Source organism: Polypterus senegalus, chromosome 3 (genome assembly GCF_016835505.1).
Source record: "Polypterus senegalus isolate Bchr_013 chromosome 3, ASM1683550v1, whole genome shotgun sequence".
Taxonomy (NCBI): domain Eukaryota; kingdom Metazoa; phylum Chordata; class Cladistia; order Polypteriformes; family Polypteridae; genus Polypterus; species Polypterus senegalus.
The window spans coordinates 135237624-135381802 of NC_053156.1; the positions used below are offsets into that span (position 1 = coordinate 135237624).

Sequence of the window (144179 nt, forward strand, 5' to 3'; positions counted from 1 at the left end):
AACAACAGGCACATTGTATGAGGGGAAAACATCAAATAAGATGTTATCCAAAAGACTACCATCTATCTTATGTTGGCTTGGAGATTTAATGCTGTCAATATACAGTGGGATGCAAAAGTTTGGGCAACCTTGTTAATAGTCATTATTTTCCTGTATAAATCGTTGGTTGTTACGATAAAAAATGTCAGTTAAATATATCATATAGGAGACACACACAGTGATATTTGAGAAGTGAAATGAAGTTTATTGGATTTACAGAAAGTGTTCAATAATTGTTCAAACAAAATCAGGCAGGTGCATAAATTTGGGCACCACAAAAAAGAAATGAAATCAATATTTAGTAGATCCGCCTTTTGCAGAAATTACAGCCTCTAAACGCTTCCTGTAGGTTCCAATGAGAGTCTGGATTGTAGTTAAAGGTATTTTTGACCATTCCTCTTTACAAAACATCTCTAGTTCATTCAGGTTTGATGGCTTCCGAGTATGGACAGCTCTCTTTAACTCACACCACAGATTTTCAATTACATTCAGGTCTGGGGACTGAGATGGCCATTCCATAACGTTGTCTTGTTGAAAGATCCAGCCCCGGCGCAGCTTCAGCTTTGTCACCGATTCCTGGACATTGGTCTCCAGAATCTGCTGATACTAAGTGGAATCCATGTGTCCCTCAACTTTGACAAGATTCGCAGTCCCTGCACTGGCCACACAGCCCCACAGCATGATGGAACCACCACCATATTTTACTGTAGGTAGCAGGTGTTTTTCTTGGAATGCTGTGTTCTTTTTCCTCCATGCATAACGCCCCTTGTTATGCCCAAATAACTCAATTTTAGTTTTATCAGTCCACAGCACCTTATTCCAAAATGAAGCTGGCTTGTCCAAATGTGCTTGAGCATATTTCAAGCGGCTCGGTTTGTGCTGTGGGCAGAGAAAAGGCTTCCTCTGCATCACTCTCGCATACAGCATCTCCTTGTGAAAAGTGTGCCGAATGGTTGAACGATGCACAGTGACTCCATCTGCTGCAAGATGATGTTGTAGGTCTTTGGTGCTGGTCTGTGGGTTGTCTCTGCCTGTTCTCACCATTATTAAGCTTCTGTCTATCCAAAATCTTTCTTGGTCTGCCACTTCAAGCCTTAACTTGAACGGAGCCTGTGGTCTTCCATTTCCTCAATATGTTCCTAACTGTGGAAACAGACAGCTTAAATCTCTGGGACAGCTTTCTGATATATTTAACATATGATATATTTAACTGACATTTTTTATCGTAACAACCAACGATTTATACAGGAAAATAATGACTATTAACAAGGTTGCCCAAACTTTTGCATCCCACTGTAAATATCCTCCCAAAGCTCCCATGTCTCTTTCAAAACAACCCTGTATAAAGTACATCAATATACTTTAAGAAATTACATTCAATTTTAACATAATATATATGGAACTCAAAACAGAAATGAATAAAATGGCAGCTCTATAGAGATCTAAAGCTGATGGCAGCATGTTATTACCTAACTTTGAATTTTATTCCAGAGCTGTAAATATTTACCCAAAAAAATACAAAAATATAAGCTACCCTGATACATAATGGAAACCAAATCAATTCTTCTTTGCATGCTCTTCTCCATATTGCAGTGAACATTTGATTATTTACAGCAACCCAGTGGTTCACAATTTACTTAACATCTGGAAACAATGAAGGACACATTTTAAGACAGAATATGTCTTGTCTATTGCCCTAATGCATAAGTCACCCTTTTCAAGTTTCTCTAACTTATGCACTATTCAACCTATGGAAATGCTTGTCATTGCGACACTTGCCAATTTCTATATTGATAACATATTTGCCTATTTTGACCAATAGCACTTCACATTTAATCTTCCACCAACACACTTTTTTCTTATTATAATTTTGTTAAAAGCAATCACCCATATCTATCCCTGAAGCAATACAGGCAACTTTGGGTGAAGATTCAGATAGCATCTCTAGACTATATGAAACATTTTAGGAACTTACTCTGTAATGATCCTAGGGAATGAATGGAACGACATCGATCAATTAAAATTTCTGAAAAGTAGTGGACCTCGGCCATTCATGGAGTACATTCTAGTTCAATATGCACCTCATTGTGTAAAATTTACCCAGGACAACATTTAACTTGTGAGCACAGTCATCAAGTGTATGCATTGCAAGGCCAGATGTTTTGTAAATGTCCAACACTTTAATTAGTTTTGCAAACATTTTTTGTAAGAGAATGCCTTGGATATAAAAATCAGTCCTAACTCATTAGTGAAAGTATTTGGAGGACTCATAGACGGGATTAAAGTACAATATAAGAAATTGGTGGGAATATACCATACCACACTTCTAGCATATAGACTTGCTTTGCTCTACTGGAAGAATTCTACTCCAATATCTAGAACTCAGAGGGAAAGTGGTGTGCTGTATTACCTCAAATTGGACAGAAGTTTTTTTTTTTAAGAGAACTATATTTGCTAAAAATTTTTTTCAAAATGTGAAATTATAATCCTAAAAAACCATGGATAAGCAACATGGACATGAATTAGAAGGAGGCACTGATGCTCATGATGGTTTTTAATGGGTCAGTGTTTTAACTTTTTATTTCAACCGATTTTTGGATTTATGTATTTATTTATTTATGGAATTTTAACCTGCACCACTGACATTGTTTTTATTAAAAATTATGGACTACATCACCTTTTTGTTTTGTACACTGGGCTTTGTGAAAATAAAGCTCTGCACACTTTTGCAGCATCTCTTGCTTCCTCGGTTTCATGACGATCGATGTCCAGGTTCAATGGAGGTGATGCCAGCTGTGGGCAACACGGGCATCCCATTTCTAAATCTGGTTTGCTGTACAAAGCATTTAATTCTGTGTGTTGTCAGGTTATATTTTTGTGCTGTTCTTTGGTTAACTCTAGGTTGGCTTTCCAGATGTATTCTGTTGATGTTAGTTTGCCTGCTCGAACGAAGGATGTTTGCTTATAGTTGCATTGACATGACATCCTGTTATGAACTCTCTTTTGTGCACAACTTTGCTGTACAGACAGGAATGTCCATGACACACAGTAATCTCTCAAATGTCAGCTAATTCAAGAAGTTTGAAAGAGGAAATGAAGCTTGGCTTAGAACAAACTTTAAAAAGATAAGAATAAACAACACTGATGCTGGAAATTTTAAAGACCACACTCAACCCTAATATTATGAAAATTTAATTTGTTATTTACAGAATGTTAAGATGTTAAAAGAAACAAAACTGAATATCTTCTAGTATGAATCAGCACATTGCAAAATAATTCAATATTTTCCAGTGATTAAATATTGCTATAGCTTAACAACACAATAACAAATATGAATAAATATCCTTGGGGAAAAAATTTAATTCAAGATTATTTTCTTGAGCAGACCACTGATGTGGGTGTTTTAAGAAATTTAGTGTTATTTAATAGCAAAATTCTTAATTTATTTTAAAGAAAACAATAAACTTAGGTCTTTCCTAGTGATGAGCAATCACCAAGGATTGCCACGAGTATGGTGAAATTCAACGACATGCACTGTAGTCAATGGGGAAAGGAGGAACCGAGATAGTTTTGGATTACAATGATGCAGTGGTGTTTTCAGTATCCCTGAGGGCTACAGATGCACCTGCCAACAATGCTGGACAGATTGTGGCCAAAAATGAGACCTATGAAGTGAGGCAGCAGTGTTAACCATTGAGCCACGCTGCCTCAAGCAACAAAAAACACAGCCAGAATGATAATCACAAACACAATACAACAAATGGCCAAAAACTAACAATAAGTAAAAAAAATCTTCATGGCATTTTAAGACAGTGCTCTAGCCTGCTGGCAATGTTTGCAAGTCAAAATGAACATTAAACCCTGTAAAATAATAACAAAAGATTTATTACCTTTTAGAAGTACAGTTCTACCTTTTTGATAAAAGAAAAAAAGTGTGACGAATTGGCACTGATAGATTAGAAGCAATAAAGTGCCAGCTGTGTCCAATCTATCTTGGAAGATGCATCACACCATTTTCTTCTGTGGAAAACATAAAATTTCCTTGTAAATAGTAATAAATCTTTCATTATTACTATTATTTCACAGGACCTGACATGTTTTCTGGTTCTGGGCTCCTTTAAGGTTTGTTTTGACAAGGTGCCACACAACGTGGCTAATTGTGCATGCATTCAGGTTGTACTCTCTTACCCTTATGTGGGCCTGGCGGGCTGCTGGGACTCAAAAATTGGTTTGTGCTACTCCATACGAACACTTTCCTGTTTGAGCTTCAGAGTACCAGAGCACAGGGATCAGCATTATACAGTATACTCCAGGGGGACTACCTGATCACTACCATATCTGTGCTACACTGCACAGCATAACATGCCTAATCAAGTAGTGATGATACAATGTACATATGTGTGATGTCACACTGGCCTAACAAAGCATTACGAGGTGCTGGGCTGACAAAAATGTTTCTCTAACCCAGCTGTATGGCTAATTTTTAGGAAAACATTCAGCAAACAAGGTCCCCAGCAAACACTGCATATTCACTGTGAAAAATGCTGTGGCAAATTTTGCCAACCAACACTAGTCTTCCATGAGCAATTCACAAAGTAACACTTAATACACCTAAACAAAGAAAACTTGTTATTTGTTAAATGCAATATAGATTAGTGCTTATTCTATTCTGAAAAGATGCATATACAGATTAATGAAAGCAGATTTTCTCCTGCATGGCCAAAGTTAGCAAAATGTCTGCATAATTTAATTAAATTAAAAGGACACATAAGGCAGCTGGCAAGGAAACTAGTGAAACCTGTGGCAATACCACTTAAGAAGGCACTGATTAAAAGAGTTCATGCTGAATGAAGCATTTATTAAAACAATGAAAAAATTTCATTCTTCAGTTAAAGACGTTTTCCCTGTTTTTAAGACAAGGTCTTTGATTACTGGGGTTAAAGACATGAGTTCTTTGCGAATTTCTTCAGCCATATTTTCCTCAGCTTGATTCTGTGTAGTGTCATCTTCTGTCTGTCCCGACTTGCGATTTTGATCAATCAGTTGCTTCACTACCAGACTCTGATATTTAGACAGAAGTTTATGTTGATCCTGTGGAATGGAAAAAAATAATATTTTTAAAATAAACATTCTTTGCATTATATGCAGTAACCATACATAAGGACACTCCCAAATATGTATCTCCAAAGAATGCAACAAAACACATTAATAAGAATTACAGTAGTAAATACGGCTTTAGCTCACAGTTATAGACTATGAGCTGCATCAAAAATCATCTGTAAATCAGCTGGATAGTATCCTGCAACAGTACTCACTGCAGTTTTTATAAGACCACACCAGTCACCTACATATAGTTAGAATGAAAGAAACGTCAAAGCAGCATTCAACAGCAATGTACAAACACACACAAAGATTTAATGTAATCAAATTAGAAATCTTTGTGACAATGCAAATCGATATGGGCTTTGGTAAATATGAGCCAAGCTACTGCAACCTGAAGCAGTGATGTTTAGTGCAGCTGGATATATCAATGATTCTATCCAATTCAGTAGGGCAAGTGCCAAAAAAGAGATGCATACAGGGTTCTCCTATTTTAAGAAGAAACTAATCTGTTCCTTAAACTCCCCACATAAAGTAATATTTCTTAACATGAACACCGAATTACAATTAATTTAAATGGTTAACAATTTTGAGGCTTCCGCAGCCCAACAAATGATCCAGTTATTGTTCAAATAACACCACATTAAATGAACATTGGTTGAATTAGTTTATCAATACCATTAATCACCAAAACAAACCACAATAAGGCACTGCTTTTCTTTAAATAATTTCTATTTAAGAACTTTACCTAGACTTTATCACTTATAGTTTCACATTCAAAGGCTGACCTTTAATTTTTCCTTGGGATTTTCCAACTAGTTCATGATGTGTTTTGGAGCTGTGATGCCAAGGATAACGTGGGAAAGCAGGAGGAACACATATGACAAGGTGAGTGAACCACAGCACAAGAGTGCACAACTACTCCTTACAATAACCAGTGGACCCGAGACAGATTACTCATCACCAACATTTATCCCCAACCCATTCCAAGGTTGCCTGATCGACAATGTTTAAACACAGAATAATCAGGTATAAGAATAACCAAGACTAGGATTATACATCACCAAACTTTAGTCTCATACAAAAGTAGTTCATTCTGCTGCAATATATTCTTGAACTGTGGCAAGCTGTACTTGAAATAACTGCACAGAGGTACATATTTAAAATGGACTCTGATTCTTTGCATATGCAAATATTCATAAAATGGTTGTTCCTGAAGTTAAACATTATGTGAATTTGTGTGGCACATTTTTTTTTGTTTAATATTCCAGTAAAAAAATGTCTAGCAAAATACAGTAAACCCTTCATATTTCCGAAGATTTGGGGCAAAAAGCCTCTGCCAATATGAAAACTTGTAAATAATACTTGGGAACCCCCCGTAATACAGTGACAAACAAACCTTACTATTAAGTATACCTGTTTTGAACAGGTCGAGCTATAACATCATTTCAATTTATTTTACTGTAACATTGACAACTTTTACTATTATAACAGCATGGACAGACTACATCAGCCAGTAATAAGTTACCCATTGTAAGAGCTGGCATTCCTTCACCAGTGGTAGATGCACCTATAAAAACAACAAACCTGCAACAGTGAGGACCGTGAGCCAACTAAAAGAGCCAGAGATTAGATAAGGACTACAAATGCCATAAAGACCTAAAATGGACTTTCTAAGCTCTTTAGAAGAGTTGCTGGAAAGTGCCAAGGCTGAGATCCAGGATACGGAGTGTGTTTGCATCATCAGCACAGAGAGGAGGATAGCTGATAGACTCATGTTTCCACTTACACATCTGCTAAGTTACACTGGCCTGGGAGCACTGATGCCAGTGAAGCTTCAGGCTCATGAAGCTAGGAAAAAATGTGGCAAAATGAGTTGCTACAAAGCCCATGTGAGCTGAGTGAACTAGGGCTGGTGGTAAAACTCTGCAGGCAAAGGGCAAGGCAGATTGAAGGGTTGATAAGGGGCAGCAAAAGAGGGAGAGGCTCAAAGCGGAGAACTGGACCTGGAATGCGCTTTGCAGCATTAGTTCAATGAATGAAGACTGCCATGAAACTGGTACATATGAAGCTCCACATGTGGAATTTCAACAGCACAGTTAAGACACTTCACCTCTCTCCAGTCACCATGCAATTTTAACACCTCTGTTACACTGCATTGCAGCTCTCTTCTTTACCAACAAAATATATTATCAAAAATATAATATGCACTTACAAATATTAGGTAACAATAATATTAATATGTGATATAAATCATTTTCAGTACTGTTTATATATATATTTTGGGCTTATACTTTATCTAGGAGTTTATGCAATCCTTCCACAATCTCCAAAATTATTCACATATTTGTGGCCTCATTATTTATTTATATTTATATATATATATATATATATATATATATATATATATATATATATATATATATATATATATATATATTTATATTATATATATATATATATATATTATATATTATATATATATATATATATATATATATATATATATATATATATATATATATATATATATATATATATATATATATATATATATTAAATGAGGCCACATGCTTACAAGCTAAATGTTTGGCTCACATTAAAGATTAAGTCAATTTTTAACATCTATACAGTCACAAGTATGTCAGAGAAAAGACCATATTGCTCCAGCAGTATTCTGAAATAGTCATTAGATGTTAACTCATTGAACATGTTCAGAGGTATTAATTTTCATATTAAATGTCAAAACCAAGTTAAAGTGTTTTCAGTCTTTATCATAACCATAGCCTTTGAAATAATATATCTGAAGTCCATGGCTGCACAACTGCTATGGCTACTGCAGTGATATTTGAGAAACAATGAAACAAATTTCTCCTATTTATAGTATATAGCCATCTTCCTGATATAGGTTAAGCTGCTAAAAAAATAAATGTGCGTTAATGGAAGAAATATTCATAAGGTTCAACATTATATTTTCAAGAAATTCTACACAGTATAAATTGGTCTTACTCAGTGTCCTCCAAAATACCAGTCTTACTTTAAAATATTTTAAATATAGAAAACACCTATTAAAAAAATATACACAACTATATTTATCATGAACTCCCAAAGATTACATCACAAGCTGTTCTTTTAACCTGGAAAGTTTCCCTTAAAGAATCTTAACAACTTACTTGGACATTGGCATACATTTTGATTGCGATTTCTATTAATGTGTTTTTAGTAAGGGCACCTTGTTTTACCAAAGCTAAAAACAGTGCACAGATAAGGAAATACCATAATTCACATTGGCTTCTGCAACAATTAAAAATACGTCCTAATTCAAGGAGACATAATGATTCTTCATAAATGTAATTAATGTGTTCATTTTCAACAAAAAACAAGTACAAGGGTACGAGCAAATTAAGTATAAAGAAAAATCTTGGTTGAATATTTAAATGTCTTTGAATTTTTATTTTAAAATTGTAGATCCAAGCATAAAATGTCTACAAGCCCAAATGACCAACTCCAAGCTAATGGAATAATGCACATGGGAACAAAACATTAGGTATTTATTTGCACTGTACTAGTTCCAATCTGGGCGGCACGATGGCACAGTGGTAGCGCTGCTGTCTCACAGTTAGGAGACCTGGGTTCTCCCTGTGTCTGCATGGGTTTCCTCCAGGTACTCCGGTTTCCTCCCACAGTCCAAAGACATGCCGGTTATGTGCACTGGAGATTCTAAATTGTGTGTTTGGTGTGTGTGTGTGTGCCCTGCCTGGGGTTTGTTTCCTGCCTTGCGCCCTTCTGTTGGCTGGGATTGGCTCCAGTAGACCCCCTCCGTGACACTGTTGTTAGGATATGGTGGGTTAGATGATGGATGGATGGATGGATAGTTCCAATCTGCTACATGTTTGCATTCTGGTTCTTGAATGGACTAGCTTCAAGATGCAACATGCAATTATTAGCATACTTTACATCTAGGTTAACTAGTAACTCAAAACTGGCCCTGTGACAGTACTGTTGTACGTAAATAGTGATAGACAGGCACCATTGCTGTTTTGAGACTCTTAGTCGGTTAACAATATAAATATGAATTTACTGCATCAGCTAAACCAAATAAAATTGATGAGACATGCTTCTTGGTAAAAATTCTTACTCACACACTGATACAATGAAAAAAGGCCCCAAGCACATACCTCTGGAATCATACCACTAAGAGTTGAAATAATTTGTGGCACACAACGTCCTGGTGCATGAAGCATGCAGTTTGTATAAAACTGAAACATCAGAACACTTGTCAGATGAAGTACAAAAGCAGGGTCTTCAGTCACTTTTAGCTGCTCCATTAGAGCTTGACGATGTTGAAATAGAGCTTGTCTGAAATCATAATCAAAGCAAATTATTGGAAAGAACTTAAGAGGTCTTATAAGTAAATATTAGTTAGTGTTACTTCACAGAAACACTACGGCATGGGAACTGGAAGCTACAAATTACAGTTTTTCGCTCGGATCTGAGGAACATACTATAAATTAGTTAACATCAACATTAAACTAGACAGTTTCTGTGGAAATGGCAATTAAAAGTTAAACACAAAGATGCAAGCCTTTCAAAGATGTGCAGAAAAACAAGACTTAAATCAATTGAGCCCTTTTAATTTCCTTTAATGATTACATGCACCGTACATCCACTGGTGGAAACTAATGAATTACATTTGTGACTGTACTTGAGTAGATTACAAATGGAACTGTAATTTTTAAATGCAAATAGTTTTACTCTTTAAAAAGTATACTTATTTAGTAACAATTTAACTTTATTACATTTTAAAGTGGGTCGTTATTAAGTACTAATCTATCTACTATTGATTGCTTAAGTTTAAAACTCAAACTTGACAATGAATTAAAATATAACTAAGCACATATTTTTGGGGATGTAGGTCATCATGATATTGGACTTCAACATGTTTTAATAAATGATTAAAAATGACTGCAATAGTTCTCTCCAGTTGTGTCAGCGAGTGGGTGCATCTCAGTATATCTTAGTGTAATGACCCAATGAATTGGCCAGGAAATGTTAAAAGACCCTGCTTTAAATCTCATGTGCTGTGACTTTGATGTCTGCATGTGGAGATTACCTGTGTGGTAGACGATGTGATGGAAAGGCCAAGTTACAGTGTCTGCACACTTTATAACGTAGAGACCAAAAATTCCTGCCCAAGCTTAATCCAGTCTCTAAGACATAAAACAAAGCAGGCTTATTATGCAATGTAAACTCTTTTTCCTGAAGAACTGTGGACATATATGTATGCAACTTATGAAAACACATGGAAATAAATTGATCTTTTAAACTAGTAGTGTTTAAAATAATACAGTAGTATAAAGCATATTTGAAAGATACTACTGTAAAATTCTGACAGAGGAGCATCTCTAGACACAGAAACAAAAGCTGCATCTGTTAGTTTTAGTAGTGATGGAAAAAGATGACAGCCTATTTGCTATTATTAAAAATAAGGTCAATCAGTGAACTTACAGTTAAAAAAAAAAAAAAAAGGAGTCAAAACTTCTTATGTTCTTCTATAATTCACCAATATTTATGAAGTTCAGCGATTCTAGCGATTTGACTGCTTTGCACTTCAAAATGTAATATTTGACAAAGTAATTGACAGTTTAAATATATGGAGTTTGTATGATAGGGCTCAAGATTGGTAAGAAACATGCACTACATATTGATTGCTTTAATTCATTTTTATAACTACATCTTAAGCATTAGGAATTAACCAGTTAGTACATTGTACATTCTAAAATTTATTGAATACTTTAGCAATGAAAACGAATTAAGAGCAAAAATTTTTTTAAAAGATTTTTTTTACAAGTAAAGCAGTGTTTTAGCTGCCAATATCAATTATTTGTTTCTAAGTGCAAAAACATTTTATAGATAAGTTTGTATTTACTTTATATACTTAGTGACACCACAACATTGAATATTTTAAAAGTATTTTATATAATATGGTATACAGTCATGCCCATTTTTTTTCTAAAAATTCTGATTTATTTTTTTATTTTTGATTTGATTTACTTTGTTAATCCCAAAGTCTTTTCTGCCTCATTTGTTTTCTTCATATTATACTAAAAAAATACAAAATTCTACCATTAAATATTTCTATATTCTAATGAATGAGTCTAGAAATAAAAGAAAAATGTTATAAAATGTTTATTGGTGTTTATATTTAATTATATATAATATATACTAAGTAAAATATAATGAACTCTAATTGAAATAGTTTAATTTAGGGAACGGTGATAGAATTTTATTTGTTTACAGCATTAATTTTACTGATCTAAAATGTATAAAGATTGATGATTTAGACCAGTAATGTGAACTGTACATTTTATTAGGTTACAGTGTCCTTATCAAGTCCTTTAAAATCAGTTTTAATATACTTATAAAAGAAAATGGCTTGAAGCAGTGACCAGTTGTCTGAAAGGATAAGCTTCTATAACAGGAAGCACCATTCAAAAGAAGATGCTTTTATTTAAGTGTGTAATGCATAAGTGGGGTGCACTTAGCACATACAACAGCTGTATTCCCTTGCTAACAAGTTTGTTTTGATGCCGCGCATAACTGGCAGTTAACTCAGTTTTGTATTTGTCTACGCACATATTTTAAGTATCAACTGACAAAATATACATTTTTTTTCTCCAAATACCTAAATACCTTTTTCTTATTCATTAATTTAATGATTTGAGAAATGCAGCACAACCAAATGAATCTGAGACTTTGCTCCTTTACGATAGTGCCTAATATCAACAAGATTAAGAAGACTTTTGCTATTTTGATGTAAATACCGGTTTAATTTCTGGTATCTCCTACTGCAAAACTGCAAGATTTTCTCTTCATTTTTCAGAAGCCTTTGCTGTCTCAAACAAAGTTTATAATTGATAATTACAGACTAAAATGTTAACTGGTTTATATAGGCGATATTTATTAATTGCTTACCAACTATATACAGATTACAGTTTTAAACTGAATTGCCGTAGGCAGTTCACAATTTGTGTATGTGTCTATATGTCATTATTAATAAATATCATCTATTGTATTACTACAGTATGTGTATGTATATGCTGCTTACACTTTCCAAAGAACAGCATACAGTGGTGTGAAAAACTATTTGCCCCCTTCCTGATTTCTTATTCTTTTGCATGTTTGTCACACAAAATGTTTCTGATCATCAAACATATTTAACCATTAGTCAAATATAACACAAGTAAACACAAAACGCAGTTTTTAAATGATGGTTTTTATTATTTAGGGAGAAAAAAAAATCCAAACCTACATGGCCCTGTGTGAAAAAGTAATTGCCCCCTTGTTTAAAAACTGCATTTTGTGTTTACTTGTGTTATATTTGACTAATGGTTAAATGTGTTTGATGATCAGAAACATTTTGTGTGACAAACATGCAAAAGAATAAGAAATCAGGAAGGGGGCAAATAGTTTCTCACACCACTGTATACATTTCAGGCTATTTACTTATTTAGGTTTTTTCCCCCAAAAGAAACTAAATAAGTAATTTTTCGAAGTGTACATTTTTACTTTTACTTTACATGTCAGATACTTTACCTTTTACTGAAGTAAATATTTGTCTAAATACCGATATTTTTACTTGAAGTTTTAGTCCGCTTTCCACCATTGTTTATACCTAAAACTTTAAGAGATGTTTTATCTATACTAATAAAAGGCAAAGCCCTCACTGACTGACTCATCACTAATTCTCCAACTTCCCGTATAGGTAGAAGGCTGAAATTTGGCAGGCTCATTCCTTACAGCTTCCTTACAAAAGTGGGGCAGGTTTCATTTCGAAATTCTACGCGTAATGGTCATAACTGGAAGCTATTTTTCTGCATATACTGTAATGGAGTTGAGCTCAAAAGCCGTGGGGGGGATGGGGGGGCGGAGTTTCGTGTGATATCATCATACCTCCCACGTAATCACGCAGTACGTAGAAAACCAGGAAGAGCTCCAAGAAAACATACATTATATAATTAAGAAGGAAGCGAAACAATTAGAAGCAAGCGAGTGATATATAAAACCATATTCAGCGGCTCACGTGAACTGACGCAGTGCGCAGACAAAAAGCAACAGTTCCAAAGAGTGCTGAACAAAAACCGAATTACACTGCTATGCTCAAATAGACAAACCACACGCCGTGGCGCAATAGTAGAGGCTTCGCCTCTAGCGTCGGTGTCCGAGGTTCAATTCCCAAGAGGGGATGCACTGAGTATGCTACGCAGCGCTTCACGATTCATTTTAGCCTCGCATCCCCTTGGATTGAAACGTATGAAAAATATGCGGTTAACGCAGAAAGACAGATCACCAATTGAAGCTTTATGAATAATGGATACTTTATCCGCGATCAATGATTGTTTTGGTAAAGCCTTTCAGTGTATTCATTAGATGAACAGTAAAAAAGTAAGAGCGAGGGAGGTAACTTATTGAGGCACGCAGGCAAAACCACAATAGCACGCGGGCTTGATGTACTGTAGTGTGCGTCAACTCGATCTGAATTACGCGATCACATTTGAAAAAATATATCTTTTCAAGTTCTATTTAGTCCATACTAGCAAAATACCCGCGCTTCGCAGCAGAGAAATAGTGTGTTAAAGAAGCAATGAAAAAGAAAAGGAAATATTTTGAAAATAACGTAACATGATTGTCAATGTAATTGTTTTGTCACTGTTGTGAGTGATGACACACACACACACATATATATATACACATATATATATATATATATATATATATATATATATATATATATACACATATATATATATATACACATATATATATATATATATATATATATATATATACACATATATATATATATATATATATATATATATATATATATATATATATATATATATATATATATATATATATATATATATATATATATATATATATATATATATATATATATATATATATATATATATATATACATACATATATATATATATATATATATATATATATATATATATATATATATATATATATACATATATATATATATATATATATATATATATATATACACACACACATATATATATATATATATATATATATATATATATATATATATATATATATATACATATACATACATACATATCTACATATATACACACACAGCTATTTCAGATCAGTGCAATACGCTGCTTGTTAAAACGGATAACTCCCGCTTCTTACGTTGCAAGTCTGCGTGGATATTATGAACTATCGATTTGTTCAAGTTGTATTTAAATTTTAAACAGAAGGAATTTTTATTTAGTCGACAGAAATCTCTTTGGTAGGAATGGTAAAACAGACAGGAATACTATTCGTGAATAAATCAACTCAAACCTTAAACAACTTATAATATTTTGCTCTCCATAAAAATATATCCTGTCAAAATTATACAAATTCAAATATGAACATGCTGCATAACAAAACCTGGAAATATCAATAAAATGTGTTCCTTTCCAAATAACAAATCAAATCATTCAGTTGTCTTTGCTCTTATGTCATTTTAGAGCTGGACGCCTGGCATCTTTTGGCAACAAGTTTGTTTATGTTTGGTGTGAGGTTCTGTGTTGTGGAGATTCTCAGGATGGATTGCAGGTGCTCATCAGTGAGGCGACTCCTGTGTGCTGTTTTGTTAGTCTTTATCACTGAGAAGAGCTTCTCACATAGATATGTGCTACCAAACATGCACAAGGTTCGAGCCGTAGGTAGACGGACTTTTTTTGTTCTTCAAAGTCACCAAAGCGCCGTGCAAACTCAGTGTGCTCAGTTTATCAGCAAAGTGCGTATTTGGGAACACCGTAGTGACGACTTGGTTTAACATTACTTGGCAACAGGGAAAGTGGGGCAAGTTGCACTGGTGCATTTGTGTCTCTCATAAAAGCAGCTTCACTTGAAATCACTTTGTGATTGTGCACGGTAAAACGTCCACTGAAGTGTCAGATTCTTATTTAATTCTTCTGCTTTCTGTATCTTCTACATTGCATTCAGGTTACCCTGATGTTTTGTCTCATAGTGCCGTCTTAGATTAAATTCTGTAATTACAGCCACATTAGCTCCACAAATGAGACACACGGGTTCAGTAAACATATACTCAGCCTCCCATCGGTTTTAAAGGCTCTATTTTCAGAATCAACTTTTCTCTTCAGCATCGTTGAGCTAGCCGCAATAACTTGCAGCATCATAAGGTAGACTTGATTAACGCGGTAAGTGTTCGGCAAGGCAGCTGAAGCGCTGCATTATGGGATCTGTAGTTTATTGTGTTACCAGCGCTTCATATACCCGGCCATTAATAACAATAATACAGTATATAAAATAATTTCGGGCCGGATATAATTACACGCCGTGCGGATGTGGCCCAGCCCCTTGAGTTTGACACATATGGACTAAATAGAACTTGAAAAGATATATTTTTCAAATGTGATCGCGCAATTCAGATAGCGCTGACGCCAGCACTACAGCCTGCATGCCTCAATAAGTCATCCTCCCTCGCCTTACTTTTTACCGCTCATCTAATGAATACACTGAGTATGGCTTTACCAAAACAATCATTGATTGCGAAAAAAGTATCCATTATTCGAGTATGTAGATCGGGATATATATCTATACTAATAAAAGGCAAAGCCCTCACTCACTCACTCACTCATCACTAATTCTCCAACTTCCCGTGTGGGTGGAAGGCTGAAATTTGGCAGGTTCATTCCTTACAGCTTCCTTACAAAAGTTGGGCAGGTTTTATATCGAAATTCTACGCCAGTAATGGTCATAACTGGAAGCAGTTTTTCTCCATTTACTGTAATGGAGATGAGCTTCAACGCCGTGGGGAGTTTCGTGTGACATCATCACGCCTCCCACGTAATCACGCAGTACATAGAAAACCAGGAAGACCTCAAAAAGCGCTGAAGAAATCATGCATTATATAATTGAGAAGGCAGCGAAACAATAAGAAGCGAGCGAGTGACATATACAACTATATTCATGAGTTCTGCTACTTCGGAAACAAAGCACGATGTAAACCTACACTTTAAATTAAGTTCATAGACAGGCTGCGCTGGTGTTTGTAATTTAGTGCCTGCCCATATAAGGCCGTCCGTCAGCAGCAATCCAATAGCAAACTGACACGGGTAAATATTCACGGGTGAAGGAGTGTGCTTATGGAGAGGAAGATGAGATGGTCAGGGTGGTGTTTGACACAAACTCAGCTTAAACTGCGAGAAAGTTTTAAGTGCCAGGACTAAGGTAACATTAAATACAGCCATGGACATAGCAGGAGATGGCACCAGCACAGCTGGGAACCTTCGATGCATGTACACCGAGTGGCTCACGTGAACTGACACAGTGCACAGATAAAAGGCAACAGTTCCAAAGAGCGCTGAACAAAAACCGAATTACACAATTGAAAAGGCAGCAAAAAATATGAAGCGTCTCATACATACAAGCATATTCATAAATCCAACTACTGCGGAAACAAAGCACACGTTGGAAAAGTCAATGTCCCGCTAAAGGAAGACAGTGTAAAAAAACCCGTGCATGCAGTGTGTCAGGTCTCAGATAAAGAAGAAGACGAGCTGTTTATTGATGCAGTAAGAAACGAATCGATGAATGAAACCTGTCATCTTTACAACGATTGACAAACACGGAATGTAACTTGAACACAAAACATCCTACAAATACGAACCTGATTGAAAGAAATAATGATAATCAAATCCTTGATGACAGCAACACTCAGTAACACTCACAAAACAAATACTGTACCATTTGTGGAGCTAATGTGGCTGTAATTACAGAATTTAATCTAAGACGGCACTATAAAACAAAACATCAGGGTAACTTGAAAGACCTGAATGCAATGCAGAAGATACAGAAAGCAGAAGAATTAAATAAGAATCTGACACTTCAGCGGACGTTTTTACCCGTGCACAATCACAAAGTGATTTCAATTGAGGCTGCTTTTATGGGAGACACAACCACTTGCCCCACTTTCCCTGTTACCAAGTAATGCTAAACTAAGTCGTCACTACGGTGTTCCCAAATCGCACTTTGCTGATAAACTGAGCGCACTGAGTTTGCACGCGCTTTGGTGACTTTGAAGAACAAAAAAAGTCCGTCTACATGCGGCTCGAACCTTGTGCATGTTTGGTAGCACATATTTGTGTGAGAAGCTCTTCTCAGTGATAAAGACTAACAAAACAGCACACAGGAGTCGCCTCACTGATGAGCACCTGCAATCCATCCTGAGAATCTCCACAACACAGAACCTCACACCAAACAGAAACGAACCTGTTGCCAAAAAAAGATGCCAGGCGTCCAGCTCTAAAATGACATATGAGCAAAGACAACTGAATGATTTGATTTGTTATTGCTGAAAGGAACACATTTTATTTATATTTCCAGGTTTTGTTATGCAGCATGTTCATATTTGAATTTGTATAATTTTGACAGGATATATTTTTATGGAGAGCAAAATCTTTTGGGATATTTAAAATTTAGGTTTATTTTTTTATATAAAATTACATAAGAGTAAAGAAATTTGAATGTTTGTTCTTTTAATGTTTACTTTATTTCTAACTTGTATAATTTAGACAGGATATATTTTATGGAGGGCAAAATATTATAAGTTATTTAAGGTTTGAGTTGATTTATTCCGGAATAATATTCTGTCGACTAAATAAAAATTCCTTCTATTTAAAATGTAAATAGAACTTGAACAGATACGATTGTTCATAATATCCAGGCAGACTTGCATGTAAGAGCGGGAGTCATCCATTTTAACAAACCGCGTATTGCACTGATACGAAATAGCCTGCCCATTTAATTATTTAGGAATGGATAAATAAATTAAGATTTTGTACAAATAAATGTTTTTCATTTTTCTTCCTTCATGGATTCTGGCACCCCCAGCAACATTTGCTCGCACCCCAAAGACTATATATAAGTGTGGATATATGTGTGTGTATGTATGTATATGTAGAGAGAGAGAGAGAGAGAGAGAGAGAGAGAGAGAGATAGATATACTCTCACCTAAAGGATTATTAGGAACACCATACTAATACGGTGTTTAGCCCCCCTTTCGCATTCAGAACTGCCTTAATTCTATGTGGCACTGATTCAACAAGGTGCTGAAAGCATTCTTTAGAAATGTTGGCCCATATTGATAGGATAGCATCTTGCAGTTGATGGAGATTTGTGGGATGCACATCCAGGGCACGAAGCTCCCTTTCCACCACATCCCAAAGATGCTCTATTGGGTTGAGATCTGGTGACTGTGGGGGCCATTTTAGTACAGTGAACTCATTGTCATGTTCAAGAAACCAATTTGAAATGATTCGAGCTTTGTGACATGGTGCATTATCCTGCTGGAAGTAGCCATCAGAGGATGGCTACATGGTGGTCATGAAGGGATGGACATGGTCAGAAACAATGCTCAGGTAGCCCGTGGCATTTAAACGATGCCCAATTGGCACTAAGGGGCCTAAAGTGTGCCAAGAAAACATCCCCCACACCATTACACCACGAGCCTACACAGTGGTAACAAGGCATGATGGATCCATGTTCTCATTCTGTTTACGCCAAATTCTGACTCTACCATTTGAATGTCTCAACAGAAATCGAGACTCATCAGACCAGGCAACATTTTTCCAGTCTTCAACTGTCCAATTTTGGTGAGCTCGTGCAAATTGTAGCCTCTTTTTCCTATTTGTAGTGGAGATGAGTGCTACCCGGTGGGATCTTCTGCTGTTGTAGCCCATCCGCCTCAAGGTTGTGCGTTTTGTGGCTTCACAAATACTTTGCTGCATACCTCGGTTGTAACGAGTGGTTATTTCAGTCAAAGTTGCTCTTCTATCAGCTTGAATCAGTCGGCCCATTCTCCTCTGACCTCTAGCATCAACAAGGCATTTTCGCCCACAGGACTGCCGCATACTGGATGTTTTTCCCTTTTCACACCATTCTTTGTAAACCCTAGAAATGGATGTGCGTGAAAATCTCAGTAACTGAGCAGATTTTGAAATACTCAGACAGGCACGTCTGGCACCAACAACCATGCCACGCTCAAAATTTCTTAAATCACCTTTCTTTCCCATTCTGACATTCAGTTTGGAGTTCAGGAGATTGTCTTGACCAGGACCACACCCCTAAATGCATTGAAACAACTGCCATGTGATTGGTTGATTAGATAATTGCATTAATGAGAAATTGTAATTGAAAACAATTACATTGACAATCATGTTACGTTATTTTGAAAATGTTTCCTTTTCTTTTTCATTGCTTCTTTAATACACTACTTCTCCACTGCGAAGCGTGGGTATTTTGCTAGTTATGTTAATAAAAGAGCACTGAAATGCACATTTATGTTTGAAAAAAATTTAACTTCAATAAAAGTTTACCAGTAACAGAAAAATAGGAAAACAAAATATAAACAGTTCACCTTTCCTTCTTTTTGTCTCCCTTTTTCAACATTATTCCACAAATTTCAGTCACTAATTCCAGATTGAGAAGAAATTCTTCAAAACACTAAAGCAAAAACAAATTATAAAATATAACAAAGATAAATTCTGTACATGGGGTAACAAATAAATAAATGCAAATATTTGATAAGTCAAAAGGGTAAACTGAAATATGATTAGATACACTATTAAAAGTATCAACATTTGTACAAGGATTAACAAAATACCTAAATATAATAATAAAAGATCCTGGATGTTTCAGCATTAAAATAAAAAAGGAACAAAAAAAAGTTTTAATGTAAAATATATATTTTCACTTAAAATTATCAAGCACTTTATTATTTTTAACATTACTGAGGTAGGTCACTGGTTTAAGAATCACCAGAGTTTTTCACATCTAAATCTTAACAGCTTTACTTTGCATATGGAATAGTCTTGACCTAAAGTCTGCCTAGTAGCAATCAATTCATTGTTCAATGGTTACTGAACTCCAAGATTATCGATGTGTGCCACACTGAGACAGTTAATAGAAAAACACTCTAGAGTAATTTACTGATTTATTATTTTGGAAAGATGCCAATGATAAAATAATTCCAAAAATGGCACCTCATAAAACAAATCTAACAACATTCTATGTACTGTATTGCATTTCTCCTATTAAAACAATATTTAGGATTTAATCAGTTTATACAGTTATAATCAGAAATAATCACACACCAAAGATTGTAAGGATTCACCAATTATTTTTGTTGAAAGCGCTAGATTTTACCATGCTTCTTTAAGAGTTGAACCCTTCTGCTAGTTTTTACGGCATAAAGAAGTGTTAAAACATAATTATGCCTTTTTGATGTCTATAATGATTCTTAAATAAATCAAACCAATGAATGTGTTCAAGGTGAGTTCCAGTAATAATTAAATGAGAGAAGAAATTATTCCAGAATATGCCAGGATGAATTTGGATAGGTCTGCTGAAGTTAGGGAGACAGTTCTATTGACTACTGAAACTAATCTGAAACTGTATGGACACATGAACCAGTTGTATGTCTGGAGTGAGAAAGGCCAATACGAATACCATCCCTCTGGTCATACACCGAGGTGGGTCATTGATGATGTGGGGTTGTTTTTCTGTTCCAGGAATTTGCAATCTTTACAGGGTAACTGTCATCATGGATTCCCAGAAATACCTGGCCATTTTAAACAGAAACATAATGCCCTCTGTTGGGAAGTTTCACCCTTGGTGATCACTGAACTCTCCAACAAGAAAATGATACCAAGCACACCTTGAAGTCAATAAAAGCTTGGTTGAGAAATACAAATGTCAATGAGCTGGAAGCTTTTGCACATGAAGAATAGGCAAGGATTTCCACAGTGATGTAAGCGTGCTGTCACTTACTGAAAATGCTTATCAGAAATTATAGAGGCTAAAGGACTGTCAAATTAAGTTGTGGGCAGAATAATCAACACATGCTAATTTCTGAAAAGAATTAAAATTTTCATTTGAAGTCAAAGTTGATTTATGTTCTCAAAATTAACTAAAATATGAATCAATATTTTTTTTTGTTTTTTAAGGAGGCTTTCTGTTGTACTGTTTACTTAACCTTGATTTACATAACTGTAATGTTTTTTGAGGTGAGGGGGTAGAATATTTCCAACTGAAACTATACACAATCAGATTATACTAAACAGTGAGTAACATGAACAAGTGCTTAAATTCTGTATTTTATGCTATTATCAAAATACATGCATATCACATTCTAAAAGCAAAAATTTATACGCTGTTATGTTAAAACTCTGTTCAAGTTCTCACTTTTTACCAACTTTCAAAGAAAAAAAAGACAACAGAAAAATTAATACAAAGTTGCTAACTGAACAAAGTAAAGATTTGTAATTTTTGATATACAGGCTGAATAACACAAGAACTAAATTATTCTGTATGGATCTTTGTAAATTACATTTTGTCCCATATGTTGAGGATATTAATAACACACTTGCCTTGAAACTTTGATTTGAAAACAAAGCAGTACTATAAATATTCCTAACGTATTAACTAAAATAGCAATAATAAAGGAACTGTTATTATATAATACCGGTAAAATCTTCCTATAGGGTTTCTAATTCTCATTAAATATTTTTTTTTTTTTATAAAACGACCAGTAAATTAAAACTTACCTTTCCATTTAGAGAATTGTTAAGTTTTGTCATGGATTGCTTAGTTTCTTCTGGCAATTTTCCTAATATTTTTAATCGCATCTATGGAGATATAATATGCCATTTAATGTACTGGGGGAGCAGGGAATCACAGTTAATGAACATACAAATTCTAGTACAAACATTATATAGGTTTCCGGTGGAATAATTCAGGTCACTTTTAATTAGATCATAATTGAAAGGTTTGGTCAAAGCAAGAGGTCCACACATGGCCAGTTTTCCATGCATCCCATAATTCCTTGAATGCCACCAGAAGCAAGGGGTTGTACCTCTGGCATGCTGAAGGCAAGCATGTCATGTTCCACCATTACTAGGTAATATGGATTAAGCAGCCTCCCTGCACCCTCACTGCAGACAAGGTTTCAGAAGATTGGCAGAACAGACTACAATCTGAGATCTGGTTGACATTGAGTGATCACATCAAAACAAGGCCGATACGTCATATTAATCTATTGTTTTAGTTCTGCTACCAAAACTTCTGCTGAAATTACCAGTAGATGAAAATGTCTGCATCACTGAAAGGATAGTGAGGGACAGTCTCCATGTGTGAAACACAAAAACAGAAATGTATGTTGATGCTAGTGTTTAGAAAACTGCCACCTGGGATGGGAACCAGTATAGTGGTGTGGGATAATCACCATATAGGTAGTAAGGGCACGTTGAATGGGGTGCATCACAGAGATGAAATTGTGCGTCATTCTGTATGTGCGGTAATATAACCTAACCGTAGAGCAGGCATGTCAAGCTCAATTTAATTGAGGGTCAAATATGCCACTTTACATATATGATTCAGGCCAGAATATATCCAAATACCAGCACTATATTTTCTTCACAAGCAAGACAAACAGGTACTTCTCTGCACATTATGACTATTTAGTCTACCAAGGAATGAGGCAATCACCTCAGATAGTACTTAGTTAAGATTGGTACTTTCATGCAAGATTATTATTTTAGCCCTATTAAATAACAATAAGAAAATAACAGTTAATTTTGAACCATAAAAATTACATAAATCTCTGGGTTCTTATTTATATAATACATTCAAAAAGTGTGAGAAATATTTTCATTTTAAAGTTTCAAATTTCACATTACCAAAGTTGCTACACCTTAAACTTCAAGCAAAACAACACATGCACATTTCAAAGGAACATGTCAGTGCACGATATTGGGGTTCATTTTCCCTATTTTAATATTGTGTATATATTAAAACTGACATATACAATCCTTGCTCATGTAAAATTTAGACATTTTTGTAAGGTTATAAATTTGTCAGTCACATGCACAATGCCTGTTAAATGCCTTTTAAGTTTTTAACTGACATGTTTAACTAAAATGGCAGGTGGCTTTTAACTTCAACAAAGTTTGAAAGTGCAAAAGGTATTTAGAGAAATGTACAGAATGCATGATATAGCTGGATTTCGTAATCACAAAACTGAATAAATATATTTTTGGCACATGACCAAGTAAAAGACCATATTCCGAGTCAAAAATTTTCTATCCACATACAACATTGAAGAATCTTGAAGGGTGATGGCAGCAGTCAGGTAAGCCATGAAAAAGTGTCCAGCCCCGACACCTGTGCAGAATTAAAATGCGAGTTGACAGGCAGTAGCAGAATGTGTGAAGCTGCATTACCATCTCCTTCATTAGATTGTCACATCTTTGGCATCATGCTAAAGCATAAGATTTTTAGGACAATGCAGTAACTTTCTTTTCGCTTTTTCTTGTTGGGCCTGTTTCTATTCTAACAACGGGTTAGTAGTCGACGTAAGTCATGCTGCACAGATAAACTGCAAGGGTACACTGCAGAGATATTTTAACACCAGGTTAAATGTAATTTGAAAACAGATACAACCCATATATTAAATTTACTTAAACCTAAACTTTACAGACGTTTGTGTGGCCCAATGTTCAAAGCACTTGACTATAAACCACTGGTCTGCTAATGTAAATCACCGGAATATGAACTCTTCCTGATTCGAAGTAAGCTCTGTAGCCTATTTGTGTTCCAGTGTTGAGATGCAGCTTGATAAAACTGCTATGTGATTTCAGTATTAGGTGGCACTTGCATACTACTTTATAAAAACACATTTCATTTTTTTTTTTTAAATAAAGGGAATTTTAAAATTGAAGGAATCTATTCATTCAGCCTGTGTCACTTACCTCAGGAGTTAGACAACTAGCACTTTCAACAGCCATCATCAGATCTGTTGCCAGGACATTAAAGAGAAGATTGGCAGCATCTGTGCAAACTGTCTTCAGGACATATTTCGCAATACTGATCTGAGAGTCCTCTAAAAAAGTGCACATTAAAACACAATGAGTGACAAAATCTTTAGATACCATTTTCAAATTTCATAAAGCAGGTCTAATTCAGCTTGAAAAAATGCCAGAGCTTGCCACAGTAAATAAGAAAACAAGTTTTAATAAAACAAAAAAAAAAATGTAGTATAATTTTATTATTATTTAATCCCTATGTCAAAAAACAGGTGAAAACTCAGATACATCCATCAGCATTAAAACCTATTAATTTTCTCCATGAAAGATATCAATGCAGGCTGCTGTTAAAAGACACACAGTAATGAAAGATATGTTTAGCAAAACTAAAATTAAATAATTAGCTTAAACCACTCAGTCAACCAGGCTAATTTAGCTGGATAATAGCTGAATTATCCCAGACTCTCATCCAGCTGGTTTTGTTCAAGGACATCACTTTTCAATTCTGCAGGGTATTTAAACATTATATCCCTAAGACATTTCTTCTTTATTTTATCCTCATTTTCATGCTTCATTATTCAAAATAAATAAATGTAAAAAATTCGCTTTGTCAACAGATTTTGAAAAAATGGATTGGGGGACCATACCATATTCCCCCTGAAGAAAGTATTCTTATTTTTAAGCACCATTTACAGAAAACAGACACAAAAACTTCTACATCAATGTTTTTATTTTGGTACTTTATGTTGTTAAACAAAATCTCAGAAACTATTTTAAAATAGATGAACTTGCATCAAAAAATATACACTTAAAAAAAAACATTAGTTTAATACTAACCTGGAAACAGCTTTTTTCCCCTTTCAAACAGCCTGATGTTATTGTACAGAATATTAATTTCCTCCTGAAGATCCTTAACTGTTTGTTTCCTACTTGATCCAGAGGAAGAACTGGCTGAAGATGCAAATACAGACTGTAGGACTTCCTGATACTTTCTGTTTAAGGGTCTGAAACATAGAAATTACTTTTGAAACACTAAATTATACAGAAGGTTCAACATGTTTTACATATTAACTCATTATAAAACTTACCAGTGCCCCTGTAGATGCCATAAGTATTTTTGTATCTTTCGTTTTGGTTTTTCAAAAATATTTACGTTTTCTCTACAATATTAATTTTGGCCTTAAATGAACTACCAGCCCTTTCAGTATGGCATCCTTTCAACTGTGTATTTAGTCTTGATATCATATTTCTAATGTTTGAAGTGTTAAGTGTTTTAAGAAAGTAAAAGTTCAGCTTATGTCCAAAAGTACTAAATCTTCATTATTTGCCCTTTTTCATAAACAATGGACATATCAGCATCTTACACTATCATCGCTTGAAGATAATACATTCACAAAGGAAGCTGAACATTGTTATATGGTTACTTCCAATATTTCAAATGGGGAATGACCACAGTTTTTGGAGGACCATGCCAATGCTCAATATAAAAAAACACTAAAGCTACAAAAAGAAGCAAGATTGGCATGTAAAATGAGTTTTGATTGGAAATGAATTTCTGTGAATGGGGGGTTGGGTTTTTCTAAAAACAGTTTAGGATATCAACAAAGGCCTTGTAAATTACTATAATAAGCACACGTCTCCCCCAAAAAAAAAAAAAACCCCTTCCCTTTAATGTAAGCACATTTGTACTTATTAACATTTTCAAGACATTTTCCATGATGTACTCCAAACAAACATTTACCGTTTAAACCTAAGGCTGACTCTCAATTCCAGTTGTACTAAAGGGGGGATTAAATGTTAATTATTTTATCTTTTCCAAATAAGAACAGACAGGTGAAGTGACTTGCTCATGGCCACATACTGTCAAAAGAAGGATTTGAACACACCCCCTCAGGGATAACCCTTAACTACTATGCCACAATGGCTGTCGCAAAGAAAATATTTAGTACTTAAAGTATACCTTATCAGCTCTTCTGCAAGATCTGAGATTATTTCTTCTGGACAGTCCTGAAATTCCTTCTGTAAGACATCTTCAATTTCTTCTTGAGACATGAAGTGTGTTTCTTGCTGTTTACTGTGACCTTTTTAAAGTAAACATTTTGTAGCATTAACAAAAAGCTAAAAGTACAGAATGCATTAAAAAACAGTTAAATACTATATACTATAATAAACAGAATAGATAAAACCAAACTAAAGAAGAAATTTGGAAGCAAGCATAAATGGTGATTGCGTAGTCTTAACATTAATAATTCATATTAATGTATAATAATAAAATGCATGAAAACAAAATATTTTAATTTTATTTACACACACACATCATACAGGAATGATCAAAATGTTTTCATTCTTAACCATTAAGAAACAGATTTTTCAATGTAACTCTTGTGAGCAATAATAAACAAAGCTGTCCTATGCCACTCAAAATGTTTTGGTTTTGCTTGTGCAACTCTTCTATAGCAGACATCATCATTGGTATAGTGCATCCCACAAAGGTAGAATGGGGAAAAAGCTGGTAGTCACACAGGGCCACGTCTGGTAAATCATATTCCTTTCCCATCTCTTCAAATCAATAGTTTTATAAAGGAGTCCTTGCAAGACATAAAGTCAGAGAAGATGTACTGTCATGAAGCAGAAGATGGGTGGCCAATAACGGTACCCATTGTTTTTCCCCTGACACACTGATAAAATGCCAAAGTAAATGCTGATAAGTCACATGTGCCTTTCAGGGCATGTAATGACATAGACTATGCCCTCAACATCATAAAAAACACTTTTGCACATTATATTGCCAACACAATCTTGGATCCCTGAATTTCTGGTGTTGGGGGGTCAATCACCATGCTTCCATTTCTCTGATTGTTGTTTGGATTCTGGTTTGTAGAAGTAAGATCTTCAAGTATGCCTGCCAGTAATAAAATGCTTCTTAAATTTATTCAGGTCTGAATTTATTAGCTTGGGATTATTCCTGGGACACTGGATACAATGATGCTTTAGTTGAGGAATCAATATTCTAAAAAACTGCACATGTTTAATTGTTCATTAAGAATGAATTTGACTGATCCAGATTTAATCCCTGTACTGTCTGCTATTTTACTCAGTATCACTCTTTGATTATCTATGATTGCTCCACAGTGGGAACATTTTCATCTACGGTTGTTTTTAAGGCCTGACTAGACTTTAGGTCATCTTCAAGAAACCCATTATGTAATTATGGAGCCCATCTCGACTATACTGTAAGAAATTCAGTGATTGTGACGTACTTGATTTTGTGATTTTCAACATCCATGCTGACTGTGCTGTTCAACAAGGATGATATTCTGTTATACACAAATGTCAGAAACCTGCAATTCACATACTTAAAGTAAACAGGTGAATTTTTGGTCACTTACAGAATCAGCACCACAAAATATCCCTTTCAGATTTAGACTCAAAACCACCTGATCACCCATTGCATATACAAAAATAAAATACCTTTAAGAAAACTGAATTTGTGGAAACACTTCATATAAACTATTTTCATAATAATAAACAACATTTATAAATAAACAACTGGTTTTAAAAAAGAGAAACAATTTACTAAGCACAAATATTTAACAATAATGCATCAGTAAATTACAGAATACTGACTTGATTTGTATTTTATCCAATAATAATGCAATATAAATAAATTATGTTATAAATAAAAATTATAAAACAGATTTCAGCAGCAAATAAGTAAATTAACCCAGAAATCACCTTTATCTGTATCACTTTATAGGCACAATCAACTGAAACATTGTTAAATGACATTTCAAAAATACTTTCTCACAAAATTGTATTTTAATTTGTTTACTGTTAAAGTAAAACCAGTGGCAACCAATTTTAAAGATGAATTATACGAATTTAAAAAGTATTTTTTTTATATATATATACTACAAAACTCAAACATTTCTGTTTGCAGTAGTTATTGTTTTACTTTTACTCTTTGAATCTTTTCTTTCACAAACAAGGCTGTTTGGTGTGCGTTTCTGCCTAAGAGATGTGCCTAGTCCAATTATATTTTCATTACAACGGTTGCTGGCACTCATTCGTACTGTGTACCCTACGAGCTGTTACCTGGCTTTGTCCAGGAAATTTCCAAAGACAACAGGCCTCAGTTATAGTGCTGTTTTTCATATATTTTTGAGCTTCCTAGTGAATGGTCTCGGATTTTGTTAATGGTCACTGCAAAACACACTTTTAGAGGAAACTGTATTGAAATGGATAAACAGAATAATGCAAATTGAGAGTTTTTATAATTTATTATTACTACTTTCATTATTATGTTTATGTTGTTCACTCAAATGTCACTTTACGTGTTTTTGTCAGTTAGTTCAAGTTTCTATTTTTTATTTTTTTTTGGCTTTTTTTTTTAGCCAGACAAAGTTGAAAAACTGAATCATGTTGAACTTAAATGTATTGTAGTGGCATCTATGTTGGTAGAGAAAGAAAGACACAAGACTGTGAAATGTAAACAATGCAGGGAAGAACTTTTTATGAAGGAGTGATGTTCAAAAAGTAGTAAGGATTGTACAGAAGAGAACACATAAAAAAGCAAATCTTGTGATTTGTCGTCTACCTCTCTCCCTTTTGGTCATGTAGGATGCACTGCGCGGTGCAGTAATTAAACTGGCACAGTCCCTATGTAAAAGAGTCCGTAATGCCTTACGTGAGATACAAGGAAACCACTTCTGCATTTCTCCCTCCCTCCCTGACCACCTGACTTGAGCTTTATTACTAAACACATCTTACTTGATCTTTACCGAACTTTCCTCCTTCCACTTTACAGCCTTCTCCAAATATTCTGTCTAGTGGTTGAACTGAAACCACACAGAAGGTACTCTGTTGTTAACATCAGAGTTATAAATTTTACAATACATTTAAATCTAACATTCTTCCTTGGAGATAACAGCATGTTTATTTTAGCATATGAACTCAGAGTGGGGGCCGGAAACTGAAGAGTGTTAGCATTAATATATGAAATTGAAGAACCCTTTAAGCACTGATTCTCTCTCTTTATCCTGTGCAGAACACTTTGCCTTCTTCACTCCTTCCACCCTATTGCTAGTGCTGCTGTTCTGAGATTAAGATGTTTTAAATGTACCTATTTGTGTACATAACACACAAAAACAGTACAACAACTGACTGCGAGTTAAACCTGTATTTATTGAACTGCAATGCAAAATCTTGGCTAAAATGCTATTAAGCTGTGAATGATACATCTAGCTCTCATATCGCTCTCTAAAATGAATGAGGAGTAAATACAAAAATAAAAGAAACTTTCAAGTGTCCTCATTAAAGCAGATTTTGATAAATAATGTTACTTTGAGGGTCCTGGGGTTAAATCTCCACTTGGGCAGTGTTGAACCTTTCAGGAAAAATACTGCTTAAAATAAATACAAAAATTAAACATTTAAAAAGTATATCTGTACAGCAGAATTTGTGAATTCCAAAATAATTCACAATATTTTTTGTAAGAACATGTTTTTATAATCTGTTTTTTCAGAGAATCCCTCTGTTATGCTCCTAACACTTGCTACTGTAAAATAAACATTTGCATAATTAGCTGGTATAAAAAAAAAAAAAAATAAAAAAAAATACTACAAAGTAATATTTAACGGATGATTGAAATTTCAAATGTCACAAATTCCTCCTGCCTTATCGGTGCCTTTTGTACGTTGGGCCCAATTTTCAGGAACTCTTGTAAAATAGTCTTTGTTGTGGGGTTTTCAAAGCATCTCATACAAGTAATCAGACTCTGTTATTGCTTAGCCTGTTTAAAAATCCAGAATTAGCATATTTACTGGACTGGCGTTATTTGGATTTAAATTAATTGTAACAGAAACACTGCATAACTTTTGACGAAGTGTCTTTCAAATATATAATACTAGCAAAATACCCGCGCTTCGCAGCAGAGAAGTAGTGTGTTAAAGAAGTAATGAAAAAGAAAACATTTTAAAAATAACGTAACATGATTATCAATGTACTTGTTTTCTCACTGTTGTGAGTGATGAGTGTTGCTGTCACATATATATTTGCTTTGTTTCCGAAGTAGCAGCACTCATGAATATGGTTGTATATGTCACTCGCTCAAAGCACGGTTTAAACCTAAAGTTTAAATTAAGTTCATAGACAGGCTGCCGCAGGCATTTGTCATGCCCACGGGTACTGCGGGATACAAGTTTAATGAGAGGACGCAGGATATAAACGAGAGTTTTGATCACTTTGTAACTAAGTTAAAATTGCATGTGAAGGGCTGTGCTTATGCAAATTCCGAGAGACTGTGTTTGTGGGGGATTGACAGTTAAGGTGGGTGGGGGAGTCACGTCATCATCTCCCCTCCCATTCACCTCATTTCGCTCTGAGCTGAGCTCCACAGCTAACGCAAACGCAGTGTTACGGAAGCAACTTTGTGATGCTGCCACCAAATACTCACAGAAAAATCCACAAGTTAATACACACGCTGTCTCTACAGTTTCTCCACACTGAATCCTCCAGGCACTACTTACAAAAGGTTACATTGACAATCGTGTTACGTTATTTTTAAAATGTTTCCTTTTCTTAGCACAAGCACAGCTGAGAAGCTTTGATGCATGTGCTCCATAACGCGTTAAAAAAAATCACGCATTTAATTACACTTTGCAATACAAGCAAAGGGGAACTTCTGTCAATGCATGATTTCCTGGTACACCGATTACATTGATCAGCGCTTCCCGATTCATTTTACCCACGCACACCCTTGGTTTGAGAAGAAGTATGAAAAAATATGAGGTTAACACAGAAAAAACAGATCACCAATCGAAGCTTTATGAATAATCGATTCGCCATCAATAATTGTTTTGGTAAAGCCATACTCAGTGTAATCCTCCTTCCATTTTATAATTATTCCGCCACTAGCCATGATTAAATGAACGGTAAAAACGTAAGAGCGAGGGTGACTTATTCAGGCAGGCAGGCTTACAGCTCAATAGCTTGAATTTGGATATAAGTAGGTTCTATTTAGTCGCCAGAAATATCTTTGTTAGGAATGGAAGTTGAATTTAGTCTTTAAATTTCTATGGTAAAGAAAAAGTTATGCAATAATGGCTACATTTAACTATATAAAGTCAAAACTTTTATATATAAAGTCATTCCCAAATATATAAAGTCAAACCTTGATTATATAAAGTCACTGTCAGAATATATAAAGTCAAAACTTGAATATATAAAGTCACCGTTGGAATATACAAAGTCAGCGTTATGGAGCACATGCATCGAAGCTTCTCAGCTGTGCTTGTGCTAAGAAAAGGAAAGATTTTAAAAATAACGTAACACGATTGTCAATGTGACCTTTTGTAAGTAGTGCCTGGAGGATTCAGTGTGGAGAAACTCGAGATAGCGTGTGTATTAACTTGTGGATTTTTCTGTGAGTATTTGGTGGCAGTCTGACGGTTGTTTCAAAGACGGCATTAGCCGCGAGCTCAGCTCAGACCGAAATTAGATGAATGGGAGGGAGATGATGACGTGACTCCCCACCCGCCTTTAACTGTCAATCCCCACAAACACAGTCTCGGAATTTGCATAAGCACACCCTTCACCTACAATTTTAACTTAGTTACAAAGTGATCAAAACTCTCGTTATATCCCGCGTCCTCTCATTAAACTTGTATCCCGTGATTACCTGTGGGCATGTGAAACGCCAGCGTAGCCTGTCTATGAACTTAATTTAAAGTTTAGGTTTACACCTTTCTTTCTTTCCGAGGCAGCAACACTCATGAATATGGTAGTATATGTCACTCGCTCGCTTCTTATTGTTTTTCGCTGCCTTCTCAATTATATAATGCATGTTTTCTTAAGCGCCTTTTAGAGGTCTTCCTGGTTTTCTACGCACTGCGTTGACAATCAGTTCACGTGATTACGTGGGAGGCGCGATGATGTCACACGAAACTCCACCCCCCCCCCAAGTCATTCCAGCTCAACTCCATTACAGTTAATGGAGAAAAATACCTTCCAGTTATGACCATTAGGCTAGAATTTGAAATGAAACCTGCCCAACTTTTGTAAGTAAGCTGTAAGGAATGAGCCTGCCAAATTTCAGCCTTCTACCTACACGGAAGTTGGAGAATGAGTGATGAGTCAGTGAGTGAGTGAGTGAGGGCTTTGCCTTTTATTAGTATAGATAATATAATATAACACACGTGGACAAAATTGTTGGTACCCTTCAGTCAATGAAAAGAAAACTCAAAATGGTCACAGAAATAACTTTAATCTGACAAAAGTAATAATAAATAAAAATTCTATGAAATTTAACCAATGAAAGTCAGACATTGATTTTCAACCATGCTTCAACAGAATTATTTAAAAAATAAACTCATGAAACAGGCCTGGACAAAAATGATGGTACCCTAGAAAAGACTGAAAATAATGTGACCAAAGGGACATGTTAATCCAAGGTGTGTCCACTAATTAGCATCACAGGTGTCTACAATCTTGTAATCAGTCAGTGGACCTATATATAGGGCTCCAGGTAGTCACTGTGTTGTTTGGTGACATGGTGTGTACCACACTCAACATGGACCAGAGGAAGCGAAGGAAAGAGTTGTCTCAGGAGATTAGAAAGAAAATTATAGACAAGCATGTCAAAGGTAAAGGCTATAAGACCATCTCGAAGCAGCTTGATGTTCCTGTGACTACAGTTGCACATATTATTCAGAAATTTAAGATCCATGGGACTGTAGCCAACCTCCTGGACGTGGCTGCAGGAGGAAAATTGATGACAAATCAAAGAGACGGATAATACGAATGGTAACAAAAGAGCCCAGAAAAACTTCTAAAGAGATCCAAGGTGAACTTCAAGCTCAAGGAACATCAGTGTCAGATCGCACCATCCGTCGTTGTTTGAGCCAAAGTGGACTTCATGGGAGACAACCAAGGAGGACACCATTGTTGAAAACAAATCATAAAAAGCCAGACTGGAATTTGCCAAACTACATGTGAACAAGCCACAAAGATTCTGGGAGAATGTCCTATGGACAGATGAGACAAAAATTGAACTTTTTGCCAAGGCACATCAGCTCTATGTTCACAGACGGAAAAATGAAGCATATCAAGAAAAGAACACTGTCCCTTCTGTGAAACATGGAGGAGGCTCTGTTATGTTCTGGGGCTGCTTTGCTGCATCTGGCACAGGGTGTCTTGAATCTGTGCAGGGTACAATGAAATCTCAAGACTATCAAGGGATTCTAGAGAGAAATGTGCTGGCCAGTGTCAGAAAGCTTGGTCTGTCGCAGGTCATGGGTCTTGCAACAGGACAATGACCCAAAACACACAGCTAAAAACACCCAAGAATGGCTAAGAGGAAAACATTGGACTATTCTAAAGTGGCCTTCTATGAGCCCTGACCTCAATCCTATTGAGCATCTTTGGAAAGAGCTGAAACATGCCGTCTGGAAAAGGCACCCTTCAAACCTGAGACAACTGGAGCAGTTTGCTCATGAGGAGTGGGCCAAAATACCTGCTGAGAAGTGCAGAAGTCTCATTGACAGTTACATGAATCGTTTGATTGCAGTGATTGCCTCAAAAGGTTGTGCAACAAAATGTGTAACAAATGATGGCTGAAATGTGATTGGTTAAATGCTTTAATACTTTTGTCAGATTAAAGTTATTTCTGTGACAATTTTGTGTTTTTCTTTCATTGACTGAAGGGTACCAACAATTTTGTCCACGTATTTCTGGTATTATATAATACAAGTCCTGTAGCCACAATAAATGCCTTTATTGAATAGACAAACCAGGGGTAAACAAGTTCCTTTCTACTGCAGCCACAGCCACAACGCACATAAAAAACATCAATAATAACTCATAAACTTGCAATATTATTTAGGAAAATCGCAACATTTTACTCACTATAAATTCAAATTATTTGAAAACAAAATCCACCCTCCTCTCTTTCCTCAAAAACAGTTCAATTACTCTGTCGTACGGATTATCCGTGCGCTTCAGTTCCAACAAAAAGTCCCTTTCTATCGCCATCTAAGCTAATGCTGAAAGTCGAACCTGCGCTGTCGTATTTCTGGCATAAGTTTTAATTCGTTTTAGGGCTGAAAATGTCCGCTCGACAGAAGCAATGTACACGGGAATGGTCACCGCCAAATATACCAATGTGAACAGCTGCCCCGTGCTCTCATTCAGATTTTTCTGATGAAGGAAGTCAAGGAGATCAGTGGGAGATTTTCCTGCAAAACCATCGATGGCATACATTAGTCAGTTCTGTTTTTAGCCGAAACAGATTAAAAACCGCTCCGTGACTCTTGTGTTAAACTGGAGAAGGCTGCATGTGTGAAACTTTTTCTTGTATTCCCGAAACTTCTGGGGCTTGAGGAGCGTGACAAACATCAGGTTTACGTGGTCTTGAAATCTGGTCTGTGTCTGGCAAATAATATTGTCCAGAATCCTGCCATGGAGTTGGCCGTAGTGCGCGCGAGGATCTTGCGCTCGGAGCGTTTGCAGTGCGTTCAGTGGCGTCATAGAGTTCCTCATATCGGCTTCTATCCAATCAATGGGTCTGAATACGGTGACGTTGCCGTACACCTGCTAGAGGGCCCTACTTACACCAACTCAAAATCTGATTGGTTGAAGCAACAGGTTAAAATCGACATTTATTTTGTGTTAGAGGGCCTGCAGAACGGATTGTGAAGGCCTCTCTGCCTGGTAACAAATGATGGCTGAAATGTGATTGGTTAAATGCTTTAATATGAAAACACATGCATGGAAGCAGCACAACCGTCGGAAAAGCTACAGTGGTGTGAAAAACTATTTGCCCCCTTCCTGATTTCTTATTCTTTTGCATGTTTATCACACAAAATGTTTCTGATCATCAAACACATTTAACCATTAGTCAAATATAACACAAGTAAACACAAAATGCAGTTTTAAATGATGGTTTTTATTATTTAGGGTGAAAAAAATCCAAACCTACATGGCCCTGTGTGAAAAAGTAATTGCCCCCTGAACCTAATAACTGGTTGGGCCACCCTTAGCAGCAATAACTGCAATCAAGCGCTTGCGATAACTTGCAATGAGTCTTTTACAGCCCTCTGGAGGAATTTTGGCCCACTTATCTTTGCAGAATTGTTGTAATTCAGCTTTATTTGAGGGTTTTCTAAGCATGAACCGCCTTTTTAAGGTCATGCCATAGCATCTCAATTGGATTCAGGTCAGGACTTTGACTAGGCCACTCCAAAGTCTTCATTTTGTTTTTCTTCAGCCATTCAGAGGTGGATTTGCTGGTGTGTTTTGGGTCATTGTCCTGTTGCAGCACCCAAGATCGCTTCAGCTTGAGTTGACAACAGATGGCGGACATTCTCCTTCAGGATTTTTGGTAGACAGTAGAATTCATGGTTCCATCTATCACAGCAAGCCTTCCAGGTCCTGAAGCAGCAAAACAACCCCAGACCATCACACTACCACCACCATATTTTACTGTTGGTATGATGTTCTTTTTCTGAAATGCTGTGTTCCTTTTACGCCAGATGTAGCGGGACATTTGCCTTCCAAAAGTTCAACTTTTGTCTCATCAGTCCACAAGGTATTTTCCCAAAAGTCTTGGCAATCATTGAGATGTTTCTTAGCAAAATTGAGACGAGCCCTAATGTTGTTTTGCTTAACAGTGGTTTGCGTCTTGGAAATCTGCCATGCAGGCCGTTTTGCCCAGTCTCTTTCTTATGGTGGAGTCGTGAACACTGACCTTAATTGAGGCAAGTGAGGCCTGCAGTTCTTTAGACGTTGTCCTGGTGTCTTTTGTGACCTCTCGGATGAGTCGTCTCTGCGCTCTTGGGGTAATTTTGGTCGGCCGGCCACTCCTGGGAAGGTTCACCACTGTTCCATGTTTTTGCCATTTGTGGATAATGGCTCTCACTGTGGTTAGCTGGAGTCCCAAAGCTTTAGAAATGGCTTTATAACCTTTACCAGACTGATAGATCTCAATTACTTATGTTCTCATTTTTTCCTGAATTTCTTTGGATCTTGGCATGATGTCTAGCTTTTGAGGTGCTTTTGGTCTACTTCTCTGTGTCAGGCAGCTCCTATTTAAGTGATTTCTTGATTGAAACAGGTGTGGCAGTAATCAGGCCTGGGGGTGGCTATGGAAATTGAACTCAGGTGTGATACACCACAGTTAGGTTATTTTTAACAAGGGGCAATTACTTTTTCACACAGGGCCATGTAGGTTTGGATTTTTTCTCCCTAAATAATAAAACCATCATTTAAAAACTGAATTTTGTGTTTACTTGTGTTATATTTGATTAATGGTTAAATTTGTTTGATGATCAGAAACATTTTGTGTGACAAACATGCAAAAGAATAAGAAATCAGGAAGGGGGCAAATAGTTTTACACACCACTGTATGAAAGGAAGCGGACAGACTATTTGGAATTATTTAATAAGTATTCATGGACAAAATATAATTAACATCAGTTTGTGATTCAGATATTTTTACTTATGAATATGCTAAGCACAGTCCTTGAGCTGCGAATATTTACCTTATATGGGCAGGCACTCAATTACATGGGAGGCGTGATGATGCGAACTCTGCCTCCCGCGGCCTCGAGCTGCAGGCAGGCTATTACAGTATATGGACGAATATAGGTTCCAGTTATGACCATTACGTGTAAAATTTCGAAATGAAACCTGACCAACTTTTGTAAGTAAGGTGTAAGGAATGGGCCTGCCAAATTTCAGACTTCTACCTAAACGGGAAGTTGGTGAGTGAGTGAGTTAGTGAGAGAGTGAGTGAGCGAGTGAGTGAGAGAGTTAGTGTTTTGCCTTTTATTAGTATAGATACTGAATGGGCTTTCACTACATTCGTCACACATTAGGGGTTATACAGACAAGGACAAATTGAAAAAGTGCTGTATGCACCCTGAAAAGTGATTAAATGAAAAGCAAATGTCCTATTTATATACTTGAATGCTTTTGATATTTCAGGTAAAGCAAAGTAAGTGTGAAAAGAAATAAAGCATTACTTATTCTACAAAGATATTCTAAAATGGTCTGAACACATTTGTTGGTACCCCTGGAAAAGATCATAAATAATTGGACTAAAATGATTATTCAAACTAGATGCTTTCTTTAGCCTATCATATAATCAGTTATTCGGCCTATTTAAATGGATAAGTTGTCACACTGCTGTTTAATGTAATCATGTGTCCCACACTGAACATGTACCAGAGAAAGCAAAACAGAAAGTTGTGTGAGCAGATTAGAAAGAAAATTATAGACAAGCTAAGGTTATAAGACCACCTGCAAGCAACCTGATGTTCCTTTGACAACAGCTGAAAATACAGTATTATTAAGATGTTTAAAGTTCATATGATACAGATCAATACTCCACGCCTGTCTTGACTTGTGGTAAGTTTTAAGCTTTTCTCCAGTGCCGTTGCAAAGCACCTGAGCTGGCAAGATATAAAGAAAGGGCATAATGCTGGAACACAATTTTGCGTAGCAAATGTATATATACAATGTTTGTAAAGAAATAACTTTGACCTGAAAAATACCAAACATATATAAACGGATGATGAGAATGCAGGCTTTGACTGAGTCCATTTGGATCGAGATTGGAACTTTTAGTCATCAAAGTGGTGCAATTTAATGCAAGAAATTCATCTATGATTTTCTCTAAAGAGAAAAGCAACAGTAGTTTTGCTATGCAAGGCTCCAAATTCATTGGGTGTGTCGGAGATGGTAGAGTGAAGAGTGTGTGCTGGGACTATGTCAACTTGATATTGGTAATTTCTGTTCTCAGAGTGAGTAGCATTCAAAGAATTTGTTCTATAAAGAGATCCTTCAATTTCCAATAACTTGGCAATAATACATCAGACTATCACAGAACTAGAGGACATTTTGGCAAGTCAAAGGCTTATGAACAGGTTCAGAGTGTTTACTTAAACATGCTGTACTGTGACTGAGTGAGTGGAGTTTGAGAGTGCTCAAACAGGACAGTTAACAGTGAGGGGTAAACAAGTGGGTATGTTGAGCTTTGGCTGCCCCTTGCTTTTCAAACATCAAGTTGATGCATCATGGCTATCCACTCCCCACCCCGAAAAACAAAACTTTATTTTACTAGTGCACTTAGATTTTGTATTTCTGGTCAATTTCACTATATATATTATACAATAATGCCAAAGATGACTACAAATTTGCCAAGGCCTTTGGGACCAGTTAATGAGATTCATCTGCCTTTTCCAAATAAATTCATGCATTATCAGTGACCATATTATTCCTGCAAATTAATTTTAAGCATTTAGGTAGAGATTATATTTGTGAGGTAGATTCAGAGGAAGTTCAGGCTACAGTACAGATATACAAATGGCTTTGAAGATTATATAGGAATCACATGAGTGTAATAGAAAAATTAATCTTTTACATTCAACAGTCACCAAAGATCAATATTGTCCTAAACCAGGGGTGGGCAAACTATAGCCCGTGGGCCACATCCGGCCCGCCGAAGATTGGTACAAAATTGCCCAAATCAAATCATATCATAATTATAACTGCATTCATTTGACCTTGTCCTGTAATGCCTGGCGTTCCACCAGGTGGCGCATTAGGCGCAGTGATACAGTGACTTGATTTTGCGGAGCCCAGGTTACTCTCTGTTATTACTCTGCTACTGCTCTGAACCCATCTGCAACAATGAGTGGGCCAAAGAAAAGAAAAGTCGACAGTGATTGCCGCATGTTTAATAAGGAATGAACAACTAAATACTTTTTCACTGAAGTCCGGTCAAAGGCTGTATGTCTTATTTGTAAAGAAACCGTTGCAGTTTTAAAGGAATACAACATCAGCCGTCACTTTTCCACCAAGCATGCTAATTACGCTAACAACCAGTCAACGCAAGAACGGACGGCTACCACTCAGAGGTTGGCAGCTAGTTTGCAGGCTCAGCAAAACACCTTTATTCGACAAACTGCCATCCAAGAATCAAGCACGAAGGCAAGTTATGTGCTGCCACTCAAATTAGCAAAGACCAGCAAGCCTTTCTCAGAAGGGGAGTTTACCAAAGAGTGCATGATAGAGACAGCATATATCGTGTCCTGAGAGCAAGAACAAATTTGAAAAAATTTACTTATCACGCAGGACAGTGACTCACCGTGTTGAGCTAATTGACGAAGACTTAGCTAGCAAGTTAAACAAAAAGATGGAGTCATTTACATTATATTCCTTGGCACTGGACAAAAGTAATGACATAAAGGACACCGCTCAGCTTTTAATTTTTATCAGAGGGATTAATGATAATTTTGAGATAATGGAGGAATTTTTGGCCATGGAATCCCTAAAGGGGAAAACGTGGGGAGAGGACTTATATGACAGTGTGTCGGGGGTCATCAATAGGCACAAGCTACCTTGGAGTACGCTTACCTTACGCTCACCAGCGTTACCACAGATGGATCGCCAAATCTGACTGGAAAAAAAACGTCGGGTTGTTCAAAAGAATGCAGAAGAGGGTGAAGGAGGACAACCCTGAGCAGGAGGTAATTTTCTTACACTGCCTAATCCACCAGGAAGCACTGTGTAAATCCGTATTGCAGCTTGACTAGGTAGTGAAGCCAGTTGTAAAACACGTTATCTTTATTCAAGCGAGGGGACTTCAGCATCGTCAGTTTATTATATAAGTTCCTTGAAGAAATTGACGCTGATCACCAGGACTTGCTTTACCACTCCAATGTCCGCTGGTTAAGTTTTGGGAAAGTATGTTGACGAGTGTGGGAGCTCAAACAGGAGATTATCTCATTTTTGGAACTACTTGAGAAAGCTGACGATTTTTTCTGAGCTGAGTGATTGGCTTTGTGATTTAGCTTTTGCTGTGGACATACTGACACACATGAATGATCTGAATGTGAAGCTACAAGGGAAAGACCAGTTTGTGCATGAAATGAGCCTTCAAAACCAAGCTAGCTTTATTCTCAAAGCAAATGTCAAACAACTCATTCGTTCATTTCCCCACATTGGCTATGCTGAAAGAGACCCCTGGACTTACGAAAAAATACAGGAAATTACAGGACGACCTCCATGGAGAATTCTGCCGTTGGTTCTCTGATTTTGGAAAAATCTTCAGCTGGTGTCATGTCCCTTCACACAGGATACTGAATCAGCACCACAGGAGTTGCAGTTGGAACTGATTGATCTCAAATGTGACACCGTCTTAAAGGAGAAGTTCAACTCTCTTAACACTAGAATTACTAGAGCCTACGAAAAAACTCATAGATCCGTCCCACCTTAAATCACTTCTTAAAACCGTTCTCACCTCTCCGCCAGTGTCTTATGCAAAAACAGCAGTGTCAGATTGGGTTGGGTGTAAGGTAGGGAAGGATCTTGAACATGACCGAGAGAATGAAAAGTGAATTTATAAAAAAAAAAAAACTAACCTTTACAAGTATCATAAATTACACTGGCTGTTACACACTGAAATCAAAGGTATGTTTTAATTTTAAAATAGTAAGAATAAGAGCAGTTTACTTCTCAAAAGAGAATTGTGAGAGATCAAACTCATGACCTTTTGATTACTAGTTAGCAGCTGATCCCATTACGCTACCATGGCAGTTGTGATTAAGTATGTGTCAATGTGGCAAGCTAAGGCGGCTTTTTTTCTGCAGTTATATTTTTGAATAAAAGCATACTTGTTCTGTTATATTTGTACCTTTTGTGAAACTGTTAATTTGATATTTGGACTTTAGGCTTCATACATTATATAGTTTATGCCTACATTTTGTCATTTACTACTACAATATGAAAAACATTTGTTTTAAAAATGTGTTTACACAGATTACTGTAGAAACGGAACACACGTGAAATGCGTGTATTCCAATTAATGATCTATTATTTCCACTCTAAAACTCCACTTCACTCCCTGATAATCAATCAAGGCATGAGCTCGGAGAAGTTTGTGCATGTTCTAAGTCGATGGTGGGTTGGGGGGGTGGCAATTGTGTGATAGGGATAGCCGACTACTTGCACCTTTTCTTTATCAGCACATTTAGATTAACAAAAGACGCTGGCGGAGAGGTGAGTATGGTTTTAAGAAGCGATTTAAGGTGGGACGGATCTACGACTTTTTTCGTAGGCTCTGGTAATTCTAGTGTTAAACTGGATGAGTTTTATGCTTCATTAAGCGCAGCCAAATTTTCAAACATCCAGAAGATGGCACAGAGGATGCTGGTGTTATTTGGCTCTATGTATGTGTGTAAACATACTTTTAGTGTGATGAACACCTACAAAGCACCCCACAGATCCCAGTTGAGCGATGAACACCTCAGATCTGTTCTGAGAATTTCCTCAACAAAACTAAACACCAGATATCTATGCACTGGCAAAAAAGGGTGATCAACAACACTGTTCCCACTAAAAGTGAATGTAAATATTAACACTGTAATGCCTTTTTTATGTTTATGTTTGATATGTATGCATCTAGTGCTGACCCGGCCCGTCTGTCAAATTTTGAAAGTCAATGTGGCCCCTGAGCCAAAAGGTTTGCCCACCCCTGTCCTAAACTATACTTCCAATCAGGTACATTATTAAAATGTATATTTTGCTATGATTAGCAGAGAGAAAGCACATATAGGACAAAAGAGCAAAAACAAAACAATAATACACACTACCATAGAACCAACAAGGTTTCTACCAAACATCCATAATTAATTAATAGTAAGAGGCAAGATTTATTATGGTATTACATAGTACGGTTCACAACTTAAAAAAAGAGTTTTAAATCAACATTACAATAAGCCTAATGTTTGAAAACAACTGAACAAAATATATGCAAACCTACTCTTCACTGCCACGGATGACTCATCATCACTGTCTTCATCCTTTTTTCCTTTCTTTTTAGGTTTACGGATTCTGATTTCTCTGGAGTTTCCTCCTCCACCACTTTTTACACTTCCACCACCTTCTATTAAAATGGAAAAGTAGAAAAAGTATAAAATTGTTGTTAAATATTTACTAAAGCTTGCTTATATTTTGATCCATGATTTACAAACAAAGTTTAAACATCTCTATTAATCTGGACAGAATATTTTTTAAAAGATTTGGATACATTTTGGTAAAGAAGCAGTTATAATAATGATTTATTTTGCAAAAAGAGAGAGAATTTCAGTTTTTGTTGCTATCTAAAACATTTTCATAATTGAAAATGCACTCTAAATTTAAAACATAACAAATCATTTTAGTGATCAAATAAAATTCAACATTTTCTCTACAACAAACCCAATGTTTTTGTGGTTTATGGTTTACAGCTCTATTGCTGGAAACATTTATTTTCCATCTTTGTACATTTAAAAACCTTGAGTTATGGTTTTATAATTGCTTTGGTCATCAATATCAATATGATCAATATGTGCTAGACATGATAGTGTATAATGTACCATACAAGAAACAGTTTACTGAATAATTTTCAGTTCTTCATGCAATAATCTCTTACAATCAAATGGGGTTATTTGGTTGATTATTTTTACACAAATGCATTTTGCAAGAAAATCTGTTTTATACAATTTTACAAGAAATTTAAAACCTTTAAAACATGTTAAAAAAAGCTCTCTCTCTTATTTAAGAGGGGTTTTTTTTGTTGATTTGCACCTTCGGTCATTGTGATTCTCAGGAAAATACTGAATATCAAAGTTAACAAATAAATAAATAAATACATATTTTAGAAATTCTGTCATCCTTTCAGCTTTTTTTGTGCATAACAACAGCCATGTCCAAACCTGAACACTATTTGACAATGAACATAGCAACCTGCAGAAATATATAATATAAGACTAAAATTGGTGGAGATTGACTTGTATCATGACTTTGTTGTTGTGTAGTGAATGCCCAATAAAATATTAAACACCATGAAAGGGCTTTTTAAAAATATACTGTGTATCTTTGAGTTCAGTGAAAGCAAACCTATGAGAAATAGTAACAAGTCAGAATCTATTTACATTATCAGAATATTATATTGTCACTGAATGGCTTTATTAAACTATTCTGTAATTTTAGATAAATACTACCTGTGCCCCTCGGCTCTGCCCGTGTATTAGTGAAATAGGACAGTGAGATGGGCCTTACCCAGCTACCCACTCCCGACTCCATGCTTCCCCCTCTCCTTGGCCTGCTGTGGCATACACTTTACAGTAAATAAAGTTGAAATTATAAAGAGGTAAACTCTCTTTGTGCTGAAAGCTAGGCCCAATGATAAAGTTAGTATAGAAAAGTAGCCTTTGGTAAAACCCATTGGAACAAAAAAAACTTTTTATAGAACAATGCACTACACTTACAGTGCCATACACTTCACTCACTGAAAAGCAAACTTTTTACAGTTTAAATAAAAAAAAATTGTGTCTGGGAAGAATGTAAACAAAACAACAATTGTATAACACCAATGTATGTGCCACGTTTAGCATTATTTGCAAATTTTAAAATACACATTTTCCGATTCGCACTATAACAAAAGTGTATTTTTTTAAGCAATACTGCAAGTACATAATTAGAGGGCGAGTTTCAAACCACCATAATGTAAGCACAATTAAAGGTAATTACCTATTACATCTTCTTAGGTTAAGATCTTTCCCTTTATTAGTTACTAGCCTTGACCTAACCTAAGAGTGAACTGGCAGAAAGAGTTGGAGTTCAATTTAGTTAGGTCACCTTAAAGCATCTCTACAGAAGGCAAACATTTAGCAAGCTTAGCACAAACATGTACTATATTAAAACTCAAATTAAAAAAAAAAAAAAAAAAATGTATTCGTAAATGTTGGAAAGTTAAATACCTGCAGCTTTCTTTCGCCGTTCTTCTTTTTTATCTTTTTTAGAAGATGCAGTATGTTCAGCCACTATTGCTGAATTCTTTAGATCCTCTTCGCTAAACAAAAACACTGGATTGCTTTTAATTTCCTATAAGAAGAGTGACATTTAGGGACAAACATGAAGAATAGCACGTCTCCAGAGTTTACCAAGAGGTGGCATCATGTAGTAGCATAGCAAAGTTTTGTCTTTCATCTGTTCTGTGTTAACAGAACTTTGTTAACTGAAGGGCAGCACAATTAAATTAATCTCAAGATTTAATTACACATGTCTGAAATAATAAAATAAGTATATGTAAAATAAAATATATGCAAAGATATGCAAGGACTGATGTATTGTTATTATTACTAATACTGCATTTTAATGTATATGGTACCTTTCCCATGTGTTTTTTTTATATAAACATTGCCTCTCAAGGAATAATGTAAGAAAGCCCTAGTAATTTACTTTAAACATGCACAGTGGTATTACAAGAGAAAATGGTTTCAGGAGAAATAGATCAGTTTGGCTAGCAGTGTTACCATGTATATATTGTAAAAAGTAATGTAATTTGAAAACCATGCATGCAACAATGTTGTGACTGCAAAGGCAAAACTGTAGCTCATCTAAATATTAATGTACAGTTACAAAGTGTCTTACTTATGTAGTAACCTTTCAAATTATTTTGCATTATATAACACTAATGACTTGCAGTTACACCTAACAATGTGGAGGGAAAGTTTTTACATGGTTACTTTGTACCCAAGTTCTTATAAACTTGGTCTGGTGGTTGGCAGCACCTGACCTGTGTGATGCCTAAGGTCATATGTGGGATCTTCCTATTTCAATAAACTCCAAAGTAAGTTTGGGTACATCTATATTACATCTTGTGTCTGTCTGACAATAGCTAATGCAACAATTAATTTTTCCAAGGGATAAGTGATTGTAATAGAATGATCTTCCTTTATGTTTGTATTATTACGCGGAGTACATTATATGAAATAAAGACATCCATAGTCTTAGGTAAAAATTCACTGAGAACTGTAATACACTTATAGCATCTTTTAAACCTAAAAATGAATGATCGTGCTTTTAAAGAAAATCATGTAAAAATGCCAAAGGCAACACTTGCTAGAATGAAAATGAAATAATCTGTATAATAAATAGCACTTTACAGTGGATAAAGTTTTGGGGTAGATATGTTTCATTGTGAACTTCATATATATAGCTTTGTTTATTAAAAGTCTTAAATGGTTAATTACATTGTAATTGAGTTAGAGTTACACAAAAACACTTTAAGAAAAAGTTTACTACATAAAACAAAAGTGTAGATGACTTAATTTTATGTGAAGAATAAATCATAATACTTTACATGCATGTTTGGAATTCATTCAGAACAGGACAAGTTATAATTCAATAAGTGTCAAGAAAAACCTGCATTATGACAAGATACATTGTTCAACCAATATTTCAATGAAGGATAAAAACACAGAACTGACTTTTATAACTAACTTTTAAGATCAAACATCTTTTCTTTCTGAATACCAGTTTAATAGTGTTCATTGCAAGCTTCTATAGAAAGCAAATAATTATATTGGAGTGTGCTTCTACTGCATGGTAACAAAGCTTTTTATACATGTAGAAGCACAGTGTTTTCCTCTTTACATAGACTTGAAAGAAAATATAAACACATGCAGTACATAATTTAGTTTTGGTAACATAACATGTGGGTGGCACGGTGGCGCAGTGGTAGCGCTGCTGCCTCGCAGTAAGGAGACCTGGGTTCGCTTCACGGGTCTACCCTGCGTGGAGTTTGCATGTTCTCGCCGTGTCTGCGTTGGTTTCCTCCCACAGTCCAAAGACATGCAGGTTAGGTGCACTAGCGATGGTGGGCTGGTGCCCTGCCTAGGGATCATGCCTTGCATGCTGTGCTGGCTGGGAATGGCTCCAGCAGAACCCAGTGATCCTGCGTTAGGATATAGCGGGTTGGATAATGACTGACCAACATAACATGTTTTATTATCCTCTCATGCCATAACAGTCACTGGGAATATAAATGTAAAATGTGATTAATCAAACGGATTAAAGAACAGTTGTTCAGTACCAAAAAATGACTACCACCTGCTTGCCTAAAATACAAATTAATTTCATTCTGACAGATTACTCTCATATAGGTATGAACCGACTCTCTGAAAGACATTTAAACATTTAAAAGGTATGCCATTTCTATTAACTACAAGATAATAAAAAATAAACGCATTAACACTGCAAGAAAACACATTACAAAAAAGAAAAAAAAAAATCAATATTCTAACAAAAAAAAATCTGGAGAGTTCTCCATTCGACTATCTCGTATAGTTAGAGATTATGTAATAATTGTATGGATGTGTCAACTTGGGAAACAAAACATGTACCTATTCAAATTTCAAGTTTATCTGATAGTTCTTTTACTTGAATAGATACATTTACAATTACAGTGTTATTTTGTGCTTATACCGTGTAATTTCTTTGCATTGTTGACAAGTTAAATAACAGTTAAAACTAATAATATGTGCAATGTAGTTATTCATCTTATTTAGTAACAGTTTATTAATTAGATATTCCCAAAATTATATATTATTCTAGGCCAATCTTTAACTCTTTCATTCTATTTATATAAAAAAATCAGGGCTTAAACGTGTATGTGACTGATTTTCTTCTGCTTTTGCGATGTGGTTTGCTCTTTAACTCTCATTTACAAATAAAAAATTAAAAGTTAAAAATAAAAAAAATTCAGGTAATCCAAAACATATGGAAAATGAGAAGAAATGTTAATTCAGAAACGGTACAAAACTGATAAAAGATCAAAATAAATGTGAAGTACAATTCATGGAATTAAACACAAGGACAAAGTAAAGTAAATGTGTAGCGTAAATTAGAAAGGTACAGTATGTAAATTTCAAAATTTTAAATAATATCTATGTATACTTTAAAAATTCTCTTACAGGAAAAATGATAAAACAATGATTTCATTAATCATAATATAATGTATTAAAATTAGTTCAAAGGACCACCATAATTACCGATAAAACAAATTTCTTTCATTGACAAAATAACATGTGAACATGAAGAACAAATTTACCAATTGTTAGCGTTTGTATGTAGCCAATCACACATGATTGTACTGAACAAATACTAACACTAAGTTGCATAATTTTAACAATGAATTATTAACCTTTCATGGAAATCTGAACCAGTACAATGAAGAAAATTTCTCAAACACTATTAAAAATCATTAAAAATAATGTATTTTAAGCAAAAAAACAAAAAAAGCAAAAAGTACATTTCAAAAAACCACAGCTTAAAAACTACTGTGGAACACAATCTGCCTTAAGAAAGACAGTAACAAGTACCTAAACAAATTATCATATTTCAGCATTTAACACACAAACCTGTTTCAACAATATCACACAGAATCAACTGTGAAGAAAGCATACTGAAATGATGTTAGTCAAAGTGTGTGTGTGTGTGGGGGTGGCATTGTGTGGTGGGGTGATGCGGATGGGCTAAATTCTACAAAATCCCCTAGTTCTGGGTAAAAAAGGTAGACACAAATTTGATGCTTCTAAAAACGTCAATCCTATGAGGCAATACATTTTTATTATATCAGATGTGTTATAATGATCCGTTCCAAATGTCGGAAATATACTTTCATATAATAACTATAGCTAGTTATTTAGTCAAGGGAATTGATAAGTGCCAATTTGCCAGTCTTTTGTAAAGCACCACACGTAAAGCATAAAAAAAAATCTCAACTTTCCTTATACCTGTTCAGGTAAAGTAGATGCCACTTCCGGTTGTCCAATTATAAATTAAATTTCAAAGTTTATATGGCAAAGAATTACCTCCAGTACTATGATCAAACTGAAATTTCAAATCGGATTTTTTTTTTGTGGTCAGTAATATACCACGTTGCTGTAAAAAGTTGCACATAATGAATTACCCTATGTATAAAGCTGGATTACCAGAAAGTGTACATGGACTACTTATCTTGCAATGCTAGTTGCCCAGCAGATTACCATATTCATTTACAGTTTGTCCACCTCTGAAATATTAGTTTATGACGGAAGCTTTGAAAATAAGAAATGCTAGGTATTTGCAAGAACATCAGAAGAAGTGTAACGTGAAAAACACTTTTCAATGGTATTGTATTCTGTATTACATATGGGGCATAAAGATTTAAAACTCTCCCTCGAGGAAGATACAAGGTAAATTGCACATTATTTGCCAGATATTAAAACCAATAACCATCAATATGAAAAATATTTTACTCAACACAGTGTGTAAAACTAATGCAATAATCCCCTCAAGTACTTTTCATTAGATAGTATGAAAACATTACAACTTACCTTTTCAGCTTTCCTATGCATATACTCCTCAAACAAAGAAATACATCCACTAATGAGTTTTTCACTGACTATAATTGTTTCCTTAAATATTCTTGCAGAGGACAGCAAGTTAGTGGTTCTCATAACATGATTCAGCAAGATCCCAATATCTTCTGTAGACAGGCAGCTAGGCAACAATGACTAAGACAAAAATACAAACATTTGATTATCAGAAATTTTTAAAATGCTAACACAGTATTTGTCTAATTATACAGAAGTCATATAGTTAGCAAAATTTACATCACTACCTACTTGCATTGCCAACTGGAAACAAAGACCCCTTGGACTTTGGCCAAAAGTGGGAGTCTCCAATATCATTTGATGCAACACATTTGTTGGAGCTGCATTCCTATATTGCATCGAGACACACTCTAGAACCCTGCGACATGCCCCCCTAGGCAATTCAAATTACCCTTAACCATGCAACATGGATAACACGTGAAACTATCTTTCAAATTTAACATGTCCTATCACCCACTATTAACACTAGTATACTCACTTGCCAAAACTAAGAACTGCCCACCATTCTGAAGCAAAATCAAGTCAACACTGCATGTCTACAGGCACCTAGTCACTAGGATCCTTTGTGACCACACAAGATACCAAACTACATTAGGCAAAGATTTACAACATAGTTGTCTATCCAGTGATAATGAGACACGGACTGATGTTCATTCATGACATCATGAATGAAAAACCACAAGATGGATCATGGGAGTCGTGTCAATCACTCACATAAAGCACAACTCTAGTGGTATGGTCATATGGTATGTAGTACTGACTAACTGGTACCGTAGACACCATTATGCCTCAGTAAATAAGGATAGCGACAATGTGGGAAACCAAAGAAACAATGGTTTGATCAGCTCAGAGAAACCATGCAAGAAAACAATGTTGTATCTGAAGACACCTTAGACCAGAACAAGTGGAGATCCAGTGTGTGCAAATAAAAGGACCCTGCACAGAAGCGTGACAAACACTAGGAAAAAAATCTATGACTTTACTGTATGATCAAGTATTAGTAATCTTTCAGGTAAAAATAAATACTTAATGTGCAAAGTACAAACAATAAAAATTACAAAAGAAACAAGTGAACAGCTTCCTATGGTATTTCAAGGGTTCTTCAGAAAACAAGAATTTTTTTTTTTTTAATTTTTTTTTTAAGTGAAACAGATTTCTCAATTGACAAGTATAGTACATAATTGAGCATAGCCAAGCATAATTTTAATCTGTATAATAATTCACCTTAACAGAGAACTGAAAACCAAAAATAAAGCCAGATACATACATCCAAGCATATCCATTTTGCTAAACAGATGGTATGTTTATATATTCATAACAGAGTGCAACTGCAGGTCTCATTACAGTTTTTGTTTTAAAGAAAAGCTGCTTTTGAAATATTAAAAATGTCTCCTATTAATCAGAAGGTCTGCATGTTATAGTGCAACCACTACATAGTTTTAACATACAAATATTTTCCTGTTTTTCACTTCATGATTATTTCAAGTAATTTATCTACCTTATTACTGAACACCAGTTGACATTCAGCATCACATTTAAATATTATATTTTAAAATGAAGAAAGAATTTGCAGTAACCTTATTTTCAACCAATATTGTCTATTGTTTGTTTTTTTTTTTAATATACCTGTTTTTAGAAAATTGTGAGTATTGGACAACTTTAACCTTTCCAGCAGATATAAACAGATAGCATGTATAAAATGCAAAGAGTAATGCACAAAAAGCAGCAAATGCCCATCTCTGTATTTTTGCATAAAATGTTACTTACTGGGATTTCTAAAAAACAAAATGATTTTTTCTTAGTATATAAAATTTATGCATAAAATAAAAAAGAGCTAAAGAAAGGAACACCAGGGAAACAAATGAAAAGTTTAACTGAAGATAAAGAATTTCTACTTTAAAATGTTTTTTATAATAATTTTTTATCTTCAGTGCTATTTTTATACTGTCAACATGACCAAAGCATACCTATATATGATATATTTGTACCAAAGAGTACAATGTTTTGGAATATATGCAATTTACCTGAACGTCTGCCCATGTTCCAGAACTTACTGCTTCCTCCACTGAGGCTTCTACTTGATCTACAATGACTTGATCAAGACAAGCTGCTTTCAGAAATAAAAGTTTTCTTGATTTGTACCGCTTCCTGATGTAATTCACAGAATCTGGAATTCCTAATCTTGTCAAAGCTTCAAACTCTGATAAACAAAATACGTTTTAAAAGGCAATAGTAAAGACATTTTACAAAAGGTTTAAAAGGCATTTAGCACTTTTCTTTATTTGTTAAAATAAATATGTAAGAGATATACAAAAACAAAGCATAGCATTGACTATCTACTAAAGGTTAAATGTGTTATACATTTATAGACATTTTATGCATTTTGATTCATCTCAATAAAACGCACACATAAACATTTACCTAAATAACTATTTTGCTTCAAAAATGAGTCCACCCAGTTGTTCTGTGTTTTAGAGTATATATCAGGAATGTAAACAGCCTTGTTCTGTCGTCCACCAACTATAGTACCCTTTAGCCGCCCAGTACTCATCAAGTCATCCAATTCCGCTGCAGATAAAATACATTTAAAAAAAAAAATTACAACTGCAAGCTAAGTAAAAGAATTTAAATTTCTACATTTACGACGGGACAGTCAGCTTCGTCGCATTTACCCTGAGCAGTAGCCTAATAGTCTGTGGGTGAATTTACACTTATCACTGCTAATATCATGTGCTATTTGCTACAATACTCGAATACACAAGAGAAAGTAGTTTAAACAATAAGGAACCTTGATAAACTGACTTTTCTACGTGACATAGCAAAAACCAAAAGGTATACAAGAGAGTATTTCACCGGTGTCCCTACTTCCCATAAACAAAACATTGAAATAATATCCTACACACAGACTAGATTTAAAAAAAAAAAAAACAAAACTGCATTATAACCTATTTTACTGAATTACCAAATTACTTGTTGTACCCACTACCGATCTTTATAAAACCCTTGCCAGACTCATGGGCATCCACAACCTTCTTTCTGAGTGCATTAGAGAACTCTTTTGATCTTGCAAGATGATATCATTCACATCAACAGCAAACAGAACACCAGACCCTAGATAGCTGTGGTTTAAATACTGTAAGACAAGTTCCACCTGCATACTCCCTCCCTATGGAGATTCTCATTAGCACCTGATCTGGAACACCAACTCTAATTTTATGGATTTTATAAGGTGATAAACGAAGGGGTGTAGTTACTTTCTACATGTGACAAACCTGTATGCTTAATTTAAAATATGAGAATAAATACATTATGTGTCACTTTTGCACAGAAAAGGTGATATACTTGAACATTTTTCATGAACATATCTAACATTTGTCTGTTCAAATATGTTGGAAAAAGTCAATGATTTTCACAGTATGTGCTTAATTTGTTACATGATCATTAAGTATAAACAAAGCAAAAAGGCTACATTAAGCAAAAGAAAAGGATCACATTCAAAATTGCACAAAAACATCATTTCAATTGCAATATTTTTCTGAGTTACATCACTGTCCTTCAAATGGATGTGTATATAACTAGGAAAATATGACGCAACAACCCTGCAAAAGGGTAGAAAGGTGACTATACAGATATATATAGATATAGATATATATATATAGATATAGATATATAGATATATATATATATATATATATATATATAGATATATAGATATATATATATATATATAGATATATATATATATAGATATATAGATATATATATATATATATATATATATATATAGATATATATATATATATATATATATATATATATATATATATATATATATATATATATATATATATATCAGGGCCCCTTCAATTTTTCACTCTTTGTTATATTTCAGCCATTTGCTAAAATCATTTAAATTAATTTTTTCTCTCATTAATGTACACACAGCACCCCATATTGACAGACAAAAAAAAGAATTTTTGAAATTGTTGCAGATTTATTAAAAAAGAAAAACTGAAATATCACATGGTCCTAAGTATTCAGACCCATTGCTCAGTATTTAGTAGAAGCACCCTTTTGAGCTAATACAGCCATGCCTCTTCTTAGGAAAGATGCAACACGTTTTTCACACCTGGATTTGGGGATCCTCTGCCATTCCTCCTTGCAGATCCTCTCCAGTTCTGTCAGGTTGGATGGTGAACGTTGGTGGACAACCATTTTTAGGTCTCTCCAGAAATGCTCAATTGGGTTTAAGTCAGGGCTCTGGCTGGGCCATTCAAGAACAGTCACAGAGTTGTTGTGAAGCCACTCCTTCGTTATTTTAGCTGTGTGCTTAGGGTCATTGTCTTGTTGGAAGGTAAACCTTCGGACCATTCTGAGGTCCTTAGCACTCTGGAGAAGGTTTTTGTCCAGGATATCCCTGTACTTGGCCACATTCATCTTTCCCTCGATTGCAACCAGTCGTTCTTGTCCCTGCAGCTGAAAAACACCCCCACAGCATGATGCTTCCACCGCCATGCTTCACTGTGGGGACTGTATTGGACAAGTGATGAGCAGTGCCTGGTTGTCTCCACACATACCGCTTAGAATTAAGGCCAAAAAAGTTCTCTCTTGGTCTCATCAGACCAGAGAATCTTATTTCTCACCATCTCAGAGTCCTTCAGGTGTCTTTTAGCAAACTCCAAGATACAACTTTTTGGCCTTAATTCTAAGCGGTATGTGTGGAGACAACCAGGCACTACTCATCACTTGTCCAATACAGTGTCTAATTCTGGGCTCAACAGGCATACACACTCACTGCACCCCACCCACTGGGGGATTAAACCTCGGACATCAGCATCAGAGACGAAGCCTCTTTACGCTGCACCACGGCGGGTGGTTCGCCAAACATCCGCCACAGTGCCCTCTTTCGCTTGAAAGAAGCAGATCATAGAATGAGAGGGTGCAGTGAGTTGTGTACGCCTGATGAGCCCAGAATTAGGACAAAACACGTGTTGCGTACTCTTTGCATTGTTTGACAGTAAACTATGCAACATTCTATGATCATCTTCTCGCTGAAAGAGGGCACCATGGTGGATGTTTGCCGACTTGCAGACCAACCACAAGCATTACCTGGTATGCATACACACCCATACAATCAGATTGTGATTCAGACTACGAATACCATGATAATGTATATATATACCGTATTTCCTCAAAAATAAGACCAGGTCTGCACAAGGGCTTATTTTCAGGGGATCTTATATTTATTCGTGTACAACAATATATATTTATCCAAATAGAGTCAAGTCATCTTATTCTGGAATATCGTCATAGCTCTCCACATTCAAACCCTAAATTCAAGCCTGAATTTCTTGCAACTCCAGCCGCTTTTAGGATCCTCCAGGATCGTTGTGCATGCTTCGATGTTTGATGAATGGTTTGATGTGGTGAAGCAAAATGCCGACAAACAAATGCATTTGTGGTGCATTTATATTCAAGTGTCACATATTCCCCAAAGTAATGACACGATATATTTTAAAAGTTATCTTCTTGCCGTCTTTTTTTTTTTTTTGGCACCTACACAATACCATCAGAATGAATGGCAGTGTATTTGAGCCACAGAGAAAAAAATAAGGACATAATGAAAGTGTCTATTTTGCGATTAAAGTGGAAATTTTGGCTTTAAACTCGAAATGTCCACTTTAACCTCGTAGTTTACCATTAAAGTATACTGTCACTACATGCTTCTGTGGGTATCCTCCTGACCTGACAGCAGCAGCAAGCAGCAATACATCTCCACACAGAACACATTACATTTATGATATTCCAGCTCTCTGCACATTTAGAATTCTTAGATATATACTTCATATCACTTTCATGATGAAATGCATTAAAATATGTATGTTACATTTTACAGATAAATCGTTAACTTTGTTTAAATAATGAATACTGTTAATAGTTACACATATGGGGGTGGCACGGTGGCAGAGTGGTAGTGCTGCCGTCTCACAGGGAGTCATGTCCCTTGTGATTCCTGCCCGGAGTTTGCATGTTTTCCTGGTGGGTTTCCACAGTGTGCTCAGTTTTCCATCCAAAGACATGAAGGTCTGGGGATTTGGTGAAGCTACAATAACGTTAGTGTATATGTGTGTGTGCTTGTGTTCACCTTGCGATGAGCTGATGCCTCGTCCAGTGAATTTGTTTCTGTCTTGCGGCGATGCTGCTGGAATGGGCACATCCCCAAATTGATGGATGTAATCATTACACATATTTTTCAGAGATATTGTGGCAAGGTGTCCTCGGAATTTAATGGATGTTTCGGGTACACACGTTGCATCGTGTGAAGTATAAACCCAGCCTTAGGCGCCTTACTTTTCAGTTGATGATCTTGACTAGTGCTTATATATATATATATATATATATATATATATATATATATATATATATATATATATATATATATATATATATATATATATATATATATATAAAGTACGTTGTTATATAAAGTGAACTTACATACAAATACACGGATTTGAATGCTTATGGACAACACCTTTTTTAAAGGTGCTAGAATCTTTTTTACATAACAGTGGTTTATAGACAGAAAAGCAGAAAATGCTCCGATATATCCACTTGAAAATATTATCTGTGAAAGACAAAATACGATCTTAATATTGATGTTAATTATTTCAGTACCACATCTTCCTTTCAAGTTCTTTTTTCCTTTTCTTCTGATAATATTATGACACTAATATCCTTAATTCCCATTCCAAAGATAAAAATCATGGTTGATTATTGTAACCATTGGCTGTGTATTTAGAATGAGTCAGATCACCCACTCATTCCTTAACAGTCTATATAGTTAAGTGAGAAACAAAACAAAGGCTAAAAATCAAAGCTTAAAATGTATGCAATATAAACATACCTTATAACCAGACTGACATTTTACACAAGACAATTTCAGACTTTTGTCATTAATTTATTATATTAATCAACTAGACAGATGGAATGAAAGTTGTATATTTTTTCATAACATGCATAACTTTGCTCATTGTAAACATAATATTGCTTAAAAAAAGTATACATTAAAAAGTTACCCATAAATTTAATTAGAACAGATACTTACAATATAAAAGATGTTCTGGCACTTCATATTGGGAAATTAAACTGCTCACTGGAGTAGGTCTATTTAAAGAAAAAAATAAATTTATGATAGAACTTTAAAAAATATACAGTGGGTATGCTGCGGTGGGCTGGCGCCCTGCCCATGGTTTGTTCCTGTCTTGCGCCCTGTGTTGGCTGGGATTGGCTCCAGCAGACCCCCGTGACCCTGTGTTAGGATATAGCGGGTTGGAGAATGACTGACTGGCAGTGGGTATGTAAAAGAATCACCCCCTTCAAAATATTCACATTTTGTTGCTTTGTAGCCTGAAATGAATATACACACAAAAAGTATTTCTCCAGCTGTATTTTCTCAATGCAACTTGTAACAACCAAGTAAAAGATATTTTTGAGTAATGATTTAATGATAAGCTTCAAAATAGTAGGGTGGCATTGCTTTTTATTCTTAAACTAATATTAAACATTAAACCAAATCAATTATTAAAATATTACTAATTCTTGGTCAAGACTGGCAGTCAGCTATTTAAAATTAACTAATTTCATTCAGACACTGACATAGACACCATAAGGAACATCTTTTGTAGGAATTAAGGATGTCACATGTATCAACGGGAGTAATTTCACATAAGCACAAAGAGTTTCCTAACAGTAAGTGTATAAGTGCCAAATGGTATTAAACACACAAATGCCTACATGCACGACTACCCCTATACTTGCTTGTGCGAACATGAAAGAGCAAAATAATGTGGGAGTAAAAAACAAAAAAAAACACTAAGCTCTCTTTAAAAAAAAAAAAGGGAAAACAGAAACACTAATATATTATATACATGAAAGTGATGAGAAGGGTAAAGATATCAAACATTTTGCAAATTATGCTTTGCAAACTTTCTAATGAAACCATACCTTAAACCATGCAGAATAATCATAACATTTTAAAAATTCAAATTGGTTGCATAATTTATTTGCAAATTGTTTTACATGGAATTGGCAACAAAATCAGTTGTGGGACAGTGAATGACAAATTATTAACTGTTAAAGTTAATGCCAAATGTGATGTCATTAAAACGATAATTTCATTATCTCACAGCCTAATCTTCACAAAAGCAGAATGTTTGCAGTTTATACTACATAGTACAATTTAAAACAACACTTTAGAGAATGCAGTCCAATATTCCAATATAGGCTATGTTTTACTAGACTACCCTTACCTATATCATCCTCACATTTTTTCTATCCAATTTCAGCATATACTACAGAATCCATTTTATTATAAGATTAGCTTATTCTCTTTACTTAATACAAGAATTGAAAATATGTGACAGGTACGATACACCTCATTCTGTTATATCGTGCTGCAATGATGTATTTAAGATTTACTTTGATGGCCTAGAACAGGGGTCGGGAAACTTTTTTGGCTAAGAGAGCCATGAACGCCACATATTTTAAAATGTAATTCCGTGAGAGCCATACAATAGGTTTAAAACTAAATACAAGTAAATGTGTGCATTTTATGTAAGACCAACACTTTTAAAGTACAATAAGTCTCTAAATTTTTTTTAATAATGTTGTTATGCTTTTGCTAACCAATGATGAATAAAGTACTTCTTACCATTAATGTGACTTCTGGTGCTGCATGGTTTTGCTGATGGCTTTGTAGTCTGGTTAATACGTGGTGAGGTTAAGCTTCATGCAGGCGTTGAGACTTCCATCAGTTAAACGTGATCGTAGGTTGGTCTTAATGTTCTTTAGATGTGAGAAAGACTGCTCACATGCATACGTAGAGCCAAACATTGTCAGTACAGCAATACTCACATGCTGCAGTGTGTGGTATGTGACGGGAAGCGCGTTCCAAGTTTTGACAATCAGCTGGTCCGCGGGTTGATGTTTTTTCATTTCTCCCAACTTGTGTTTGCTCGCCAACTCTGCTTGCTGTCGTGCAAGTCTTTCCAAATCTTCATTCAGTGACTTGAACTTATTCACCCACATGTCTGAGGCCTTCAGGTCAGCAGCTTATAGATCAAAATCTCTGACAGAGACACCGGGGATGTAACTCAGGTTGGCGCTGTCCACTATACACTCGTGTGGATGGGTGATGAACTTAAAAAGACGAGTGCGCTCACGAAATTCTCCAAAGCACACTTTGAATGACTGCAGGAGGTTAGATGTGAAGCCCGCTAGCTGCTGAAGATCAAAATGTTGAGCAGGGTCACTTGCTGTGCGTGCATCTTTAAACTCTCCCAGTTTTTCAAGGTGTAGTAAACGACCTGTTTCAATGTCAGAGATGAAGAGTTCTAGCTTGTTTTCAAATGCAAACACTGCTTGTTGAAGGTATAAGACTGTATTTCCAAGGCATTGCATTTTCACATCGAGCTGGTTCAGATGTTCAGTCATGTCCACGAGATAGTAGAACTTCAGGAGCCACTCAGTGTTAGCTAACTCAGGATGCTTGACGTTGTTAATTTCAAGAAAAGTCTGGATTTCGCTCAGACAAGCCGTGAAACAGCTGAGCACCTTTCCTCTTGACAACCAACGCACATTGCTGTGCAGAAGCAGACCAGGATAATTATTCCCAACTTCATCCAGCAGTGTTTCAAACTGGCAATCATTTAAAGTTCAGGCAACAATACAGTTGACCACCCGAATGACCAGCAACATCACCTCACCAAGCTGCTCGCCACACATCTGAGCACAAAGTGCCTCCTGATGTAGGATGCAGTGAAAACTTAGGATGGGTCTCTTTTCACGTTCATGAAGAAGCGCTACGAATCCTCCGTTTTTCCCCACCATGCACAGATCACCATCAGTAAACACTGAAATAAGTTTACCCATCGGTAGATTTTTTTCTTTAGAGAGCTCAGTGAAAGACTTGAATAAGTCCTCCCCTCGTTGTCCCTTTCATAGGCAAAACAGCAAGACTTTCCTCACGTAGTGTGTCACCGACAGCATACCTTGCAATCATGCTAAACTGGGATAAATGGCTTACATCTGTTGACTCATCCAAAGCAAGAGAAAAGAATGGTGCTGCATTTATGTCCTTCACTTGTGTTGCCTCAATTTGATTTGCCGTCATGATGGTACGATCGTGAACAGTTCTTGCCAACAGGGGCATGTCTTTTATTCGTTTGATTATCTTGTCTTTATCCGAAAAGTCATCAAAAAGTTCATTGGCAACATCAAGCATGAATGTTTTGGCATACTCCCCATCTGTGAATGGTTTTCCGGTTCTCATAATTGCTAAAGCACCAGCAAAGCTAGCCGAATTCCAGTCACCTTGTTTGGTCCAAACACAGAGATGCTGCTGACTAGCTTGCACTCTGCACAGTAGCTCTTGACATGCTTCTTCCTGCTGTCCCCCCGTCAGGATATTTCGATGCAAATGTAGTATGGTGTGTGTCGAAGTGCCGCTTTATATTTGACTGTTTCATCGATGCAATTTTATCATTGCATATTAGGCACACTGCAGAACCTGCTCTCTCCACAAAGGCGAATTCCTCTGTCCATTCCTGCTGAAAAGGACGATACTCCTCATCTTTTTTTCTTTTAGCCATCTTCTTCGATAAAAGGGGTTTTGCAATTAACTAGCTGACTACTTGATTAAAAGGAGGGAAGTTTACTTCCTGACCTCAACGACCCGTGTACGTTACGCATTAGCCAATAAAAATTTGGTGTTGTCCCGGAGGACAGCTGTGATTGGCTCCAGCCACCCACAACCATGAGCATGAGCGGTAGGAAATGAATGGATTGAAATACATGAATGTTTTTTAGCGTTATTATTTTTTTTATTAAAGATCTGTCTGCGAGCAAGATGCAGCCATCAAAAGAGCCACATCTGGCTCACGAGCCATAGGTTCTCGACCCCTGGCCTAGAATATGTCTAGACGACTCTGGAGTTGTTTTACTGATAATACAATTAGCACTAAAACTAAACAACCGCTGCATGCAAAACGCTACATGTTAGACAGATTTAGAAAATACATTTTTCATGCATTATATCAAGGAACAGCAGAGCAGAATATACAGTCTATGTATTAGAGCAGTCTCCTGTATCTGACATTATTGACATCTGTCAATTTCTCCTTGGGGATTAATAAAGTATATATCAATCTATAATAGATAAACAAATGAAATGTGAGAACTCCTCAAATGAAGCAAAAATGAGTTTCTCGGTATAAATCAATTTTTATTTTCTACTGCTCTTGAGCACTTGACTAAAAAAATTACTTTCTTTATTAAATTGACTTTATGTATACAGAAATCACAAATATTAACACAAAACCAATAAATAATAATATGCTAAAACCTTTCAGACAAGAGATTTTGCTCATGTACTAGAGAAACAATGGACCTGCAAAAACAGTAGATATATTGTATGTATATCATGAACTCAACAAACAGAACTAGCTGTTATGCTGCTGAACGTTTTTGTTTGTTATATATTATTTATTACTTTTGTGGTAACTATCTTGTTCAGCTACAGTAATTAGGAGAAACTCAAATTAAAATGTATTATTTCCTTTTTTGTCTGTTTCCAAATTTTGTCTTTTTTGTGTCATCTTCCTTTCCCCTAGTTTTCATTGTGCTACTTTAGAAGTATCAAGTACACACTCTCATAATCATGTTATATTTAATTACAATAAATGTGTTTTCCTTTTATAACTTAAATTATTCGATGATTTCAGATGATTGGCAACTAAATGTCATAAATATATCTTATATAAACATTTTTAACTTTTCTAGGAACTTCAGTTATTTTATCTGCGCTAGTAAAGCTTTGATTTAAAAATACACATGATAAAGTGAAAAAATGATAGAGCATCTGCGGTGGGCTGCTGCCCTGCCCGGGGTTTGTTTCCTGCCTTGCGCCCTGTGTTTGCTGGGATTGGCTCCAAATGCTTTTTCTGCATCCAAGTATTATAAGATCTCCAGGGTGTTACACTATATGGGTGAATATACAGTAGAGTCTCGCTTATCCGACATAAACGGGCTGCCCGAACGTCGGATAAGCGAAAATGTTGGATAATGGCAGGTGTTAAGGAAAAAACCTATTAAACGTCCAACTATGTTATAATTTTACACATTACGAACCGAATAATCATGTTTTACAACAAAACAGAATAAATTAACTGAAAAAATGAACTTAGTTACAGAATTGTCTTACGTTAAATACAGTATGTACTGTACTTAAAAAGTTCAGTCCTGTGATGATTTAAAGACATTTTTGATCATAGTCTGCTTTCCTGACGAGTGCCGTTTCTTCGCTGTGAAGTCTCGCCATCTTTGCAGCATCATTATGTCTATTCCTGTAGCTTCTTCTTGTTGCACAATGTAATTAATTGCAGTTTCTAGCCTTAACTCCGTCACTAATATAGTCAACATCCGTATGAGCGTATACTGTTTACTACAGCATTGTGACTGCATGTGTGCGTTTGTGCTGTGACGTGCGAGTACCCGTCTTGCACCCGAAAACTCGAAGCCGAGTCTTAGTACTTTTAGCAACACCAGCTTGAAACAACAACAGTGCGGTTATTTAATGTAGCAGGATCTTTCATTCTCCTATACACAGACACAGCAGTCAGGCAGGGTCTGGGGGGGTAAAGTAATACTGAGCCCAGCGCATTTATAATGTCCCTTGTATCACTCATCAATGGCAGGCACTTATAGCATGTCCGCAATCTTTTCGGATTGGCTTTTACATCGAACTGCTACAGCGCTGAGAGACTGCGATTGCTTTGGGACGCTCTTCCGCATGTCGTCCCGTTGGGTGGAATCCTACAAGAGTTTAGAAACTCACTCACACCAGCCATGATTATTTTCAAAGGTAAAGTACAGGTTAATTTGCTTTATGTATTTTTACTTTATATTTTGTATTAATAATTTTTATATGGATAGTTTTGGGTTGTGGAACGAATCATCTGAGTTTCCATTATTTCTTATGGGGAAATTTGCATTGATATATTATACGAGTGCTTTGGACTGCAAGCACATTTCCAGAATGAATTATGCTCGCAAACCGAGGTTCCACATTAATTAGCTGCGGCAGAGTCGGAAGCAAAAAAAAAAATAGACTACGCTCACACTCGCAACTTGCAGTTCTTGTTGCCGATTGATGCGTATTTTTTTTTTGCGGCGGGATGTCGGATAATACGGAATGTTGGATAAGAGAAGGTAGGATAAGCGAGACTCTACTGTATTAAATTAAACAGATGTCAAAAAAAGTGTCTGCCTTTATTAAATTCTGTTTGGTCTTGTGATATTACCGTAGGAAGCACTCTCTCAATCTTTCTAACTAGAACTTTGGAGAGTATCTTAACATCATTATTCAGAAGCGAGACTGGTCTCCATGATGCACATTGTAATAAGTCCTTATTTTTCTTAGGAAAGATGGTAATTAAAGCTTGCCAAAAAGTTTGAGGTACAATTTTATTAGCTCTGGCTTCTATAAATGTTGCTAATAATAGGGGAGCTAACTTAATTGGTACCTTTTTTTTATATAAAATTCAGCAGGGTAGCCATCAGGGCCTGCTGTTTTCCCACTCTGAAGTGAGTTTATAGAGGCTAGTAATTCTGAGAGTGCCAGAGGTTTATTCTATTCCTATGCGCTGACAGTATCTAGTCGTGGTATCTGTAATGCATTAGATTGTGTCTTATCTTCTTTAAACTGAGTAGAATATAAGGACTTACAGTATTCTGTACATTTGTGAATTTTTTTTTTATGGTCAATGATTTTACATCCATCTGTGTAGGTAATTACTGATATTGCATTGTGAACTTCCTACTTGAGTATTTGTTAAGCTAAGATCTTATTAGCCTTCTTTCCATGTTCATAGTAATAATGTCTCGATTTACAAATGAGTTCTTCCATTTCTTTTGCTGTCAAGAGTGAACATTTTGAAATGAAATGGGTATTCAGCAAAATATGGATAATTATATCTTATTCATGTAATGGTTACTAAATATCTTTATTGAAAGAGATATAAAATTAGGCTACAAATACAGTAGAGTTGAAATTTGTGTTCATATATAAACAGCAAGAAATTACATTGTGGTAAATTGCTAAATTTTAACCTTGCATTATCTCTTAATTAAGAACTCCTCATAAATGTAGGATTACTATTTGTGTAATATTTGTAGAACATACCTCGTAATTGCACTGAAAAGTCCACAAATCTTTGATCTGTGTCTGGAAACAAATGCCTGTGTGAAGATCATCCTTTTGTCATATTCATCCATTTTCCCATGTATAATTTTGCCAGTATGTTTGCATAGTACCTAGAAGTATGGAAAAAGCATTATGGTTTATTAGGAAATTGGTATCATTTTTTATTAATTTGAAACAATTTAAAATATTCTCCAAGTTATGTGAATCCTTCGTTACACTTACTGCAGCTTTACATCAACCACCTATACCACAATATAATGCTGCTGTACTTGCTCCAAAATGAAGATGATTTAATGCTATGGGTTGGTGCAGGGTCAGTGAGCAGGAGTATCCTGGCTGCTAGTGAATCCACATACTCAATATAAAAGAGGATGGGAGACACCAGCACACGAGCCAGTATTAAAAATAAAACTTGAAAGTGTGAAGGACTGAAATCTTTTGTCATAATATAAAATTCTGCCAGATATCAAATAAGAACAAAAATATCAAATTAAAAATATTGCAAGTAGTGTTTATTGTTTTTATAAAGAGCAATTTTCATTTTAAACAATTGTGTTTTGTAGTACATTAAAATACAATAGACAGACAGAGAACAGAAAACTCTAAATTTTCAGGTCTCAGAATACATTGGCTGCTTATGTCATTAGAACAATTACTTATATAAAAGCGATAATTTCTATTCTCACTGGTACCTATCACAAAAAGGGTTGGTTACAGAATTTGTAGCTGGTGCCAAAAGGTACAACTAACAATCCAGTCCACAACTTTTGACCTGTCAAAAAAATAAATAAATAAAAATAAACTAAATACATCTAATTAATCCAATTTAAAGGTTACAGGGAGAAATTATGATCTAGGCAATAAAAGTGATGAAATTTTGGGAAATAAGCAAAGTCTGACATTTCCCAAGACATGACATACAAGTAAAAATTATTATTTTAGTCAAGATATTACAAATTTAAAACCAACAGCTGCCTACTTCTTCTGTCACAAATCTTATGAAACATTCAATTGACTTCAGATCATTAATCCCTATGAAATGCATTTTTCACAAGAGAGGTCAGTTTTTCTTTTTGAAAGGTATTTTTGCTTAAATCTATGTATACATGAAAATGTATTACAGTGGAACCTCAGTTTGCGAGCATAATTCGTTCCGGAAACGTGCTCGCAATCCAAAGCACTCGTATATCAAAGCGAATTTCCCCATAAGAAATAATGGAAACTCAGATGATTCGTTCCACAACCCAAAACTATTCATATAAAAATGGTTAATCTATACTAATATAAGGAAAAGCCCTCACTGACTCACTCACGCACTAATTCTCCAACTTCCCGTGTAGGTAGAAGGCTGAAATTTGGCAGGCTCATTCCTTACAGCTTACTTACAAAAGTTGGGCAGGATTCATTTCAAAATTCTACGCGTAATGGTCATAACTAAAAGCTATTTTTCTCCATTTACTGTAATGAAGTTGAGCTCGAAAATCGTGGGGGGGGCGGAGTTTCGTGTGACATCATCACGCCTCCCACGTAATCACGCAGTACGTAGAAAACCAGGAAGAGCGCCAAAAATCGCTGAAGAAAACATACATTATATAATGAAGAAGGCAGTGAAACAATTAGAAGCGAGCGAGTGACATATAAAACCAAATTCAGCGGCTCACATGAACTGACATAGTGCGCAGACAAAAAGCAACAGTTCCAAAGAGTGCTGAACAAAAACTGGATTATACTGCTACGCTCAAATAGACAAACCACACGCTGTGGCGCAATAGCAGAGGCTTCGCCTCTAGCGCCGGCTTCCGAGATTCGATTCCCGAGAGGGGATGCACTGAGTATGTGAGCTTGCTTCCCGATACATTTTAGCCTTGCATCCCCTTGGTTTTGAGACGTATGAAAACATATGCGGTTAACGCAGAAAGACAGATCACCAATTGAAGGTTTATGATCATCAGAGGTGACTGTGTGCAGAGGGTGCAGACCTATAAATATCTGGGATTGCAGCTGAATGACAAATTGGACTGGACTGCCAATACTGATGCTCTATGTAAGAAAGGTCAGAGCAGACTATACTTTCTGAGAAGGTTGGCATCCTTCAACACCTGCAGTAAGATGCTGCAGATGTTCTACCAGACGGTTGTGGCGAGTGCCCTCTTCTACGCAGTTGTGTGCTGGGGTGGCAGCATAAAGACGAAAGACGCCTCACACCTGCACAAACTTGTTAAGAAGGCTGGCTCTATTGTAGGATTAAAGTTGGACAGTTTAACATCTATGGCAGAGCGACGGGCATTGAGCAAACTCCTGTCAATCATGAATAATCCACTGCATCCACTTAACAGTGTCATCTCCAGACAGAGGAGTAGCTTCAGTGACAGACTTTTGTCACTGTCTTGCTCCACTGACAGACTGAGGAGATCGTTCCTCCCCCACACTATGCGACTCTTCAATTCCACAAGAGGGAGTAAATGCTAACATTAATTTTATTTTTATTTTTTTCATTTTTTCATTTTTATTACTATTTAATTTAATATTGTTTCTTTGTATCAGTATACTGTATACTGCTGCTGGATTATGTGAATTTCCCCTTGGGAATAATAAAGTATCTATCTATCTAGATCCCATAATGCAGCGCTTCAACTGCCTTGCCGAACAATTACCGCGTCAATCAAGTCTAGCTTATGATGCTGCAAGTTATTGCGAAACTAGCCCACACGATGCCAAAGAGAAAAGGTGATTCTGAACATAGAGCCTTTAAAAACCGATGGGAGGCTGAGTATATGTTTACTGACATTGCCGGTAAACCCGTGTGTCTCATTTGTGGAGCTAATGCGGCTGTAATTACAGAATTTAATCTAAGACGGTACTATGAGACAAAACATCAAGATAACCTGAAAGACCTGAATGCAATGCACAAGATACAGAAAGCAGAAGAGTTAAAGAAGAATCTGACACTTCAGCAGACGTTTTTACCCGTGCAAAATCACAAAGTGATTTCAAGTGAAGCTACTTTTATGGGAGATACAAATGCACCAGTGCAACTTGCCCCACTTTCCCTGTTGCCAAGTAATGTTGAACCAAGCCGGCATAACGGTGTTCCCAAATACGCACTTTGCTGATAAACTGAGCGCACTGCGCACTGAGTTCGCACGGCGCTTTGGTGACTTTGAAGAACAAAAAAAGAATTTTGAGTTGTATCGCAACCCATTTGCCGTCGATGTGGAAACTGCACCTGTGCAGATTCAGATGGAGGTGATTGAGCTGCAGTGTAATGGCACACTGAAGGCAAAGTACGATACTGCACGGCGTGCACAGTTTATTCACTCCATTCCCGCACAAATGCTCCAGCTCCATCTACATGCAGCTCGAACCTTGTGCATGTTTGGTAGCACATATCTGTGTGAGAAGCTCTTCTCAGTGATAAAGACTAACAAAACAGCACACAGGAGTCACCTCACTGATGAGCACCTGCAATCCATCCTGAGAATCTCCACAACACAGAACCTCACACCAAACATAAACGAACTTATTGCCAAAAAAAGATGCCAGGCGTCCAAATCTGATAAAATGACATATGAACAAAGACAACTGAATGATTTGATTTGTTATTGCTGAAAAGAACAAATTTTATTTATATTTCCAGGTTTTGTTATGCACCATGTTCATATTTGAATTTGTATAATTTTGACAGGATATATTTTTATGGAGAGCAAAATCTTTTGGGATATTTAAAATTTAAGTTTATTTTTATATAAAATTACATAAGAGTAAAGAAATTTGAATGTTTGTTCTTTTAACGTTTATTTCTAACTTGTATAATTTAGACAAGATATATTTTTATGGAGAGCAATATATTATAGTTATATAGTTATTTAAGGTTTGAGTTTATTTATTCCAGAATAATATTCTGTCAACTTAACAAAAATTCCTTCTATTTAAAATTTAAATAGAACTTGAACATATACGATAGTTGTGTGTGGGGCAACAATGAGATCACCCCCAAAACAGGAATGTTTTAACAGGTGGAGGCCACTGACATTTTTCCCTCCTCATCTTTTCTGACTGTTTCTTCACTAGGTTTTGCATTTGGCTACAGTCAGTGTCACTACTGGTAGCATGAGGCGATACCTGGACCCTACAGAGGTTGCACAGGTAGTCCAACTTCTCCAGGAAAGCACATCAATACGTGTCATTGCCAGAAGGTTTGCTGTGTCTCCCTGCACAGTCTCAAGGGCATGGAGGAGATTCCAGGAGACAAGCAGTTACTCTAGGAGAGCTGGAGAGGGCCATAGAAGGTCCATAACCCATCAGCAGGACCAGTATCTGCTCCTTTGGGAAAGGAGGAACAGGATGAGCACTGCCAGAGCCCTACAAAATGACCTCCAGCAGGCCACTGGTGTGAATGTCTCTGACCAAACAACCAGAAAGACTTCATGAGGGTGACCCAAGGGCCCCATGTCCTCTAATGGGCCCTGAGCTCACTGCCCAGCAGGCATGCAGCTCGATTGGCATTCGCCATAGAATACCAGAATTGGCAGATGCACCACTGGTGCCCTGTGCTTTTTACAGATGAGAGCAGGTTCACCCTGAGCACGTGACAGAAGTGAAAGGGTCTGGAGAAGCCATGGAGAACATTATGCTGCCTGTAACATCATTCAGCATGAGCAGTTTGGTGGTGGGTTAATGATTGTCTGGGGAGGCATATCCATGGAGAGTCACACAGACCGCTACAGGCTTGACAAAGGCACCTTGGCTGCCATTAGGTATCAGGATGAAATCCTTGGACCCATTGTCGGACTTACTGTCAGACCCTATGCTGGTACAGTGGCTCCTGGTGCACGACAATTCCTGGCCTCATGTGGTGAGAGTATGCAGGCAGTTCCTGGAGGATGAAGGAATTGATACCATTGACTGGCCACCATACTCTCCTGACCTAAATCCAATAGAACACCTCTGGGACATTATGTTTTGGTCCATCCAATGCCACCAGGTTGCACCTCAGACTGTCCAGGAGCTCAGTGATGCCCTGGTCCAGATCTGGGAGGAGATCCCCACAACACCATCTGTCATCTCATTAGAAGCATGCACCGATGTTGTCAGGCATGTATACAAGAACACAGGGGCCATACAAAGTGCTGCGTACAATTTTGAGTTGCTGCAATTAAATTTGGGCAAAATGGACTAGCCTGCCACATAATTTTTCACTCTGATTTTTGGGGCGTCTTTGAATTCAGGGCTCTGTAGGTTGATCATTTTCATTTCCATCAAGCGATGTGGCATCCTTTCGTTCCTAACACATTACCCAGTTTATATCAGTACAGATATCCAGGAGGATTTCTTTTACCCATTGAGATCTGATGTGTTTTCAAAGTGTTCCTTTAATTTTTTGAGCAGTTTATATATATATATATATATATATATATATATATATATATATATATATATATATATATATATATATATATATATATATATATATATATATATATATATATATATATTATATTATATTATAGATAGATAGATAGATAGATAGATAGATAGATAGATAGATAGATGACAACAACACTCATATCAATGACAAAACAATTACATTAACAATCAAGTTACGTTATTTTTTTTAATTTTTCCTTTTCTTTTTCATAACTTCTTTAACACACTAATTCTCCGCTGCGAAGCGCGGGTATTCTGCTAGTACAAAATCCATTCATCCATCCATCCATTTTCTAACCCGCTGAATCCGAATACAGGGTCACGGGGGACTGCTGGAGCCAATCCCAGCCAACACAGGGCACAAGGCAGGAACCAATCCCGGGCAGGGTGCCAACCCACCACAGGACACACACAAACACACCCAGGGCCAATTTAGAATCGCCAATCCACCTAACCTGCATGTCTTTGGATTGTGGGAGGAAACCGGAGCGCCTGGAGGAAACCCACGCGAACACGGGAGAACATGCAAACTCCACGCAGGGAGGACCTGGGAAGCGAACCCGGATCTCCTAACTGCGAGGCAGCAGCGCTACCACTGCGCCACCGTGCCGCCTGATAGTACAAAATATAAAGTAAAATACATAATACAAATTAACCTGCACTTTACCTTTATAAAGAATCATGGCTGGTGTGAGTTTCTAAACTCATGTGGGATTCCACCCAACGAGACAACACGCGGAAGAGCATCCCAAAGTAATCGCAGCCTCCCAGCGCTTTAGCAGTTCGCCGTGTAAGCGCATTTAAAAAGATCGCAGACATGCTATAAGCGCCTGTCGTGAATGGGTCATACAAGGAACATTATAAATATCCCGGTACAATAAATAACAGCACTGTTACTGTTTCAAGCTGAATAAAGCTGGTATTAAAGTACTGAGAATCAGCTTCGTGTTTTGGGGAGCAAGATGGGGACTCGCACTTCACAGCGCACACACACAGTCACAATGCTGTAGTAAACAGATGTTAACTATATGAGTGAGGCACACAGACTCAGACGGAGAATAGCAGACGATTGCCAGAGAGAGAGAGAGAGAGAGAGAGAGAGGTTGCGACGTGCTGGGCGGGCGAGCGAGATAAAGAGAGAGAGAGAGAGCAGAACCATCAGCTCAGTTGCGATCACATAACGCTCAGCAGACAAAGTGTATCCATACTACTCGTATTGCAAGACATCGCTCGTTTATCAAGTAAAAATTTATTAAAAATTTTTGCTCATCTTGCAAAACACTCGTAAACCGAGGTTCCACTGTACTTCCCTTTTGTCAGATCTTCTTTTGTCTTATCTGTCCTGTAATACTTTTTGCATGTACTTACTTAAAAACTTCAATTTAAAAATGTCAGTAGCTAAGCCTGTCTGCCAGCTATTACTTCGAAATATGTATACACAAAAATGCACATTTAAATAGCTGTGAAAACAAACTAATAAGATGAATGTATTTATCTACTTTTCTCTGCACAAAAAAGTAATGATATTCTACACAGTTACTCTCCTTATACCCCAAGGGGTTTTTGGCATTATTGTGCTAAAATGACATACCCAGTTGCCTCGGTGAGGAATATGCAATCCCTGCCTTTGCTGACAGAGTTTCAGTACATAACGCAGCTGGGGGGCTAATCTGAGTCTCAAAAATCTCACATCTTCCCCCCTCAGCTTTGTTCACAGAAGCGACAATCTAAGCTGGGCTCTGCCAGATGAAAGAAGAAGTCAGCATTGACATGTGCAGACCCGGGATGATGGCGAACATCAAAAACAAACGGATGCAAACTAATATACTACTAGCGAGTTGGGAGTTCATATCATTCTGTTGGTAGAACCACTGAGCAGAGCATGATCTACTTCTAGGATAAACCGTCTGCCCCATAAGTAATAGCGGAGGGCCTCCACTGCCTACTTAATTACCAAACATTCCTTCTCGATGGTTGAGTAATTATGCTCCCTGGGGAGTAATTTCCAAATCAAACGTAATGGGATATTCTTTCCCATCAAAACACTTAAGAGAGCACAACCCAACCCAAAAGCACTTGCATCAGCTTGTAAAATGAACTCCTTAGGAAAGTCTGGATTCTGCAGAACCAGGAATGAAGAAAAACTGGCCTTTAAGTCAGAGAAGTGCCTCTCACAATCACTGGTCCAGACAGTGCTGTAGTTTTTTTATCCCCTTCAGTGAGAGGGGTGTCTCTATGTGCAAAATTTAGATTGAATCGTCTGTAATAACCAGCAAGCCTGATGAAAGCTCAAACCTGCATATGCATTTCCGGACATGGATATGCAAACACCTCATCCACCTTGTCCAACTAACTTTAACTGAACGGTTCCCAAATGAGTACCCCTAATAACGTGTTTCCAACACATTTAATTTACACTTCTTAGGGTTAGCTGTCAACCCAGCTAGCCTTAAACTGTCAAGCACTGCTTGCGATGCCATATCCAATCATGACTGAAAATGACCACATCATATACAGCATATACGGAATGAGGCTGCAGAATCTGATCCAACATTTGCTTAAAAATCAACAGTGCGCCATGGAGACCAAACGGGAGTCTGGTAAATTCAAACAACTCATTTTACAGATGCATATTATTAAATGATTTAGGAAATCTGAAGAAATCTTAGTTTGTAAATGGCAAGATCAAAAATCGATTGTTCAATCCTTCAGAGAACACATGCCTTTTTAATGGATACTAGCTAACCCGCGGCGTACCATACGCCGCATAATCAGGCCGTTTTTTAAATGATTTTTAAGCACAGGGAGAAAATTAACATTTGAAAAATCGGTAATGTAATAAATCAGCACGAAATGCAACATTGTAACAATGCGGAACGAAGTAACACAATCATCCGTGACTGAAAACTGGCGGACCAATCTTGTTGATGTGAGCGAAGGTAATGTAGACGCGCGCCTTCTGTTCTGTGTCGACGATGTATTGCTGGAAGAGTTTGCCACTGGAATGCAAGACACTAAATGAAGATCTCATGGCAAGCCTGAAAGCATAAAATTGGAGCGGTGTGACTCGCGTTCTTTTCGCAGTTCGCTTTAACTCAACATGGGTAAACTGTATGTGCCAGCCTGGATCTCCGTAAGGGAATAGCAGTGGAAAAACAATGGGGTCACGGTTCATACTGAGAACAGAACTTGGAAGCATCTCCCCTTGGATATATGCAAACGTCGTGTTGTGCAGGAGGTTCCCCGTCTTCACCTACAAAGCAGCAACATCAGTTTGACAGGACGGGGCGTTATACCTTCTCATATCCAGACCTGGATTTTCCATGAACATCATTCGTAAAGCAGTAACAGAGTAAACGTGAGTGATAATGTCATGCATTTGCATCTAAGACTTTGCGAAGGGATTAACCTGGCGTATCATGTTGTCTAGTTGAAGCAACAAAATGTCACTGCAAGCACTATTACATTCCTTTTGCAAACGTTGACTGGTAGCCTCAGCAGAATCGAAGATATATACTGTAGATGACCGTATTGTGGCGACGTGGCAGGATTGTAATATAAAGGAGAGACCTGGTGATAAATTTGACCGTGGATTCTGAAAGCATATGGTCCTTGTCCAGATGGTTGAGCGATGTGTGCGCCCATTGACGCGAAAGCTAAAGCTAAAGAGTTGTATTCCCTGATATGATCATAGTAATTTTTGGACAGCGGGTTCTTGCCAGTCAAGAGGTTTTCAAATAAAAGAGGGGGCTTGGATAGTGGTGGCAAAGACACTTTGCCAGCATGACAACACCTAGTGTAATGTCCGGATTTGTTGACCTCTGCTGGCCAATGAAGAGCATTGCAAGAAGCACATTGTGCGGTAGGTAGGCCAATGTTATGTTCTTGGACCTGAATGGCGATATCTTCTTGAAAAGCTGCAGAAAAGTGAATACGATGTTTGTGCATGAACGATTTAGTGCTGTGTTGACAGTAAAGGGAATTGGAATGAATTGTGTCGAAGCATTGCTGGCAATGTTCACATTGCATAATTCGTTCAGTGGAGTGCGTTTTTAAATGCATGTTGAGAAATCTCTGCCCTTGGAACGTTTTTGAACAAATCGTGCATTCAAAGATCTTTTTGGAATGCGTTCGTTCAGCGGAGTGGGTGTGTAAATGTGCTTTGAGATATTTCTAGCGTGTGAAGGTTTTGGAGCAGTGTTGACACTGAAAAGAATTCATCAGGGAATGTGTTTTGAGATGGTTAGTAAGGTATCTGCGTGCGTGAAAGTGTTTGTCGCAAATTTTGCATACAAATGTTTGCGTTGAATGGATCTGCAAATGGTTGTGGAGATCCATCTCACCTGTGAAGTCCTCGCTACAAAATGTGCAATTGAAGGTGAGAGTGGAATGAGTTCGTAAGTGTTTTTTGAGAGCGCGAGTTGTCTCGAAGCATTGTTGGCAATGTTCACATTGCATCATTCGGTTAGTGTTGCGTTTTTTCAAATGAAGCTTTTGGAACAAAAGGTGCATTGAAAGTCCTGTGTGGAATGCGCGTGTTCAGAGGAACAACAACATTTATTTATATAGCACATTTTCATACAAACAGTAGCTCAAAGTGCTTAGTGTTAGGAGGGTGTCTTTAAATGTTTTTCAAGAAGAGGAGAGTGGGCAGGTGACGTCACATTAGTGTGGAGAGCAATTGGGTGTGCACGCTGTGTGCACATACCGACAGAGTCAAAAGATGTCACCAGAAGGTAATCACATGGTTATTTGAGAGGCATGAGAACCTCGTAATGCCCATGATCCAAAGGAACACTAAAGAGCAGGGATATGAAGAGACGCTGGGCCGGATTGTAAACTCGAGGAGAGGCATGAGGACGTTCTTGAAAGTAAATGCTGATAGTAGCTGGAAGGATTTGGGACATTGCCACAATTTCTGCCTCACCACCATAGACTCCGGAAATATTTATGTAATCAGCGTATTGTTGAGCTGACTGTATAACAATGCCTCTGCAACTAAGAATAACGGACACCACGTCACCGAAGTTATCCCAATGTTTCCAAACAAAGCTAACAGCCATGTTACGAAGTTTGAGAGCAACAGTTTCATCAATGACATTTCTCCAAAAAAACCCGACTGACAGAAACAAACAGTTACCTGAAGCAGGAACATTGAAAGAAGTGCTGTTTCCATAAAATACATTTGAAGTGGTAGCCATGGAGGGCAAAAGAATAGTCAACGTGGCGCAGAGATGGGTTTGGACCGCAGCACAGACCAAAGCGAGTGAGTATGTGTTTGATGAGCTGTTTGATTTGGCGGGCAGTGATCTGGAGGTGCGTTCCTGAGCACGTGGCAGGAGGGGTAGAGTTTCTGGGCGGGGCTTCGTTGTTCCTTTCGCATGGTTTTTCATGGTGGATGCGGTCGTGTGTCGAAACCGAAAAGAATAATGAAAAGTCAACGTGGCTTAGACGTGCATGTGGACTCCTAGCACAGATGAAAGGGGCTAACTGGGTGGTCGGTGAGTTTTTGCGTCCAGGCACATGGGCAGGCAGTGTGAATGCGTAGAGAGCGAGGGTAGAAGCGGGCCAGTGAAAAAGGAGTGTTAGTGGGCAGGGAAACGTCTTCCATATTTCTGCAGCAGCATCTAAGAAGACGCGTGTTTGTTGCGGATGCGAATTGCTGTATGTAGCGTGTAAAACATTTTTCCATGGTGCACGCAGTCGTGTGTCGCAACCGAAAACTCAGTTTTTAAAGACTGCTTACTTCATTGTGTTTTAACCTCTGTTGTAAAGGATTGTTTTAAAGATCCCATGGGATACCCCTCGCAAACCGTTTTACACGCTGCATATGGCGATTGACATCCGCGAGAAACATGCCTCTATGAACATTCAACGTGCAGGTGCATGTGGCCTCTACGACAGGCGAATATAAATGGCGCGTTTCTTCTGTGTCGCGTGTGTCGAGTTGGTGGGCGTGGCTCTGCGAGTTATCGTCGTATCCAATGGTCTTGGAGTTGGTGGGTGTGGCTCCTTCCTGCGTGCGCCATAGGTGTCTCACTTGTCGGAGGCTCAGTGAATCCACGCCCCTTCCGGCATGCTTTCCATGGTTGTCTTGCCTTAGTGAATTATATATATATATTCCTAGATATAGATATATAGATAGCACAGATGAAAGTTAAGCTTATACTATACAAGGAAAGTCATATATGTTAACAGAGTCAAGAAATGCCATATTCTTCTCTTGACTTGAGCTTATCTGCAATAGACTGAAGCACAGCAGTAATGTGTGGTGTGTTCTGACAAACTTTTTAAATTGTTTATGGAAATAATGGTACCCATGTTCTCCAGTCTAAGCCAGTGTCTACACCAGTGTTTGTCATGGGATGGGAGTGCATTAGACACTTAATTTCTAATTTGCACATCTATGAAGGCACCATTAACGCTGAAGAATGTGTGTACATTTTAGTGCAACACAAGTTGCCATTAAGATGACCACTTTTTAATTATAAAAAAAAATATCCAACCTTACTGTGCATGTGTTACAAGAGTAAGACCATGTTCAGAGAATGCAGATACTACACTGGCCTGCCTAAAGTCCAGTCCTGTCACCCACTGAAAAAGGTGGAGATTCATTAAGCACAAATTAGGACATTGAAGAATAATGGGGAAAATAAAATCTGTTTGCAAAACTGATGTCCTCAGTTACCAAATGATTAATATGGGTTCTAAAAAGAAACATGTTTACTACTGGTGCAACAGAGGTAAAAATCCCTTTTTTTTTTTAATTAAAATATATATACACACACATACATACATACACACACAAACATGATGCAGCATGAAATTTGTAATATGCAATATGTGTGTATTTACAAAAACACAATACATTTGATAGGGGAAACCATTTATTTTTTTTTTTTCCCCCCAAATTTTCAAATTAATACAGGTAAAAGAGGATTTAAAAATCACCACTCTTTTTAATATACCATCTGAACAATTCTGGAATTAAGGCATGTTAAATATTTTGCTAAAGATTCCAATTAAAGTAGCTTTAATATAATAATATTTCAAGCCTGAAATTATTATAATTCTGGTTTCTACCTCAAGCTATTATAAAAGTTAATGTTCATATTTAATAGTTTATTTCATGTTCAAATCTACCTTCCTAAATTTAAATTCCTGTACATTAGGAACTAGCAAATAAAAATGATTCTGATTTTTCAACTATGAGAAGATGGCAATATAAAAGTTTGTTGCTGCCATCTTGTGGTTAAACAATTGTTAAAGAAAGGAAAATCAATTGTCAGTTATTATTACTTGGACTCTGTGTGTTTAGGGAATACAGCATTCCACATGCATCTTTACTTATTAAATAATTTTCGTTTGCTGTATTCAAAATGAAACTTCATAAAAAATTATTCTAGATCTTGCCTCAAAACTTACATTTGGGCTATGGTATTTTAATTTCGCTTATGCTCAGAATAGAAGCCTAAAACCAGGTACCTTACAGAATTCCACGGCACAACCTGAAAGATGCTACAATATAAAATCAGAAGGACTGAGATAATCCATCAGCAAAGTGTTATGTCAGTAGACACAAATGTGGACAGATGTGCCAGTAGGCTTTAAATCAATGTCAGTGTGATGTAGCATTATATGTGAATTTAAAGATATTGTGGCGACTGCCTGCTCTCTTATTCTTATTCTTAAATATCATGCACAATTCATGGGAAACATCTGCTCTATTGGCATGGCAAAACTGAAAGTGTATAACTATAGTTCACTTAAAAATCTCTTGTTTACAATTTTTATGAGACATAAGTAAGAGAGGGAGGGTCATGCTCAGTGTTTAATTCCAAACACCGATGTCCTTTACTCCCTCAGTTGTTGATATACAATTAGCTCTGTTTCATATAGGAGCTTATCAAAAAAGCATACATGCGATGTCCCACCCTAAAAACCAAAGTAAACTTTAGTTTCACTTGAGGGGCAAAACTAATGAAATTTACATATTTGATCCACTTCAGCTTTTCTTTGAGCACAACTTAAACACACCATATTCCTCGGCTCCATTATTCTGAAACAATTTCATTATACAAATTTGTCCATATGCACTACTTTATTATTATTATTTTTTAAATTAACCTTTTTGGAATGTTGCAATTTTGAGGACAGACAATGAGGCACTCTGAACAAACCAGGGATGTGTACCATTTTCCTGCTTCACAGGGCTATCTATGTTATCTCATCATTAAGTTAAGATCAAAAAAAGTAAAATGCAAAACAGTGCAGTGCAACAGTGGTGGGATTAACAATTACTAAACACAACTGATGCAATCTCAATATTTATGAATTAAGCATTTTCAATTATAAGTAATGTGTGGAGGGTAGCAGGGTTAATGCTTTAGGCTCAAAGCTTAAAGAACTCAAATTATATCTCTGGCAGGTCTTCTAGCATATCCTCTTTAATAAAACCCCTGTGTGCGTGTCTTTTGGTGAAGTGCGCATGCGTGAGGCTCGGTGCGACACACACGACCGGCATCGTGGACGCACACACACTGGAAGCTGAGCACACAGTGAATGGCGTAGCCGCGGCCGCGCATGATAAGCAAATAAAGGACAGCAATGCTGGGGAGAGTGCCGATTGGGTAGTCACGGCCGCGCACATAAAATCAATTGCTGGGGAGACGCCACACATACTGCCCCGTGCATGTTTACTAACTAACTAACTAACTAACTATCTACTAACAACATGCCACCCAAAAAAAGGACACGTCAAGTAGGACAAAAGACACAGACACTCAAATCGTATATAAGCAACATCTCCTGGAAGAACGGTCAGCTCAGCAAGTAAACATCAACAAAAGAAAGGCTGAAAGACAAAGAAAAATACGAGCAAATAGATCGATTGTAAAAAAGAAAATGAGCGTCAGAATATTCCCCGTATTGATTTGGCTCTCTCTCTACTAATTTACCCTTTACCATAAGAAGACAACAATTTCCAGCTACATTAGCCTTTGCCATAACAATTAATAAAGCTCAAGGGCAAACCTTAGAAAAAGTTGCCATTTACTTGCCAGAACCAGTATTCAGCCACGGTCAGTTATATGTTGCATTATCAAGAGTTAGAAGTTTTACAGATGTTGTTGTCAATGTTGTAGATGGTCCTGAACAAGAGTGTTTACAAAAAATGCTGTCTATAATGAAATTTTATTGAAAAATTTCCTGAGGTAAAAAAATAAAAACATTTTCCTAAATATCTTTTTCAGATATTGTGTATTACAGATTGTTATAAAGTTTTACACTAAGGCAATATTAATTATACTTACTGTATTGTCATATACGTTTCTAATTTATTTTTAATATTATTTTACTTTAGGCTTCTTGCAAAAATATTTTTAACAAAAAAATTAAGACAACAAACAGAATGAGGTCAAGGTCCCTTGCCATTTAATATAGACTGTTCCTAATAATGTTTATGCAATACTGTTCTAGCGCCCATTATTGTAACGGGCTTAATATCTAATACTGTACATAATGTCTACCAGCATCTGTGTGAATAGCTCCGTGTATGATACAATATGCATGATTTTTAACTTATAATGCACTGACTAACTCTAGAGCCGATTCCTGCCTTAGGCTAGATAATACAGACTTTGACTGCCAAAAGACAGATAGGCTGGTGTACAATATTAATAGCTATTCTCATCAAGTAGACTGTAGCTAAGATATGGACCTTAACTGAACAATGCTCTTGCATGAAACTGCCATTCATTGCAGGGTTCCTTTTAGATGTTTTTCTTGTGTTCATTCAAACGAGAAAGCAAGCTGGTATCTGAACAACTAATATATGTTGTAGATGCCCCAGAGGACACCCAGGATGGAGGTGGAATCCTTACCCAGCCGTGATGCCACAATGGAAGGATGGACTAAATGGAAGCAATACCTGGCCAGAACGCTTTACGATTCCCATCATGATTAGAATGCCTGAAGATTACAGGAACCATTAAGAGAGGATGGCAGTAAGCAGTTCATCGCCCACTATAATAGGTGGCTTTGTCCTTCATATACAGTACAGTCCCAGTTTGGACACCTGCGGGGCTGCATGGGAGTTGGAGTCCAGAGGTGCAGCCCTGTTGGGGTCCCTGGCAGACGATATAGGGCACTGCCAGGGGAGGACCTCCCGGCTTTCTTATGACCCGGAAGTACTTCCAACTGGTTACGTCACCAAAAGTGCTCCCAGGTCCAGCATAAAGGGAGCCTGCTTCCATAGCTTGATGAGTCGAAGCTGGGAGGAAGGTAGGCAACACTTGTCTTGGAGGAGTAATTGTGTGGGGAGAAGAGCAGAGTAGAAAAGAGACAACCTGTTTATTGTTATACGTTATTTTTCTAATAACAAAACTATTTGGTTTGAACCTTGGACTGTTTTGTGTGTTTGAGTTAGGGTCTCAGTTACACCCCCTTGTTTTCACAGTTGGCATAGTCAGCAAGATTTCCTAGCCACCCTGTTCTTTGAAAAATTTTATCATGATAGGAAACCCCAACACAATTTTGCATTATATATCATAACTGATATAAATTGGGGAGCAAAAATCTGGAAGAAAAAACGGATTTCAGGAAGCCAGACAGTAGAGAGCGCTGTTTGTCTTTGGAACTATCTGTTGGAAAGCGATGGAACCCCGCCTCCAACAAATTACTAACGGAAGACAGACGCAAAGGACAACCTCTATGATAGCTATGATGAAAGATCAGTCTCAGGTTTTATGGCGCCACAGAGTTCGGCAAGCTGGGGAATCAATTATTTCTCAGATTCCTGCCTCTTCGGGTATGAAAATGCATCTGTTAACTGTCTAAATTACGGCTTACTTGGACAAGATGGCGACAACAAACCTTGTGTTCCTATTCCACATGGAGAGTTCAGAGGATCCTTGGGAAAATCAAGAAGGTGACTATTGAACCGCCGGGGCCTGACTGCAGCTCCGATAAACCACAAACTGGAAAAAAAGACAGGCGAGTGTCTCTTCAGTTTCTGCTATGGGCAATTGGACAAAACGCAACAACTGCTCGCATCCTGGTAACACATTCCTATCTTCGAGATGGATCAGTCCTGTCCGGAATCATCCGGAGCAACTGCCCTCTGAGATTTCATTATCTTTGATGGAGTTTCAGTCAGAAGTTGAAGCATTGTCTGACTCAGGGGTTGTCGCTGGATATATACGAAGTCCCTACTGGCAATCAACGGAAAAGCCAGAAAGGCCAACTGACTTAGAGAAGCACATAGAGATACTGAAGCTGGTGCAAACACTTCAATCACTCCTCAGCACAATAGAAATGGCACTTAATGATTGAAAGTTTGGTAAATAAACCTCTTGACACAGTTCACCAGTATCTTTGTCATCTGGGTATGAGACAAGTATCAAAAATTGATTTTGCTACACAGGTGAGTGAACTCTGTATGGTACATCATAAAGGGAACGCAGTGTGACAACAATTATGTTGCATGTGCTACAGAAGTTTACCACGAGTTATAGAGGCCTATACAGACTTTACTGGGCAGGCTGGAAAAAGAAACGGGAAGGCAGGTATAAAAAAAACCCTTTGATTCAAACCCGAGAACATTTTGTTAGTTTGTGTTTCGGGCTCAATGTATTAAAGTTCATGGAGAGAGTGTTCACTATGAAGATACAAAATAAAATGAAACTGTTTAGTAAGTTCAAAAATCACATTTCAAAATATATGTAAAAACTGAACAATGATGATATTGGGCTTCACTTTCGGCAAAGTTGGGGTGCGAATCAAGTGGAAATTTGTGTAACAATATACAATTTTCAAATTAGACGTTAAACTTTTATTATCTCAAAGTTGTGCCTTACAAAGAAGAACTTGACAGAGTAGCTTTATCGGAGGAGGAATAGATATACAGTAATTTTTCAACAAAGACAAAAAAATATATAAACAAACAAATGTTAAATGTGAAATAAAGAGAATGTACAGAGTAAAAGTATCCTAAAATGCCAGAAACAAAATTAACATCTTTTAAGAGAGGAGCTTTCTAAACAAGACAGGATATAGCCGAGACATGAAAGGATGAAGTTTTATCTTGCCAGAGCATTACATGATCGGTTTAAAAAAAGTAACTCTATGATTCCAATGAAGTATTGAAAAAAAATGTACAAGGAATTACAACAAAATTATATTTTTGTTAAATGATGATTATATGATTTTGTGGGAATGCATTTACTTCAACAAGAGTGAAGCTTAAAACCAATGCAACTCATCTACCGTTGCAACAGAAAAGTTTTAACATTAACAAAAAAAATTAACAATATAGGGCCCAAACCTAGCTCCAACAGGATTTGTCTGACTAAAGATGGAATGAAGTCTTCTTTTTAAAGCAGACTGTAGTAGAGGAGAATTGATTTCTAGGAGTACATTAGGGCGGCACGGTGGCGCAGTGGTAGCGCTGCTGCCTCGCAGTTAGGAGACGCGGGTCACTTCCCGGGTCCTCCCTGCGTGGAATTTGCATGTTCTCCCCATGTCTGCGTGGGTTTCCTCCGGGCGCTCTGGTTTCCTCCCACAATCCAAAGACATGCAGGTTAGGTGGATTGGCGATTCTAAATTGGCCCTAGTGTGTGCTTGGTGTGTGGGTGTGTGTCCTGCGGTGGGTTAGCACCCTGCCCAGGATTGGTTCCTGCCTTGTGCCCTGTGTTGGCTGGGATTGGCTCCAGCAGACCCCTGTGACCCTGTGTTCAGATTCAGCGGGTTAGAAAATGGATGGATGGAGTACATTTGTTATATTTTTTTTTTTTTTTTAACTGTTATTTCTTCTGACAGCTGTCTTATGTGCCCTGAGTGCACTGCAGTGTGCTTCAGTAGCCAGGGTAACGTATCGCACTGTTGGGGTGTGGTGCTTAGATTAGTCACCTGTTGGGATTACAGTGGTAGGTTTAAATAGCTGCCCATTTCATTGTCTTTACTCAAGCTGCAGATAACAAAAACCTTTGGTAAGCATTATTTTGAAAATTTCTTGTTTTCTAATTTGATCTGCTAGGTTCCTGCCATTCATTTGACCCTTAGACCTTGATTTTCGTCCTGCTGTTTAGCTTTATTGTTTTGACATTTAATCAGTTTCAAGAATCTGACCCTTTTCCGTTCTGCATCTCTCTTTTGGTTTGCCACCAAAAAAATTTGCCAGTTTACAACCACAATAACATTCAAAGGTAAAATTTTAACAATTTTATGACAGCCTATGAGGACAAGTAGAAAACAAATGTACTAGTCAGTTCTTGAAAATATCAAGAACAAACATTTTACTTTGATCAATAACTTTAATGTTGAAGCTACATGGGTACATGTACTTTAACATTTGACATCTCATACCAGTTTTTATTGTTTAAATCTACATATAATTTGACTAGACAAAATTCTAATTAGAGATTTTTTATTTTATTTTTTATTTTTTTTAAACTCTAACTATGGTCAGACTTTGGCTCATATGGACGCTTTGATTTGAGATTTGAAATTCAAATGTCTTTAATGTATGTGAATTTAAAATTTATTATGGTAGCCAAACTAATTAAATGTACCTCTAATTGATAAAACCACAATCACAGGAGTCAATGGAGCAATTGGTTGTTAGTAGTCAGAAACTGAATTCAGATTCCGACAAGTGAAGATGCAATATAATTACAAATATTCAGTTGGGCATTGTAAATGTTAAAAATTTAAGAGTATACATCTAACACAGGAAATATCATTAGACATTAGATTTAGAATTGCAGCCTCATTTCAGGTAGTCAAAATTTAATTACAGGCATTTTCAGTTGAAAATTCCATGTAAATGTTAAAAAATATGAATTACAGAGATCCACAATTCTATAATGACTAATCAGAATATGAATTAGAGAACAGCAACGTACTTTGCAATATATAGAACTTGCTGGTTTCTGTAGATCTTTTACTCTACATATTAGCAACTATATTTCAGCTATTCGAAATTTACAGCAGGTCATTTTAACATTTCTTGTCTTGAGGCAATTCCCATCTTGTATCTCTAGAATTACTTATTTACCAAGAAAATTCAAATTAGGGATGCATGTAATTACTTTTTGACTATTCTGGGTTAAAATTTGAGACTTTTACTGTAAATGTGAATATAATTACAGTCTAGCCTCAGTTATCGAATGACTTCTCAAACAAATCAGTTCCCAAACAAAAAACACATCAGTTTCTGAACAGAATCTTAGTTTTGAACAGGCAAACCACTTGCTACATGGGCTGAGATGTGTGGTACAAGAGCATCACTTACCCTGCAGTCTCCGCTCAACACAAACTCCTGCCTGAATTTGCAGTGGAAGAGCATCATTTACCCCACAGACTCCACTCAGCAGAGACCTCTGCCCGAAATTGCAGAGTGCAGCGGAAAAGCGCCACTTATTCCAACAGTTTCCACTTAGTGCAAACTCCGGCTCGAATTTCCAGTGCCTTTTCTTGATTTTTTTCTTGTGTTTTGTTGTACCTTTATAGACATTACTATACTATAAAAATAATGTGATGAAAAGTATATTGTCTGTTATGTAAAGGGCTAATAGTAAGACTTTGGGTGACCAGGCAATTTTTTACTGAGTGCATCCATGAAGTCTTAACCCCAAGTGAGAGAAAATACCTTCAAGAGAAAATTGCCAAAAAAATGCCTTCTTGTGAACCCTCCAAGCTTGAAGGAGTTTGATTTTATCATAGTGAAGTTCCTGCCCACTAACATGAGTCCTCTAATCCAGCCCATGGACCAGCAAGTCACTTCAAACGTTAAACTGTATACCAAAAGCACTGTTTCAAAGGTGTTTTGAAGTGATCTCTAACACAATATTAACACTCGGAGAATTTTGGAAAAATCACTCCATTGCTTAAGTATTATTGACAAAGCCTGGGGGCAAGTGACTTACAGGACCATGAACTCAGCCAGGAGAAAATTGTAGCCAGACTGTGTAGCAGAAACAAACATTGAGGCTGAGCCTGTTGCTGTTGTCAGTAATATTGGGTCTCTGGGCAATAGCATAGGCTTGAAAGTTGACAATGCTGATGTGGAGGAGTTAGTCGAGGACTGAAATGATCTCAGAACGGAAGAACTTGAACACCTTCAGAAGGAGCAGGAAAAGATGGTGGTGAGGGAAATGTCTCCAGGGACATTGAAAGAAACTGAGGATGTTCCTAGTTCTTTGAACAATGAAATTTGTGCAAAATGGGGTGAAGTGCAAAGTTCTGTGAAAAAATAAACCAACAAAGCTGTAGCAAACCATATCATAAACCTTTTCAACGACAATGCCACTTCTCACATCAGAAACATTTTAAAACGCAGGCAAAAACAAATCTCATTGGACAGGTTTTTAGTGAGAAAGAGGACCAGTGAGTCTCAAGCAGAGTCAGGTGGTGCCAAGAGGCAGAAAAGAGACGGAGGAAAAAAAACCCAGAAGGACAGTTACTTCTTGTTTTTATGGAAGGGGACTCGCCTTCCCCTTCATCACTTCCTTCTACTTAGAGTTGTTTTTGTCTTTTCTCGTTCTTCAAAATGTGATTACAAAAATGTATTTCCTTTTTCCCTCCCCCCCATTGTCTTACTACTGCATTTGTTTAACAAAAGTAAAAAAAATTATGGTTTACCAAATAAAACCTCTCCACTGTACAGGTAAAGTGAAGTTAATTTTTCATCTATATTTTATCTATTTATTGTGTAAGATTTTATGCATTTTCATGTTTTTTGTACATCATGAAGAACCAGCTTAAATAAGCAATCATGTGGGGTTCAGGAACGGATTAATCCATTTTACATTAATTCGTATGTGGAAAATGGTTTCAGTTTTCAAAACAATTCACTTTCTGAACAGCCTTTAGGAACAAATTATGTTTAATAACCAAGGTTCCACTGCATTACTAATTAACACATTCAGAGTTAAAATGCCTAAATGTATCCTGGGGGATGGGGATGGCTGGGTGGGACACTGAAATTGCTCAGCTTTGGCAACAGGTAGGAGAAAGTGTGGCTTGTGCTGGAACTGACAGACTCAGCCGAGCCTTTCATTCAAAAAGTCAATGTCCCATTTAATACAGGGTGTGCATGGAGGGCAGAACAGGAACTCAATCAGGCTATCAGCAAGTTGAAGCACTTTGGGTGCCTGCAACCAGACAGGGCCAGGATCAGGTAGGGACCAGCTTACAGGATTGTGGTCCAAAGCCACAAAGAGGGAGAAGAAAGAGATGGTAGTTTCAGCAAGGACCAGAACGGAGGTCAAGATGCACAAGATCAGAGCTATAACCCATCAGCAACAATGAAGGGGGAAAAACTGGAAAGCATTCACCAATAGGGGCATAACATGGGCCTACACATGGAAGATCCCACAAGCCATGGCGGAGCTTCCTCATCAGGTCCTAATACAATACCCTCCCATGCTCTAGAAACATACATACATCTCTGGTATGACTCTGAGGAGAACTGCCAACTCTGTGATGCCCAGATCCCCAGCTTGCAGAACATTTTGTCGGGCTGCAAGTGAGCTGTGACCCACGGCTGGTATCAATGACGCCATGATTGATTGTGTACTGCGAAAAATAGTAGTGGTTTTGGAGGCATGCAGATGTGAAGCGAATAAGACCAGTCGGCCAGCATCCCAATGGCGGACGAACTTCGTTAGGCAAGGAGCCGGCGCACAAAACATTAACCAGAAGAGAGTGTCAATCAAATAGATGAGAGTGGACTTAGAAGCAAACAAATGAAATGTCCCATGTGACGCTGCCATGACTTCCATACAACTAGACATTGTCCTGTGGTCATGGTCAAAGTCACCATCCCATGGGGAAAAAGGTAAAGAGGCAGCCTTTGAGAGGAAGAGAAAGAACAGTGAGCTGTCAACGGCATTCTCAGAAGCAGAATGGAAGGCATCTACCTACTCAGAAGAAGAGGTTGGTTGTAGAGTTGGATTTTGGAAAATCCAAACAATTCCTGGAAACACTTGGAATTACTGTGTCCATAGAGAAGACTTAAAGAACTGGCTGAAGAGACAGGGCAAGGAAGTTTGTCGCTATGGCTCAGAAGGAAAAAATGCAAAGAAGGAAACAAACATGATCTAATGGTTGGTTAGCTGCAAGGAATGATAGGGAGAGTTCCTACTGCTGAGCCACCCGCCCGTCACCTGAAGATGTTCCGAGATTAACGGGTGAAATTTCAGTGAAAAGTTGGCTCCCAGCTGGCAACCCTGCAGCTGATCTGATGGAGGTGGGACAGGCTAAAATGCCAAGCAGGTAGAAAATACCTGTGCTTCCATCCACAGGTTCCTCAAAATGAGCAACTATTTTTAGCAATATAATTCACACAAAATGTCAGGCAAGTAGCTAGATCCTATATATTTTTATAAGACTTGAGAGTATGATTTTTATGACTCACCTCTGTTAAGAAGTCTCTAGGAAGGTCATAAGATTTGCAGAGTTCTGGAATAGACACCTGTCCTGCTTCTTGAAGTTTGTCATTCACTTCTTCTGCAAGCTGGTTTAGATAGTTCCTAAATCAAATAAATTATGCAGATATACACATAAATTTAATTACTAAACAATGCACAGATATATTTAGTGTATGGATCTGAAATTGAAAATTTCATAATTAAAACAACATGCATAACATATTCCAAATATATGATCAATAATGACTTGTAATACAAAGACTTTTCACACTATAAATTTCATTATTACAGTTTTGACTACTCGTTGGAAACAAATATTCACCTTTAAAATTAAACAAAAACTGAGTATTGTACAAACAACTGAGGATTATTAGAACAAAGGAAACTGGTTAACTGTAAGTCAGCAACTGAGCACTGTTGTTCGATACAGAATTATCTCTTGCTTGTTCAGTAAGTTATTGCCCATGTGTCAATTTGTGTTCATTTCCTTTTGTTCAGTCTTTCGGTTGTTTTCTCTACTCTTTTTGTATTAATTGTTAATCATCTTAATAGCATACAGTATGCTTGAAAATAATATTATATTGTTTAGTTTACACACCAATTGTTTCTGATATGTTGAAAAATGTGATCTATTACATAAATGTTTAAATAAAATTACATTTAAATTAAAAAAATATTTAAATTTAATAAATTAAATTGTGTACATATGTCTTTTTGTTGTAAAAAAAAATTGATTCTTTGCATTATTTATTTCCACTATTATTTAATAATTTATCTGGGTCATTTCTTCTCCTATTTTCCAAAATAAAAAGACTGAAAATAAAGCATTACATATTTCAAGTATGAATTAATGATCTATATTATTATAGCACTTTACTTTTACACACAGTGATTAGATGTACAGCATCCAAAACATGTTGTAATAAGTTGTTAAAGCAATGCATTACTGTTCGGTATGTAGATTAGTGTACTTATATAGCATAAGCAAGCACAACTTAGGACAAGAGGATGTTGTGACAACAAAAAAAATTACTTACTCATCAATAAGCTGTCCCAAAATCAACTGAATATTTTTGTCTGTCCTCACAATGTCACGGACTCTATTTTCAATATGAATCAAATCAACATTGAGAATCTAGATTTAAAAAAAAAAACCAAAATTTTGATTTGCTTTAGTTTTATAAAATGAGCTAGGCATGCCTTATATGATCAATCATTTTTTACTTTTGCTTATTTTTATAGACAGCATTAACAAAGGCCGGCAGGGTTCATTGATGAGTGACATTTCAGGTGCTCTCTTTAATTAAAAAATATTTTATTAGTATATCAATATTACTTGGATAAAAGATACTAACCTGTTGAAGTTCCACTGTATTCACTCGCCCTTTAAAAAACAAACACACACATTAAAAGTTTATTGTACCAATTATGAAAATGTATATTATAACTTCAAATAAGCCTTTCTTTTAACTTGAAAACAATATATACAATAAAAGAAACATGAATAAAACTGCAGTATAACACAAAAATATTTACTAAAAGTGTATTTTTCTGTTTTACACTATATTAAAGACGGCTACACAATGACAGACATAATGCAAGGAAAGTTGGAACAATGAGAAGAAACACTGAATTCTATATTCAACTGATCTAACAGTCTAGGATCTCATTTATCATTAGAAAATATATGTCGCAGGTCGATTTTACAGTTAACTGGTACTTTATTATGGCTTTTCCAATATCAGGTATAGCAAACAACATTTCATGGACAGTAAACTCCACTAATATTGAACAGCTGTCTCCAGAAAATAGATTATTTCTGATAATCAGAAAAATGTACTATACCCACAAGACAAAAAGCTACAGAAAGGCTCTCTTGCAATTCAACTGCAAGAGATACTTACACATTTAAGGCCTAATCTTGCCCTTTAAGCATTCCCGTTATTTACTTTTAATCTTAATTTTACACATTACATATTGAAAAACAACTATTTGTGTATTACAACTGAAGGTATAAGACTGTCACCTGTCAATGTCTTGCAATTAAATGCAGCCACTTTTCCCACTTATATAGCACCTGAAGTTCAAATGTAATCAAAGATGAAAATATATAAATTAATGGTATCCATGTCACTTCAAAGCAGTGGCTTCATTGTGGTACAAAAGTGCAATATACTTGTTTTTGCACACTTGCCCTTTGTTTAACAATCGTAAAGCTTTACACGGACTAACAAAACTTTTATAATACAAGAGCAATATTAAAATGTACACTATTAAGCACTTAGCCTAGCCTAGGAAAATGTAATAATTCTTCTTTGTCCCAAAACTATTAATGGAATACAATTAATTCTTTGCTAAAAGAAAAATGAAAGAGTTGCAGAAACCCAGCTGCGCTCCCATTTACATTCCAGAATGACACTAAATTGTAGGTCTACTGTTAGCCAGCATTTAGTCGGTTTCCTTTCTGAATGTAATCCAATATGTAACCTTCTTCTGGCTGCCCCCATTAGGGGTTGCCAGAGCAAATCATCTTTTTGAATATCTTCCTGTCCTCTACATCTTGCTCCATTACACCCATCACACCTTCATGTCCTCTCACACCACATCCATAAACCTTCTCTTAGACCTTCCTCTTTTCCTCTTATTTAGCAGCTCCATCCTTAGCATCCTTCTCCCAATACACCCAGCATCTCTCCTCTGCACATGTCCAAACCAACGCAATCTTGCCTCTCTAACTTTGACTTCCAACAGTCCAACCTGAGCTGACTCTCTAATGTGCTAATTTCTAATCCAGTCCATCCTTGTCACACCCAATGTAAATCTTAACATTTTTAATTCTGCTACCTCCAGCTCTGTCACCAGTTTTTTTTTTTTTGGTCAGTGAAACCATCTCCAACCCATATAACATTGCTGGTCTCACTACCGCCTTGTAGACCTTCCCTTTCATTTTTGCTGATACCGGTCTGTCGCAAATCACTCCTGATACTCTTCCCTCAACCCACTCCCTGCCTGCACTCTCCTCTTCACCTATCTTCCACATTCCCCATTACTCTGTACCGTTGATTCCAAGAATTTAAACTCGCCCACCTTAACCTGCATCCTAACCTTTCCTCTGACCTCCCTCTCATTCACACACGTATTGTTTTGTTCCTACTGACATTCATTCCTTTCCTCTCTAGAGCATATCTCCATCTCTCCAGGGTCTCCTCAACCTGTTCCCTACTCTCGCTACAGATTACAATGTCATCCACAAACATCATAGTTCATGAGGACTCCTGTCTAATCTCATCTGTCAACTTGTCTGTTACCATTGCAAATAAGAAAGGATTGAGAGCTGATCACTGATGTAATCCCACCTCTACCTTGAAAGCATCCATCCCACCTACAGCAGACCTCACCACAGTCACACTTTCCTTGTATATATCCTGCACCACTCATACATACTTCTCGGCCACTGCTTACATCCTCATGCAGTACCACAGCTCCTCCTTAGGCACCCTCTCATATGCTTTCTTGAAGTCCACAAAGACACAAGGCAACTCCTTGTGACCTTCTCTATACTTTTCCATCAACACCCTCAGAGCAAACATTGCATCAGTAGTGCTCTTTTCTGGCATGAAACCATACTGCTGCTCACAAATGAGCACTTCCTTTCTTCACCTAGCTTCAACTACTCTTTTCCATAACTTCATGCTGTGGCTCATCAATTTTACCCCTCTGTAGTTAACTACACTTCTGCACATCTCCCTTATTCTTAAAAAAAAAAATTGGTACTAGTACACTTCTCCACTCCTCAGGTATCCTCTCACTTTCCAATATTGCATTAAACAATCTGGTTAAAAACTACCATTTATCCTAAAAACCTCCATGCATCCACAGGTATGTCACCTGGACCAATAGCCCTCCTACTCTTTATCCTCTTCATAGTTGTCTTTACTTTCTCCTTACTAATACTTTGTACTTCCCGATTCACTATCTCCCCATCATCCACCTTCTCTCTCTCCCTCATTCAGCCTCTCAAACTACTCTTTCCATTTGCTTAACACAGTCTACTCACTTGTGACTATGTTTCCATCTTTATCCTTTATCACCCGAACCTGCTGCACATCTTTCCAAGGTCGGTCCCTCTGTCTAGCCAATTGGTAGAGATTCTTTTTTCTCACCTCAGTCTCCAGCCTCTCATACAGCTCATCATACACCTTTTCTTTAGCATTTTCCACCTATCTCTTCACCTTATAACCTTGTACCCCCATCTTCTTTCTGCATCTCTTGGACTATCCTCCTTCTTTGAAAACCACTTCCTTTGTATACTGTCCTGTACGTATCCAGTCCACACCATGTTTCCTTATCCTCCTTCCTCTGTCCAGATGTCTTATCATGCACCTTTCTAGCTGTCACCCTTACTACTTCTGCTGTAGTTGCCCAGCTATCTGGTGAATCTTCACTTCCAACCAGTGCCTGTCTTACCTCCTCCCTGAAATCAACCTTACAGTCTTTCCTTTTTCAACTTCCACCATTTGATCCTTAGTTCTGTCTTCACTTTTCTTCTCATCTTGATATCCAACATCATCCTACCAACCACCAACCTATGCTGCCTAACTACGCTTTCCCCTGCCACCACTTCATAGTCTCCAAACTCCTTCAGACTGACGCTCCTGCAAAGGATATAATCTACCTGTGTGCATCTTCCTCCAGTCTTGTATGTCATCCTTTGTTCCTCCCTCTTCATAAAACTACGTATTCACCACAGCCATGTCTTTCCTTTTCACAAAATCCACTACCATCTGACATTTTGCATTCCTTTCTTTGACACCATACCTACAGTGCATCCAGAAAGTATTCACAGCACATCACTTTTTCCACATTTTGTTACGTTACAGCCTTATTCCAAAATGGATTAAATTCATTTTTTTCCTCAGAATTCTACACACAACACCCCATAATGACAACGTGAAAAAATTTACTTGAGGTTTTTGCAAATTTATTAAAAATAAAAAAATTGAGAAAGCACATGCACATAAGTATTCACAGCCTTTGCCATGAAGCTCAAAATTGAGCTCAGGTGCATCCCGTTTCCCCTGATCATCTTTTGAGATGTTTCTGCAGCTTAATTGGAGTCCACCTGTTGTAAATTCAGTTGATTGGACATGATTTGGAAAGGCACACACCTGTCTATATAAGGTCCCACAGTTGACAGTTCATGTCAGAACACAAACCAAGCATGTAGTCAAAGGAATTTGTCTGTAGACCTCCGAGACAGGATTGTCTCGAGGCACAAATCTGGGGAAGGTTACAGAAAAATGTCTGCTGCTTTGAAGGTCCCAATGAGCACAGTGGCCTCCATCATCCGTAAGTGGAAGCTGGCCAACCATCTAAACTGAGCAATATGGGGAGAAGGGCCTTAGTCAGGGAGGTGACCAAGAACCCGATGGTCACTCTTTCAGAGCTCCAGAGGTCCTCTGTGGAGAGAGGATAACCTTCCAGAAGGATAACCATCTCTGCAAAAACCTACCAATCAGGCCTGTATGGCAGAGTGGCCAGACAGAAGCCACTCCTTAGTAAAAGGCACATGGCAGCCTGCCTGGAGTTTGCCAAAAGGCACCTGAAGGACTCTCAGACCATGAGAAACAAAATTCTCTGGCCTGATGAGATAAAGATTGAACTCTTTGGTGTGAATGCCAGGTGTCACGTTTGGAGGAAAACAGGCACCGCTCATCACCAGGCCAATACCATCCCTACAGTGAAGCATGGTGGAGGCAGCATCATGCTGTGAGGATGTTTTTCAGCGGCAGGAACTGGGAGACTAGTCAGGATAAAGGGAAAGATGACTGCAGCAATGTACAGACATATCCTGGATGAAAACCTGCTCCAGAGCGCTCTTGACCTCAGACTGGGGCGATGGTTCATCTTTCAGCAGGACAACGACCCTAAGCACACAGCCAAGATATCAAAGGAGTGGCTTCAGGACAACTGTGAATGTCCTTGAGTGGCCCAGCCAGAGTCCAGACTTGAATCCGACTGAACATCTCTGGAGAGATCTTAAAATTGCTGTGCACCAACGCTTCCCATCCAACCTGATGGAGCTTGAGAGGTGCTGCAAAGAGGAATGGGCAAAACTGGCCAAGGATAGGTGTGCCAAGCTTGTGGCATCATATTCAAAAAGACTTGAGGCTGTGATTGCTGCCAAAGGTGCATCAACAAAGTATTGAGCAAAGGCTGTGAATACTTGTGCACGTGATTTCTGTTTTTTTATTTTTAATAAATTTGCAAAAACCTCAAGTAAACTTTTTTCACATTATCATTATGGGGTGTTGTGTGTAGAATTCTGAGGAAATAAATGAATTTGATCAATTTTGGAATAAGGCTGTAACATAACAAAATGTGGAAAAAGTGATACGCTGTGAATACTTTCCGGATGCACTGTACCCATTACCTCCTATGTTCCCTGCACCAACATGTCCATTGAAATCCACTCCAATTACCACTCTCTCTCCCTTGGATACACTCTCCACCATTTCATCCAACTCACTCCAGAAACTTATTTTTCATCCATCGCACACGCAACTTGCAGGGCATATGCACGAACAACTTTCATCATTACACCTTAAATTTCCAGCTTCGTAATCATCACTTTGCTTGACCTTCTTCACTTCCAAAACACTCTTGACATACTGTTTCTTTAGGATAACCACCACCACATTTCTAATCCCATCCACACCAAGGTAGAACAATTTGAACCTGCCTCTGATAGATGTGGCCTTATTCAATCTGGTCCCTTGCATGCACAATACATCAAACTTCCTTCTCTCCATCATATTAGCCAACTCTTTCCCCTTACCAGTCATACTGCCAACGTTCAAACTTCCTACTCGCACTTCCACTTTTTACCCTACTCTTCTCCCTATGCCTTCGGACATGCCTTACTCCTCTTCTCCTTCTTTAACCAACAGTAGTCCAATTTCCACTAACACCCTTTTGGCTAAGACTACTGGTGGGGGCCATTGTTAACCCGGGTCTTGATCGATCTGGTATGGAAATCTGTATTGCTGTCTGCATATTGATCTGGCAAAACTTTACACAGGATGATCATCCGACATAACTCTCCCCATTTATCTGGGCTTGGGTACTGGCACAAAGAAACGCATCACTTTGTGCCACCGTTCTGATTGGATTGAATTTAATCTGATACCCAAAAGTGTTAATGAAGGATGACCCGACAGGTGTGTAGACAGAAAGATGCTCAAAAGGACATTCATCTTAAGCTTGTAACTGCAGGCGGAACTCTTGCTTACTCTGATGGCCACACTCATGTACCATAAGCAGGCATTGACTTGCAAGTGGAAACGGAATCTTATCAAGTTAATAGAGGTTACACCACCCTTTAAACACTGGAAACTTGCATCACTTGGGGAACTGAAACCTTTTTTTTTTTTTGCCAGAACTATTAAGCTAGACACATTACTTTCTGAACACTTGGTCCAACAGCTTTAAGATATACTCTTCCGAATTTGAGCTCTGTGGCAAGTTTCACTTTACTTGACCCCAGTGCAATGATATGTGCATATACACATCATTGAATATCTTAAAAGTTTGGTTAACTGTGTTGGCCAAGCATCTAAATTTTATAGACTTTTGACTTATTTGGAAACAAAAGATTCTCAAGTTGCATCCTTACAATTTAGCTTTCCCTCAACCATGGCCAAGCATTATAGCAAGGGTGAGCTGACTGTGATTTAACACTAAAATTTTAAAAGTTAAATAGTAAATTAAAGCCTGTAAAAATCACAAAACTCCAGAAAACCTCTTAATCATAAACAAGGTTTTCTATTTTGCATGTATATGTATGTATATATTATATTTCTGTATAAGCAGCCGCAGAAGCTGTTGTATTGTTCTTGAACCTTTTGTGAAAGTGTTTTTTGATGTTTGGACTTCATACTTCACAAATTCTATGGTTTATGCCTACATTTTGTAACATTTATTACTAAAATATGAAAAAGTTTATGTTTTAACAATGTGTTTACACAGATTACTGTAGAAACGGAACACACATGAGATGCGTGTGTTCCAAATAACGATCTATTATTTCCACTCTAAAACTCCACTTCACTCACAGATACTCAATCAAGGCATGAGCTGGGAGAGGTTTGTGCACGTTCCAAGTTGGTGGGGGGGATGGAATAGCCGGCTGCTTGCAGCTTGTCTTTAATTGGCACATTTTGAGGACAAAGGAGAGGTGAGAACTGTTTTAAGGTAGACCGGATCTACGAGTTTTTTCATAGACTCTCGTAATTCTAGTGTTAAGCCCGCTTATTGCTTATATCATTAATCACTCTTTCCATAGCGGCTCAGTCCCACTGGCCCTTAAACCTGCAAAAATGGGACCTCATTTAAAGTGAAGTGAGAGCAAACTATCGTCCAATTTCCAACCTTCAAGATTTTGGAAAAGGTTGTTTTGGTCCAGCTTCAGGATCACCTCAAAAAATTCAATCCGTTTGAAAAATTTCAATCTGGTTTCCGATCTTCTCACAGTACAGCCCTCAATCACTCCTTATCCTTCTGGATCTCACAGCTGCATTTGATACAGCAGATCATAATATTCTCCTCCATCATCTCTACTATATAACTGGACTTTCTGGCACTGCTCTGGAGTGGTTTTAGTCTCTCAGATTGGGCCGAGTATGTGGCCCTGGGGGATGCCAAATCTCGTACCCACACTGTCACCTGTGGGGTCCCACAAGGACCAGTCCTTGGGCCGACCCTTTTCAACATCTATATGCTACCCATGGGTCACATCATCGGCAGGTATGGAATTTCATTCCACTGTTATGCCGATGATACGCAGCTCTATGCGAGACTGGATTTGACCTCCTTTACACTTCCATTAACTCTTTTATCTTGGTTGGATGAGATTGAGGCTTGGATGTCCAAGAATTTCCTCAAGCTGAACAGCACTAAAACTGAAGCTCTTTTAATTGGCACCACCCATCAACTTCATTCCTCCATAAATTGTATTTCCTTTTCGGACCGTACCATTGCCCTCTCCACTTAAGCTACAAAATTGGGTGTCAAGACTCCCATCTGTCATTTGATACACATGTTCATCACCTTTGTAAAACTGCATTCCTTTATCTATGAAACACAGCCAAACTCCATCACTGCCTCTCCCTCTGTGATGCTGAAAAGCTGGTTCAAGCCTTTGTCTCCTTCAGGCTGGACTATTGTAATGCACTCCTCATCAGGAAACCCAACAAGAGTCTTCAAAAGCTCTAACAAATTCAAAATAATGCTGCAAGGATCCCGATGAGGGTGTGGAAATAAAATCACATTTCACCAATCCTTCGGTCACTTCATTGGCTCCCTATTCATCTCCGTATTGAATACAAACTTTATCTGCCTACTCACCAGTGTATCTATGGAAATGCTCCACAATACCTTAAGGAACTCCTTATATTACAATCTACCACAAGAAACCTCAGTTTTGCAAATACCCACCGCCTTCGCCCCCCTATGACCAATCTTCATACAATGGGTGACCAAGCTTTTACAGTTGGTTGCTCCATGGCTTTGAAATGCCCTGCAAGAGAGCCTGAGAATGCAGCAGATTGTGGGCTGTTTTAAAAAACAGTTAAAAAGACTTTTCTATTTAGGAAAGCATATTAACAAGAATGCTACTAATTATTGTTGTTTTATCTCTATTTTCAACTTGTTTTGCCTTTGTTTAAAACTTCTTATGTAGCACTTTGAGATTTACTACAAATGTAATGTGCCCTATAAATAAAATCCATTATTATTATTATTATTATAAACCACACAGCCGGAAACATTCACTTGACTAGTTAAGTAACCCATGGGACAGATGACAAGTACAAAAAAAGAGAAAAATTACACTTTTTCAACATACAGTATGTGGACATTTCAGGATTTGATCTTCATTAAAAAGGCATCTTAAGATAAAGGTGATTAAGAAAAAGGAGAAAAAAAACAAAAAAAATTAACTTTGCAATATAGTTTATACAATGAAGAGTGAAAAAGTTAAGCACACCCTTGGTTTTAATAGCTGGTATTGACCCCCAGTGGCAGAAACAACCTTAAGCAGACATTCCTATAACTGTCTAGTAGTGTCTGACATATTCACTCCTCCATTTAGAATTCTTTCAACTGTGTGATGTTTGAGGGGTGTCTTGCAAGCATAGTCTGTTTCGGATTCCCCCACAGCATCTCGACAGGATTTAGATTTAAGCTTTGACTTGACCATTACAGAACTGTCGAGATCCTTCTTTTTAGCAATTCCTTGGGGTCATTGTTACATTCCAAGGTCCAGTTTTGTTTGAGTTTCGATCTTCTGACATATGTCTCATATTATCCTCAAGCATGCACTGGTACAATGAATATTTCATAGTAGATTCTATGATGTTGAGCTACACAAGCCCTATTGCAGCAAATCAGCCCAAACCATAGCATTTTCTATATCATAGTTCACAGTTGATATTAGATTCTTCTTGTCAAGTGCAGTTTTTTGGTTTTCAGCAAATATGTCTGTGGCTAAATATCTATCTTTACTTTGTCTGTCCAGAACACATTGCTCCAGAAGTTCTACTCTTTGGCTAGGTGTTCATGTGGAAGTCTTATCCTAACATTCTTTCTGGACAGCACCAGTTTTCACGTGGCACACCTCCCATGTAGATCTAATATGTGCAGGCTATTTCTAGTGGTAGACTCGTGCACTTTGACATCAACAGTGGCAAGAGCTACCTGCAAGGCCCAAAACCAAATTCTGCAGTTCTTAGAGACTTCCTTCAACATCTTATATTATACTTTTAATCTGAACTTGTTGGGGGCACACAGGTCTGGACAAGTTGGCAGTTGTTTGAAATATTCTCTGCTTGTAGATAATCTTCTGGACAGTGGAATGGTAGATTTCCAGTTGTTAAAAGATCTTTTTAGATCTCTTCCCAGACACACAGGCATCTATAACCTTCTTTCTGAAGATCTCAAAGTTCTTTCAATCTGGGGATGGCAACAGCACACACTTCAACAACAACGAGCAAACCAAACAAATATTCTCAGGTGTAAATAAAACCAGTTCTTCCAAGATCCTCTCTGATGATGTCTTTATCATTTGCACCCGATTCTAATTTTAGGTATTTGAGGTAGTAATACATGCAGGGGAGTTCTTACTTTTTTTCCCACTTTTATATGTAATAAAAAGTACACAACAGGCTCCAAAACCTTTATCTATAGGGACTGTTTAAATGATGATGAAACCTTTATATCTCCATATACTGCATGTTAAAAAAAATGTCATGGGGTATACTGTATTTATTATATTTCACCTTTCCTATTGAGAGATTCTTGTTCTTGATGTGGAATGCTTGCCCGTTTCTATAATAATTGCATTGTACCCATGATAGATGTTAAGATTACTGGCCTGTAATTACTTGGATCACTTTTTTTAAATTATTAAATACGGAATAACATATGTTAGTGTCTAACCATTGTGAATTTTCACACTGCGCAGTGATTAAAAAAAAAAAAAAAATGCATTAATATGTGCTTACTAACCTACGTAAACACTCTAGGACAAATGTTATCTTTTTAATCTTAGCAGCACTTCTCTCTCTAAAACTTCAACATCACTAAACACATCAATGATAGTTCCTGCTATCGCTGGGAGGTTATCAAATTCTTCAAGTGTAAAAATTTAATTTGTTTGATATTTTACAGTCAGTATATTTTAGTTCACCCTAATTGCTTCTAATGGACTTTTCCTCCTCAATGATTTACTACTAAACTCCTAAGATAACCTCTTTGGGTCATGTTTCATATTTACTCCAGGATTTCTTTCTAATTGTCTTTCAGCATGCTCAATATACTTTTTAACTGTTGCACTCATATGCCCAACAGTTAGAGTAACTTGTACACCTTATAGAACTACTTTTCTGTGCAGCTTATTTTTTATTTCATTATTTCTCCACAAAGGAGTTCTCTCACAATTCTTACTACTTGCAAATTCCAGGATGAATTTGTTCTGCATTGTATTTTAGAAAAAAATTCTTTTAGACCTGCTTTGCTGCTTTTTAAAATGTTTTGTATTATGATCACTAGATCCTAATGGTTCAACTATCTCTTTCCCTCTATTATTACATGGGTTAAAAGTCAGAGACAGATTACATCTATGAAATCCTATTCTAGTTCTCCATTATTCAACTTAAAGCACCTCATGACCATAAAATCCTCCTCTAAACTGCTTTTCAATACTGCTAAAAAGATGCATATTTAAACTAGAGTCTACACTGAAGGATCTACAACACACTCCCTGTATCAGGCCTCTAACCCCGATGCTTCTAGATGAATCCTGATATCCGAACTAAAATGTGGCTCATCACCAAACTGACACAGACATGTATTTAAATCTGCTTTCCACAAATGGCAACTGTCCCACATTTTTGATTTTTCTTAACCAGATAACCTGTACCGGCTTTAGTAATTCTCATCCCCATCCCCCTGATTTAGCAAAACTCTTACTATTGTGATGATATTGTAATTTTGTGCAGATATTTAAAAAAAAAAAAAAAAATCAAACTCACCTTTTTGTATTCTTGATACATTAGTCTCCCGCTTAAGTACGCAACTTGAACCTGCGAAGTTTGTGCATACTTAGCCGGTAGGTGCGTACTTTAGGTTGGCCACTCCCAAACGCAACTTGAACCTGCGAAGTTTACGCGTACTTAGCCGCCTCTCCCAAATAGCTTGCATTTCGCTATGATGTCAAAGAAACCAAACGGCAAGCGTCTCAATGAGTCTCAACGCTGCGAAATCATCTCGAAGCTAAGCAAAACGTCTGCTCCCAGTAAGAGGGCCATAGCACAGGAGTACAAGATTAGTGAAGGCGCTATCTGAAAGATTTGGGAGAATCATGAAGCGATCCAAGAACAATCTGCCCTGTTGACTGAAGAGGCTAAGGAGAAGACTTTGAGCTTCAGTTGGACGATTTATGGAGCTTGAAGACATGCTTTATGTCTGGAATGACGGCATGTGTCGTTCCAGCCTTCCTGTATCGCCATCCCTCGCCATTGCCAAAGCGAAAAGCATTGCTTCCAGCCTGTCAATTCCAGAATCAGATTTTAAGGCATCTTGGCATTGGTTAAGTCGATTCAGAGTTCAGTGTGGATTGCAGAAGATGCTTCTTCATGGAGAGGGAGCAGAAGTCAACAAGAATGATCCGGAATTGCTAGCTGCTTTAGAAAACCTTTACGCAATTATCGCGCAATATGACCCTGAAAAGGTCTACAACATGGACGAGACTGGCTTGTTTTTTTGATTGCTTCCGATATATAGTGTTCTTATGCCAGACGAGGATATCTCAACCATCAGAGGCAAAAAGAAAGTGAAAGATCGAGTTTCTCTGATCGTTTGCGCCAACACAACCGGAACTCACAAAATTCCTTGTACTTGGATTGGAAAACCCAAAGAACCAACTTGTATTAAGGAGCGACATTGGCCAGTTCCTTATTTTAATCAAGCGAAAGCTTGGATGGATGTAGAAACCTGTTGGAAGTGGTTTAATGAGGTGTTTTTTCCAGAAGTGAAAAAGCAAACAGGACGTCGCGTTCAATTGCTGATGGACAACGCTCCGGGACATTTTGAAGCCTTCGTACGTGACAATATTCAGATAGTTTTCTTTCCTCCGAATTGTACAAGCTGGAAACAGCCTTGTGACATAGAAATAATCGCAGATCTGAAAAAGCGACACAAATATTTGTATGTCAAGGATGTTCTTGACTTTTACGAACTTGACGAGGAGGTGAAAAGTCGAAAGAAAGATCAGGAGCGAAGATTGCAACGAGGTGCTGCAGCGGTCTTTTACGGGAACCCAGCGTACCTGCTCTATCCATCCATCCATCCATTTACTAACCCGCTGAATCCGAATACAGGGTTACGGGGGTCCGCTGGAGCCAATCCCAGCCAACACAGGGCACAAGGCAGGAACCAATCTATGCTGCAAGTTATATGAAAGAAACCTGGGATTCTGTTTGCCAAGCTTGATCAAAAATGCTTTCGTCAAGGCCGAACTAATGACTTTAGAACCAGAACTGGAGGCTGATAGCAATGTTGAAGATGTGGGCACCAAAGTTGCGAAGGCTTTGGAAACATTGAATTTATCTATCGCTCCATCAAAACTGGAGGACTTCGTTCACGTTGATGACGAGAACAACGAAGAATATGCTGCTGCGGTATTGGAAGATGTTGAAGAGCTTTTGGAGTCGATGAAAATTGTTGAAACGGTGATGGATGATGATGACGACGACGTTGATCCTCAAGACCTGAATGCCGATTTAGAAAGTGGAGTTGTATTTCAGGGGTTCGAATCCCTTCACAAGCAGGTTCTCGACATCGAGGATCAGCTACTCTGCTCTGAAGTTCAAATTGAAGCTGATAATACATTCGACGATCTTAAGAAATCGTTTGAATCATTTCAGAGCAAAATCCGGGCTGTCTTCGTCAAAGCCAAACGCAAGAAACTTCAAAACCTTCGCCAAATGACAATTCATGACATGTTTAACTAATAAATCTTGAACCCAGAAATTTAGGGAAAAACATGCGTACTTAACCAGGAGGCTACTGTACTTTCGGCATTACATCAAGCACTTACTAATGCACTGCTCATTTTACTTTGGCACTGTAACTATGAACTAGAAATTTCAAAGTCATCTTTTTATATGTGTATTCATACCACTGTCCTTGCCTTAATCTGAAATTACTAGCCAGCTTTCCACACCCCACTTGAAACAGTCTTTGACATAACCTATTTATTAGCCGGTTAAAATGCAACCCATCACAGTGGTACAGTTCCCCCCGTTCCAAAAAGTGCTTCAAAAATCACATAAACCTATGCCCCTCTAGCCTACACTAAGATTTGAGTGACACATTAAAACTTCAACGGTCCTCTGTTTTATAAGGTTGAAGGCAGGAACCAGCCCTGGACAATATGAAAGTCCATAAATTCTTAAACATTCCTGTATATAAACTTGCTCAATCCCAGAAAATGAAGGTTATCGAGTAAAATAATCTGCACATTTTTGGAAGATGGAGAAATCTTCAAGTATCTACAATAAACCCCTCCCAGAAACTGGGAAAATGTGTAAATTCCATGCAGATATTCCCTCAGTTGTGAATATAACCGATGTCTTGAAAGAGTTTGATCATTTAAATGATATTTACAATAACTCACCTCTATGAGCGCTAAGCTCATACAGAATTTCCTGCTTGATCTGAGCTGGAGTAATGTATTCCTTGCCATCCAAAGTATGCACCACATCCAGCTTTTTACATGCAATCAACTTGGCCACAATTTCTATGCAGTTTCGCTCAGACAACCTAAAAAGATTAACAATAAACAAATACATAGATTATTAAATAAACACTCCATACATCACCAAAAATTAGTAGAAACAAACAACAGGACAACTAAAAGAAAATATTACTCAGTGTTGCGTATGGCTAGGGACCCTACCTGGCCGGGATGCCAGTTGGATGGAAGGACTATCAAGGCATGATCTCCCCTGGGACGCTAGAAGGCAGGGGGTTGCTGTGGTGCTACAGATGCCCAGAGGGCACGATAGGAGTAGGAGTTTGTGCAGCCCTTTTGTGTTCCATGGGTGCTGCCAGGAACAGCTTATTATTAGGAGGGCTTATGTCAGGCTTCCACCACTCCAGGGAGTACATCCAGAACATGTTAATGGGCCACCTTGAGTGCTCCCGGGTACGGTATTAGAGGAGTCAGATGCCACTACACCGAGAGCCAGAGTTGGGAGGGAGAGAGACGAAGCTTGTCAGACAAGGAGTACAAGCAAACAAGAGAGAAAGAAAGTAGAAGGGAAAGAAAAGAAAGTACTGTGTTTATTTATACTTTGTTGAACTGTGCTGCTGTGGGGGAAGGATTGGAAATTGCTTCCTCACTGAAATAAACAAGTTTTGTAACTGTAGTTTGTCTGTGTCGGGTTTGGGTGGCTGGTGCACCCACTGCAGGCCATATCAGTCACATTCAAATGCACCAAGAAAATGAGCACATAAGAAAATCAAAACATGAGAACGAATTCAAACAAATATTAGCAATGGGAGTGTAACAATATACTGTAGATTTACAGTATGTACACATACGATTCAATATTTCACCTATAAAAATGTACTGCTTTTAAACAAAAAACAAAAAAAAAATATGGAGTCTAGTTTTAATTTAATTCACATATCATTATGCACAAAGTAAAGTTTACTTTAAGTAAAACATAATTGCTGTAGGTGGCACACAGGATGAATGAACATCCAAGCAAAGAGTTGCCCCAAGTGGACGGAAAGGCATCCCGGCAGAGAGTGGGAAGGACCCTTTGTCGTACCCGGCCAAAGCTCCCCAGATGGATAGACAGACAGACACCAGTAGAGAAGATGGTTCCTTACTCAGGCAGGAAACACCACATAAATGGACAGGCATCCTGACCGGAAATGTGTAGCACCATCCCTGGCAGGGATAGAAGAGAAAGTCTTGGAAGGACTGTTTCTGGGAAATGTTTATTCCCACAATCGCACCCATTCGGGAACCAGCAGGGATTTGTACTCCAGCAGCGTAGCCCTGATGGGGGCCATGGATACCACAAAAGAGTCCTCCCTGTTATATGAGACTTCTATGTGACGCAGAAGCACTTCTGGGCAACAGCCCTGGCACCAGAAGTACTCCACTCCTAGGTCCTCAATAAAAAAGGGACCATACTGCCTTATCGGAGTCGGAGATGGGAGGAAGACCTTCAACACTTGACTGGAGGAGGAGAGTGCAATGGAAAGAGGATAGGTGATTTAGAGGAGAGAGAGCTGTGTTTTGTAACTCATTTGTGAGGTATTACGTAATAAACAATTTATTTGAACCCACGGCTGCCTTATGTACAGGGAGTGCAGAATTATTAGGCAAGTTGTATTTTTGAGGATTAATTTTAATATGGAACAAACACAGTGCTATCAGTCAATCCAAAATGTTAATAAACCTGAAACCTGAATGTTTCACAACGGAAATGTGAGTGTGAACATCATCAGGGGAATACATATGTGCGCACAATTATTAGGCAACTATTAGTGTGCAGATTTATTATGCAACTAAAGGAAAATGAAAATTTTCCCATCTCACTTGTTTATTTTCATCTGTTATAGTGAGAATAATAAACAAACACCTCAAAATTTACAAATAAACATCTCTGACATTTAAAAAAATCAATCAATCAATCAATGACCAATATAGCCACCCTTCTTTCCAATAACAGTCATAAGCCTTTCCATTCATGGAGTCTGTCAGTTTCTTGATCTGTTGACGATCAGCTTTTTGTGGAGCAGTGACTACAGCCTCCCAGACACTCTTCAGAGAGGTGTATTGTTTTTCTCCCCCGTAAATCTAGCGTTTAAGAAGTGCCCACAAGTTCTCAATAGGGTTTAGGTCAGATGAGGAAGGGGGGCCATGTCATTATTCCTTCATCTTTAAGGCCTTTACTGGCTGGCCACACAGTGGAGAACTTCGATGCAAGTGATGGAGCATTGGCCTGCATAAAAATCATGGTCTTTTTCCTGTATCACTGTTTGAAGAAAGTGTCTTCGAAAAACTGGCAGTAGGTTTGGGAGTTGATTTTGAGTTCATCTTCAATGCAAAATGGTCCAACTAGCTCATCTTTAAAAATACCAGCTCATACCAGTACCCCACCTCCACGTTGGAGTGGAGCTCTGTGCCCATTACTGATCCACAGGTCCATCCATCTGGTCCATCAAGAGTCACTCTCATCTCATCGGTCCATAAAACCTTTGAAAAAATCTGTCTTCAGATATTTCTTGGCCCAGTTTTGACGTTTCAACTTATGTTTCTTGTTCAGTGGTGGTTGGGTTTCAGCCCTCCTTACCTTGGCCATGTCTTTGAGCACTGAACACCTTGTACTTCTGGGCACTCCAGGTAGGTTGCAGCTCTGGAATATGAAAGTACTGGAGGATAATGGATTCCTGGTAGCTTCACGTTTGATTCTTCTCAAATCTTTGGCAGCTAATTTGCATATTTTGTTCTCAACACGTTTCTTGCGACCCTGTTGACTATTTGCAACAAAATGTTTGATGGTTCTGTGATCACACACCAATATCTTAGCAATTCCAAAAGTGCTGCATCCCTCTGAAAGACTTTTTACAATTTTTGACTTTTCAGAGTCAGTTAAATCTCTTTTTTGGCCCATTTTGCCTGAGGAAAACTAGCTGCCTAATAATTCTGCACACCTTGATATAGGGTGTTGATCTCCTTAGGCCACACCCTCCCTCATTACACAAATACACATCACCTGACGTGCTTAAATCCAATAAGCATTCAAGTTAATACAGCTTGGAGTTGGAATATACGCATTAAAAATGATGATATGGTCAAAATACTCACTTGCCTAATAATTGTGCACACAGTGTATTCATGTTTGGGACTTTCTGGCACCCCGTAGCCTTCGCACTGCTTAACACTTAAGTTTAACAATAATAATAACTGAAGTAACTTAGCCATGTAACTCTTCAGGAGCCTGCACAATATTGTCATCTAGTAAAATTTACCTCAAATTTTAAGTACAAATGTAAACAAACAGCAGCAATCCAAAATGTAAACTCTCACTGCTTATAAAATTAAAATAAAGATACTGTCAAAACTTAAACAACAGATGTCTTCCATCTAGGAGGTAGAATCAGTGCTAGAACTGCTGCACTGCCTCGAATTTCTTGTGTAAATGTAAAATGGTTATTCCATGAAATGAGGCAAGTTAGAATGTCAGTGCTGTAACTGTAAAGGTAAACACTTTAATATTTATATTCCTTGCTTTGTACCCCAATAAGTACACGTCATCGTCAATATACTAACAACCAATGGAGGAAGTATTTTAAGATAGAGAAGCTTTTATCTGCGGCACCTCTGCATGAGAGCCACCTTTTTCCACCCTTTCAAACGTTCACAGATTTTAATGTCTGTAAAACATTCGGGATTAAATCACTTAGAGATCTGTACATAGACAATGTCCTTACATCCTACAAACAATAACACTCCAAATTTAACTTTCCAGCAACACATTTCTTTTACTACCTTCAAATTAGAAACTTTGTTAAACAAAACCTGCCCAATTTCCCTCACCTCCCACATACCTCTATACCGGAAGAAATATTGACCAGTAAACATTTTAAAATCCCTCCCTTTCAAAGATCTCAGAGTACAGTGGGAAAAGGATCTCTCACTCAGCATCTCAGAAAAGGAATGGAAGGTAGCAATGGACAGAATTCACTCACACTCCATATGCGCAAAGCATACAATTATTCAACTTAAACTTATATATCGAGCGCATCTCTCTCATTTAAAATTATCCAAAACGTTTCCTGGGCAAGATCCAACCTGCTAACGTTGCAATCAAGTTCCAGCCTCACTGGGCCACATGTTTTGGGCATGCACCAAATTAACATCATTTTGGACAAATTTTTAAATGCCTCTCAGACAGCCTGAGAGTCACAATCCCTCCTAATCCACTCACAGTTGTGTTTGGTGTACTTCCAATTGGGCTTAAAGTGGAGGACAAAAACTGTAATTGCCTTTACCACACTATTGGCACGTACACTTATCTTGCTCAAGTGGAAGAATCCTAACTCACCTCTTTCAAGTCAGTGGATAACTGATGTTATATATTATCTCTCATTCTTTCCTAGGACACGAAGTGGAAGCAGACAATGGCTGACGGTGAGATGAACTGCGTTGTCAAAGAAATCCAGGCCCTCGACATCCAGATCCAGAAACTCCTGCCCAGACAGAGGCACCAGAGGGATTTCAAGGCTCGTCTGCTGAAAAAAAATCCTCCCAGACATCTGAAATCGTCACAGCAAATCGCGGTTCAGTAACATTAACTCCACGTTGTGGTGCTCACTTTCAAGGCCAAGTGAGCTTTACCCCCACGCCTCATTGTTGGAGCGACGACGGCAATGATGAAGAACTCTGCCTGTTTCACCTCCATCAGCACAGGCAAGCATCTCCACCCAGAACCAGTTCGACCCTCTCCGTGCCCCCAGTTTGCCTTCAACCCTGGGTGATGTATTTGTGATTGGAGATTCAAATCATATGAAACCTAAATATCTCTTGCCCTAATCATAAGTCTTTTGTCTCTTGTTTACCCGGTGCTTGTGTCCGAGATGTTATGAGACAAGCACTGACAATCTTCAAGAGGCACAAGAACAAGGCAGTGGAATCCATTGTGATACAAGCCGGGGTAAAAGTCGTGAGACAGCGACAGTCGGAGATTCTCAAGGTGGACTTCTCAGCACTAATTAAAGCCATGAAGGAGAGGACCCCTGCTGCAAGAATCTTCATCTCAGGTGCCCTACCTCTCATTAGAGGATCGAACGAGTATTACAGTTGTCTGTTGGCATTAAACATCTGGCTGAAAGGCTTCTGAGAGAGTCAAAACATCGGTTTTGTAGACAACTGAGACCTCTTCTGAGAAAAGCCATGTTTCTTCAAGCAGGATGGTCTGCATCCAAATAGATTTGGTGCCCGGGTCCTCTCCGAAAACATCGCTAAGGTAATTTATCTCTCGACTGTCTATTTGTACTCCTAACCCTTTCCATAATGCTTTGCTAGGACGTGATAATTCGGTAACACAATCTTCCTCCAAAGTGCACTGCATTAATACTGTAATAACTAACCTCAGTGCATGTAAAAAATACTAGGCAGTGCGGCATAAATACAAATAACTTAATTACAATTACACCTCTAGATGAGCAATGTATTAAAAGTATAAAAACAGATTATAAATTAAATAAAAAAATATGCACAGAGCGGCAGTAATAAAAACTTAATTTCCATCTCGAATACCCATAACACACATACAATTCAGTTCTGCTCTTCCGAAACATTAAAATATGGCTTTATTAAATGTTAGAGCATTAACCAAAAAGACGTTTTCCATCAACGATCTTATTAGTGATAAGAAAATGTATTTTTCAGCTAAGTGAAACGTGGCTTAGCTCTGATGGTGCGGCTGTTATAATCAAATCAGCGCCTCCGAATTACAGCTTTGCTAATGCGGATCGCCAAGGAAAGAAAGGTGGCGGTTTAGCAAACATTTACTCGAGCCGGTTAAAGTGTAAAGATGTCAGTTTTGGTAAATTCAAGTTCTTTGAATATCTTGCCATTGTTATTCATGGAGTTTCTCAGTTTCTAATATTATATGTATATAGACCTGCTAAATACAATGCCTCTTTCTTTGACGAATTCTTAGACTTATGTCAATTGCAATTACGAACTATGACACATTTCTAATAGTTGGTGACTAACTTTCATATCGATAATTAGTGTGACCCGAAAGTAAAATGATTCATGAACCTCCTGGACTCTATTCATTTGAGCCAGCACATTAAAAGCAGTCACAGAGCAGGTCATACGATAGACTTAGAAATTACTAAAGGACTAAAAGTTGATGTGAAGCAGATCTTTGATATTGGTCCATCAGACCATTTTCTCTTACTATTTAAAATAGAAAAAAATGATAGAAAATATTCACGAGAAGCATATTGTTAAAAAACGCTTCTTTGATTCATCAGCAGCTTCAAAATTTACAAACATTCTAAGCAACCAGTCTATTTGTAGTGCTTACTACAATAGTGAGAATAATTTAAATATTAAGGTGGAAAACTTTAATACTAAGGCGAGAGCTGGTGCCGACATAGTTGCACCTGAAAAGATAGTTAAAAATTGTCTAGCTTTAGGAAGACCTAAAGAGTGTCTGATCTAAAGAGAACATGCTGGAGAACTGAGCGTAAATGGAGAAAAACTAAACTGATTATCCACTGTGATATACTGAAGGTTAAAACAACAGAATACAACAACATAGTCCGTCTTGAGAGGTGGTGTTATTTCTCTAGAATTATAAATTGCTAGTAATCCCAGAGTCTTATTCTCTACAACTAATCATCTGCTAAATCCAGATCACTTAATGGAATGCCTCCAAAATACTTCCTGTGAAACTGGAGGCTTTTGCTGTATTTTTTTAAATAAAAAAAATTACTGCAAAAAAATACTGATCCTCTTAAACCCCGGTACTCCATTATAAACAAATTAAATTCTTTCACCAGGATACATTTACCTGATTTATATAATAATTTCTCAACTAAGACCCTCCACCCGTGTCCTTGACCCAGTAACAAGTTTTTTCAAAGAAGTATCAGGCATGCTAATTAATAGTATTCTTGACATAGTAAACTCGTCATTAGATACAGGGATCTTCCCAGGCTGTCTTAAGACTGCTGTAGCTAAACCCCTGCTGAAAAAAAATAATCTTGACTGCTCTGCTTTGGAAAATTTTAGACCTATTTCTAACCTGCCTTTCTTAAGTAAAAAAGTCTAGAGAAGACAGTCATTATGCAGCCTAATGATCACCTCAATAAACATACTATTCTTAAGTTTCAGAACAAATCACAGTACAGAAACTGCACTCATTAAAGTAGTAAATGACTTGCGGGTAAATGCAGACAGAGGTCATTTATCTGTTCTCATCCTCTTAAATCTGAGTACCGCATCTAATACCAGAACTTAGTCAATTGGTGGGTCTTTCTGGCAGTGTCTTAAATTGGTTTGAATCATACCTGGTGTAATGGAAGGATTTTTCTCTGTAAAAAGCAAAGGTGAAATAAAGAGAGGGAGGGGGAATCAAGAGAGCAGATGGGCGTTGGTCGCTTCAGCGCAGAATCAGCTACAGAGACTAATGTTTTGGGAAAAACAGCCGGGAATGTTCTAAAGATACAGCCAAGGCTATGTAAGGAGTTGTTTTTCACTTCGAGAGCCTTTTTTCCCCACATGTAAGCATATTACTGTGTCTTCTGGTATCAGGCACTAGTCTCAAGGCCAAGTAGAAGAAAAATAGCGCCGTGTCCCGTGGAAGGAGGGGGTATGCTGAAACTGATCACTTCTGCATACACTGCTTCCACGTAGGCGCTTTGGGCAAGGACACCTAATTAGTATATAAGGGAAGGTTCCACCCTCAGTTTCTTTGGGCGCTCAACCGTGGGGAAAGGCACACCGCCCGTATCTGATAAAAGGCACACGGGGTTGATCCTCTGACGAGACTGACATGCGGGCTCCCTCAGTCTACTGGTCTAGGATGATGGCTCTGGGTCTTTTGATGTATGTTACTGTATGTATGTTATTGTAAGTATAAGTTTGTCTCTTTAAGCATATATATTTATTTCTATAACCTATTCATATGTATATGTTATAATTGAATAAGTAAATTTTATTGAAGTATCGGACCTCTTCTCTCTGATTTTTGCCCACTTATTCTAAAGAACCCCTTGAACCATTTTCCCAAATCAAAACATTTTGGCATAGTCGGCAGGATTTTGGGGAATCTGGTAAAATATTGAACTATTGAGTGAGGCAAAAAGAAATCAGAGATGTCTAAGAAAAAGGATAAAAACCCTGGCACGGCTCCTTTACCTCTTCCCGGCTGGGAGGAAACGGTATGGGAAGACTGTGCTAGAGAATTGAGACGTGGGGGATTAGCACAATATTGGCAAAGTTTAGGCCCCCCAACACCAGTGAATGTACTAGCCGCGCTTAATGAATGTCAGGTGTCTGTAAAAGAAAGAGATAAATACCTGGCTAAAAATTTGCGAGCAGCTAGCAGTACACGTAGCAATGTATAAAGAGAATGCCATACAGATTAAGCAACGATCGCTCAGTGTTAAAGTGTGTGGTGGCGCAGTGGTTAGCACTTATGCCATGATTCGAGTTTATTTGTGATTTATGTTGAAACTTACATGTTGTTTGTTTTGAGTTAATATTCTCAATGACAGTTTAGTCTTTTTGACGGGAGTGCCGTCTTGCTGTGGTATTGAACCGCGTGATTTCTCGATAGTTGGATTTGCCCTAATTGACGCAGGAATAGGATCACCACAGAAGCAATTCCTTGTTGTCGCGGAGTCATTCCGCCAATAGAGTCTCCTTGATCTAGAAACCAGCGCCGTTTCGAGCTGAGTAGAATCGTGTTAGGGGTAACATCCGCTAACGTTATGAGAGGTTATTTTATATTCGTTTGTCCTGATTGCTAATGTTAAGTTAGAATGGAACTTTCTCTTCTTCAGAATTCATTTTCTTTCTGATTCTTTTGCTGCATTGTTTCCAAATATAGTGTGTAATAATGAATAATAAGTGATAATAAGTGACAAAATTGAGGTCAAGTTGAATGTGTTAAAACAATGGTTTGGGTGATTTGGTGTACGTTATATAGTGTATTAGAGGGATCCCTATGTGTGTATGTTAAATAAGTTTGTGTGCTTAAAAGTATGTGTAAAAATATGTGGTGTTGTTTGCAAGAATGAAATAATTGATATTATTATGTGTAGTAATGTGAATGTTAATGTTGAAATTAAAAGAGCTCTTAATTCTAAATTAGAAAAGATATGAACAGTTGGTGTAAAAAGGTCTCCAGATTAAGCATATTATATGAGCACCCCTTTTATTTGAGTACTGGCCAGACTCTGATAAAAGGGAGGATTTTAATTAAAATGAGTAAATTTCGATTGAAGGAGACATTCTTTTAGCAAAATGAAGCTGAAGAAAAAACAGGGAATAAGGAGGGTTAACTAAGAGAAAAACAGACTGTGCTCTTTGGAGTCAACATTCTGAAAAACGTGTAATAAAACATCTGGAAGATAACAATGAAAGAATGTGCAAGATCAACTGTCTTTGACAGAAGGTTATGGGGAAAAGAAAATCAGTGTATGTAACTGAAGTAGATTTAAAGTATTTTCTTAGTTTGAGATTCTGGGAAAAATTTACCTGATAAAGAAGTGGATTCTTCATTCTAAATATGGATGGGAATGTGCAAATTTCTTAGAGGGCCTTATAGTATTTAAATAAAGGCACATTTTGCATTATAGGGCATTCTAATATATTGATTTCTTTCCTCATTTCCTTTGTGTGTAATATTGACATGTTTGTGTGAAATACAGTGGAATACTGGTATGACAACAAAACTAATGGAAGGTTCACTTTTATATTTTTGATGCATTAATGAAATATTGAATGAGACATTTTATTAAGATCCAAATGTAATGTGGTATTTTAATAATTAGTAATAAAAAGAAGGAAAGAAATATTACTTAGGATACATGTATAGAAACGTTAATAATGAACACCTTGTGTAAAAAGAAAAATGTTTTTAGGACTTTGCATAATTGAACAATGGTTTGTGATTAGATACATGGGGAAAGAAATGTGGAGCCTAACCTTTTTTGTTATATTTAATGTCACCAAGGAAAAGATTAAGAATTTACCCGTCCAGATTGTGGATTTCTTTCTTGACTCTACTTGCTATGCTAACTATGAGATGTTCTCTGGAGGTTGCTGGTATACTTGACGATCATATAAGGGAGGGTACAATGAACACTAAGACAAATTTTGACTGAAGCCTTCTTGATTTTTACACCAACCTCCACGGAGCATGGCTCTTTAACTAATAAATACTCAACCTTCTCTTTGGTTTTGTTTGTTCTCTATCCCTGGACGTACTTGTCTTCCCTGTAAGGGAGCTATAAAATTTGGCTTTTATTATTATATTAATGGGATCAGTTTTAGTTACCTTCTTGCTCCACATCTCCTCTACTTGTAAAAATAAAACAGCAGTGTCAATAAGGGGGGGGAAGGGTTGGTATAATAAGTATTGGTATAAGTATGTTTAATTTTGTTTAAATTTTACATTTTGAAACCAGTTTAAATCTTGGAACTATTTTTTAATTATTATGGAACAAATGCAGATAATTTGAATATTATGTCAATATTATTGGGACCAATTTTGTAATGATTTATTATTGAGTACTTTTCCCTTTTGTAATACATTGATTGACTTTATTTTATAATGACTTGGGACATGTTTTTAATTGAGTGGAAATTGCAACCAGCCAAACTGGAAACAGCTATAAAGGAGGACTTGAACATTGTGCTTATCAATTTAAACTTTTACTCTGACTGTTTAAAGACAAATTGACTTAGACAAGCACAGACTGGATTGAAATGACTGTTTGTTTTACTGTTAACAATATTTTTAATAGGGGTACCCCCAACGAAACAGATCTGACATCTTATGACATATTGTTTTTTGGATCCATAAGTAGCTACTAATGAAGAATTAATAGGCTGACTATTTAAATGAGCATTTTTAAGTCTTTACGTCTGCAGGTGAAAGCTGTTTTTTCCTAGTGCATCGTAGATGACAGCATTTGAAGTTGAACCAGAGATTGGGCTGTGATAAAGGTCTGCAGATAAACTAATTATCTGACTCCAAGGAGAACCCAGCCATACCAAAAGGGAATCAAGTCATGAATCAGGCCATCGATCAGCTGACTACTGGACAACGCACCTTGATTCCAGTTCCAGGCATCATGGATACCTGCTGCCAAGAGCTCAATTATGCTGGTGATGTTTGAGCCCAAAAGATCATCGTGGATTCCGAATCATAGATGACATCTGCCTACTTGGGTCCTTTTTGCTTGGGATGTTGGACCCCAACACCTGCTTTGGTCCTTATTAGAGAAGAAAATCTGTCACACTTTTACTCTGCAGGGCTCAATGTTCTTACTGGAGCCTGCTTTGACTGTCCACTTGTTTGACAAATGGCAACATCTTTGAAATTAAAAGTATTTGAACTGTAAAGTATGAAAGGTATAGAAGGGAAAGCTAATTATTTGTAAACAAAGCAGAATATAGGGATTCCTAAATAATATGTATTTAATGAATGTTTGTATTAATGGGAATACTATATAATTATTATGAATTCATAGTGGTTAAGAATAGATATTTTTAGATAAATGTTTTGATATGCCTTCTGATATTTTGTATGAGATAATAAGTCACCTTTAAGGACCAATGATTTGGTTATTTGTAAAGTAAATCAGAATCAAATCTAATCTAACATAAGGGATCTATTAGAGATTGTTAAGTGATTGTCATTGCAGTGGCATTCCACTATTACTAGATAGGGTCAGTCCAGTTTAGATATTCTAGGTTATTGATTGTAGTATTATAGCAAATAATGTAGAGCTTTACATTCAGGTACATTTATTTAATTGAAAAGAATATTAGTAAGCATATGGGATGACACACACAACTAATATTTTGGGGATAAGGGACACATACTATAGGTCAGGACATCCATAGCTTTTAGAAGAGGATAAAACAGTTTAGGCTAGCATGTTGATGGTGATACAGGTCAAATGATTAACATCATGGCTTGATGAGTATATATGTTATCGAAATCAGTGAAATGAAGTAATAATTTGGCCCATAGGAGATGGAGTGTCTTATACATACAGTGGTGAGTGTGTGGTCTGTGAATTAAAAAGCCCAGATGAAGTCTGAAGATCTCTGAAGATATGAATCCTTAATAAGAAGCTTGGGTATAACCCTTGAAATTGAAATGAATGTGACCTCAAAAATGACCCAGTGATTTGCATTTTGGAAGGTAGTGCTGACATCTTCCAAAGGGAGGATTGACACCTACTGTCCACAAAATGGCTACATTAATGTGATAAAGGTGGCTTAAGATTGAGACCACAGCTGGATGTATATTTGGGCAATTTTATGAATGAGTGTGTCAAGATGTGAGCATGGTGAGGTGTGTAAGGACTTTATCTCTGATTATCATTGTGCATAGCGGTGGTAACCTAAAACTGAGAACTTTTGAGTTATTTAAGATAAATATTTGTGCCATCTGTATCACCACCAATATTATTTATAGTTCTGAATGTAGATGAAACCCAAAGAATTAGGTACATTAAATAGTTATTTCGCCATATTTAGGAATTGGGACATACATTATGTGTTTAGTGCAAATCCATCTTAGAAAGGAAAGGTAAAACCAATATAATTATTATTAGCTTTATTTTAACCTGGGAATCATTGGGATTCATGTTAGTGAAGCAGAAATTACTCTCTTAATGGTATCGTTATATATATATTTGAATGGTATGTTGTTGCTTATTACCAGTTTCCTAATTAGTTATTACTAGAGTTGCTGTCAAACAGGTGTGCAATCAATTTCTTGAACCATGGACATCTTCGGTTAAAGATTTTTATTCTTTCTTGATGACAATGTGGATGATGAAATACCAAATCAGAAGAAACTCCCTGAGTGAAATGCTAGTAACCGCTCCCCAGGGAGGTGACCCTCTACGGTGCGCAAAGTACCTGGGTTGAAGAAAAATGTAAGTTCACTGGAAAAATATTTTTCCAAGCGAAGAAAAAGCACTTATTATGGACAATTGTTTTATTATTATTATTGCTTTAATGACTATATTCAACTGTTATGTATTTTGTGCTTTACGAAAAATTGCAGTCAGAACAAGAAGGGCAAGAGCGCTGGTTTTGCACTGAGCGAGGGGCCGAATGTAATGGAAGGATTTTTCTCTGTAAAAAGCAAAGGTGAAATAAAGAGAGGAAGGGGGAATCAGGAGAGCAGATGGGCGTTGGTCGCTTCAGCGCAGAATCAGCTACAGAGACTAATGTTTTGGGAAAAACAGCCGGAATGTTCTAAAGATACAGCCAAGGCTATGTAAGGAGTTGTTTTTCACTTGAGAGGCTTTTTCACATGTAAGCATATTACTGTGTGTGTCTTCTGGTATCAGGCACTAGTCTCAAGGACGAGTAGAAGAAAAATAGCGCCGTGTCCCGTGGAAGGAGGGGGTATGCTGAAACTGATCACTTCTGCATATACTGCTTCCACGTAGGCTGCTTTTGGGCAAGGACACCTAATTAGTATATAAGGGAAGGTTCCGCTCTCAGTTTCTTTGGACGCTCAGCCGTGGGGAAAGGCACACACCGCCCGGTATTTGATAAAAGGCACACGGGGTTGATCCTCTGACGAGACTGACATGCGGGCTCCCTCAGTCTACTGGTCTAGGATGATGGCTCTGGGTCTTTTGATGCATGTTACTTTATGTATGTTATTGTAAGTATAAGTTTGTCTCTTTAAGCATATATATTTATTTCTATAACCTATTCATATGTATTTATATGTTAGAATTGAATAAGTAAATTTTATTGAAGTATCGGACCTCTTCTCTCTGATTTTTGCCCACTTATTCTAAAGAACCCCTTGAACCATTTTCCCAAATCAAAACACCTGGCAGGTAGAAAATTATTTGTTAGTTGAGGTAATTATACTTCAAAAGACACGATATTCTATAAGGTGTTCCACAAAGCTCTATCCTTGGTCCGCTGCTCTTTTCAATTTACATGCTTCCGTTAGGTCAGGTAATCTCGGGCATAAAGTGAGCTATTACAGCTATGCTGATTACACACAACTGTATTTATCAATAGCACCTGACGACCACGACTCTCTTGATTCACTGATACAAATATTCTACTTGTTTTTCTGAATGTATAAGTAGTAATTTTCTCAAACTAAATAAACACAAAACAAATTTTAGGGATTGGCAATAATGGATATAATGAGGTTATTAGAAATAAACTTGATCCATTAGTATTAAAAGTCAAGACAGAGGTAAAGAATGTAGGGGTAACTATTGATTCTGACATGAATTCTAAATCACATATTAATCAGATTACTAAGAAAAGCATTTTTTCACTTAAGAAATATAGCAAAAGTTAGATCTCTTATAACATTGCAAGATGCTGAAAAATTAGTTCACGCTTTTGTTTTCAGTCGGTTAGATTACTGTAACGCACTCCTCTCAGGACTACCAAAAAAAAAAGAAATTGATTGCAACGAGTGCAGAATGCAGCTGCTAGAATCTTAACTAGAAAAAGAAAACCCGAGCACATTTCTACAGTTTTGATGTCACTACACTGCTTACCTGTGTAATTTAGAATTGACTTTAAAACACTGCTTATGATTTATAAAGCCTTAAATAATCTCACTCCATCTTATATTTCAGAATGTCTTACACCTTACACACCAAAATCCGAACCTTAGATCTTCAAATGAGTGTCTACTTAGAATTCCAAGAACAAAACTTAAAAGAAGTGCGAGGCAGCCATTTGCTGTTATGTACCTAAAATCTGGAATAGCTTGCCAATAGGAATTTGTCAGGCTGATACGGTGGAGCACTTTAAAAAAACTGCTAAAAAACACATTACTTTAACATGGCTTTCTCATAGCTTCATCTTAGTTTAATCCTGATGCTCTGTATATTCAATTAATTATTATTATTCATGGTGGCTCCAAAATCCGTACTAACCCCTACTTTCTCTTCTGTTCTTTTTCCAGTTTTCTGTGTTGGCAATCGGCGGCCACCACCTAATCAAAGCACTGTGATGTCCCTACATTGGTGAATTAAAGGCCATGACTGTCATCATCAAATTCTTCCATGAGAACCCAGACTACAATGAGGACTGATTGAGGTCAATTATGTTAGGTAGAATACCTAAAGGGGTCTGGGCAGTCCCGTGGCCTGGAACCCCTGCAGATTTTTTTTTTCTCTCTCCAGCTGTCTGGATTTTTTTTTTTTGTTTTTTTTCTGTCCTCCCTAGCCATTGGACCTTACTTTTATTCTATGTTAAATAGTGTTCCCTAATTTTAGTTCTTATTTATTTTGTCTTTTTTCTCTTTCTTCATTATGTAAAGCACTTTGAGCTACATTGTTTGTATGAAGATGTGCTATATAAATAAATGTTATTGCAAAATTGGAAAAAATTAAATTCTCGCTGACAGGATCTAATCAATAACTATTTAGAATAAGTATTTCAATTGAGGAAGTGGATTCTCTCCCCTCTTTGTCTATTATATTTGTATTTATTAATAGTAAAAATATGTAAATAAATAAAAATGCTACTTTGCTAACTTAGCTCTCTTTCTCATGGGATGATTTGTTTCAAACCAGTTTTGTTAAAGTTGACCTTTTAATAGATGGATTTTTTTTTTATTTTATTAAAATGAAATAAAGAATAAAAAAAAAAAGAAAAACAGTTAACTAGACATCCTGCTAGCAGACACATCATAGTCAGAGCTTCAGATTATGTGACTGTTGTCTAGGTCACACTTATAGGTAATGAACTACATAGTCAAACCAAAAACAAAACAGTGGATATATAAACAAAACAAACATTTTATCCAAGTGGCACAGAACTGCACTGTTGACATTAAAACAAGTACTGTATACAGGTTATCCCCAGGTTACGGACATCTGACATACGAACGGGGCCACAGCTGCGAGGCATGCACCTCAGTAACTGCCACTCTGTCATTTTCGGCCTCTATTATATACATTGGGTACAGAAAGTATTCAGACCCCCTTCAATTTTTTACTCTTTGTTATATTGCAGCCATTTGCTAAAATCATATTAATTTTTTTCCCTCATTAATGTACACACAGCACCCCATACGGACAGACAAAAAAAAAGAATTTTTGAAATTGTTGCAGATTTATTAAAAAAAGAAAAACTGAAATATCACATGGTCCTATGTATTCAGACCCTTTGCTGTGACACTCATATATTTAACTCAAGTGCTTTCCATTTCTTTTGATCAACCTTGAGATCACCTTCATTTGAGTCCAGCTGTGTTTGATTATACTGATTGGACTTATTTAGGAAAGCCACACACCCGTCTATATAAGCCTCACAATGCAGGTCAGAGCAAATGAGAATCATGAGGTTAAAGGAACTGCCTGAAGAGCTCAGAGACAGAATTGTGGCAAGGCACAGATCTGGCCAAAGTTACAAAAAAATTTCTGCTGCACTCAAGGTTCCCAAGAGCACAGTGGCCTCCATAATCCTTAAATGGGAGACGTTTGGGACGACCAGAACCCTTCCTAGAGCTGGCCGTCCGGCCAAGCTGAGCTACCGGGGGAGAAGAGCCTTGGTGAGAGAGGTAAAGAAGAACCCAAAGATCACTTTGGCTCAGCTCCAGAGATGCAGTCAGGAGATGGGAGAAAGTTGTAGAAAGTCAACCATCACTGCAGCCCTCCACCAGTCAGGGCTTTATGGCAGAGTGGCCTGTCGGAAGCCTCTCCTCAGTGCAAGACACATGACAGCCCGCATGGAGTTTGCTAAAAGACACCTGAAGGACTCTGAGATGGTGAGAAATAAGATTCTCTGGTCTGATGAGACCAAGAGAGAACTTGTTGGCCTTAATTCTAAGCAGTATGTGTGGAGACAACCAGGCACTGCTCATCACTTGTCCAATACAGTCCCCACAGTGAAGCATGGCGGTGGTAGTATCATGCTGTGGGGGTGTTTTTCAGCTGCAGGGACAGGACGACTGGTTGCAATCGAGGGAAAGATGAATGCAGCCAAGTACAGGGATATCCTGGACAAAAACCTTCTCCAGAGTGCTAAGGACCTTAGACTGGGCCGAAGGTTTACCTTTCAACAAGACAATGACCCTAAGCACACAGCTAAAATAACGAAGGAGTGGCTTCACAACAACTCTGTGACTGTTCTTGAATGGCCCAGCCAGAGCCCTGACTTAAACCCAATTGAGCATCTCTGGAAAGACCTAAAAATGGCTGTCCACCAACGTTTACCATCCAACCTGACAGAACTGGAGAGGATCTGCAAGGAGGAATGGCAGAGAATCCCCAAATCCAGGTGTGAAAAACCTGTTGCATCTTTCCCAAGAAGACTCATGGCTGTATTAGCTCAAAAGGGAGGCTTCTACTAAATACTGAGCAATGGGTCTGAATACTTAGGACCATGTGATATTTCAGTTTTTCTTTTTTAATAAATCTGCAACAATTTCAAAAATTCTTTTTTTTGTCTGTCAATATGGGGTGCTGTGTGTACATTAATGAGGGAAAAAATTAATTTAAATGATTTTAGCAAATGGCTGCAATATAACAGAGTGAAAAATTGAAGGGGGTCTGAATACTTTCTGTACCCACTGTGTGTAGATAGATAGATAGATAATTTATTAATTCCAAGGGGAAATTCACATAATCCAGCAGCAGTATACTGATACAAAGAAACAATATTAAATTAAATAGTAATAAAAATGAAAAAAATTAAAATAAAATTAATGTTAGCATTTACTCCCCGGGGTGGAATTGAAGAGTCGCATAGTGTGGGGGAGGAATGATCTCCTCAGTCTGTCAGTGGAGCAAGACAGTGACAAAAGTCTGTCACTGAAGCTACTCCTCTGCCTGGAGTTGATACTGTTAAGTGGATGCAGTGGATTATTCATGATTGACAGGAGTTTGCTTAGTGCCCATCGCTCTGCCACAGATGTTAAACTGTCCAACTTTAATCCTACAATAGAGCCTGCCTTCTTAACAAGTTTGTCCAGGCGTGAGGCGTCTTTCATCTTTATGCTGCCACCCCAGCACACCACCGCGTAGAAGAGTGCACTCGCCACAACTGTCTGGTAGAATATCTGCAGCATCTTACTGCAGATGTTGAAGGATGCCAACCTTCTCAGAAAGTATAGTCTGCTCTGACCTTTCTTACATAGAGCATCAGTATTGGCAGTCCAGTCCAATTTGTCATCCAGCTGCACTCCCAGATATTTAAAGGTCTGCACCCTCTGCACACAGTCACCTCTGATGATCACAGGGTCCATGAGGGGCCTAGGCCTCCTAAAATCCACCACCAGCTCCTTGGTCTTGTTGGTGTTAAGGTGTAAATGGTTTGAGTCGCACCATTTAACAAAGTCTTTGATTAACTTTCTGTACTCCTCCTCCTGCCCACTCCTGATGCAGCCCACAATAGCAGTGTCATCAGCGAACTTTTGCACGTGGCAGGACTCCGAGTCATATTGGAAGTCTGATGTATATAGATTGAACAGGACCGGAGAAAGTACAGTCCCCTGCGGCGCCCCTGAATTGCTGCACACAATGTCAGACCTGCAGATCCCAAGACGCACATATTGAGGTCTGTCTGTAAGAAAGTCCACAATCCATGCCACCAGGTGTGAGTCTACTCCCATCTCAGTCAGCTTGTCTCTAAGGAGCAGAGGTTGGATGGTGTTGAAGGCGCTAGAGAAGTCCAAAAACATAATTCTTACAGCACCACTGCCTCTGTCCAGGTGAGAGAGGGATCGGTGAAGCATATAGATGATGGCATCCTCCGCTCCCACCTTCTCCTGGTATGTGAACTGCAGAGGGTCGAGGGCGTGGCGGACCTGTGGCCTCAGGTGGTGAAGCAGCAGCCGCTCCATGGTCTTCCTCAGATGTGACGTCAGAGCAACAGGCCGGAAGTCATTCAGCTCACTAGGACGCGACACCTTTGGGACAGGAGTGATACAAGATGTTTTCCAAAGCCTTGGGACTCTCCCCTGTTCCAGGCTCAGGTTGAAGATGCGCTGTAGAGGACTCCCCAGTTCCAATGCAAATGCCTTCAGCAGTCGTGACGATACACCATCTGGACCCGCTGCTTTGCTGGCACAAAGTCTTTTCAGCTCTCTGCTCACCTGGGCTGCTGTAATTATGGGTGGGGATGTCTCACCTATGCTGGTATCAGCAGAAGGATGGTTGGAGGATGCAGTACTCCGAGGTGAGAGTGGGTGTGTGTGTGTGTGTGTATATATATATATATATATATATGTATATATATATATATACAGTATATCTATCGAGAGAGATTGTACAAATGTGTTGCATTATGTGTATGAGTCTTTTTGTTAACATTTTATTATTGTCACTAATCTGGGGAGACGCGCAAGTAAAGGTTTTCATTGGGTTAGATACACGACAATAAACTTAAGTTTGACTGTGTTCCAGTGCCATCGTCTGAATTCATTCAGAACTGAGAGCAGGGGAAAAAAAAAAAAAAAGACTACCAACTACTAACCTTAAGAAAACAAAACTTGCCTTTTAAATACGACTTGTTTACGTGATGGAAAACGCAACTCTTTGAAAGCACATAAAGAGATTTAGAAACTTTAACGCACTGGACAATGTGAATGAAATCAGAATTTGCACAACAACAACATTTATTTATATAGCACATTTTCATACAAACAGTAGCTCAAAGTGCTTTACATATTAAAGAATAGAAAAATGAAAGACAATTATAAAACAAAATAAATCAACATTAACATCGAATAAGAGTAAGGTTCAATGGCCAGGGGGGACAGAAAAAACAAAAAAAACTCCAGACGGCTGGAGAAAAATAAAATCTGTAGGGATTCCAGACCATGAGACCGCCCAGTCCCCTCTGGGCATTCTACCCAACATAAATGAAACAGTCCTCTTTGGATTTAGGACAACACCTAGCCCGTCACTCATTTTATGTAATGTGCATGAATTAAGCATAAACATATATGCTGCCTATTATAATACTCATGTTATTGTAAGGGTTGCAGAGATTATACAGCAAGATGTTATTTTTTTGATTAAAGCTCTAGAACCAATCAACCATGTTATTTCAAAAGCCGCCGGCATTGTAACAGCGTACCACTGGCTATGACTAACCTTTTACCTCGACTCTACAAGTTCGGAGTTACGGAAATAATTCACTACCTCCAAGGATAAAGTAATATTCACAACCCCGACTGAGAATTACGTGAACTACTGTGCCACTCTGTTTCAAACTTGCAATCTGGCATTTCTGGCTCAAAAAAAGTAAAGTTATTTCTGTAAACAACGCAATATGGGTAGTGTCACAGTCACACTCATGAAGTGCTGATGATATTTTTCAGTAAACACCTTAATTTATATTCACTTTGATATTTTTATCATTCAAACAGCCGAGTATAGTAATTCTGTATGCAATTATTGAAAGCACACTCCAGAAGACTCCGTTAAATTTAACAGATTAACTAAAGACAAGATTTCTACTATACCTCTGCACAGATTCCGCAAACTGTGCTCTCTGGAAGTATGCAGCCAGGCGTCTTACTTCTTCCCAATCTGCTGTCATGATTCAATTTTGATATACTTTTTATATATTAACGGTTTTTCTTCCTTATGAAGCTGCCACTCTACCTTCTACTAACGAATGCTTCTTAAATAACACGTCACCCTGAGATGACGTCAGACGGAAAGCCTCAATGCCCAAACTCGTTGCTCTTATAGAACAACATGCATGAGGTCTCTGTGTTAGAGCTTATTCTGCTTCTGTACATCTCCACAAACAGGTACTGTATATTGAACGAAGATTATTTTTTACAGTGTACCACCATAGATGATGGTTTTAGATTAAAAAAATGGTATCTTGTCAGCCGTAGATCTTCACGCAGAGGGTTTGACAGAACACAAGTTAATACAGTGTAACAACACTCTGTTGAACTGACCATTCAGATTAATATACTGTACTATACTAAGAAACTACCCGTCTTAAATGAATTGATAATGTTTACCTGCTCACCAGGGCTGAATGAGCTGGTCAGCAGAGAATGAAAAAAACAATATTTTTCCCAAACCTCTACACTAACTGTTACGTATACATACTGTATATGTGTATACGCCGTAAACGCATAAATAACGCATAGGAAAAAAAATTAATGCTCAATAAAATCTGCTTAAAAGTGAAAATGTTTTGGTACGATGTTCATGAAAATGTTCAGGTTTATATTACAGTGTGGGTACTTACACTAAAATTTTTGGGAAATACTAAAATTAACAATATTTGATTCAAAACAAAAATAACTAAGCCTTGTAAGATCCAATCAATTCCATGCCCCCTACAAATTCACGTTGTTCTGTGGGTAATTAGCAAAGTAATCCAAAACTAAGTTGTTATTAGATAGGTTAAAACATCTACTCAATTTAAACCTTGAACAAAAGATAAATGAAAAAGTGAGACATACCTATAGTACAAAATAAATTGATAAAATACCAGCAGAGCTATAGGCCACGTCACTTTAGTATATGGTGCAATATTAATGTTACTGTCAAAGTAAATAAGAGAAGTTGTTGAAACTTTTATGTCAAAGCACAACAATTAAAATGCCAGAGATTTGAGTCTGGATTTGACTTTTAAGAAAGGCAAGAGTTGGTACTGGTGGAGACACAATACTGGAACATCTTACTGCGAGGGAGCAACAGTATCACCACGCCACCGTGCTACCCCCGCCCCTGACACACAGACGCACGCACGCACACTGTTTAATACATGCTTTAATGCATTTCATCATGAAAATGATATCAAGTATTTATCTTAGCATTCTAAATGTTCAGAGAGCAGGAATATCATGAAGTGAATGTGTTATGTGTGCTGATTGCTTATGAAGTACGTACCGATTAACAACTGGGTCGGGGAACACTGAATACGAATAATTTAATGTGCTATATTAGTTATAACAGGGTTTGAGAAAATCTAGTAAATTAAACATTGATTTTAAGAAGAAGTTTACGACTTTCTACTTTAATGCAAAAATAAAGTACGAGAATACAGTAAAGCTAACATGTCGACTTTTTTCTTCACTGTTCGTATTTTTTTCTTCTCCGTGGCCCTAATACGCTTTCGTATTAATATGATACATTACTTAAACTACCCTTTTGTTCCTTTCCGTCAAAAAGACGTGCGGAATTATGCTCAGAAATTATTCAAGTCCCATCAGAAGATCTGTAATAAAATACAGATGAAGCAGAATCAAAGCAAAAAAAGTGAAAAGAACAACTGGACCAAACAGGGAAAGCTTTAGCCATCTTCTTGTACATGATCATTTTAAACAGGCTTATGAACCATACATGATTTTTTTTCTCCCCTTTTGGAAGCAATGTGTATCCAGAAGTGGGCAGGCGCTGGATAGAGTAGTGAAGGAGCAGACAGGTGCGAGTTTAAAAGTCAGTCCTGCACAGACCTCTGCTCTGAACATATTGGTATCCTCATGTCATACTTCGGTATTTAGTGAGTGATATAATCTATGCTTGCATTTTGCTCAGAGGTTTGTACTGTTGTATTGTACTCCTGAGTTAACAATAATAAATTGGCAATCTAGCTCTGTGAAGTGGGGTATTTGTGTTCTGTTTTGTGAACTCGTTTTACCCCCGTTTTGACACCCATTGCATGCCTGACCTACCTGGAAAGGGGCCTATATCCGAGTTGCCTTTCCTAAGATTTCTTCATTTTTTTTCCCTACAGCATCTTTTGTTGGGAGTTTTTTTTTTCTTCCTAGAGAGTCATGGCTAGGGGACTGTCAAAAACAGGGCCAGGGCCGGATTAAGGTGGGTGCTATTGATGCTGCAGCATTAGGCCCATTCCTGAAATAGGCCCAGATGAAAACAGACGAGAATTTTCCGGAAGCTGAACAGTTTGCCTTTGCTACATTAAGATCAAAATAACTCTTAGAATGAAATTTGGAGTCCGACTTTCAGATGCCTAGACACAGCGTTACTTATTATACAGTTACTATTGTTCTTTGCGCTGTGACGTAACTATAACGTTGTTGTGTTTATTGTTAACCGAAGATTTCAAGTTAATGCTATCAATTGTACGTTTAACAGTTTACTTAGTAATTTAGCTGTGTTTTTTGCAATATCTTGGGGATTCTTGCCACTTTATTATTGTTCGGTAAGTGCCACGTAGTAAATTTTTCACTTTGAAAGTTAGTTGTACAGTAATAATCAATGGATATTTAAATGGCTATCTGTAAAGGTAAAACTAAAAGCCGGCCCGTGGGTTAGGCATGAATGTTTACAATTTTTAAAATCCTCGACAGCATTCTGGTCTATTATGAAATTTAAATCAAGAGCCTGAACTGAGTCACTTTGACCCAATGTCTCTGCAAATTCATTTTTTCTTACTCTGTTTCGTAAGAGAATTGCGAAATTTTGTGCATTTCATTGTTAGGTTTTCTGCATTAAGTGCACTTTTCAGACAATTGCTATTGAATGTTGATTTTACATAGTTTGATGTTAATCATGAGTTGTTATGATACTACGTCATTATTATTATTCATGTTCAATAAAGGCTGGCTGGTTGCATCGCAAGCAATTAAGGCTCATTGGTCGGTCTGAGTACGCATGTACGGTGAGTGTCGAATGCACATGCACCAATGCCGAGAAAAAATAGGCCTCTTTTGCACTGTATCATCAGGCCCTGAGCAGGGCCTGTTAAAGCCAATTGCTGCATTACTTATGTGATTTTGGGATATATAAGAAATACATTGTTGTTTTTTTTGTTGTGGAATGCACTAGTTTAGAAAATATTTTAATTGTAAGCTTTTCTTCAATCAAGGCAACACTTAATACAAACTTTACTTTAAACTCAGAAAGGTCCTACAGTCACCATCTACTAAGGCAATTCACATAGTTATTGATGTGGTTTCAGATATTTACACAATATTAACTTATGTCTCGATTGCTTATTTGCCTTATTTCATTCTGAAGTTTAGTCTTTAAATCTTATAGGTATTGGCTTACAATGTGACTGAAAATAAGGAGTATGAATGAAACAATTAAGAGACCTTTTTAATCATATCAAAAAATCCTGTCATGTGCATGCACATAGGGGACAGGTTAAGGGCTCTGGTGACAGTAATATTCTGCTGCTCCAGTGCTGGGCACACTCACTGATAAAATCTTCTCTTTCTTTTCCTCTGAAGACCAGAAAATTGACAGCTTTTTCACCGCTGATGTCACTTTCAGTGTCCATCCAACTGGACCTGCCAGTTCCTGCAGAAAACGGTGTTAAGTGGATGAACCACCATCTTTGGTAGTCATATCCAGACTCCTGTCTGAAATGACGCAAGTTAACGCTTTACTGGTGTTTTATTTCTCTGGTTTTGGAGACTTCAGTTACATAGGACTTGCCTACGGGTGCCCCAAAATGTCTCACTGTTTTTACTTTGTTATTACATTACAGAAAAGACAGTAAGTGAAAATAAATGCTGCACCTCTTCAGCAATGAGATTATAAAATAAAACATAGCCTAAGACAGCCTGCTTCTCCCTTAGAGGTCAGTCTTTCCTTCTTGTAAATACATTTGGTTATTTGTAGTTTCTCAGTTTTATGGGAAAATTGCTCTTAATTGCTAGTAATTTACAATAATTAACCAAATAGCAATCTTTTCAAGATTAAAATAAATATGGAGTTACAGCAACCTGTTTCGTATTAAACAAGTGTTTTGTAACAGAACACATGCATGTATGCTTTGAATAGTATCACTTCACACTCTGGTCACAAATACATATGATCAAGTGTTACATTTACAATGTACACAGCAGTGTTACCAGTAGAATCCCCAGTACATGACCAGGTACATTCACACATATACTGACAGTGGTAAATCTGAACTGTCCCAGTGGGAATCAATCAGTTTCACTTGCATATCTTTCAAATGTTGAAGGATCCAGGAGAATGTAGGGTGAAATGACACCTTTTATTGGCTGACTAAATAGATTACAAATGCAAGCTTTCAAGGCAGCTAAGGCCCCTGTAATGTATTTAGTTAGCCAATAAAAGGTGTCATTTCACCCTACTTTCTCCTGTATCAATCTATGGCTAACATGGTACAACACTCAAATGTTGAAGGAAACAGTAGTATGGTGGGAAAACTCATATGGTCATATGGAGCGCCATTGAAGTTTATACAGACAATGTTTCAAACTCAAACCTGTGAAGTTCCATCTCAAAAGCTCTGTGCAATCATACCACCTTTGACATGATTGATCCTAATGAAAGTCTATATCATACTGACACTCTTTTATGGTGGTCCAGGAGTAAGTTGTAGATCTAGCAACCTGGGTAAATATCATGCGTCTGTTTGTTGTCCAGATGGAGTCTGCATATGCCCCTCATGTTTACATAGGTTTATTTCGAGTTGCTGTGGGTTTCCTCCCATATCCCCAAAGATGTGCAAATTATTATATTTGCAATTCCAGATGCACCCTAAATGGGTATGTGCTTGTGTGGCCATGTGATGGACTAGCATTTTGTCCATGGGTGTTTTCTACCTTGTGCTCAATGCTGCTAGGATAACCTCTGGCCACCTGTGAATCTGAAGTGGATTAAGTGAGTTTGAGAATATTGAATTACAACTACACTGATATACTTTGATTTATAATAAGCAGTTGAAGTGCATGCTTCTTGCTGTTATCCATACAGTATCTTAAATATATTGTAAATAATGAATAAAGTAATTTGTGTGGCATGATGGCACAGCGCTCCTACCTTGCAACTCAAGGGTCTTGCATTCAATGTCTGGCCCAGCCACTATCTGTCTGACGAATATATGATGGTAAATAAAAAAGTAAAGGCAAGTTGAAAATTACACTGTAACTGCAGTGGATACAAGTGGGCATAGTATAACACATTCATTACGGCTTATGTGTAGTTCAAACATTTACAGGGCAGTGCTCTTCCATTAGTCTAATTAGTCTAACTGTAGCCAAGGTCAAATGAATATGGGTACACTGCTACAAGATTGCACTATTGTTGAACAATGCACCATAGTGAGATTTCTTTGAGCAGTGGGAGTAAAATATGCTGAAATTCAATGAAGGGTATTGACTCATTACAGAAGTGAAAACAGCATGACTCAATGAAAAGTTTATGAATGGTAAGAAATGTTTAACATGGGAAGAACATATATAACTGACAAAGCTTGATTGGATTAACCGTCAACATTATACACATAAGCCCACATTGACGAGGTGAATGCATTCATCAGAGAAGACCAACAGTTTACGCTGTCCACTGTTACTGCACATTTAGATATCATTTATGGATCCGTGCCCTGCGGTGGGCTGGCGCCCTGCCTGGGGATTTGTTCCTGCCTTGCGCCCTGTGTTGGCTGGGATTGGCTTCAGCAGACCCGCCTTGACCCTGTATTAGAATATAGCAGGTTGGGAAATGACTGACTGACTTTATGGATCCACACATTCCACAGTGTATGATGACTTGAGATACTGTAAAGTTTGTACAAAATGGGCACCCAAACAACTTACTGATCTGCACATCTAACTGCTTATGAAAGTTGCAATTCAACTCCTGAAATGTTATGAAGAAGATCCAAGTGTTTCGGAGTGGGTTGTCATTGAAGATAAGACATGAGTCCATCACTGTGAGCAGGAAAGCAAGAGATAAAGTGGAAACACCCGTCTTCTTCAGTAAAGAAGAAATTTAAACAACAGCCCTCCGCCAATAAAATTATGATGACCTATGTCGCAAACGTGCGCTCAAGAAGCAGCCAACAAATCCTAAGATGAGTGATATTTCACAAGATAAAGGGTTGATTGTATGTACTGATGCCTCACTCTCTTTATCTACAGAAGTAAAGAAGAAAAACCATAATCCACCTACCTTATTTCTGGACTCACAAAATGGCCACGATTCCACAATCCCAACACAACAAAACATTCGCAACGTCGCTTCCAGCCATCCCCGATGACATTGCCTCCGGCTTTGCCATAATGACATCACTTCCGGCCATTCCTGATGATATCACTTCTGGCCATTACCAATGACGTTTTTCTGCTTTGTTATTTCCTTCCACCATGTTTTATGTGTTTCTATGTAAACACCATGATACCCACCGTTTGTTGTTAACTGTGATCAATTTTTTGATTCTTTTTGGCCTTATTTTGCAACTTTGTCCATCGGACATTATATGGGGACAATCCACAACTCTTTTTGATCATTACTGTGTGGTTTATTTTATCACAACTTCTTTTGGGACATGACAGGTCCTTTCTGGTGCATTTTCAGGAACACAGACAATTAGTAAGAAGTGCAATATACTGTGCTATGCTTATGGGGAAACTGAAAGCTGCAATTTGGAGAAAAAGAAGAGGAATGCTGTCAAAAACAGTTTTGCTGCTCCTTAACAATGCATGTCACCATAGAGTGGCCACTTGAGTCACTGAAACAGCTGTGGTTTGAATGTTTTCCTCATCCCCATTTCAACCCTGATCTGACACCACACAGCTATCACATCTTCAGTCCACTTAAAGAGGGTCTATGTGGTTGCTGGTTCAACTCTAATGATAAGATTAAGGAAGCAGTGCAGATATGGATTTGGATGCAGCTGAATAATCGTCCCAGGGAAAAATGAAGTTTGTGGAACAATACAAGATGTGCATTGATCTGCAGGGAGACTATGTGAAAAAGTGATGGAACTGTTATGTTCATCTGCTCACAGTTACCATCATTAAAGGGTAACTTTCCTTTGTAATTCTCCCACAATTATGTACTTTTTGTAGATGTAAACTGCATTGCTTGCTACATTGACTGGTGAATTTACTTTAGGCACAGTTTGTATGGTTGTGCAAGTACAATTTGTTATGGCTTGTTGACATTTCTACTGTAGGTTCCTACCTTACTTTTGAACTAACCATGAAAGTGTATGGTGCTATGCAACCACATAATAGATTTAGAAAATGCATGAATGAAAAAATGCATAATCCCCACTGCCTTGAGATCCACACATTGTACTATATCAAGTATGACACTCTAAAGGCTAAATGTTAAAATTTTGTTTGTTCCTTGGACGAGCACACGCTATACCAATATACACCATCATGATCTGCATTCCACCCAGGAGCAAAGTTTTGATTATGGAGAAACAAGAATGTGGTAATGCAGTTAAAACGGTGCAAGTAACCAAAATATTTACATGTTGTCTGCTTGTGTCAAACCTACTACTCTGAAATGTCTAAAGGGTTTGGGATGATGGAGATTTTAATTACCAAAATGGTGTGGTGTTTGAAGCATCTATATGTGGAGACTTAGAAAAATGGCTTGGAACAAGCTAGTTCTTTGTAAGACAATGTGTGTGTGTGTGTGTGCGTGTGTGTGCATGTGTGTGTGGACGGTGTATTTAGTGTCCCCCATTTACATTACATTATTCTGTTTTAAAATTAGTGGAGCAACATTCCAAGTGCTCGGTGCAGTCTCTAGTTATATAATCTGTACCTGCAAAAACCAAACTTGTGCCATGTATATACAGTACAAGATAATTTCATTTTGTATATACATAGCATATTTCTCATTAAAAATCTGTGAAATATCTAAATTTTAAAAATAGGCTACACTTAATTCACATTTACAAGATAAGCAAAAACATAGTATAATTAAATATATTGTGGATGCTAGAGGTGCTGTTAAACCCACCAGACAGACACTCAAGACACACTTATAAAAAGCACCAAGAAGAATTTTAATGTTTTCTTCAATAAAGTGCACAAAGCACCGCACACTCCACAATTCACATTTCCAATAATCAATAATAAACAATAATCAATATCCTCCTTTCCACCCAGCAGCTGTGTCACTCTACCACCCAACTCCGGCTCGGCTTGCTGGGTCTTGACCAGTCCTTTAAATAGTCCATGACATGGAAGCACTCCACCTCTTCTTCCAGGTCAATGCCACATCCTCATTTCTCAAATAGCCCGGAAGTACTGTGGGCTTCCGTCCTCATGACTCTAAAGTACTTCTGGGTTGTAGTAATAATATAAATCCCCAGGTTCTTTGTGAGCTCTGCCTGGCGGTACCCACTTCCCCCAAATGGACTCCATGTCCCAGGATGCACTAAGGGAATCGGAGAACCGTTGCTGTCCAGGGGAGCTGCCACCTAGAAAAACCTGCCTTCCTTCATTCTTCTTGCTCTGGGATGTTTAATCCGGCCATCTATCACAATATATATATACAGTATATATATTGTCGCATATGGCTGGGGGGGCGACCCGGCTGGGACGCCCAGGAGGACCGGAGGAGGGCTCACGCCTTCCCCAGACCATGTGGGGGCGACCGCCCTGATGCCTATGGGGACCACGGGTACAGAGCTTTGAAGCTCAACCCTGTAGGGACCTGTGGTCACTGCCAGGGGCCACCCCAATGCCTGTGAAGCCCTGGACCTCAGCACTTCCGCCACACCCGGAAGTGCTGGGGGAAAGAGGAGCAGGGACACCCGGAATGCTTCCGGGGATGCAGCCGGCACTTCCGCCACACTGGGGAGTGCCGGTGGGAGATTGCCGGGAAGCACCTAGAGCACATCCAGGTGATTATAAAAGGGGCCGCCTCCCCTCATTCAGTGACTTGAGTCGTGTGGAAGAAGACGACGTCTGGGAGGAGGCAAGGAGGCGGCCTGAAAGAAGAAGGCATTAGTTTGGTGGCCTGGACTTTTGGGGACTTTGGGGTTGTGTGGCACTATTGCTGTGAATAGTATGTCTATTAAACGTGTGTTTGGTGACATTGACGTGTCCGGGCCGGCTACCAAAATATATATATATATATATATATATATATATATATATATATATAGTAGCAGATAGAGGCGTGGTCCACCTCTAACACCCTCAGGTACCACTCTGAACACCAGGTGAAAGTATAATAACTATAACTTTTATTATTACACAGTGCACAAAGCACCCTCCACTCTACACTCATAAATCAATAACCAACAATACTATTCTCTTTCCTCCTCGCCCAGACACTTCGCCCTCCTACCTCCCAGCTCAGCTCAGTGTCTGGACTGGCCCATAGTCCTTTTATACATACTGACCCGGAGGTGTTCCTGTCCAATCAATCCACAGTTCCTTATTCCTTCCGGGTCAGGGCAAACAGTCCTTTTCTTCACCCTGGGAGCACATCGTTCCTTCCCGTCACGTGACCGTGACGTACTCCCGGGTTATAGGGCACACAAGAGCTTATGAGCCCCCCTACAGCGATGCTTGGTGGCCCCCAATGTATCCAGAAGGGCTGTGTATAAACACTACAAAGTCCATGATGCCCTGCTGGAACTCAGGCCATGATCATGCTGTCGGGAGGGCTCCTCCTGGCGGCCTGGGGGTGAGGGCCGGAGTAACATGCCGGCAATCCACCACTATATATATATATATATATATATATATATACTGATAACCTTTAATTATCTAAGTGCTGCATTTATTCCATTCCTGCCATCTCTCCTATTCTCTTATTTAATTTGTTCCACCAATAACCTTTTTCATTTACAAATCCACCAGTTCTACTTTCAGTTGCTGTTAGGGAAAGGCAGCTTTAGCACCTGGCTGTCATGATGAGTAGCACACATATCAAGTTATTAGTGTTAACGATTACTGTAAGAAACCTGCAGTCAACTACCATTAAAGATCCCCATAAGCATTTAAATTGGGAGGTACTCATGTACAATGCGGTCAGACCATTAGAAAGATTAGATTGTTCTCATTGCTGGTTAATGAACATTGTGCACAATATCTCCTAGATGATCTAAGAGCATTCTAGCTTCTCAGAATCTTCTCTATATGTATTTATAGTGGTCCTATCATTATAAAGTTCTTTCTTCACTTGTAGAAGGATATTGACTCTCGACTGGCTGACCATTGTTTAGTGACTGAAGAGTGATAAATATTTCTAATGTAGGACATGCTTGTTATGGGACTGCACGAAAAGATACAAATCACAAGGTTTCACTCTCTTCTCAGTTTTAAGTATTTGTATGTTTTAGTAGATTACAGTCGCTTGCACAGTTGCTGCACAGATTTAGAATCACAGGTTGAATTCCAAGCCTTGAAGTATATAAGCAATATTTTTAAACCTGTGTATCTTTCATGTCCCCGCTTGTGCCTCTGGACGCTAACACAACATCATGTACAATTAAAACCAAGGCAGAAGATGAAATTACTTTATAATGAATCAGGTTATAGATGGGAGGTAAATTTCAAATCACAATCATATATTTTAATAATTATTATAGTATAATTATACTGCAGCAAAATGGAGAGGGGTTTCATTTCACCTTTACTTTCCTTAATCATTTTCTATATTATATTCAGCCATTGTTACTACTCCACCAAACAGTTATCAGTGTTCATTATCAGTCCCAATAAAATGGGCCAGTAGTTTCCTACTGAACTCCCTGAAAGCTTTGGGAGATTTATTTTAGGTGATTAAATAAGTGATAAATGTACCCATTTGAGCTCACTGGCATACTGTAAACTCTCTAATATGGAATTATAAGTAAATGTAATTTCAGAAATCACAAATAATAAAATTCATACATTCTAGATATCTCATAGATTCCATCCACTCTTCTATTATAACACATCAGTTCAGCAGCACAGGAAACTGGTGACTAATAAGTCAACACTGTACACAAATTAGAACCAAACATGGCCACTCTTTTTTAGAAATATAAGGAAGATAGAAGTTTCCTGGTAAGGTTGTTATATACTCACCAATTATGGCACTGGCACTGGAGAGTGGCAAAGTGTGGCGTTTTGATTAGCTCATGCAAATAAGTATTTCACTATATTCTGTACATATTTACCCTATGAATGCTCACGCAAACACCAATGCTGGGTCAGTTTAGAGTCATCTATTAAATTAGTGTAATGAAAACTGGAGAAACTCACAGATACCTTGTGTATAACACATTGCATAGAATGGCATATGTGTGTATGCACAAAAAAATAAATACTGTTTGTGTGTAAGCAAAGTTATATGCACTTTCCCATTATAAATTGCAATCAACATGAATTTTAACGCACATGCTGTAATATACTGGTACCGGTTATCTAGAAAAACAGGTGATTAAGATATAAAGTAAAATATGGTCATTGCCATTTAAAAAATGTTCTACTCTTGTTTCCTGCTTGAGCTGTGTTATAACCCATGAGTCATAATGTAGAAGAAGATGGAATTTTATTTAGAATTTTCAGGGACTAATCTGTTATTAATTTATTATTAAGGATTAAAATCATGCAACTGTCAGTACTAAAAAAAAAAAGGTCCTAACCATCTAAAATAAAAAGGAAGTTTGCATTTGAGTCAGACATGAGTCATGTCTTTATTACAATATTTGTAATTTATAAGAAAAATTACCATTCTTGTGAAAGCTGAGAATAAGCCAGTGTGCTGTGTAATCTTACCATTTTCTGATAATGGTCTCAGGTCATTATTTCATTATCTATTGCCCAAATGATAAGAATTAAAATAGCTTTATTCAATTAACTTCCATTTCTGAACAATTTATTGAAATCTATCCTGGTTCTTTGGCTTAGTATCCATATACTTTTTAGATACATTTCAAGAAAACTTGTGGAAATGGGCACAGATGTTTGCAATGGTAGGCTTTTCACTATGGAATTGTTTTTCTTTAAGCCAGAAACATGAAAAATGCATGAATGCCAAAGCCAAGAGCAACCTACTGTATGACTGTGCATGTTTAATTTCTTACAACCTTGTTGTATTTGTTTTGTTAATAATCCCTCCTCCTTTGTAAAGTGAATCAAAACAATGTTTTGTACATTTCACTTTTCCCTTTTTTACATTTTTTTTCTCACCTTATATCCTCTTTCCACAGTTTCCCCGTATTATTTCAGGTGTTGTTTTCTTAAAGATAACTTTAATATTTTCATACTGTACATCACAAAATGTTCTGTGTGCATTATTGTTTATATACAGATACAGTATATTCCGTGACATTCAATGTAAAATTGTCAATGTAAATTTAGGCTGCTTAATGCCCAATTATGTTTGTTTTAAACTAATAATATAACTTTTTTAATTTCAGTAAATTCCTATTACCACTAAAATCAGACAATTTTAATATTCATATTTACACAAATTTCTACCAGATACCAAAGGTGGAAAAACTCCTAAAATATGTACTCAGGTAATAATAGTATTATTTTGAGAAACATTTATTTAAAGGATTATTACATCCATAAATTATATTTTTTTTAAAAAGTTACTTACACTATGTAGTATGTAGTGGTGGCCAAGTAAACTTTTTAATCTAAAGTTTTCATGCAAGACTGTGTGAAAAGTATGTTATGATATTATGGAAGGTAATGGTGTCCTGTCAAATGTCAAACTATGTGAAAAATGTCCATTGAAAAAAGAAAAAAACATTTCACATAACTAGTTTCACATAATCCACATATCCATTAACTATTTGTATACTCATAATGTGCATTCATTCTGTGCTAAAATATTGTTAATGCTTACTTCTGGAAAACTCAGCATGCTGGATAAGCTGTGCCTTTGAATTGAAGATCTGCCTCTGTATCTCATTCACTGGTGATGAGTCCTGTGAAGAATTCAGTTGTGAGTATTATTTTGTGTAGATTTTACTGGTTTCTCCGATATTTTCTGTTCTGTTTTTGAATTATTTATTTGGTATTTTGTATTGAGACTTTGTTACTTTTGATTGTCAGTCAGTCAGTCAGTCATTATCCAACCCGCTATATCCTAACACAGGGTCACGGGGGTCTGAAGGAGCCAATCCCAGCCAACACTGGGTGCAAGGCAGGAACAAACCCCGGGCAGGGCGCCAGCCCACTGGCTTTTGATTGTGCTTCAGGCAACTCCTTTTTGCTATTTTTTATCATTTTTGGTAAATTAACACCTGAGCACAGGCAGCTCCCAGTGTTTGCTTTATCTAATTAATTAGTACCAGTAATAGCACACTGCACAATAACGTGCAGTGAATATTCTTGACTTGAGCATTTCTAGTTTTCATACTCTTTCTTTGTACGTTTAGCATTAGTTTGCTCAGAGGTTGAGGCGCTTGCTGCTTCTAGAGCAGCTCTTCTTTTCTCCACCCTAGCGGCCCTCTTCTTCTCTTCTTCTGTCGGCATCTTTCGCGTTAAATCTGATTAAGTCAGTGTTTGTGTTGCAATTACTTACTATGTTTTATTTAATTTTTCACTTAAGCTGGCATTTAAGCCTTCAATCTGCCTCAAGAATGATTTAAGATATAAAGAGGTAAGGGAAGTGACAGAGAAGATGGTAGGGATGAGAACGGCACCCGTACACATGCGCTGCACGGCCTCCCTGCTGTCTTCTGCCAAGAGTCGATCTTAAAATAAAATAAAAATAAAAAAAGGAATAACCTTGGGGGTCAGTCATCACCCTGAAAGCAGATAGTAGATGTCATGTAGTATATCTGTACCAAATTTCAGGTCAATAGGTCAAACGGTTTGCAAGCTACACGTGATTTACAATTCTGGACAGACAAATAAATAGCCATGGTAGTGTATTATATAAGAAGATAGCAAGTTGTTGATTTCTGGATTGACACCTTACACCAGCCTATATGAACTAGAAAATAACAGCATAATTAATGGTGGAATCCATTTAAAAGAAGTAAGTAGTTGAAACGGAAACCAAATGCCTCACTGGTATCCCAGGACTGAAATTGAAGACTTCTATTTTACTGGACCCAAAAATCTTTGGTTGTTTCTTCTTATGTAAATTTTAATGTAATATTTTATTTTAGCAGAGGGAAATGGCATTAAAGAAGCTGACAACAGTTTAAACAAGCTGACGATTATGAGAGATGGGTGATTCATAAACAAATTGTTATTTTTGAACAACTCTTTTCAGTGAGTTACACGGATGGATTTGTGGGCATTGACTTGAGCTCAGCACTACTGCTAGGATGAATGTGTAATGACATTAATGTTTAATTAGTTTGTTGTAAATGGATGTTTAAAGCACAGATGCAAGTGCCTCCTGTCTAATTCATGCTTCTCTGAGTATTAAATTTACAGTATATTAAACGTGTTGTTATAATTGGTATTTATACTATTCATGTTGGAAAGGCTTCAGTATATAAAGAGAATAATAATTTAGTGCCACACTGGTCTGTATGAAATTGAATTGCCATATACAGTGGAATACACAATTCCTTTTAGTAAGTTTGCAATAAGTATATTGTAGGGCTGCACAATGCTCACCAGAGCCAATTCAATGGATTCTTGCTCTTTACATTTCTGTTTTAGCTAGTTTGCTGTTCCTAGGAGGATGGCTCACCTTTGCCACATTAGTTGGAATTCTTTTATATGGGACTGTCAAAGGCTAAAAATCCTCACTGCTAGTGTTTTAGAGAGGGGATGTGCAGCGTTGTTCATAATGGCTGTCACTTTTATCTTAATATTCTCCATTGCTGCTATAATAATTTGTTTTCAATTTTACATTGTTAAAAGGGAAATGTTTTTGCATCTCACCTGCTGAATCCAGTAGATTCATTCAGTGATTTAAGTTCAAACTGAATCATTACTGGTTAAAAGGCTGCACTATTTCCTCATGCAATGATTTTTTGAAGATGAAACTGAATCATACTGTAAGCTGTGAACGAGTCGCATTCACTTCATTATCAAAAGGTGAAGTGGAAAAGTGGTGTATAGCCCTTCATTTTTAAACATTTGTAAATGCGTTGCACCCTTATATGTGTAATATTTTTTTTTTGATTTTATTGATTTCATTAAAATCAAATAACATTCGATACAAATAACTCAAGTTTTACAAAAACAGGTTTGAAACAAATCAACCCCCACCCCTGAGAATGAGAGCTAGGCCAACAGAGTAAAACTTTAAGTTAGTAAAAATAAGTAAATAGATAAATTAATAAATGAAAAGATAAATGGAGTAAAAGAGGGGAGAGAACCTGCATCCTCAATGTAAATGCTTATTCTAAAATGTTATTGATTAGATCCTGCCAGGTTTTGAAAAAAGTTTTGTACAGATCCTTGAAGTGAAAATTTGTTTTTTTTCCAATTTAAGATAATATATAACATCAGTTACCCACTGACTTAGAATAGGTGAGTTAGGATTCTTCCAGTTGAGCAAGATAAGTCTACGTGCCAATAGTGTTGTAAAGGCAATTACAGTTTGTTTGTCCTTCTCCACTTTAAGCCCATCTAGAAGTACACCAAACACAGCTGTTAATGGGTTAGGAGGGATTGTGACTCCCAGGCTGTCTGAAAGGCATTTAAAGATTTTGGTCCAGAATGATGTTAATTTGGTGCAGGCCCAAAACATGTGACCCAGTGAGGCTGGACCTTGATTGCAACGTTCTCAGGTTGGATCTTGCCTTGGAAACATTTTGGACAATTTTATATGAGACAGATGGACTCAATTTATAATTTTAAGTTGAATAATTGTATGCTTTGCGCATGTGGCGCTCGAGTCAAAGTCAAAGTCAAATTGAACTTTATTGTCGTCTCAACCATATACAAGTATAAAGATAGACGAAATTGCAAAGCTCAGGGTCCACAGTGTAACAACATGATGTGCAAATAATAAATTAAAAATAGAATTAAAATTTTAAAATTAAAAAATTAAAAAATAAAATTAATTCACAAACAAGACAAGACATTGTGCAAAGATAGGACAAAGAAGTAGCAGCAATATTGATGTGTAAGATATGTAATATAATAAATAAATAAATAATAAATAATAGATATAGATAATACAGAAATTATCAGTGTATGATAATAGTTGTTTAAGACGTGTGTAAACAATGACATGTCAGAATGTTTCACAGCAAAAGGATATCAAGAGTGTCAAAATCCTTAGAGGTCAGTATGAGATTTTCAGTTCTTTTCTACATGCACACTCATCTTTGCAGGACAGTGGTTTTCATGTATAAAAGTTCTGTTTTTTAGAGGTGGTTGAGGCCGTGTGGAAGGTCCCAGAGGACAGCCTGGTGTTAAGGAGTCTAACAGCTTGGGGGTAAAAACTCTCCTGGAGCCTGGCAGATCTGGCTCTGATGCTGCAGTATCTTCTCTTGGATGGCAGAAGTGTGAAAAGTCCATGTGAGGGGTGTAAGGGGTCCTGAACAATGCTGCAGGCCTTACGAACACTGCGTTTGTGAAATATGTCCTGTAGTGAAGGGAGAGGCACCCCAATAATGTTCTCTGCACTATCCTTTGCAGGTGCTTGCGGTCGGATATGTTGCAGTTTCCATACCAGACAGTGATGCAGCTGGCCAGGACACTCTCCATGGTGCCTCTGTAGAACATGGTGAGGATGGAAGAGGGAAGACGTGCTCGCTTCATCCGCCTCAGGAAGTGTAGTCTCTGCTGGGCTTTCTTTATTAGTGATGAGGTGTTATGTGTCCACGTAAGTTCCTCGGTTATGTGCACACCGAGGAACTTGGTACTCCTAACAATCTCCACATCTAAACCATGATGCTGAGTAGGATGTGGGCAGGACGTGATTTTCTGAAGTCCACGATTATCTCTTTTGTCTTGTCGACACTGAGAGATAGATTGTTGTCTTCACACCATGCAGACAGCCGTTTCACCTCATCTCTGTATGCTCTTTCATCATCCCTGCTTATCAGTCCCAGCACTGTCGTGAGTGAATTCTGTGCATTGCTACTTTCCATTCCTTTTCTGAGATGTTGAGTGAGAGATCCTTTTCCCACTGTACTCTGAGATCTTTGTAAGGGAGGGATTTAAAAATGATTTTATATATTACAGAAATGCTGTCTGAGTCCTCAAGAATGATCAATATTGGGCAGGTTATGTTTAACAAAGTTTCTAATTTGAAGGTAGTAAAAGAAATGTTTTGCTGGAAAGTTAAATTTGGAGTGTAATTGTTCGTAGGATGCAAAGACGTTGTCTATGTACCGGTCTCTATGTGATTTAATCCTGAATGTTTTCCAGACATTAAAAACTGCATATGTTTGAGAGGGTGGGAAAAGGTGGTTCTCGTGCAGAGCTGCCACAGATAAAAGCTTCTCTATCTTAAAATACTTCCTACATTGGTTCCACATTCTAAGTGAGTGAAGCACAATTGGGTTATTAGTATATCGGCGATAACTTGTATTTATTGGGGTGCAAAGAAAGGAATATAAAGAAGTACTGCAGGATTTTATTTCTATTGGGGACCAAGCCTGTGTATGTTCATCTATTTGTGTCCATGTCCATGCATTTATAGTTTGTATATTTGCTGCCCAGTAATAAAATTGAATGTTAGGGTAGAGCAATGCCACCTTCTGCCTTAGGTCTTTGTAGGGTCGCCCTTTGGACACCTGGATGTTTTGAATTCCAAATAAATGAGTTTATGGTTGAATCTAATTTCTTAAAAAATATTTATTCATGTATATTGTATTCATCTTAACAATGTTAATTCTTTCAGCTAAAGTGAGTTGAAGGGATGACCATCTATGTAAGTCTTGCTTAATTTTTTCCATACAGATGGCAACAATTTGTTGATAAAGAGCTTTATGCTTAATTTTGATGTTTACCCCTAGATATTTAAACTGATCTGCGATGATAAAAGTGAAGGTGCCCAATCTAATATTGTATGCTTGAGAATTCACTGGGAAGAGGACACTTTTATTCAAATAGATTCTGAGACCAGAAATCTTTTGAAATTCTGTAAGTGCTGTTAGGACTGCAGGCACAGTATTTGTAGGTCTACAGTACCATATCGTCTGCAGACAGAGAAACTTTCTGTTCCAGTCCTTCTCTGATAATTCCCTTTTTCTCATAAGCATGTCGACAGTGAATTGCCAGTGGCTCAATAGCGATTACAAAAAGCAGTGGTGATAAGGGCATCCTTGTCTGGTACCACAGTCTAGTTGAAAGTAGTCTGAATTAATGTTGTTAATACAAACTGAAGCTTCTGGATTGGTATATAGTAGTTTGATCCATGCACAAATGTTTGGGCCATACCCAAATTTCTCCAATGTAGTGAAAAGATAGTTCCATTCAATCATATCAAATGCTTTTACTGCATCCAAGGATAATAATATCTCTGGGGTGATTGACTTTGTGGGTGAATATATTACATTAAACAGGCATTGAAAATTGGAAGCTAAGTGTCAGCCTGTAATAAATCCAGTTTGGTCTTGTGATATTACCGATATGTGTAATATATAATTAAACCTTTGATATGGCAGCAGCTACATATTGTTTTGATTTTACAAAAACTTCATCACCTCCCAGCTGCCTCCTTCCAACTGGGAAGCAACCATGGGCTGTGAATGATGGGCAGCCAAAAAGAAAGAAATCAACTCACTTGCATGCAAACAAATCATTACAGCAAATCACTTGAGTGAATTTTATTTTGAAATTACATTTAGAACTTTATGAGTGAAGATTTTCCTGTGCAGTGGTACCTCCATGTGTCTGTTGCTCTTTTAGTCAACATTATAAATAAATTAGATTTAATAGAATTAAGTTGGTGCATTTTATCATTTATTTTATTACAAATATTATGAAAAAAAATCAACCTTTTGTTGTGATTTCTGCATGAACCTAAAAATGCTTGCAAATTACAATCAATTCTTTTAAAAGTAAATAAAAAATTTGTGTAGCATGTGTAGTTGGTACATACAACACAGAGTGTGTGAAATAGATATAAAGTATGGTTTCTACAAAGTAATCAAGAAGTTGTGTTTACCTTTGATATGTGGTAATGAGAAATGTAAATCGCATAAAAGTGTATGCCAAATAATATGACATTTGTATCATTTTCTGTGAAGTGTCACTTTTGATAGCATAATTTAGTCAAGGAAAAGGTAAAATCTGTTTTCAGGTTATAACAATTTCGCTCCTAAGAAATTGTAATTTGTGTTGTAAACGTTTTTCAGGTCTTCCACCTATATTTTAGTCAAGTAACTTTTGTATAGCCTTCTTTGTTTTTGTGCATGATCTTTATTGGTCAAATCTCAAAGGTAACTTTTAAGTTTTGTTTTTTTTCCAAATGTATATTTGGCATTTGGTATTTAAAGCAATGAAAATGTTTGATTGGTTTGTAAAGTTGGTTCTTTACTTCAAAGCTGCATCTATGTAATTATATTCTTATATTACACAAATCAGGCATGCAATGTGGCACAGTGGGTAACGCTTTTGACCTCAGACACTGAGGTTGTGGGTTCAAATCCTATTACAGGTACTGTGTGACCATAAGCAATGCACGTCCCCTGCCTGTGCTCCAATTGTAAAAACAAAAGAAATGTAACCAATTGTAGCTCAAATGTTTTAAGTCACCTTTGGTAAACGTCAAATAAGTTAATAATAACAATAACAATAACAATAACCCAAGTCCTGTTTAGTCTTCTCAGTGGTGGAGGTGTAGTTCTAGAGTGTACAGCCTGTCATTGCTGATGTTCTCGGGGTGACTATGAAAAGTAAGGTCACTAAGATGCAGTTTAGTGGCATTTCTTGTTGTTTACCAACTATAAAAATAAAAAAAAAAACCTAGCAAGTTAAAATAGTGCCTTGTTTTACAATATATTTTCATGATAAAACTGTATATAAGCTATTATTTCCCTCCTTCTGATGGAGGGTCATATGTAATACCGTAATTTTTATTAATTAAAAGCACAAAAATTTTAGGTTGGTTTTTATTGGATATCAAAGCTTACTACTGTTTTTACAAGAAAAGCATTAGGTGTACATAGGTAAAGAAATATTACCTTTAGTTTTACCCAATAAGAATTCAGTATTTAACTATTTAAGATGGGAATTAAATTGTATCTTGAAACATTTCATTTCCCAGAGGCTGTATGCATTAAAAAGTCAAGATTCTTAAAACTTCTTGGGTAGGTGTTGAATTCTTACTTTGTTAGGTTTTGTTTTTACTCTGTTTTGTTTTTCTTTAAAGTCTGCTGTCTTTCCAATATTCATTTTAACGTAAATTGTTTAATATGTTCAGCAAATTGTATCTCCTTGATTTTATATTAATTTCCATCCATCCATCCATTATCCAACCCGCTATATCCTAACTACAGGGTCACGGGGGTCTACTGGAGCCAATCCTAGCCAACACAGGGCGCAAGGCAGGAAACAAACCCTGGGCAGGGCGCCAGCCCACCACAGGGCGCACACACACCCCCACCCCCACACACCAAGCACATACTAGGGACAATTTAGGATCGCCAATGAACCTAATCTGCATGTCTTTGGACTGTGGGAGGAAACCGGAGTACCCAGAGGAAACCCACGCAGACATGGGGAGAACATGCAAACTCCACACAGGGAGGACCCAGGAAGCGAACCCAGGTCTCCTGTGAGACAGCAGCGCTACCCACTGCGCCATCGTGCCACCCTGTATATTAATTTCTTGAAATAAAATTAATAATATAAAAAATCCAATATAATATTTTGGAACAACTTTATTATGCTAAACCCCCAGCACCTGCTAACACAGTGTCAAGTGAGCAAGTTTTTTTTTTGTTATATAGTTGAACAAAAACACATTTTATGTACACGAACGATGCAAATAAAACTTATTATGTATTGGTAAACTGTGCTATTTTGTTAAAAGAGGAGTTTTTTTTTGTAATAGTGTAGAGAGAAGCAGTGAAGTTGTGGATAAAAGTGTCCTGCATTTAGAATACTTAGTTTGTCTCTCACATTGGTGATTCATTATTTCCTAAAATTCTTCTTTTAAAAAATGAAAGTATTCCTGTTCTCTTTGTACTGCTAATGAAGAGAGATACAGATGCATTCAGGTCAAACAAAGTGTGTCTCTCTATCTCATTTATAAGCATGATTCTTGCACTTTCTCATTGCTCTGTTGTTAGGTTAGTAATTTGAGTCAGCTGACTTTATTTACTGTTTATAAAAATGACTTTTTGGCTGACTGGCTTCACCGTTGGTTTAATTCTTTTTTTCCTTTTGGCTTTTGGACAGATCTGTGCTTCATCTCATTTTCAGCATTTGCCTCTCAAAATGCAAAATAGTGACATTGGTTCTCCTTTACATACACTGTATATCTTATTTATCTTTGTGAATAGTTCTGATTGTAACTGATCATTGTTTTGTTTTTTTAATTGTTACGTTGTATGGCATATTGAATAATCCACCACTTAAAATGACGAGCAATCTGTAAAAGCTCTTGTTGTCTTTCCCATGTTTGCATTGTATACTTTTACTGCTAGGAAAATCATTTAACTTACCTGTTACATCTAAAAGCATCCTGTGGAGGGACATGCTGGTGCACTGCTTCTCATCTGTTTGCATTCAAGCCACTGGGAAGACTTCATTAAAACAGAAACAAGTTGCTGATGTAGAGGATTCCCCATGTGCACCCATCTCAACTTGCTGATGGAGGATTGCTATCCCACGCCTGTTGAAGCAACCAGTGACAGCAACTTCCTACCCGTGCACTATCTTTGAGGCAAAATAGGAAAAGAGGAAAATATACAGTACAAAATATACAGGTTGGTATAACTGCTGTCAAGGTAAAACTTAAACATTAAAGCACTTCGTATTTGAAGTTGCATGGAAGGTTTCTCTGTTTTAAGATGGACAATCTTGCAAATTCATCAATGCTTTTCAATGGAATACTTTAGCGTGATTTGTTCCAAGATATCGTTATGAAAATTGAACTGTCTGTACAAATTTACCTTAAGAATAAGTGTGCTGCATTTCAACAAAATTAGTTTATGGGCAGCCAGTTTGTTTTATTTGGAAAGACAGACAGACAGTAAGACAGACATGGCTATTGCAATAGGTGCTTCACACAATATATGCAAACGCACCTAACAAACAACACATCATTTCACATGTTGGATGGCTAGACCTATGAAATCTGTCCATGTACATGTTATTTTTTTAAACCTGTGTGGTATTCATTGTCTGCCTTTTTATTTTTAAAGACAGAATATAGTAAATGTATTTTTTGTGCTACTGCTTCTTATAGACTATTTTCTCTAATGTAAAAACTTTCTGAGATGGTTTAGGCTGTTAACTGTTGGAGCAAATTACTCTGCATACTTCTCCCCAACAAGAATTGGTTTGGTTTAGATTGTTGAAAGTGTAAATAAAACACATTAAACTTTGCCAGCAAAGATCTTAAAATTATACTTTCACCTGTACTGACTATACTTAAAACATTTTTTAATAAAAAAAAAAAGAACAAAACCATTTTGATAATCTGCTAGTATATCTCTATGGAGGTACTGAGACTCGGCTCTGTTAATATTTATTAAAATGACCTTATGTAAATTAAATATTGTTTAATTAGTTTATGAGATACATAACCAGTTAAGCATTATGAAATTATGAAAAGCAAATATTGAAGACATAAATATCAAATATAAAACTGTTACCTTTTACACATA

General features: G+C 37.4%; 1 protein-coding gene across 1 annotated transcript; it reads right to left on the minus strand.

Annotated features, from left to right (window-relative positions):
• Positions 1 to 4870: 4870 nt before the first annotated feature.
• On the minus strand, positions 4871 to 121447 carry ufl1 (UFM1-specific ligase 1). Its single transcript, XM_039747968.1, has 19 exons — positions 121264 to 121447; positions 100677 to 100822; positions 86797 to 86825; positions 86479 to 86576; positions 85429 to 85543; positions 62565 to 62695; positions 55431 to 55489; positions 50744 to 50890; positions 50347 to 50522; positions 48263 to 48442; positions 43862 to 43985; positions 41881 to 42003; positions 26020 to 26140; positions 24897 to 25063; positions 24006 to 24136; positions 21804 to 21884; positions 19616 to 19701; positions 9318 to 9498; positions 4871 to 5130 (listed from the first exon to the last, which is right to left on the minus strand). Exons 1-19 carry the CDS (start codon positions 121338 to 121340, stop codon positions 4918 to 4920), a joined length of 2385 nt encoding a protein of 794 aa, XP_039603902.1. The 5' UTR covers positions 121341 to 121447; the 3' UTR covers positions 4871 to 4917.
• Between the last annotated feature and the right edge of the window lie 22732 nt (positions 121448 to 144179).

Bases quoted from the DNA above. Each gene is read 5' to 3' on its own strand.
- ufl1 (XM_039747968.1), bottom strand. From the start codon at position 121,340: ATGACAGCAGATTGGGAAGAAGTAAGACGCCTGGCTGCATACTTCCAG. The intron at 42,004-43,861 runs GTATTTAACTTT...CCATTTTAATAG, and splicing joins ACGGCGAAAGAAAGCTGCAG to AAGGTGGTGGAAGTGTAAAA. The intron at 24,137-24,896 runs GTTAGTATTAAA...GCACTTTTTTAG, and splicing joins GGGAAAAAAGCTGTTTCCAG to AGGACTCTCAGATCAGTATT.